The 124,779-nt window shown below is 40.6% G+C and overlaps 7 protein-coding genes across 9 annotated transcripts in view; 4 read left to right on the forward strand and 3 right to left on the reverse strand.

Moving 5' to 3' along the window:
• Nucleotides 1–3,203, forward strand: part of LOC117451547 (uncharacterized) — an 8,418-nt gene extending 5,215 nt beyond the window's left edge. The window contains exons 3-5 of the mRNA XM_034089905.2: nt 1–42; nt 609–795; nt 2,159–3,203. The exon at nt 1–42 is cut by the window's left edge and continues 156 nt beyond it. Of these exons, the coding sequence (XP_033945796.1) occupies nt 1–42; nt 609–795; nt 2,159–2,274 (345 nt within the window). The 3' untranslated portion in view covers nt 2,275–3,203. The remainder of the gene's footprint in view (nt 43–608; nt 796–2,158) is intronic.
• Nucleotides 3,204–3,690: 487 nt separating this feature from the next.
• Nucleotides 3,691–11,007, reverse strand: arl6ip1 (ARL6 interacting reticulophagy regulator 1). Its single transcript, XM_034089689.2, has 6 exons — nt 10,846–11,007; nt 9,657–9,790; nt 8,978–9,097; nt 7,092–7,209; nt 6,572–6,656; nt 3,691–4,638 (listed from the first exon to the last, which is right to left on the reverse strand). The coding sequence occupies exons 1-6, from the start codon at nt 10,879–10,881 to the stop codon at nt 4,520–4,522; spliced, it is 612 nt and encodes a 203-aa protein (XP_033945580.1). The 5' UTR covers nt 10,882–11,007; the 3' UTR covers nt 3,691–4,519.
• Nucleotides 11,008–13,312: 2,305 nt separating this feature from the next.
• srrm2 (serine/arginine repetitive matrix 2) lies at nt 13,313–30,212 on the forward strand. 3 transcript variants are annotated; one of them, XM_034088751.2, is made up of 15 exons: nt 13,313–13,660; nt 14,976–15,225; nt 15,546–15,641; nt 16,133–16,318; nt 18,183–18,266; nt 18,346–18,411; nt 19,313–19,345; nt 19,544–19,651; nt 21,980–22,115; nt 24,530–25,276; nt 25,307–26,289; nt 27,000–27,641; nt 28,078–28,149; nt 28,526–28,633; nt 29,730–30,212. In XM_034088751.2, exons 2-15 carry the CDS (start codon nt 14,978–14,980, stop codon nt 29,782–29,784), a joined length of 3,564 nt encoding a protein of 1,187 aa, XP_033944642.2. In that variant the 5' UTR covers nt 13,313–13,660; nt 14,976–14,977; the 3' UTR covers nt 29,785–30,212. The 3 variants fall into 3 exon arrangements, with proteins under 3 accessions (XP_033944642.2, XP_033944641.2, XP_033944640.2); XM_034088750.2 differs by having other exon boundaries at nt 24,533–26,289; XM_034088749.2 differs by having other exon boundaries at nt 13,314–13,660; nt 24,530–26,289.
• Nucleotides 30,213–32,862: 2,650 nt separating this feature from the next.
• Nucleotides 32,863–49,135, forward strand: LOC117450766 (ras-related protein Rab-35). Its single transcript, XM_071203956.1, has 8 exons — nt 32,863–33,708; nt 34,345–34,542; nt 36,793–37,580; nt 39,465–39,515; nt 45,613–45,736; nt 46,090–46,214; nt 46,581–46,705; nt 47,076–49,135. Exons 3-8 carry the CDS (start codon nt 37,526–37,528, stop codon nt 47,223–47,225), a joined length of 630 nt encoding a protein of 209 aa, XP_071060057.1. The 5' UTR covers nt 32,863–33,708; nt 34,345–34,542; nt 36,793–37,525; the 3' UTR covers nt 47,226–49,135.
• Nucleotides 49,136–50,527: 1,392 nt separating this feature from the next.
• anapc2 (anaphase promoting complex subunit 2) lies at nt 50,528–68,351 on the reverse strand. Its single transcript, XM_034088708.2, has 14 exons — nt 67,938–68,351; nt 66,874–67,123; nt 66,050–66,371; nt 65,213–65,345; nt 61,676–61,919; nt 60,836–60,955; nt 59,762–59,879; nt 57,373–57,551; nt 56,629–56,770; nt 55,949–56,024; nt 55,215–55,418; nt 53,173–53,305; nt 51,717–51,958; nt 50,528–50,740 (listed from the first exon to the last, which is right to left on the reverse strand). Exons 1-14 carry the CDS (start codon nt 68,034–68,036, stop codon nt 50,531–50,533), a joined length of 2,472 nt encoding a protein of 823 aa, XP_033944599.1. The 5' UTR covers nt 68,037–68,351; the 3' UTR covers nt 50,528–50,530.
• Nucleotides 68,352–69,943: 1,592 nt separating this feature from the next.
• Nucleotides 69,944–111,167, forward strand: radil2a (Ras association and DIL domains 2a). Its single transcript, XM_034088910.1, has 16 exons — nt 69,944–70,547; nt 71,388–71,705; nt 72,299–72,534; nt 75,191–75,519; nt 78,366–79,043; nt 80,631–80,668; nt 82,512–82,681; nt 82,759–82,871; nt 93,297–93,516; nt 94,488–94,660; nt 100,473–100,617; nt 102,134–102,315; nt 102,400–102,751; nt 108,082–108,206; nt 108,992–109,131; nt 109,867–111,167. The coding sequence occupies exons 1-16, from the start codon at nt 70,420–70,422 to the stop codon at nt 109,967–109,969; spliced, it is 3,450 nt and encodes a 1,149-aa protein (XP_033944801.1). The 5' UTR covers nt 69,944–70,419; the 3' UTR covers nt 109,970–111,167.
• Nucleotides 111,168–117,957: 6,790 nt separating this feature from the next.
• On the reverse strand, nt 117,958–121,495 carry mpv17l (MPV17 mitochondrial membrane protein like). The gene is made up of 4 exons (XM_034089926.2): nt 121,189–121,495; nt 120,239–120,309; nt 119,697–119,726; nt 117,958–119,482 (listed from the first exon to the last, which is right to left on the reverse strand). Exons 1-4 carry the CDS (start codon nt 121,493–121,495, stop codon nt 119,267–119,269), a joined length of 624 nt encoding a protein of 207 aa, XP_033945817.1. The 3' UTR covers nt 117,958–119,266.
• Nucleotides 121,496–124,779: the final 3,284 nt, after the last annotated feature.

Here is a 124,779-nt window from a genome sequence, read left to right on the forward strand (position 1 = left end):
TCACACTCTGCAGACGTGCATGGGCCCAAACACATAACTCCGGTAACTGCAGCGAAAGTAAAACTGCAAACACACTTTCTGTTGTCTATATTGCATTATAATCTGTTAAATGCACTTCATTATTATAGTAAAAAACACTAAATATTCATAATTGCTTCATAACATTAATGATTACACATCATAAATCAATATATAATGCCAAGTATCATCATTTTGTACATTTGCTGGACACTTACTGATGTTGTACAATGAAAATAAATGAACCCTTTATTGCAATGAGATATCTAAAGTCCACTCAGTAAAACCTCTGATTAATATGATATATGATATGATATAATATGTCTATAAAATGTCCACAAAATGAAACAAGAATTTTAAACCTGTCTTTATCCTATTCACATAAATGTATGCAAATTAGCAGATATTTAACAAGCTCATACCCTATTTGAATATTTAAACATATCATTTCAGAAAACAAAATAGAATTGTACAGATGTGTGTGATCAACAAGGGAAGTTTCATCGTTTTATCTATTATGACAATTGATTACCCATGTCACCTGTAGTGTTTCCCATTATACATCAAATCATGTCTCTGTCTTGCTGCAGAGGACCGACCAGAGGAAGGAGAACTGGGCTCGGTACCGCAGTGGCCAGGCCGTCAGAGAGATCACCAACCCACAACCCACTGAGTCCTGGTCCTCCTACAGAGCAGGACACACACTCCCAGCACCGGAGGAACCCTGTCTGCAGGCTGGCAGAGCAACACAGTGGCACCAACACAACCTACTGACAGGTGCTGTGCGCAGCTTCATACAGGAAATACACGTTCACAGAGCCGGTTTGAAAGAAATGTAATAACCAGGATAAAAAACATTAATTCCATAATTGATTCATGTATTTGCCAATGTCCATCTGCAGTACCTGTGCAGGTTCACACATAACAATCAGAAAACATACAACATATTGTAAAGTCTTTATCACACCAACAACTATAAAGCCAGATCTATATGGACATACCAGCAAATATATTTTCAGTGCAAATATAACATTACAGTTCATTTTCAAGCAAATCCTTTTTGTATCATGTTTAAAAAAATGTCCAATATCATGGTCAGTTCAATGGTGATATAAAAACTCCCTCAGTGGAGAAAGACATATATTAATTCTGATTATTCTCATAATTATTCTTTGTACAGTATATGACTATAGTTATGATAAAAATGTACAATTTGATGTTAAATATACCCCGGAGCATCTATTAAAAAACACAAAATATTTTCCACTTTTATATACATTTTTCAATGGTGGACTTGGTATTTAAAGCATTGCCGTTATGTTGTGTTGCTAGTAGTAGTGTGTGATAACAGTTTGGGTATTCACTGCTCCAGTGGTCACAGGGAATACCTGCAACGCTTTATTTTCATTTAAAGGTCCCCTATTATACTCTTTTTCAATAATATATTATTTGTCTCATTTATATACCAAACATTTCTCTGACATTTTTGATTCGAAATACCAAACGAATCATGCATTGTAGCATCCCATAAAACTATTTTGTTTGAAATGCTAATGAGCTGCTGCTGGCCATTCCCCTCTGAGAAGTGATTGGGTAAAAACCTATGGTAAAAACACAATGGTGCTCTAGAAGGAGGGAGATGCAGTTGAAAAGGTGGGCGGGACATGGGAGTTACCTTGGCTGGTTATTGGCTAATGATTGCACAACCCAATACAAAACATTGTGAGATCTCAAAGTTGCCAAAATCTGATCCACTCATTTTCCGACTTTTCTATAAACGGATCAGGCCAAATGAGAGAATCATTTTTCCTGAAACTTTCCGAATCCCTTATTATTAATTTATAATTAAATTAATAGTTGTTAAGAATATGTACAACACAATATATTTGTTGCATGTTTAGAAACAACACACTTACCAATGTAATTCATTGAGTTATATTGATTCTCAAATGTCACATTTAGATATTGTAATGAAGCCTTTAATCGCTTTAAATGTTTGGTTTTGTCAGTCCAAAATCCCAGAGATATTCCCTCTGATATGAGACGGAAGAAAAATTACCTCTAATGATTAATCGATTATCAACCAGTTAAAGTTTGTGATTCCGTGAATATCTATAAAGTTGTATGAACCTGTGTGCAGGTGAGCCGAGGCAGCAGGCGGGGGGGCCAGGGGGGCCCTTCAGGAGGCGCAGAGATGAACTACTGTGGGTGGCGAGGCCCCGGGAGACAGACTGCACTGCCCTCAGACTCTACTGACACACTTACAACTAAATATATGAACATTGTTAAATATATAATCCTGACACTTTGATTCTTATGAACATTTTAATTGAGGTTTAAGTGGCTCATATCATATCCTCTAGAAAATGAAAGACCGATTAATCGATAATGAATCGCAGCTTTCGTCGCTGAAAGACCCTTTTGCAGTACAATTCACACTGAAGCACTTGGTGACAGTGGATCAATATTGTAAATGCACCTCCACAACTGCTAACAAGTAAAAGTCCTTCTCTTCTGTAATACAACTTGCGCACCCTTCATGATGTCATCTACGGGGGGGGGTGTCAGCAGATTACAGTAAATAATTACTCTGGCATGTTGTGCTGAGGGAACAGCCCTGAAAGTAAAACACATGATATGAATGCATCTGCAATTAACATTAGATATTTAAGGGTTAGAAAAAAGAATCTCTAGGGACCAGAACCAAAGTAAGTAACCTTATACTATCCACTTTAACGTATCATCTCTTGAATTGGTGCGTTTTGTCATTCAACATCTCATTAAAATAGTGACAATTCCCCAGCCAGTGGTCATAGGGACATTGCATCAATTATATAATCTAAAATTACACAGATCCTCGTCTTCGACCCAGATTGCCTCTCCTCACACTTCCCATTACTTTTGTTCTTCCCAATCCTTAACCATCAGGCAAAGAAGACATTACAAATGTCTCCCAGAAAGGCATTACGATAGTCTCACATTTACAGCTTGTTCAAGAAAACCTTTGACGGAGAGATATTGAATCTACATTTGCAAGTTACGTGTTCTTCAGTTCTAAAGTTATCAACCACGCCAATATTTGCCAACATGTGGGATTGGTGAAAATAAGCTATAAACACAACATTGCCAACGTTTTTAGGAGTTGTGCATTTGCAGACATTCTTATTCACACATCAGACCCTGAGCTACACCAGGATTTTGTGTATGCATCCAACTGATAAATATTCTTCTGTTAACTGCTTCCTGGTCCATATGTTCTCCAGCTCATGTCTGTTGGGGGTTTGCTCCCGAGCAGACCGTATGCAGTGCAATCACATTCCTACTGGGGACAAAACAAATGCTATAATTGCAGTGAAAGACAACGTTTGTTGACCTGAGAGCAACTATTTTTGGTATAAGCTACACTTTTCAGTTATTTGATCCATTGAATGTGAAGGGAAAAACACTTTAAGAGGCCTCATTATGCTTTTCTTGTATTATATAGGTTTGTGCATGTAACTTGTCTGCGAAGGCTAAAATCCCAAAGCTCCCTCCAGAGGATGTTCTCTCCCACACACCTCAAATGTTTTAAGAAAATATATTTTCAGAGGATGAACAGTTGTCATCAATTAAACTACCTCAGGCCCCTCTAGAACACTTTACAAGAAAATAAATACAAAATGCCAGTATAAATTAATTTAAATCAAACTTTATTCATTTTTGTAAAGAAGTCCAATAAAGACAAATAATGAAATGAGTTGAGAGACAGTAATCCAACCACAAAGGATGAAATTGAGGGAAGAGAGGAACACATAAATAACAAAGAAAAGGATGACATACAGGGACAGAGTAAGGGATAGGCCTATTTACACAGAGTCCCCCACATGAGTTACACACCGTGGGGTTTTTAAAGAAGAGCTACTAGACCACAGGGCCCAGCTAGCAGCAGTACAGCAGTAGGCTTTATCTAGAAACTCCTGAAGAGCTCAGCTTTAGATCCAGTTCTGTTTTCAGCATTAGTTTTAAATATAACAAAAGCAACAACAAAAAAAGGTAAAATGTACATAACCTGTCCTTGTGTGACAAAAAGTGTCCTGAATAAGAAAAAAAAATACTGTGCGGAATCTATGGGGGTTAAAATGATGCAGTAATGCTACAAAACTGCTCAGTAGTCACGTTGTCTAAGTAGAAGGAATGGCTTAAAAGCATTACTGACATCTTAAAATGAAACACACGTCACCTAAGAGTGTGTACTTGTGTGTGTTGAGCATTTCAGCGCTGTGTGTGAATGTGTGACAACAGATGCCTTCATGTGGTGGTGGCTGCATGCATGGCAGATAGCTTTAAAAAAAAAAAAAGGTGTACGAGAAATGAAACTTATCCAATGTGTGAAAATAAAAAATAAGTGTCAGAGACCGAGGAAGCCGGGGCCATTTTGCTATCCTCTCTCTTTCTTCAATCAACTTCCTTCCCCATTCCATTTTGTGTCATCTTCCAGACATTCCTATCCACATCTCCCCGTCTACTCGTTCTTCTTCTCCTTCTGTTTGAGCAGTTTGTTGATCTCCCTCTTGGCCATGGACGCATACTTCGTGAGGACGCCGTGCTGGTTCATGCCGGGCAGCAGCAGCAGGAAGCTCACTGCAGAAGAACAAACATGGAGTGTGTCAGCAGCTTAGAAAAGCCACAAGTTAAGCCTTTTATCATGTGTTCAACCTCGTGAAATAAAAAGCAGATGCAATGTAAAACCTCAAGTTTTACATGCATCATGTAAAAGTGCTCAGGATTACACTAAATAGATTTTATTGGATTGCTAGGATTAGTAGATGTATTGTAATCAAACATGTACATATTTTACATCAGCATTAATCCAGAAAACTGTTCTAAAAAGACAAATCATTTTTAAACCTAAAACTATAAAGTAAAATACATCATACATAGTGGAAACTATATTCACAACTCTAATATTGAGTTTGTATTAAAAGCTTCAGAAAAGATTCAATAGCCTGATATATTTTCCAACACGTCACAGTATCTTTAGTTAAACACTAACGATTCAGAAATTTGAAAAACACTAACGATTGTTACGATAGAGAATTTACAAAGTACCTTTGAAATAGTCAGATTAATGGTTTAAAATGTAATTGAAATAAATATTTCAGCCAAATACTTTATTCCAAAATCTCAATTTAACACTAAAATCCCAGTTTGGACAGCTTTGGGCAAATTGGAGTCTTTTTAAATGTGACTTGGGGGAAAAAATGTTTCCGTAACCTGAAACTGTTAACCTGTTAAGCCCTGAGCCTGTTTTTCAGGTTTCAGATAATTAGATTTGATGCTACTTCTACTAAGTGTATACGTTTGACTGCATTTCACTTGCTTTTAACATAACAAAAACATATTTACTTTATGATATCATTCAGTTGTATAACAATGAGTACCTAAAAAGGCTCCATATTACCAAACTACAACAACACTATATGGGTTTATCCGTAAGGAAGCAAAAGTATAATATTTTAAGACACATTTGCATGAAACTACTTTCATTTTTTTTATAAAAACCTTTTGCTGACAATACTTTTGTATTTTAAGACTATGGTATTTCTACTTCTGCTTAAGTAATCTGATTACTTCTTCCTCCACAGATGAATTATTGGCATGTCTCCGCTTATGCAGCTGGCAGACCTGCTGATTCACTAACTGTCACTTTGCCCAAGGCGTTTGTGTGGAAAGACAGGTAGGGCTTTACTGTAATGCTGCGATCAGTCACAGTACGGGAACAGTCAACTACCCGTTTGTGATCTGTGGTGCACCACAGCAGCCACATTTGTTCCGTGTAGGGAGTGGTTTTTAATCAATTTCTGTGTGTGTTTTTTTTTTAACTGCACTTGAAAACTGTGTGAAAGGTGCCATCTAAATAACTTTATAATATTATAACCAGGGTTGGGTTGTAACGGAATACATGCAACAGTGTTACGTAATCAGAATACAAAAATCAAGTAACTGTATTCAGCTCGCGTTACATTTGAAAAACGAGTAATCTGATTACAGTTACTTTCGTAAACCTGAAGTGAATACATTATGGAATACTTATTAGAATTATTGGTGGAAAGATTTCCTCACAACATTTAATATTCATTACTAAAGGTACAGCCGAATCATCAAAGCGCACAAAACCTATTACCGCCGCAGATGGACCAAAAAAGCGTTTGGAAAAAAATCGCGGGTCCGCTCACTCAGTGAAACAATAACGAAACATTTTTTTAAAAATGAATAAAACCGCACATCCCTGCGGTGTGAATATCGCGCATGCGCATATCGCCATGACACGGTATATCGTTCAGCCCTACTCCCAACCCTGATTATAACCCCCATTCCCAAAGAAAACTATACTGCATGAACACCTCAAACTGCTCAAATGTCAAAGACTTAATAAATCCGCTTTTAAATATTCTTTGTGAAGAAATCTTAACGTCATTCCATCCTACTGGTTTATAATAATCCAGAAAATGATATGACAAACACAGGATTAAAAAAACGTTGCTCAAGCAGGATAAATACTGCATGTACTCACCGATCAGGTAGGTGAGGAACAGGTTGTGCACCTGCTGTCCGATCCAGGCCACAGCCAGCAGACTGCTGATCACTGAGGCAAAGTACTGTGGAGAGCAGAGAGGTCATATTACACTCAGACACAAACCGCTTCCTGTCTGCACACAGAGCATCAGTTATTGAGGATCATCTGTCAGATATACTGCAACATAACCATTTTTATCAGCCGTTAATGTGAACAAACAAAGCCGCCTTTGAATAAAAAAATGTGATGTGAACAGTGTGTCCGACAGTGTTAAAGTATGCTGTGAAAGAGTTATTATCATGGCCTGTAACCCAGTTAGAGGCCTGCTAAGTGGAGCAGCAAAGCCAAATCAGCTGAGGATATTTTTATCTGGAGCACAGGAATCTCATCATTGTGACAAACCCATAAGAAAGGCTTAAGAGTAGCCATCAGGATGAAGTGTACAGTATGCAACGGCAAGTATTTGACTGGCTTCTTCCTTATGGTGTGGTTTTAACTTTTATATGTTGCAATTTACCATTTTGGGCTTTTCTTCCTTGAGGGCACACAGGCGCTTCCACCAGCCCACGGTGCGGCGCTGAGTCTTCACCAGGTTACCGCAGATTTCGTGGAAACGCTGCTGCTGCTCCGTGGTCCTGGGAACAAGGAAGGGTTTCAACACAAAACTAAATGTGTACAAGGGCTACACAAGTACGGCCAAGTTTATAGTCACGATTATTTGTATCATAAATATTCATCACAACTACTTGATTTTAGCCTCACAATTTTAAATTGGACTTCGGAATTCAAATAAACTGCTTCCATATTGTGCTACATTACTGCTAATGTAGCAATTAGGGCTGAACAATACTGAAAAAGAAAAAAAAAGTTTTACATTATTTATTTTCCTGAAAATATAGGTTGCAAATTGCAATATTTAAAAAAAAAATTAAAGGAAAAAAAACAAAACAGGATAGATTTTAAAGTAAAAATTAATCGGGTACATTTTATAGAAAAAAAAGAGAGGCCAGGTAATATATTTGTGCTCTTGCCATCCTGAAGCTTTTTGTTCAGTTTTAAAATCAGACAAATGTTCACCAACAACATCTGATCATGTGCTCAAGAGGGAGTGAAAAAGGTCAGTGTGGTTTGTCACATTGAAATAGCTTCCCTCACTTGTTAAAAGCTCTTTGATAGAGATAACAGAGCTGATGTTCATGATTACTAAATAAATCCTAGTTTTAAATTAGGTTGTTCACCCTTTTTTGGCCTATCACTTGGTAAAAAAATAGAATAGGTGTTTCAAAGTGAAAAACTGGGAATTTTTGACCATTTCATTAGTTAGAAGATCAGATTGAGCCACTATACAGGGCCAGAAAACACCCTGTGTCTGTATGTTACAGTGCTGCAAGACTTAAGGGATTAAACAAGGGTAAGAGTAGGGCATGTCTTGAGGGGGGCCGTTGACAAAAGTGGCCTTCATTTTCTGCTTAGCCATCGTCGTCTATTTCCGTCCTTGTTGTTAGGGAGCCAAACGGGGGCCGTGACCAGACTTTGGTAGCCCCGTTTAACTGACACTCACGCCAACTGGCTGACAATGCTGCAGGCTCAGCAGCAGCATGAGCTACACAGCACATTTTTCAAAGAATCTTGACTATACAGATCAATAGGCCTATATCTAACAAAACACAGCTCCCACTTAAACCTAGGCACAAGTTCGGAAACCCATCCCCTGTGTTAGTTTCCTCCATAACTAAACCAAGATGAATGGCGGGGTTTAGCCTACTGAGAAACTACAGAAAGCATGCAGTGAAGCATGTATAACAACCACAACACTCTTCACTTAACCATGCATCTTTAAAACACTCCATCTGACCCTACATGTCTGCTGTCTCAGCCTATGGAATGTGCTGCAGTGCAGAAGGGTCCAGGTCATGCCCTTACGGGGCTGGGTAATATATTGAGGTGTCTGGTGGAGTGCAGTCGTCCAACACACATTGTGCCAACTGCAGGCTGTCACTCTACCCTGACCCGGGTGTTTGGTTTCACCATCAAATACACACAGCTGAATGAAGAGGCTGTTTGGTATGCACTGTGTAAAGGCAAAGCTCCATCAAATGCTTGGACAGGTTTAAGTGACAACTCAGACTTTCATATTGGGTATTGCAAGAAGAGAGCTTTTCCTCTCACTCAAGCAGAATTTAGTGGTCATTATGTCCCTGAGATTTATCAAGCAGATCATTTTAGAGAATAGCTGCCTGTCCATTTTTGTAATTTGAAAGCAACTTAAGAACAATGACATCCAAATCCATAACAAAGGGAAAACATGAGACTGAAAGCCAAAGAAGAATGTATATTTACAAGTAGGAAATTCACATGCTTTTATAGTCCATTGTTGAGCCAATTGTATCCTCATGCCCTCACCACTTATTGGAGCCGAAGACTCTGGGTGCCAGGGTGGGCACCAGGTAGTCTGCTAGGCAGAGCAGCATGATGGCACAGGAGAGACCAGTCAGCACTGATGGGTCCAGGTAGTAAATCATCCTGAAGAAAGACAAATGCAGTACATTGTAGTTTTTTTTTTAACAAACTCATCTTCCATTTGAATCACTATGGCCCCTAGGGTTTGTAGAGGACTTAATTCCTGCACATGCATGTTGAAGCTATAATGGTAAAGACATCTGCAAATTGAATGCAAAGGCTTTGTATTGATGTTGACTGATTTAGAGATTGAGGAGGGCGTGTGCATTTGTAAATAATGTATTGTGTTCACAAAACAGTCCTTTAGTTTTCTAGTCTGTAATCTTCAATTTTCTCAAGAATTGTTCTGACAATCAAAACATACAATTAAGCTTATTTAACAAAAATGATTTTATATTAAAAACATCTAGTCTACCCCGTTTTATTCTTCCGTCTTTGAACCAGTTTGTTTTAGTACACTGGTCCATCTGGGAATTAGATTACAAAACATAGCATCTCAGTCAGGGTAGGTACTTTTTAGAGACACATCTCCCTGCTGAGCGAGAGAAAATGTATGCAATGCCAACAATGTTTCCAGCTGTGTGTAACTCTGACACAGCAGCGCACAGTGAAGTGGACTCACAGGAAGAGCATAGTGGTGCCACCCATCAGAGCTCCAGGGAACCACGGTTTCTCCCAGCGCACAATACGATCCCCAGCTAGGATAACCTCGCCCCAGCCCTGCAGCTGCTCCTCCAGCTGGGCCGTATCCTGAGCCTGGACACAACATGATATACATTAGAAAATTAACCAACACATTGTGAATTTTCTTGAAACTTGGTAACAAGATGGCCATAACATTGAAAGCTATTTCAGAGAAAACAGGTATATATCCGTCAAGGGCAGACGTTTCTCCTAGGCTCTGCAACATAAGCCTGGACTTAAAATGATTCTTCTGCAACATCCACTCTAATGACACTTGCATTCACTTTGAAGCCCCTTAACAAATGTGGGAATGTATGATGAGATGGGTGATTGATTTTATTCATGATCATCATGTAGATTAACACAAATCCAGATGATAACCTGTAAAGGTAAAAACACATATTCCAAACATGGTACCAAGAAGATAAGATGACAAAGAACATACAGAGACATAAACCATTAAACATAAAATAACTAATGAAATCACAGTTTGATATATAAATGTCAGTAATAACCTTACTAATGTTGCGTACGGTGCAATTCAAAGAAGTACTACTACTTCGTTGGCTATATGTATTCAGAATTTAAATAATAATTGATCGAAGTCCCAGGTTGAGGGTGTGGGTGCCTTTGGCGATAAGAAAGGCAGTGATAACGGTATTGCTATTGATATGACTGTGCAGTATATACATAATTTAAAAAATGGGAACATTTGTAGAACTAACCACACATGTCATCAAGTTAAATCGAGTGTAAATGTCATAACACAATTTAAGGCCTCAAAAAAACCGTTAGCGAACAGTAACAAGGTTACAAATGGGTCTGAACTAGCTAACAGTTAGCTAACTAGCTAGCTATCCAGCTAGCTGGCGTTAGCTGCTGTCACCGTCACAGACACCTTCTGGAGGAACTTTGACGGATGGTTGGACGGGGTATGCCACTAAATTGCTAGCAGTTAGTTGTTGCAAAAACACAGTACAAAATGTAAGTGACTAAATAATTAACACATTTAAAAAAGGGCCATCCTCGGCTGCATGGACGCCATAAGATTAGCGCTTAATGCTAACGTTACAAACACCCTCAGCAGACAAAACCCTTTAAAAGACAAACAAATACGTCATACTCACTAGCAAATTAGCGCTTTTGTTGTCACCGTCAGCCATCGTTACTTGTTAACCACCGTCTGTTAAGATTCTATTGTGAATTTGGCAATATTTTTTACAGGCAAACGACCCGCAGAGCAGCAGCAGCAGCACACGCCTCCTTCAGTTGCTTTGGCGTCACTAACGGTCGAGTTCTGGCAGGATGTATTTATGTCCACATTTTGCGTCAAAATTAGCGAATGGCATTCTGGGAAATGAGGTTTTGTGTTCGTTGTGTGAATCAGGTTTAAGTATTTGCACCAATGATTTACACTATAGATTTGCACACATAAAATAAATCTAACGGCTTCTTATAACCAATTGTATTCAATATGTGCACATATGATGATACAACATTATACATTAGTCTTACATTCTTACATTATCACATATATGCATTAAATTATTAAATAGCATAACATAATTGTATTGTTATGTGTATTCTATTTGTATGTTTCTTGTCAAAACTCCACCAATACACCAAAGTTCAATCAATCAATCAATCAATCAATCAATCAATCAATCAATCAATCAATGTTTATTTATATAGCCCAATATCACAAATGTTACATTTGTCTCAGTGGTCTTCACAGTGTGTACATAATATCAGTATGACAATACGACACCCTCTGTCCTTAGACCCTCACATCGTACAAGGAAAAACTTCCGGAGAAAACCCAGTTTAAAGGGAAAAATGGGAGAAACCTCAGGGAGAGCAACAGAGGAGGGATCCCTCTCCCAGGACGGACAGACGTGCAATAGATGCCGTGTGTAAATTGAAAAGATAATACATTTGCAACATAGGTAGTCCAAATGTTTGGAAATGCATGTGTGTATAATAGGAAGATGAATCCACGAGGATATCCATCCAGGACCACAGCCACGGCTCGCGATCCAGCGCTCGCGATCCAGGACACAGGACCGCAGGATCATCCATGACTCCGGATCCCAGCGTATATAGACACCAAAAAGAAAGACATTTGGGGAAGCTGGGTTAATCGGAACATGAGAGTACACAGGTATAGACAGAGAGAAGGAAGAAGTACGATGTCCCCCGACAAACTAAGCCTATATCAGCAAAACTAGGGGCTGAATCTAATCAGCCCTAACTATAAGCTTTATCAAAAAGGAAGGTCTTAAGCGCACTCTTAAAAACGGAAAGGGTGTCTGCCGCCCGAACACAAACTGGAAGCTGATTCCACAAATACCTTGAATGTAAAAAAACGAATTCTGTTTATAAGTATCTCCCATTACACCCCAGCAATCATATAATGATTATACATTAATACTAATAATAGTTACTGAATACATTAGATACAACTTTTCACTTTCATAAATAAAAAGTGAAAATAGTAATTTGGCTATTTTTCAACGGGTTCACTGATAAATCACCTTAAACTATGTCATCAATCTCAAATTGAACATTCCTTTATGAAAGAAGTCAGTTCTCTCCTTTGCCAGTGGGAGGCAGTCTATATCAACATAAGGTGAAACTTGAGAAACACTATCTGCAAATGCTTGAACATGTTTTTGATAAGGCTTTGATAAGAACAACCATTTTTTAAAATATTTTATTAAACAATCCCGTATTTATTACGAAATGCATATTTCTTGGTTTGTAACCCTTTGTGTAATTCACTCTTTATTGTGAACAGTCAATGTGTTCCTTATTTCCCTTTACATTCCCATTATCTAAGAACCTCTTTTTAAATCGCTTGAAAGAACATCATGTTCAGCATTGAATCAATATATCACATTGTTGATGAAACCCCCTAAGGTCAAATTAATTGCTCTTTTCTATTGTAGGTCCTCATTTGACTTTGATTTTAATTATTTTAAGATTGGGAAGTCCAACTTGTTTTGAACATGTATCATTCTCTCATTGCATTATTTTATTATTTTGATTTCATATTTGTTTTTTCAGGAAGATTAATCATCTATCAACTTTGTTTAGTGCAAATACATTACTGTGTAATTTAAATGATCGTGTTTTCAATACGATTCTTTTTTAAATCAAATGCTCTCTTAAAGATATAATTGGATACAATACAAATACAATTATGATTGTGAATAAGGTTTTATCAGGAAAAAAATGTATTCCTCAACAGAAGTTAGTCTAAGAATCTGCTGCTTTTTAAATTTTTTGTAAGAGAAAGAGATTTAAGATGAAGACCACGAAGTCAAACTAATTGTTATTTTCTAATGTATGTCCTTATTCATCTACTTTTAAAATGCTCTTATCGATTGTATCAACATTAGAATGGTTATATTTCCAATATATATTGAACATTATATAAGTCTCTTTATTGCATTATTTATTTTTATTTCAGTATATATGCTGATGATGTAACATCAATTCATTTATTCTTTCTGTACAATAACAATTTGGTCTATTTGCAAATGCTTCCATAACAACTTTTAAATAATTATTTTACTGTTAAAGATATAAATGGTTAGTGTGAAAATATACGTTTTTAAAAAAGGGACAAAAAAAGCAAAATATTTTTCATAACCCCGCACCCTCTTTCGTTTGTTGTCCAATTTCCCCCCGGCAACTGAACGCATCGCAGTTTAAACGTGCGTATGACGTCTTTGGTTTTCATCTCGTTCCTCTTCTGCCTGGAAATCAGACCAGCTAGCCGATAGCTAGCTAGCAACTAGCTAACTTATTTCATTTCCCCACAGTTTTCAAGACTTAGTTAATATAAGGTGTGTTTGATTGTCTGAGTCAACGGGATATTATTCATCGCGAAATTACTTCCCGACTCCGTTTTTCTCTCAGCTCCCGGAGAAAACACTGGTACGTAGCAAAAACGCTAGCTTGTTAGCTTAGACCTGATCTGTTAGCTACGCATAAAGTGCGGGTGGGCCTTTACAAAGGTGTAGCATTAAAATTCACCTCGTTGTTTCTCGAACTACAAAATCAAAGCAGTGTGTTTGGGCTATATTTACCTCACCATATGTTTTCTAATGTAGAATCAAAAATCTATGGCTTACCCTTAGTCATCATACATTGTCTGTCTTGCATTCAGACGCAGCAACAGGCCTATTCTGGCGCACGTGTTTTTGCGCCACAAAATAATTTGTTATCGTGAATACATTCTCTAGATATAACTATAAATGTGTATTTAGACTTCAATAGATCACAGATTCATGTTATGTATCCTAAACCTTTTAACCGCTATGACACTGCGAGAAACCTTTGCCACACTAGCAAAATAGTGCCTGCATAATAGTTTGTGTTTAAATTATTTCGGTTATACTGTGTTATTGTTATTTTGTCAGCCACCTTCATATAGGACTGCAGGACTGTATAACAGGCATCGCAGTGATCTTGAATCACTACTAGCTATATTATGTCAGCCATTTTAGAATACTCCATTCCTTAGAATGTTATTTATAATGATTTTAAAAGGGCAACATTACCTAAAATGTAGTGATTCATCATGTAGCTTATGCCATTGATATTGAATTTAAGTCTTGATGATCTGTTTTTTGTTGTTGTTTTTTTTGGTATATATGCCTATATTTGTGTTTTGTATTTATGACTTTCATCTACAAATAACACAAGACAGAGAACAAAAGGACTATTACTTACAGGAAACAAACTCCTACTATTGCTGTTTTTGCAATATTTAATTAGCTTTTATAATTTGTTTTTAATACGAGGGATGTCCTCTAAATCCTGCTGTTTCTAGTTTTTTTTCTTCTCTTAGTGTCATTTGTTGTATGTATTATACTTTGCTTACTGTTTACAAAGTATTTACACCTCTGTGTACATATTTTTATTTCCTCTGGTTATACCCTTTTACCCCACTCAGTTTACTTTTCCTTTAGTCATTTGCAATACTGGCTACTACACAATTATAATACATTTTTAAATATGCTTACTGTTTTACACCTGTGCACATGTATATGTCTTCTCATTATACACATTTATTTTCCTGTAAACATTATTAATTTTAGTCATGGATTCTCCTTTTGATTTTACTTAATATAATTTAATGAGCATTGTTGTAGGAATCTTAAGTTTTCATTGCTAACGACATCTTCTCTGTGATAGTTGTTGATGAGATAACAAAGATCTTGAAATGTTATAATTTCCCCCCACAAAGCCATGTACAATGGGATTGGACTGACAACTCCGCGGGGCAGCGGCACCAATGGCTATGTGCAGCGCAACCTGTCCAGCCTGCGGGCCAAGCGGCCGCGGGATGAGCGTGGCGGCGAGCGGGACGAGAAGGACCGCGAGAGGCTGGAGAGTCAGCTCAACAGGCAGCCCAATGCAGACATCCTGGAGCACCAGAGGAAGAGGCAGCTGGAGGTCAAGTGTGCAGAGCTGCAGGACATGATGGAGGAGCAAGGGTGAGGCAAAATGCTGCGTTCAGAGCTTAGATAGTCACATTTTGGGGGCTGGCAGTAACTCAGTCTGTAGGGACTTGGCTTGGAAACCAGCAGATATTAGCTGGCTACAGTGAAATAAACTAATTAGAATTGGGAGGGATGAATCCCTCTTTAATGGTCACACATGCAGAGCATACAGCGCACACACTGACATTTGTTCTCTGCATTTAACCCATCCTAACACCAGGAGTTTAGTACTCGGAGCAATAATAGTTGCAAGCGCTTTGCCTTTTTTCTGTGCTCTGAATAATGATATAATACTCCTCTTTGTTGATGTCCAGGTATTCAGCTGAGGAAATCGAGGAGAAGGTGAATACTTTCCGGATGATGCTCCAGGAGAAGGAGGAGCCGGCTCCCGCCACCACTGACAGACCATCGTAAGTCCATTCATGTGGCTGGAATAAATATGAAATGCAAGCTTAACCATTTTGTCATAAATAATTTTGGTTGCACAGTTTTAGTTGTCTTCGGTGCAACACATACTATATGATGTAAAACTGTGAAGTTCACTGAGACAAATGTAACATTTGTGATATTGGGCTATATAAATAAACATTGATTGAATATTGATATTCATATGCTGAAACATACTGTTACAAATTAAATAATGACAAATAGCACCATTCTTATGCATTAAACTCATTTCAATGTACTTTCATAACCTGTTTTTAAATAGGAGTGTGATATATTTAGTAAGCATGTCATTTTCAACAGTCAACAGAAATAATATCAAATGTACCCTTACTGAGCATCTCATTCTGACTTGTATGCATTGTGGTTTTTGAAGTATGTGTTTTTCATGGACTTTGATTCTGACAGTTAAGTTGAGGATGATCTCACAGTTTCTGTTTGTTTTGTTTCCTCTCAGGGCGACAGAGACTCATGCTCTGGCTGCTGCAAACCAGCAGAAGAATGACCGTCTTCGCGCCGCCTTTGGAATCTCCAGCGACTATGTGGATGGATCCTCCTTCCATGCCGACCGCAAGGAGAAGGAGAAGGAGAAGAGAGAGCAGGAACGCCTGGAGAGGGAGAAGCTGCAGCAGCAGAAGTACACGTGCGTAGGAGAAAACTCAAATAGTGCTGGTGTGCAACAACAAAAAGGCTATTTTTGCTTTTTGAAACGACAAACTCACAATGTGGCTATATTGGACAAAATGGTTTGTGCTGGGTAGCTGTTCAAAGTGCATCTGTATTTTGAGACACTGTTATAAGTGGTGCTTTTCAACGCCACAGTAATTACGGTAACTTTATAGTAGTGTTGCACGGTGTACCGATACTTGAAAGGTACCGCGATACCCTGCCGTTAAAAACGGTACGATTCCTCCGTTTCATTAGTATCGGTACTTTAAGAATGACGGGGAAAAGTACTCTGCTTCCACTCCCTGCACTGCAGCCGTGCCTGCAGTCCCGCTCCTCTCAAGCACGTTCTAAGTCCCTCCCCTCTCTCGTGCACGCGGCCACGCGCTAGCTGCCAGAGCATGTGAGAAAACGAGAAGCATGGCTGCAAGTGGGAGTGCAACTGCCGCTGCGCCTCGGCTTGTTGACAAAAAAGACGCCAGAAGTCTGTGAACAGGCCGTTCAGGTGTTCAGAGCAGAGCTCCCTGTCGGAGCGGCAGAGCGTGATGTGCACTGAACAGCTTTTTTGTCGCAATATTATCGTTGAGCAAACTTAACTAGCAAACTAGCATCACTATCTGCTAACGTTAGCTTTAGCCTTCGTTTTCTATTAGTTTTTTTCATAGGCTATAAACGGAGGTGGTATAAGTATATATCTTGTACTTGAGTAAAAGTAGAAGTACCCAGGTCTTGTACTTGAGTTAAAGTAGAAGTACCAGAATGTAGGAAAAATCCTGCAATCAAAATGTTCCTCAAATAAAAGTACAAAAGTATTATCTTCAAAATATAGTTAAAGTAGCGACCGTAAAAGAAGAAGTACTCAGGTCTTGTACTAGAAGCACCAGAGTGTAGGAATACTCTGTTACAGTAAAAGTACTGCATTCAAAATGTTCCTCAAGTAAAAGTATTAAAGTAGCGACAGGAAAAGTAGTCATTGTGCAGATTGGTCCATTTCAGAATAATATATATGATATGTTTTATAATGATTGATCATGAAAGTGTTCTCAAAGCTGGTGAAGGTGCAGCTAGTTTGAAGTACTTTGTATACTGCAGGGTAGCTGGTGGATTTACTCCAGGTGGAACTAAAGTCTGATTTAACACTTGATTATATTTCACATCATTCATCCAGATCTGTGAAGTAACTAAAGGGATTAATACATGTAGTGGAGTAAAAGTACACCATGTACCTCAGAACTGTAGTGGATTAGAAGTACAAAGTAGCAAAAGAAACATTGAAATACTTAAATAAAGTACAAGTATCTAAAAATTGTACCCACGTAGTACTTGAGTTTATGAATTTAGTTACTTTACACCAGTGGCTATAAAGATAGAAAGACTAAGCCTTGCACAGAGGCATGAAAATACATTTTCAAAATGCTCAACAGTGCTGCCAAAATTCTAAACTGACTGCTACACAATTAAAATAAAAGCTTTTATATATATTTATATTATATGTGACTCTTTGGCGTTTCTGTTATTATTAACACTGCTGCTTTAGTTGTTCTGACTGCTAAAATCCTGTTATTCCTAATTTTAAAGCCGATATTCCGTGGGGTCGGGGGGCTCGGATCCTTGTCACCTTTTTCATACCTGATGAGTTTGCATCCCTGATTATATTTAAGACTCTTTCCCTTTTTTTAAGAAAAGTATCGAAAAAGAATCGGAATCGCAATTCTTGACTTGGTATCGGTATCGAAACCAAAATGTTGGTATCGTGACAACACTACTTTATAGTGTAATATTCTGTTCACCCATCACCAAGCATTATGTTCGTCCCTGACTCAACGTCTTTGCTCTCTCAGGTTGGTGGAAGATTCAGACGACTCAGATTCTCTTCCCAAGAAGCGCAGTCGGAAGAAGAAAAAGAAAAACAAGGCCAGAGACGGGTGAGGAAATGACCGTGATGAAGCAGAGCTGTTCCTGATAATGGAGACAATATCTAACATTCTTTTGTTCCTTCTGCAGCTCAGAGAGTCCCTCCCCATCTCCTCGACGAGAGAAGAAGAAATCCAAAAAGAAGAAAAAGAAACGGTATGACCTCTGGGATTCTTATATTTGTAATTTGAATTACATCATGTTGATTGTGATAATCAGTGTTGGGCAAGTTACTTTTAAAAAGTAACTAGTAATAGTTATAGTTACTGCTCTCAAAAAAGCAACTAGTTACTTTATTAGTTACTAAATTATAAAAGTAAAAATAATAACAATAAAAATACAAGTTTTTGTGTTGTTCTGTGGCACAGTAAGAGAAAAGACAACTCTCCATCATTGTAGCAATTATCATTATGAAATGTAGTGGAACAATAAAACACAAAAGATATGTTTAGACATTTTGACAAGCATCTTTATTGTCGCCTCAACAATCAAGTGGACAATGCTTTCTGTCCTGCACACAGTTTACATTAGACCGTAATATTTGTTGCGTCCTTTATCCCCACAAATTGAAAATAGTGGTTATATCTCCAAGTTGTAAATGCGCTGCTGCTCTCGCTGATACTTGCATCTGCCATAGTGTGTGTGTGCGCTGGTGATGGGCGTTGCTGTGTATGTGTGTGTGTTAGCAAGTGTTTGTGTGTGTATTTTCCCCATAAGGCAAGACCCGCCCAACTCTGTCTCTGATTGGCTTACCCTGAAATGTTACCCCTTGTTAACCAATCATCACTCCTCTCTGGTCACTTTAACTTTTCCATGGTACTGCGAGAGGACATCGCTGTATTAGCCTGTAAGCTACATCCGCAGGGAGATTCAGTTCAGTTCCATCACATAATGTAACGCAGTAAAGCACCCATTTAAATCACAGTAACTATAACGGTGTTAATGAATGGGAATAGGTAACTAGTTAAGTTATTAGTTACCGCAAAAGGTAGTTGCGTTACAGTAACGCGTTAGTCCCAACACTGGTGATAATTGATGTGAATTTGTTGTGTTTCAGTGATGCGTCGGAAGACGTGGAAGAAGTAGACAGGTATGTGTTTTTTATGAGTCCATCATTATTTCTTTGTTGATTTCAGACCACAAAGTGAATATCTTATTGAAAATAGACTGTATTTTTGTTCTTAGTCTGCAGTATATTTTTAATTTTGTATTTATGCGGATCCTAAGCAAGCTTTTGTTATGTATTATGTGTTAATGTCTGCCCCTCTAACCTTCCTCCACAAAAAAGTTCCTCAGATGAGAAACAGGAGTCAAATAAAAAAAAGAAGGAAAGTTTGAGTCCTCCGAAAGCGAAGGACGTGCGGGGTAGGAGCGTCTCCTCCGGCTCTGCTCACAGGTATGAGACCATCAATCAGGCCATGTATAGAAGTTATTCAAATATAAACATTTTAATTGAATACCCTTTACATACATACAAAAAATAAATAAATTATCTGTGTGAAATAAGATTAATTACACTGTGGATAACGGTTGTGAGTGCTTGGAAGTAGTTGCAATTTCTTTTAAATGTAATTACTATGTTTAAAATTACCATTAACACAGAACATGTCGAGTAACTTTTGACTTTCAGGGAGTAATGTTAGTGAGACCTATTATATGATTTAGTGGCCATTAAACATCAGATACGTTTGGTTAGACCTACTGAAGCCTTTTAGGACTTTTTTTAGACATTTTTCGGCTAAACCTGAATAAAATCCCTCTTCCAGACAAGGAAGTCTTTGTATATGAGATAGGGGTGTAACGGTATTCGTACGGAAAATATTCGGTATGGGCCCTTCGGGTCGGTACACGTGTGTACCGAACGAATATAACGTTAAACGTGAAAAACGTTGAAAGTAATATCAGGTGTTGCGTCGCAGCATGCAGTGTAATTTGCTCACATTGGGTTCAACGCTCATTGAGCGACCAAGTCATTTCATTGGACGAGAGGCATACTATGAGAGCTGGTCACAGGGATGCGTTCAAATTTAGTCAGTAGTTTGGGGAACTGTCGAACGCAGATACAGTTGAGCTCGAAAAATCCTCCTGCATCATTGAAGTGTCTGGTTTGGGAACATTTTGGTTTCGCAGTTACGTACAAGGATGACGGACAAAGACAGGTGGACCAAACCAAAGCTGTTTGTCGGCATTGTTCAACTAAAATTGATTACGCGGCTGGCAATACATCAAACTTGCACACTCATTTGAAAAGGCATCACCCGAACAACCGGTACCAAAAGAAAAAAGACTGAAGTGCAAACCCAACTCCCACTAGCATTTAAGCCTCCACCACTCAAAAAAAGTTCAGATCGAACCAAAGCTATTACAAACGCCAAATATCCTTATCTTGGTATGTGTTGCCATGTTAGCAAAGCGCTACCTGGCAGTATCTGCTACCTCTGTCCTAGCGAGAGGGTGTTCTCCACAGCAGGAGACATTGTTAGTGCCAGCAGATCTGCCCTTTCGGCAAGCAAGTACATTTTTCTTAACAAAACATGAAAATGTCAAGCAAGCAAGTCCTAGTGTCACACTAGTACAGTGCAGATTATTTCTGTTCATCGAAATGCTGCACCTTAATGTTTATTTTATTATATTTTGTATTTATTTGAGTGAATATTCACAGTATAATAAAATAAAACAATATTTTATGTTTTGTGATGATTTTTTATGCTGTACTGAAAACGTACCGAACCGTGGCCTAAAAACCGAGGTACGAACCGAAATGTTTGTGAACCGTTACACCTAGGGTTGGGTATCGTTAAGGTTTTAACGGTACTACTACTTTTATCGATACCGCTTATCGATCCGGTCTTTTAACGGTACTTTTATCGGTACTTTTATCGGTTCTTTTGGAGAAAAAAATAAGGTAAACAAATTGTGAACAATTGCTTTTTATTTAAATTAAATGCATAATATTTCACATCAAAAGAAACAACAGCGTTTTAACAAATCGTATTAAATAATCTGATGACAGAACTGTAAACAGAATAGCTGAAACTTTAACAAAATAAATAACTCAGTTTCTTCTAATCATTAACCCATGTTTGTATCATTGAGTTATCTCCTGCTAGCATACATAACACCTGACGTGGAAACGTTCCTCGTGGACGGGGCTACAGAGCTGCTAGAAAGACAGTCGAACCCGGTGCATTCCTCCGTCTGGATGTGGAGCACTTTTGCTAAATGTTTAGACAAATTGCTCGTGTTACCGCCCTGACATGCTAAACTCTTATTGCACTTTTGGTAACGAGGATTGTCCACATCGAGACCGGTAAAGTTCAACCACACCTCAGTGCGCGTTCTCTCCGCCATCTCCTGTGTGTGTGTTGCGTGCATGTAACAGCGGCGTGTGTGTAAACTGCCCCGCTCCCTCGCACACAGACACGGGAGAGAGAGATCTCTCTTCTGGATTGGAAAGATCGAAAATACTAAACATAATCATGGACGCATTTTACAGTCTTTTTGCGTATTAGAAACTGAGTTGGCGACACTAAAACTGCAATATAATGTTTGTGTAGCAATAATACACATGACATATATTTTTTTACATATCTTCAGTACCGATAAAAAGACCGATAACGTTGGAGCTTAACTGTACCACGGTCTTTAATAATTCAGCCCCGGGGCTCTGTACCATCCCTAGTTACACCCCTAATGCATTCATATTTTTCTCTGATGTCCACAGCGAGTCTCCAGCTCCATTGAGATCACGTCAACAGGACCAAAATGCGAGAAAAGCCGACGAAGGAAGAAAGGGGAGATCGCCTGACAGAAGGCAAAGAGGCTACGAGGAAAAAGGCCAACTTCTTCAGGGAGGAGAGGTAAGGCTGAACCTGTTAGACTTAACATTTGCTATTAATAGAGAGCTGCTGGGATGAGTCCTAAAAGCAGGAAAAATGTTCTGCATTTTCGCACTTCCGATTCCCTCATCAATGGGTTTTGGTTAAATGCCCAAAATAAGGTCTATGGTTAACAAACGCTTATTTTAGCTTTTGGTTATACAACATAAAATTACCAGCCATGACCTCTGTCTCGGATGCTTCTATGCGTCTTAAAAACTTGGGATGCTAACGAGTGGCTAAATGAGACTACTAAACATGAAGCCATGTGACATTGATGTAGATCAGGGCTATTCAATTGGCGGCCCGGCGGCCAAATCTGGCCCCAGGGTGATATTTACTGGCCCTTTGTTAAATGTTAAAAGTAATCTACTTTTTTTTTTGGACCAGAGTGCCTTTATTCCAGAGAGGGCGTTACATTGAGAGATAGAGGGGAAGACATTGCTTGAAAATTTCGACGGGCTCGGGTTTCGAACCCACCTACTAGCTACTGTAGGGACAACTCCTGTCATTTATTGCATCTCTGCTTGAATGATTAGATAATTTCACCTAAATTAAATCAGATTATGTTGATGGTTAAATTAGCTTCACATGTATGATGTAGGCCTACTGAGTTCTGAGCCAATTAGATCTATAAAGGCTTTGGGGCTATGTTGTTTGATTTCATTAAACACAATATATGCACTCCACTATGCTGTTGTAGTATTTACTGTATCTGAAGCTCTTAATATGATTGCTCATATTTCAAGCCATCTTTTTCCCGGCCCCTTGCTTTGGATCATTTTCATCAACCGGCCACATTCCAAACTAATTGTAGATCGTATATACGCAGGGGTTCTCAAACTTTTTGTTTATGCGGACGACTATTTATTATCAAGGATTTTCGCGGACCACCTCATATGCAAACCGTAAAAATAAGTGTATATATATATATATATATAAACGTAGTGTTAAACCCCGATATTTTTTTATTGTTAATTATAGACAATCAAAAGTAAATTGAAGCCTCTGATACTTTTGTCGCACGTGTGATATTTTAACTGAATAACATTAGGTGACATTATTGTGGCACATCAGTAAAGCCTTAAATAGAAATATATAAGATGGCACACATCATTTAATGAATTTTCAATGAACAATAACTGAATGAGTTTGTTTCACTCTTAGACCAGGGGTACAAAATGTATGCAGTCTGCTGCAATAAGTACCTCATTCCTTCCTTCTACTTGGGTCCGGATGCTTCTCGGTTTGCACGTGTCCCGTTCAAATGAAATCGGTGCCAATCATATTTACACGCTTGCGCCAGGGGGAGGGGTTACAAGACTCTTGTCTTGTGCTGCATTCACTTGCACTCGGACATTAGAGCTTTTCTCATAAATGTCCGATGAGCCCAACGACCACTACACCACTGCCTAGGGATGGGTACCGAGGACCGGTATTAAACGGGCCCCGGGGCTGAATTATTAAATACCGTGGTACTGTTAATCTCCGACGCTATCGGTACTGGAGACATCTAAAAAATATGTCATGTGCATTATTGCTACATAAAGATTATATTGCAGTTTTCGCGTCGCCAACTCCGTTTCTAATACGCAAAAAGACTGCAAAATGCATCCATGATTATTTTTAGAATTTTCGATCTCTCTCCCGCCTGCTTGTGAGGGGGCGGGGCAGTTTACACACTACATGCAGCAACCATGGATGTATAAGGCAGCAACTTTTTTTTTCTTCTCCAAAATAACCGATAAGAGTACCCTTAAAAGACCGGACCGATAAGCGGTATCGATAAAAGTAGTAGTACCGTTAAAACCTTAGCGATACCCATCCCTACCACTGCCTGATATCATTAGAAAGCTAGGCATCTCCTCTTTCTAACAGTGTATACAACTCAAAATGTGTCTTCGGGTCAATGCGACTGATTTCGATGGAGCAAGTCACATATGAGGTGGTCCCCGAAAATCCTTGATAATAAAAAGTGGATTTTATTTAGCTTTTTTCCACGGACCACCTGCAGTACCCTGGTGGTCCGCGGACCACAGTTTGAGAACAGCTGGTCTATAGCCCAACCTTTTTACTTCTTGGAATTGCGTTTACGGCTAAAAATTCCTAAAAATGTTGTTAATATGTGGAAATGATCTGAATGAACAAATAATCATAAAGGTTTACCACAGAGATTATTTTCAGCAGTAATCTAAAAGACAATGGAAAATCCCATTTGATTTTTTTGTTGAGGTAACCAGGGTGATACTAACTTCAGAGTCAGACAAAAAAATGTCCTTCTTGCTCCTCTATATTATCCGAAACAAACTCTAAACTAATTGGTTTTATACTAATCTTAACATGAAGGTATTATTTTTGTTTGAAAAAACACCAACAAATCTTTCCCTTCCATCTAGAAGAGGCCCAATCTTGAGAGAGAAAAAGAGAAGCCGATGGAGACTGAGAACTCCTCCAAGAAGAGACATGACTCCTCATCCCCTTCACCACAGACAGAAAAAGGCAGGGAGCGGGAGAAAGGGAGGCGTTCCCGGAGTAGAGAGATTGAGAAAAGAAGCATGGAAAACGAGAGGGAGAAAGGGAGGCGTTCAAAAAGCAGAGACATGGAGAAAAGGGGGCGTTCAAGGAGCATAGAAAAGGAAAGGGAGAGAGGGAAGAGCCCCAGAACCAAAGAGATGGAAAGAGTGAGGCGTTCAAGGAGTAGAGAAAATGTAAGGGCGAGAGGGAGGCGCTCCAGAAGCAGGGAGGTGGAGAAAGGGAGGCGTTCAAGGAGCAAAGAAAAGAGGGACAAGGGAAAGGAAAACGTTCCTCAGAAGGCCAGACACGACTCGTCCTCTTCTCGTTCTCCTTCTCCTCCACCGAAACAGGAGACGAGGAGGGAAAAGAGCAGAGACACTGAGCGGGAAAAAGACAGGAATAAACCGGACAAAAAGACGAGACACGAGTCCTCCTCCCCATCGCCTTCTCCCCTTGAGAAGGCTAGGAGGGAGAGGAGCGGAGAGCACAGGGCTGAGAGGGATCTGCACTCCAGGGACAACAGGAGAGACATGGGGAGGAGACAGGAGAGGGGGGCGTCTCCTTTCCAACAGAGAAACGACCGGAGAAGAGATGGAGGAAACCGAGATTCACCCGCAGCTCGGTCACCTGTCACCAACGGGCGTCAACGAGAAAGGGAGGACGAGAGGAGGAGAGAACAGGGTGACAGGGTGAGGGAGCAAGAAAGAGGGCGAGGTGGCAGCAAAAGAGAGGAGGCCATACGACCTGCAGAGAAAGGCAGGAGCCAAAGACCAGAGATGAAAACAAGAAGTCCCCCGAGGAAGGAGAAACAGGCGGAGAAGAAAAGAGCTACCAGCAGCAGCAGTAGTAGCGGCAGTAGCAGCAGCGGTAGTGACAGCGACAGCTCCTCGTCCTCCTCTTCCTCATCTTCTTCCTCTTCAGGTTCATCCTCTGAGGATGAGACCCAGGTGAAGAAGGCTTCCTCATCAGGGAAGGGGAAAAGTAGTCCATCTAAAGATGCACCGGCTGCTGTGGAGAGGCACTTGGCCAATGGTAGGAAGGAGAGCCCGGTGTCTGCTGATGGGCGTGCCCAGAAGGAGAGGGAGGGTGGGGGAGACAAACGTGAGAGGGAGAGAGCTCCCCACAGAGCTCCTGCAGAGAGTCAGCCGCCCCAGAAGAAAGGTCAGGAGCGCTACAGCCCCACGCAGATGGACAGCCCCTCTCCTCCTCCCTCCCCGCCCCCCAACAGAGCAGACGCCAGCAGAGGCAGGTACTCCCCCTTTGAGGCAGAGAAAACTAGGGTGGTGGCGAGAGTCGGGGATAGGGAGAGAGGGAAGGAGAGGGAGGTAACCAGGAGGCCTGCAAGGTCCAGCCCCGCGGCCAGGAGGTCACGCTCCCCGCCACAGAAAACCACTACCGCCTCCCCACCACGCCGCACTCCACCAAGGCAGTACCAGGAACCCCCGCCCCGATCCAGGAGAGCTTCTCCCCCCCCGACCTGGTCTGACCGGGACAGAGAGAGGCCGAGGGAGAGAGACAGAGACCGGGAGAGAGAAAGGGATAGGGAGAGAGAAAGAGAGCGGGTTGTGAGGAGGAGCCGGACCAGAAGCCCAAGAAGGCGCTCCAGGTCTAGAAGTCAGAGGAGGCGCAGCCCCCCCAACAGGTAAGAGGAACAGCCGCTCATTAAAAGGCTGCATCTTTATACCTGGCTTCTCCTTCAGAAGGGATCATAATGTAGTTCTTTTGTCTGTTTTATTGCAATTAAAACACAGCAAAGTCTGTAAATCTTGGGTTCACCCACACAATAGATTCTGCCAACAAGTGACCGGTAATACAGCTCGGTCAAACTCAGAGTTCTTTATCTCAGAATGATGTTCTAAACCCAGACACGACACTGTTTGGATTGATAACGCACGTTTCTTTTGTGAAAAGTACAGTATGAGGGCGCTAATGTAACTTCCGGACCAAATGACCCGCTGGCGAAAATCATACATTTGAGCGAAGTGGGAAAATAATAGTTTCTTCATGTCTTAAAGCTGCCGAGTCATACTTTGCACCTTTACGGCACCTCATACAAATGTTGGATATTTATTCTTGATAAAGTATGAACTATTTAGTGATGCGTGCTGTATGTATTTGGTTACACAGACAATTGATTGATTTTTATTCATGATTACTACAATATACTTTTTTTTTATTATTGTAAGAGATAGATTGATAGCTTGATGTCAAATCACTTCTAACTCATGACATGGAAACGGTTTTGTTATTTCAGGGTGCATCGTGTCCTTTTATTGGACAGTTTGACTGGAAGTGAGGGACTTGAGGAGGATGACATGATTCTTAAAGTCTTGATTTGTTTTTGTCTCCCAGGTCCCGCCGCTCCCCCTCCCCACAGCGGCGAAGGAGGAGCAGTCGCTCCCTCTCCCGAGAGAGAGCCAGAGAGAGGGAGCAGCAGAGGCTCAGGCAGAGGGAGCTGGAACAAGAGAGAGAAAGGGTGAAGCAGCCCCCAAAGGAGGTTCCCCCGCCCCGCAGGGCGTCCTCCTCTTCATCTTCCTCCAGCTCCTCCTCCTCCTCGTCTTCGTCCTCGTCTTCACCACAGCGACAGGGGAAAGACACCAAGGCACTAACAGAGGACGAGAAGAAGAGACGCTCCTCTTCCTCACAAGGCCCCTCCAGAGACTCATCCCACGCCCAGGCCTCAGGTCAGAGAGGCCCACCGTCAGACTCCAGGCGCTCTGACGGTCCCTCCAGAGGGTCTCCGGCCGCCAACCAATCAGAGACCAAACAGCCTTCTGAGGGTCCTATCAGGACGCGGTCGCCGGGGGCGGCCCCTACATCGTCAGACCGCACAGTCCGCAGTGAGAGCGCTTTGAATGGGAAGGAGGTAAACAAGAAGGCCAACCAAAGCAGCAGCAGCTCCAGCTCTTCTTCCTCCTCATCTTCCTCTTCTTCCTCCTCTTCATCATCCTCTTCAGACAGCTCTGACTCTGAAGGGGAGCAGGAAAAAAAAGGGTAAGCTGGAGACGGGAAGAGTTGATATGATAAACTGAACGTAAGAAGCTGAAAATTCAGGATTCACAGCTAATTAATTTGTAATTGGTGATGAATGATTAAATGGTTATTCAACAACTGTTCGACTTAGTGTGCTTCAAGCCTTTTTTAAACTGTTCTATCTCTATAAAGGCAGCGGACTCATTGCTTCTGGGAACTAAATGTTTTCAATACTAGTTTCTGGGATTGCAAATTCCCTTTTTGTGCCATGGAAAAAAATAAAACTTTATATCTTTTTTTTCACCTGTCTTTCAGCGGTTTGCCTCACTAACTTTGTGTTCATACTCAAGTACTACTAAGAGCAGAGGGGGTCCTGTTTGGAGCACTCTTAGCTGTACTGATTATTCATAAATGTGTAACATCCAGTAATTACTCAACTTGTGACTTTTGTTTACAGGAAGCCAGAAAAAGCTCCGAGCTCTTCTTCCTCATCTTCATCGGAGAATGAAAAGGAAACCAAGAAAAAGAGGTACAAAGAAAACTGAAACTTGATTTTACTCAATAGGTGTCAGTGCTTTTAATTCAAATGTGTCTTTCTGCTACATTAGTTATTATCGGAGTTTAAAAACAACTTCAAAATGTACTTATGCACATATTTTTGTAATTGTTACTGAATTGTGCAACATTGAAAGTAATTGTTTTTGAACCAGGTATAAAATGACTTAATATTGGGTTAGATATATTGGTTGACTTTGAATCAGGAACTCAAAAAGGGCCAACGCTGTGAGGATGATGGTGTGAACCTTTTCCTAACTGACTGTTCACCAACTAAATCACCTTTTACCTGATCTGCTGCTCCAGTGTTTTGGCTCGGAGACTTTGACAGCTGTGTTTCTTCCTCCCAGCCCTGCGATGCCTCCGAGGGTCCCGGCTGATTCCCTGAGAGACTCCCGCTCCCTCAGTTATTCTCCTCCGAGGCACATGAAAGCAGCGCAGCCCTCGCCCAGCCGCAGGTCTGTTAGCACCGTTAGACATTAAAAGAGCGAGACAACAGCTTTGAACTACCTGTACAAGCAGGGCTCTCAAGTCATGTCTGGAAGTTAGTTTAGCTTATTAACGTTAACTTTACAATTCAAATACACATGTGAAATAATCAATTAGTGATTGCTTTTAAAATGGAGGCATGGCTGGTTTATTCTGTATATGTAGCTTCTCCTTTACATACACGAACAACAGAAGATGGATGCTTTCATAAAAATGAATGTCTGTCTTGGATTGTTCCCATTCATCCCATGTTGAATAGAGCCAGTGCTGGTTAATAAAATGTGCTATGCATTCATCAAAGATGTGCATTTAGCAGCAAACTAAATAGCTTCCACCAGTGAGGAAGAGAAGCTTGTGCACGCCGACGGTTATTTAACAAAGAATGCTTGCAGCTGCCGATAGTAAAAGACACTGCGCTAATGAAATTACAGTGAAGCATATAACGTTTTGCAGCAGGGTGTAATTATCCATGTGGCAAAGAACATTTTGTCTACACAGTAGGTACAACAATTAAAAGAGTAAAATAAAAAGGTTAGCAATTTGCTAATTATAGCACAGCAGCAACGAGACGCTATTTGCTTATCAGCGCAGTTTACCCTCTGCATAGGACTGTGCAGTAAATGAATATAGTACAGGGTTTCCCACACAGACTTTACTTGGGCGGGCCTCCCGGGTATATTAACGTCCGCCGGAGTATATAGCGCGACCCATTTAGGTTAAATCTTTTGTTATCCGTCCGCGAGCACAACGCCACCTGCGATTGATTAACTACCCCTCCTGTACCTGTTCGCTCTGCTTTATGCGCTTCGCAGTAACTCCGCTGCGAGGCTCCGGCGAACAGTTCATGAGCGTGCTCCACTAGCACCCTGTGGTTAACCCTACAATATGCTAACAATGTTGACGTCTTTGGTCAAAAATATCATCCAGCCCTACCTTTTGTGGGTGCTTCCTAGTTACACGGCTTCTTTTGGTCTAATGGTTAACTTTTAGCAGTTGCAAAATCTGCACAATCCTTTTGTGAATTCCCGAGTCTTTTATGAAGGTTTTATTTTCCTTTTTTTGCAGGAGCGGCAGCAGGCAATCTCCAAGCCGCTCTTCAAGCAGCAGACGAAGGAAATGAGCCGACACCTTGAGGCGCTTCTCTTCTTCTATGGTGTTTGTTTGTTCCCCTACAGCTGGTTTAACTGGACTATAACAGGAACTCTACAGCCAGCGGTCAGTAGATTAACCTCTGAATGTCGGGGGGCACACTTATCAACAACGCGTTTGTTTTTTAAGCAGCAACGACCCGCGGCCGGCTTGTACATTTATTTTTAGGAGCTGAATAAGAAACGTACACATTCACACACGCAGACACTGTTAAGTAAAGTGTATCTCTAACAATGTTCCTGTGTACTTGTACTGTTTGTTGCAGTCTACCTGTAGATATGAGCTGTCTGTATTTTGGTTATTATCATGTAACAGATGATAATACGTTTCCATTTAATGTGATCAGAAATGTGTTGATTTCTTTGTTGAAAATGGTTAATAAAAGGCAATTGTACATTTTATGTGTGGATTTTGTCCTTTTATATCCAGACATGACACTTTAAGGATATACACTTTGATGATATTTGTATTATTGTTAATACTTCCAATAAAAAATTAAGAAAGACCGACAGATATGGCTACAGTATCACAGACTGACATTTCTTCTGGGTCTGTGCCATAAAGCCCCATAATGGTCCAAATGTTATACAGTGAAGGAAGAGGCCAACACCTAAATCTATTAAAATGTCACAATGTTAGAGAGATGAGAACATACATGTAAATAATATGTTTTTGTGTATCATGATAGTGAAAGCAACTATTGGATGATGACATAACAAATAATGGATACAACAATAAATATACCAACAAAACAAGATAATATAGAATATTCAATAGTATCATGTGTATTGATCTTCACACTTTTGCTTACTCATAGTAATAGTTAAATGATGTGAAACTGGGTAAAAAAAATAAAAGAGTAACTTGAATACGCAAGCACAATCTGTTGCACTGGGGGGCTTTATGTCATGAAAAGTGTGTCTGTGTAAACAATATGTGACTTAAATACAATTTTGGTGGAGGGTTAATGCTTATTTTTCTCATTTTAAATGGACTAAAAAAACATTAAAATCATGTTGAAATGTTGTCATATGCATGGTGTTATATAATTAGATAAGGCATGTTTTGATATAGTGCTGCTATTATTCTTGCACAAAGGGGGGTACAGTTTTCTAAAATGGTATAAAACTTAATGGCATAAATTGTGATGAAATGACTAACTTGAGCATTCTTTCTCATGCGGGGGTTGAACAGGCTGTGAGCAGAACGATTACACAATCAATGATGTGGCTATTCTTGCACTTTTAAAATGTGCAATCATTTGTTAGGTTGGTTGCTTCTTTATATTCCTAGTTTCAAACAAATCTCAGATACTACATTTTAGCATTTAGGGCGAACGTTCAAGCAGTGTTGTGAAATTGATGTAACCTTTATTTATACAATCTATATGTTTTGTTCATTTTGGTGGAAATTACCTAGACTTCATTCGAAAATGGTTTTGATCTTGTTTCTTAATATGTTCTTCTCTGTTTAACTTTGGATAGGCTTAATCACCTTAAATGGATATACCCAAGTCAACAAATATATTAAAAAGATCTAGCAATAGGGTCTTTAGTTGGCAGTGGCACATATAAATAGAGAAACAGTTGAATATATTTATACGAATAAGGGATACATAAATATATTATGGAAGCCCATTTCCGCCACTTGAAAAAAATAAAATCCCCCATGAAAAGTCGAAATAATGAGATAAAAAGTCATAATGAGATAAGAAAGTCGAAATAATGAGATAAAAAGTCATAATGAGATAAAAAGTCATGAGATAAGAAAGTCGAAATAATGAGATAAAAAGTCATAATGAGATAAAAAGTCATAATGAGATAAGAAAGTCGAAATAATGAGATAAAAAGTCATAATGAGATAAAAAGTCATGAGATAAGAAAGTCGAAATAATGAGATAAAAAGTCATAATAATGAGATAAAAAGTCATGAGATAAAAAAGTCGAAATAATGAGATAAGAAAGTCGAAATAATGAGATAAAAAGTCATAATAATGAGATAAAAAGTCATAATTATGAGATAAGAAAGTCGAAATAATGAGATAAAAAGTCATAATTATGAGATAAGAAGTGCGCATGTGCTGCAGTGGCGCTGTCTTTAAAGGTCCCTTCATCACCTTGCTGCTCTCCACCATGCAAACAGCATCTATCTAGTCCTAAATAAGGTAACTATTACAGGTGACTTTTGTAAATGTTAGATGTTACATATAGCCTATATTGCAGCTAAACTACAACAATGCAGTTCATAGCTTTGACATTACCCGTTATGAACTATAATATATATGCCTATAGTTTTGTGGTAACGTTCACGCCACTAATGACAATAGTGTAGGCATACTGCTGCTGTGAGTTGCTCTAACTCTAACCCGTGAACGTTACCACAAAACTATAGGCATATATATTATATTCATAACAGGTAATGTCAAAGCTATAAACTGCATTGTTGTAGTGTAGCTGCAATATAGGCTATATTTAACATCTAACATTTACAAAAGTCACCTGTAATAGTTACCTTATTTAGGACTAGATGCTAGGGATGTGCATCTCCATCACTGAGGCCGATGCGATGCGCATCTCGATACGTTGCCACGATACGATACATTAACGATACATTTGAAACACCAGGTGATACGATACGATACGATTCACCCCTGTTGCGATACAGTTCGATACGATTTGATTCAATATTATGCGATTCGGTGCGATACGATTCAACACAATGCAAAAATAATGATACTTCAATTTGGTACGACAGAGGATTTTTGTTTTATTCCTTATATGCAGCAAATCATACATTAACAAAAAAGTGCTTTACATATTTGGTACTGCACATCCCATCATGCCGTTTATTTTTTTAACTTTAAAAGCTCTCCAGAGTAGGCTACAGTACAATTGTATAACACCTCACAGTTAAACAATGTAAGGATGCATTGCTCATGATTAACAATGTGCAAATAACAGCTACCATAGTGCAATGCCCATACAGCTGCCAGCCTGATGTGCTTAACACTCATAGGCTGACTCACCAGTGAGCAGAAAGCAGTGGGTTCTATAGGAACAATAAAGAATACAAATAACCTTTCACAAACAGGTATTTCATAACTGCTTACAGTAAGGAAGACATTTAAATTATTATTGACCGTCACAGGCTGCTGTAAACTAAACACCACTCTCTCTGACAGATCACCTCACTGAGTGATTTAACTCATATGTCTAACTTTCAGGTTTCTCTTTTCAGCCGCAGACCCCATGTCGCCTCTTTATGTGCGTCGCTAAGTTCCTCGTACTACTTGTGTACTTTAAAGCGGCTCGGCATCGTTTACAATTTGCGAGCGATTTTTCAAGTTGACTGTAGTATATAGTGCCGCGCACATATACCATCAGGACGTTACTGATGGGGTGCGGCTGCGGAGTGATACTGTGTGTATGCAAGCCCGCATCTAGGACGGATCTATGTATCATGGCTGTAGACCTGTTGAGTAATAAAGATACCTCATACAAAGGTCTACGGATACCTTATTACTCTCCATGACCTGCGGTCAACTATATAGCATAAAGGATTATTACACCGTCTTTCTTGAACAATCCGAAGTGTTGCCAAACGTTTGATTTGTAGGTATTTTTCGGTGCGCTGTGTTTCTCTTTCTCCTCAACTTCCGTGTGTGTTGATAACTGAGACTCTCGGCCTCGGGCGAAGCAAATATCCAAATCAAAGATCGTCTCTGCTGAGCGTTGACGCAATCGATGCATCGCGAGTTCAACCCGGTTCAACCCAAACTGTAGCCGATGTGCACTCTTTCAACCGGTGCACTCGCATCTTGAACGTTTATGCCGATGCGAATCGGTGAATCTTAACATCTCTACTAGATGCCGTTTGCATGGTGGAGAGCAGCAAGGTGATGAAGGGACCTTTGAAGACAGCGCCACTGCAGCGCATGCGCACTTCTTATCTCATAATTATGACTTTTTATCTCATAATTATGACTTTTTATCTCATTATTATGACTTTTTATCTCATTATTTCGACTTTCTTATCTCATTATTATGACTTTTTATCTCATAATTATGACTTTTTATCTCATTATTTCGACTTTCTTATCTCATAATTATGACTTTTTATCTCATTATTTCGACTTTTTTATCTCATAATTATGACTTTTTATCTCATTATTATGACTTTTTATCTCATAATTTCGACTTTCTTATCTCATAATTATGACTTTTTATCTCATTATTTCGACTTTTTTATCTCATAATTATGACTTTTCATGGGGATTTTATTTTTTTCAAGTGGCGGAAATGGGCTTCCATAATATATAGCTCTATTTTTTTCTTTAAACAAAATAGTTTTAAGTTAAGCAAAACTCTTAATAGACATAATGAGAGTGAATTAAAAATACTTCAACGGTTTGTGTTCAAAGGAATTCAGAGATACTATTATCCAAAATAAACCAACACACATTTTAATGAAACAATCTTAAATCGTCATATTTGTATTGAATTTAACCAAACAAATGACCGTCTGCACACAGCGGTTGCCCGGTGTAGGTTTTTCCCACATGACGTGAAGGCAGCCTCAGATGATGAGAGTGGGTCATCAGCTGCAGACAGGCAGGTGTGGTCGAGACATTCCAGGATTCCAGCTACTCCACCGGGACAGAAACAACGTTTGCCGCGGATATGTAAACACGACCCGGCGACAGACCAACAAGTACACGTAAATGACCAAAGTAAGTGTGATGTCTTTATTAAACAGCAGTCCAAAGTTTCTCCGGGGAGTGAGAAGTTTCCTGACGTCTTGCTGTCGGGAGCAAGTCAGCGCGAGGCCACAGACCGTCACTCCAGACTGGATAGAAAAATCTAGAAGTTTTAAAGTTTACTAGCTCTTTAGCAGCGGCGAACATCTTTTAAAACACGTATTGCGATTTGTATGAACTGTTATGGCCTTGTTTCTCATCCGGTTTAAGTAGTCAATGTGTACCTTAAAGAAAATGTTACTCAATTCGCTGTTAGAAACCGTAACATTATGTCGCCGAAACTTAGGTGACACATTTAATACTTCAATATCCACCTAATTTAAGTGTGCCGAATTGAAGATCACCCTTTTATGTATTTATTAAAGTAAATTAAAGGCTTAAAGTTGCATATTCCCATTGATTTACATGAAAATAAGAGCTTTTCGTTGGGAGTTTGGCGTGTCGTTAAGTCAGTGTCACACACAGCTGAATTAAACGGTTAACTTTTAACTAAATTAATAAACATTAGTGCCAATTCAGTTGTAGACAACGATTACGTTTCGACCTTTCGGTAAACCAGCTGTGCACTTCTATTTTCTGGTTGACCTGTGGCCGCTGATTCATTCGTCTGGTGTTTGTTAGACATTTACGCCAGACTGCGTTCAAAATATTGGAAACAAATCTGCATATTCACTGTAAGTGCTCACACCCCGTGCCAAGCGAATTAAACCTTATATTCTCAATGTGTAGGTACTATACTTCAATTCGTCCCTTCCAGATATATAATTATGCCTTAACTTGAAGTCAATAATTACGTCTGTACTTTACACAAACAAATGAGGGATCATACTAAGCCGAATTGAATGATGACTAATGTGAGATTTAGCACCATTTGTAATTGTCTAGTTCAAGGCGTTAACCTTTTATGATAGAGAGATAATCATTCATTGACACGTTTTATAAGCGGCCATTTGTGTTTCCATGCTAAATGTAACGCATTGTGTCTCTTTTAACTCCCATTAGCAAAGTCCCATTTACTTATTTCAAATGGCAGCAGCAGCCTTTCCTGTTTTCATGGAAAAGCCTGCCAAACTCCACTTTGAACTTCCCTATTTAGTGCAAGTCATGGAAACGCATTGGCAACTACACAGAGGGACTGTTTGTGTTGGTGCTACCTAGCTAACCCTGCTAAGTTTTAAGATGGGGGTGGATTCAGCAGGATGAGGAAGTTATATTTAGTGACTCAGCTGTTGTTTGAGGAGCAGGGAGGGAGCTAAGGAAGGGCATACAGTGCATACAACAATAAAACAAGAACTGATTATCACAGGGGCAGTGGTGGAAGAAGTATCCAGGTACTCAAATAACCCATAAGACTGTGAAAAGACTCCACTGCATGTCAAAGTTTTTCGTTCAAAATGTCTTATCTCAGTATAAGTATGCATCATCTAAATGTAGTTATAGAAAAAGGTATTGATTGTGCAGGAGTATGTTTCCTGTCTGTCAATGTTTGGATTCATATTACCGCTGCCTTGTGGTACATTTTACTGCAGTAGATGTTTTTACCAACTTTTAACTGTTGGCTAGTTTAATCTGCAGCAATGCATCATGGTCTATACTGTTTGTATGGTGGCCACTGTCCTGTGAGAACCACGTAGCTCATAACAAGTTAGTTTTATGAGTTTTTCAGAAAAGCAGCCCTGTTTTCAGCTGATCCAAGCATCTTTCTAAATAATTCATTTACATTAAGAAGGAGGTGAATTCTCTAAACATATATTCAAACTCTTCTTCTTTCAGTGCATCACAAACATTCAAAATCATCTGGCTATAAAAACAAATACTAAGGAAAAGTTGCGATTTTAGTAGTACTTAGAACACAATCGTATCGTAAGGATTTGCTGTGGCTAGAAAAACTCCTGCATTCAAAGTATTGGCATGTGTTATGGTCAATTTGTTTTATCTCGAGAAGTTTATATAGCGCAAAGTAACTTGTGATTTCACCAAGAAATCATTAATGCAATACAATATATTATAAATCATTGTTTTATTTTGTTTCAATCTGAATCTTCAAAGAAACTAAACGTAGCCATTTTGTCAGATTTTCCTCTGAAATTTAATCAAGTAGTAAATATTCTAGGTAAAGTATGTCAAAATTATACTTGTACACATATTTCAAATGTGTTTTTACAGCACTGGACTATTTCTTAACATTAACCGTTAACCTATTTGTTTCTTTTCTCTGTTTAGCACCTTGTAAACCTGGACTGAATAAGCAATAAACCCCCTCATGTGGGATTAGCTTTAACCCAGCACGCAGAGGAACTGGACTGAAATGAACGGGGCGGCTCAAATGAAACTCTGCAGATGTAACCACGACTGAACTGCAGAGAAAAAGAGGAACGTCTCCTATTCTCGCTTCTCCTTTTTTATTAAAAAAGGTGGTGGTGGATTTCAGGGCAATAACACCCGTCCATTTGGCTGTCAGAGCAACAACCACCAGATGCAAAATCCCCCATCATGCATGCCATTTGAAGGCATAGACCTCTGCATTAAAGAAGAGGAGACCGTTCACTGACACAACTGTGGATGTCAGAAAATCAGCGAGTTAGTGTAGAAACTGTTGGAAATCCCCGGCTGGAGTGTCATCGGGTGGAACTGGAACTAAGGTGCGACCACGCGGCCGCTCTCAGCATGAATCATACATGCAGAAATCTCCAGAAACGGATGTGCTCCCACCGTGAATCCTAACGGACATGATGTGAACTTCTGAACCGAAACTCCCAAAAAGTTGCAGAGAAAATTCAACTGGAATGTCGTCTCATTGGCGCGGGAATGCCTGTGATTTTTGGACAAACTCTTGTGCTGCTCTGAGCTCGTAGCATAAGGAGGGAATAATAAAAGGAAACACCGGGGAGATCAGGAATATCGCCTCGTCTTATGAAACGGATTTGACTTGGGAATACAGTGCGAGGCCTTCCACATGGCGGGGAAGGACTACAATCATCTCTTTAAACTGCTCATCATCGGAGACTCCAGTTAGTGCCTTTTGTTTATTCATATGAAATACTCTGCTGAAGTCAAAGCATGTTGTTTATGGAGGCCCACAAGAGAGAAACAGCATTCATGTGCACCTTACGAGTTAGCCGTTCCCAAAGGTTTTTCTCTAATGCTTAGGAAAACAACAATTAAAGGAGATTTGGGAAACGAGTTACAAAAGAAGTAAAGTATATTAGTATTGACAAAACATGAGCTGTATGTTTCACCTTGGTCATTAGTTTGCACATAAATGAAAGCCTAAAACGCCAGTTATTATACAAAGAAAATAAACACAATTTGACCTTTTGATCAGCTGGAACCAACATTGGAGAAACTAGTAACAAAAGAAACTAATCTGATTTGATTGAAACAACATAATCAAGAACTTGAGCTGTATGTTTCTTAGTTAATGGTAATGTGCAATTTTGCCCGAAATACTATTTTTTACTCAAGACTGATGACAATATAGGGGAACTAGTAACAAAAGAAGCAATGCCAATTTGGATTGAGAAAAACACATCCTGCAGGTTTTGCTCATCTTTCAAGTCAAAAAGCTGACAAACTATTAAATGAACCCAATTGAAAATGTGCATGAATCACATTACCTTGCTAGATTCAGGACATTGAGAGATCATAAAGTCTGTCCTCCTCACTCTGAAAGGTGTAAGGAAATGCCCTGCAGTGGTTCAGCCCAGTTTCAAACCGCCTACTCTCCAACCAGTGCAGTAAACTGCCTCAACGCCCCTAAACTGCCACGCTGCTAAACAACGTTTTCAGAGAGGCACTCGTAGGTGTACAATGATTGTCTGAGGTCAGGCTTAACTGAACTACTGCGTTAAGTATTCAATATTAACCATTATTCATTGATGTAATAATATTTGGACTTTTCAGGCTGCCTGTTTGGGACATTTCTCCAAAGTAACCTGAGCATAAAGGATCAATATTGTAATTCAGATAATGTAATGCACATCACATGCACCTGAAGACAGCCACTCAGTCAATGAAGGACTTCTGCCGGTTTTAGACTTGTTTTACCAACATATTGCATTACAACACATATCTTGCAGTGATGCTTTAGTTTTCACAACATATTGTGGTAGTTTTGAGGTATACTGTACTGGGTACACAGCTCTGGGAAAAAGACCACCTTTTAAAAGTGTATTCAATGATGTGTTTGAGTAAAAATAACCTTTATGTTTGTATCCTTTAAACTACTCACAACATGTTTCTGAAGTAGACATCATTTAATTCAAAGCATTAAACCTCTGAGATAAATGTCGGGTTATTCCACCAAATATGGATTTTATTTTGTATCATGTAATAGCATTTATTTGCATCATCTGAGGTCTAAACATTGCATCTTTGTAGTTCTGTTTAACAGTTATCATGTTCTGCAACTTAATAGCATCATAACAACATATCATAATCAAAGTAGTCTATAGAATAAAAAGCATAATCATTTGACTTGAACACATATAAATAATAAACCAGAGAAACTTTGATCAACATTTAGTGAAAGCCTTAGATTGTGTCTCTGTATTTCCCAGCATGCAGCTGCTTCATTCTGGTTGGTCAAGTCTCTTCTGAACAAGTTAGCACATGTTTTTTCGGGGAAATGTTCTAGGAACCGTTTTCAGGAGAGTTATCTCCGTTTAAACAAGCATGTCTTTGTCTTTTCCTCCAGCCTGAGTTTATACTTTGTTCTTATATCTCGCTTCGTTTCACTTTGGTTTTCCTGCCCCTCCTGTGTTTTAATTACTACTGTCTCTCAGGAAAGAGGAGATTTTTCTGATAGACATGACTCGTCTGGTCTGTGCCTGATTGGTCGCATTCATTTCCATGCAGTTATTTATGAGCTAATCTTTGATGTGCTTCTCCCTCAGATGTGGGGAAAAGCAGCCTGCTGCTCCGCTTCGCAGACAACTCCTTCACTGGTGAGTCTCCAACCTCTGCTGCAAGTCCAATGACAGGACATTCCTCCGAACGAGAGCTTGTATTTATTAGTAGGAAATAGGAATACCCAGAGAGCATCAACATTGAAAGGCTTTATTGTCATATGCACAACAGCTACAGCGTCACCTTTGGCGCCAAGTGCCAGGCTCCTCCAATAATGCAAGTAAAGTGCAGTAATAAAAACATCATATACATATAAAATAGGAACAAAATGTTACATGAAATGCTTTACAGGTAAAAAAATACTGTAAGAATGTATACATTTATATATAAACATTTGTTTTTCCTGATTCTTGATTGTTTAAAAGAGGAACCGAAAATGAGAACCAGACAGGAATGGATGTGTGAGAAGCGGCAATCTGGGCCAAAGGGGACGATTTTGAGATCTTAAATATTTTATAGATTTGATAAGCCTTACAATGTCCACTGGATGACTGAACGGATCGCTATGTTGCTGCTCTGCTCGGGAGCTTTCTTTCTTTTATTTTCTTTCTTTTATTGATCTACATAGGGCTGCGCGATTTTGGGAAAAAATCTAATTGCTATTTTTCTGACAAATATTGCGATTCGATTTGCGATATTTGTTTTTAAGCGACCCAACGGAAGTTTATTGTAAAATCAAATGCGGCCATATCTCCGGCTAGGAAGGTCGTATCAACGTGCTCCCGTCTCTAGCAGCCCGAGCTACGAGTGAAAGAACTAAACTTATATGAAACTTCCGTTGGGTTGCTTTAAAGTCAAGCTTCAGTTTAAGATTCACCCTGTCATAGAAACATGTGATGGAGCATTACTAACCTGACCAAACCATCTGAAGCCATTTGGAAAGGTTTTTCAAAAATACTTGGCAGGTGATTGGATCAGTCTGTCTATCACCTTCAATTATGGGCCACTTCTGATTGGTTAACCATGGCTGGTACATGTGGAGCACAGCACTTCTGATTGGTGTGGATGACTGACACACAGGAAGAAAGGAAAACAATTTGTAAAAAATGTTTAAAAAAAATCGCATTTCAAAAAAATTGCGATTTCGATTTAAAATCGATTAATCGTTCAGCACTACTACCAAACACACCAATCCAAGGGATCAAAGTTCACTTGGAGAAGACTTAGTGCTCTGCTAAAACAAAAACCATGTAACATCAATTGAAACAACACTTCATGCTCTACAGTGAGGCAGAGAATTACAAGCATGTTATCAGGTGAGCCATCTTATCTCTGCTGGGCTAGAGCTGTCCTGACCTGTCTGCAGCTCCACAGGGACGAAACCGTGTGTACAACATGAAGACATTGTGGGGGGGTCAATGGATAGAAAGACTTCCTCAACGTTTGTCATTAAATATTTAACATGTACTATTCAAGGCTATGTGCATTTGGTGGATTTCTTGCATTTTCACACAACACGTTATTATGGCTTTTCAGGCTAATTCCAGACAATTTCTTTGGAGGCCGTCATACATAGGTGTCATACACTGGGGATGCAGTGTCCCCACCCCTTTTTGGCATGGCGGCTTTTGTCCCCACTTGTTCAAAGCTTAATGTTTGAAAACCTTGCTTGCTGACTAGCAAATGAAACACTTCTATCAAGGTTTATTTTCACATGACCAAAATCAGGCAAGCAATGATCAGTAACTTTAAACATGTCTTAAATAGTTTCTGATCTTTGTAAGTAATTATTCTGACCCACCAATCACATTCCCAAAAATGGTATATGTAGAAGAAATCTCCTGTCCCCCAATGTCCCCTCCCCTTTTCAACACTGACACCTTTGTAGGAAAGGCCTGGGCGTTATGGTGATACAGGATATCATCAAAGAATATAAAAGTGTCTTTTGTGTATATCGTGATATAGGTTGGCTCATAATTTTATTATATATTTAAGAATATTGTATATTATATTTGAATATTTTTGAAGTCTTTAACTCACACAGGACATGCAAACATAGGCTTTACCATGCTTAGACCTGCAGTGCATTTCTGTTGCTGGTTCCAGTATGATCTGTAACAAATTATAAGAAGGAAAATCCAGTAAAATAAGTGAAGTATAGAAAAACTGCGCTTACAGCTCATAGAAACTGAGCAAATGATTAGCCTATAATAGGCCCCCTTTATGTTGCCAGTAGACATTTATTGTAGCTAATAATTTGAATTATGCTCAATATAATATAAAATACTATGTTTTACTTTTTGGTTTTCCAATATCTGTGAGATCTTCTGATTATTCATGTTGCTGGAATAACAACCACAAAAAGAAAACCCAGGTTGGAGAAAATAGTTATTCCCTTAAACGCCTGTAGAGGCTTCTCAATACTCTAATTTCCCCTCCTCGACTCACCTTCTATCATGGGCCGCTTCTGATTGATTACAAATGGCTGGTACATGTGGAGCACAGCACTTCTGATTGGTGTGGATGACTGAAACACAAGAAAAAGAAAAAAACAAAAATCGAAAAAAAAGAAAAAGATTGTAAAATAAAATGTTAAAAAAAATCGCAGGCTTCGCGATTTGATAATCGCATCATTTAAAATCGCGATTTCGATTTAAAATCGATTAATCGTTCAGCCCTACCACACACACCTACACACTGTACCACACGCACCTACACACTGTACCACACACACCTACACACTGTACCACACACACCTACACACTGTACCACACACACCTACAGCTCCTAAAGCATATAAACAGGCTACAGCCGTTGTGTATTTTATTTTATTACATGGTTTAGTTGAATACTCGATTCTGATTGGTCAATTCAGAACACGTGACACGTTGTTAATCCAGAACAGACAGACCGCTGTCAAGGATTTATTGACCATTGTTAGGGATGCTCACATCTGCACAAATAAATCCGCTCGATTTAACTGTATACAGTTTGGCTGAAAAGCTTCATGCCGATCTAGATCTCTCCACTTTGCGTCGACTCCTGATCAGCCTGTCAGTGTTCTTTTCCCCATAATGACCGCGTCGCTTCACATTATCCCTTACATGTGAAGCACTAAATGGTCTTAGAAAAATATCGACTCTTTGTTTGTAGATATCTACTAAACTACAGCATACACATACAGAGAGTAATGTAGGCCTGTTATACTAAGTGATATATATTATACACACTGCTCTGCTTTCTGCACGGACCTCACAGCTGTTCTCTCTGGAAACATCGCGACGCGATGAAAGCAGTTTCTAAAGTAATATCCAGGGGATGCATGCAGAGCTGTCATTGGCTGAGATAAGTCCGGCTGTGCGTAACGCCTCCACCGTTCCCGGAAATGCATCCGCGGAGGAGCCGTGGAGGAACCATCAGTGTCTCCTCGGTTAGAGCTCCTCCAGAGAGCCTCCTCGATCCTCGATCCTCGGTGTGCATTTAGAGAAATTAGATGTCCTTCAACATGGCGCGCTGAAATCCATTTCCAGGTCACTACCGGAGGACCGAGGAGTCGAGGAGGGAAAATTAGAGTATTGAGAAACCTCTAATGCCATTTCCACTGTTCATAATTCCATTGTTGAGGTCTACTAGAATAGATTTATACTGTGCAATTTTCCAAACTCACATTGGTTTCGCATACAGCATCTCTGTAAAGTATGTGTATTCACTCTCTCCACTAAACGGCTCGTTGCAGCTCTTGCCCCCCCTCCCTGTGAGCCCAGTGTGCTCCGATTGGTCGGGACCAGTCGGGGCGTTGTGAATCGCGCTGAGCTCCGTGGCGGTGTGATTTCCTTGTTTAGTGATACACAGCCAAACTCACCCTGAGCACACACAAAGTCACAGCCGAAGTAAAAACAATAAGTGTGGCTTGATATTGAGTAAGAAAAAGGTTGATAATCGCTGTGAGAATGGGTCTGCAGAGAGAATTTTGCCGTGATCCCAACTGTCTGTTATCAGCCTGCAGCCAGGGAGGAGAGAGCAGAGCTGCATGCACTGAGTGTGTGAGGAAGTCCGTGGATTGGTCAATTTGGACCAATCAGCGGGGGCTTAACGTAACGGCTGCGCGGATGTAACGTAACGGCTCCACGGATTGGTCCATTTCGTTCCGGGGACGACATGACATCATGATGTCCCCGGAAGAATCAAATGGACAGTGACGTATCTCCAACGAGGCGTTTTGGGGAGGTATTTTCTGTTTTAGAGTTTTACTCCCTACAGGGTGTACTTTGAGGGTTTTGACTCTGCAGACCGTTTACATGCATAAAAACCTTCATAACACACAAGGGGGCGGGCAATAACCGGAAAAGCACGACATGTCACCTTTAATGTAAATGTCACAGCTAGTGTCTGCTGTCTTTATGGTAAGGAATGGATGAGTGCATGCAGGTCAGGTGCTCCAGATGCCACAGTCTGTCTCTGTGGGTCTGCACAGTCTGTCTCTCTGGGTCTGCACAGTCTGTCTCTGTGGGTCAGTACAGTCTGTCTCTCTGGGTCTGCACAGTCTGTCTCTGTGGGTCAGTACAGTCTGTCTCTCTGGGTCAGTACAGTCTGTCTCTCTGGGTCAGTACAGTCTGTCTCTGTGGGTCTGTCTCTCTGGGTCTGCACAGTCTGTCTCTGTGGGTCAGTACAGTCTGTCTCTCTGGGTCTGTAGTACAGTCTGTCTCTGTGGGTCAGTACAGTCTGTCTCTGTGGGTCAGTACAGTCTGTCTGTGGGTCTGTACAGTATGTGGGTCAGTACAGTCTGTCTCTCTGGGTCAGTACAGTCTGTCTGTGGGTCTGTACAGTATGTGGGTCTGCACAGTCTGTCTCTGTGGGTCAGTATAGTCTGTCTCTGTGGGTCAGTACAGTCTGTCTCTGTGGGTCTGTACAGTCTGTCTCTCTGGGTCTGTAGTACAGTCTGTCTCTGTGGGTCAGTACAGTCTGTCTCTGTGGGTCTGTAGTACAGTCTGTCTGTGGGTCTGTACAGTATGTGGGTCAGTACAGTCTGTCTCTCTGGGTCAGTACAGTCTGTCTGTGGGTCTGTACAGTATGTGGGTCTGCACAGTCTGTCTCTGTGGGTCAGTATAGTCTGTCTCTGTGGGTCAGTACAGTCTGTCTCTGTGGGTCTGTACAGTCTGTCTCTGTGGGTCAGTACAGTCTGTCTCTGTGGGTCAGTACAGTCTGTCTCTGTGGGTCAGTACAGTCTGTCTCTGTGGGTCTGTACAGTCTGTCTCTGTGGGTCAGTACAGTCTGTCTCTGTGGGTCAGTACAGTCTGTCTCTGTGGGTCAGTAGTACAGTATGTCTCTCTGGGTCAGTACAGTCTGTCTGTGGGTCTGCACAGTCTGTCTCTCAGGGTCAGCACAGTCTGTCTCTGTGGGTCAGTACAGTCTGTCTCTGTGGGTCAGTACAGTCTGTCTCTGTGGGTCAGTACAGTCTCAGTACAGCCTGGCTCTGTGGGTCAGTACAGCCTGTCTCTGTGGGTCAGTACAGCCTGTCTCTGTGGGTCAGTACAGCCTGTCTCTGTGGGTCAGTACCGTCTCAGTACAGTCTGTCTCTGTGGGTCAGTACAGTCTGTCTCTGTGGGTCAGTACAGTCTGTCTCTCTGGGTCAGTACAGTCTGTCTCTGTGGGTCAGTAGTACAGTATGTCTCTCTGGGTCAGTACAGTCTGTCTGTGGGTCTGCACAGTCTGTCTCTCAGGGTCAGCACAGTCTGTCTCTGTGGGTCAGTACAGTCTGTCTCTGTGGGTCAGTACAGTCTCAGCACAGTCTGTCTCTGTGGGTCAGTACAGTCTCAGTACAGCCTGGCTCTGTGGGTCAGTACAGCCTGTCTCTGTGGGTCAGTACCGTCTCAGTACAGTCTGTCTCTGTGGGTCAGTACAGTCTGTCTCTGTGGGTCAGTACAGTCTGTCTCTGTGGGTCAGTACAGTCTCAGTACAGTCTGTCTCTGTGGGTCAGTACAGTCTGTCTCTGTGGGTCAGTACAGTCTCAGTACAGCCTGTCTCTGTGGGTCAGTACAGCCTGTCTCTGTGGGTCAGTACAGCCTGTCTCTGTGGGTCAGTACCGTCTCAGTACAGTCTGTCTCTGTGGGTCAGTACAGTCTGTCTCTGTGGGTCAGTACAGTCTCAGTACAGCCTGTCTCTGTGGGTCTGATGCTTTACGCTCCTCTCCTGCAGGCAGCTACATCACCACCATCGGGGTGGACTTCAAGATCCGCACCGTGGACATCGATGGAGAGCGGGTGAAGCTGCAGATCTGGGACACGGCGGGGCAGGAGAGGTTCAGAACCATCACCTCAACGTAATAATCCTACACGCAACAACACTGCTTTTATATTCAGCAATTTTCCACACTTTTTTTTGTAAATGTTTTCTTTTTTTTAAGAAATAATATTGTTACAGGGCATACACAACAAATAAATACATCAAACAACAACAGATTTAAGGAAGAAAAAGAAAGCAGTGAAAATCATTTAATATAATTTATTCTCATCTTAATTTTCACATTTCTTTCTATCTTTCACCAAGATATAGTTTAAAGTTTCACCTCGTATATTTAGTTTACAAGATCCTTCCATTTGTTTGTTTTGTCTCTTCATCTTTCATTTGAGCCCCCTGGTGTATCACTTCATGAATTCATCTTTCTTTGCGCAGGTACTACAGAAACACCCACGGGGTCATTATAGTTTACGATGTGACAAATCCAGAGTCTTTTGTAAATGTTAAGAGGTGGTTAAACGAAATCTCCCAGAACTGTGACAACGTCTGCAAGATCCTGGGTGAGTGCACCGTATTTATTTCAGTTTAAAGTGCGTTTCATGTGATCTGCTCTGCATGGTGGACTGTTCTCAGGCTCAGACATAGTGGCAGACACTGCAGTTCATTGAAGGGCCACTGGAGGCTCCACTGCTGCATCCATCACAAAGCTAATATTGGAATTAAAATGGTTTCTCTAAAATCATCATTTCCTTTTCTATGCAATTCTCATAGATAAAGTGAGAGAACTAATTAACAGATAGTATACACAATACTAACTTAAGGATAAAGTCCCAGTTTGTTTTAGTCTTTTCATGCAATGAGATGACGTTGAAATTGTTCCTGTCCTGAAAAATAGTCATGTATAATTTCCCCTGTTCCTCTCTTAGTGGGAAACAAAAGTGACGACCCCACCCGGAGACAGGTGGATACCCAGGATGCAATGCGTTTTGGGGAGTCAATGGGGGTTCGGGTGTTCGAGACCAGTGCCAAAGAAAACATAAACGTGGAAGAGGTAACTTCAAAATGATTTCATAAAGTCACCATACTGTATTCGACATTACTTATATATATATATATATATATATATATATATGTTTGCAGGTAGTTGGCCCATGTATAGAACATCAATCCTAAAATAAATATTAATGTTAATTTCAATCTTTCTATATCCTTATGCATTTTTTTTATTTATAATAATTTTTTGTTTATAATAATTTTATTTGTTTATATATATATATATATATATATATATATATATATATATTTTTTTAAATTGTATTATTATTTTTACCTTACAAAAAACCCCATATTCCATCTATAAAATCCTAATTAATTTCATTTGAAAAACTATTAATTGAAATGTCCCGTCCTGCTTTGTCCAGATGTTCATGGCCTTCACCCACATGGTGCTCCGGGCCAAGAAGCAGAGCCAGAACCGAGCGGAGCGGGAGCGAGAGCGGGAGAAAGACACGGTGAACATCAACTCCCACCGAGACCGGGACCGCCGGAAGAGAGCGAAGAAATGCTGCTGAACAGACTCCACCACGAAGAGCATTCAGACAAGATGGGGGAAAACGTGCCTTAGGAGAAAAGTCTCTGCGTGTCAAACTGCAGACGTTTGGAAGTGTGGCGTTCACTGGCTGCAGGTGGAGAGGGGACCTGAGGCAGAGGGTTTACAGTCCGTCAGCACTGACTGCATGTAGCAGCCTGGAGGGTCAACGAGTTAAAGGATCCTTCTGGGGGTTTTCTGTGAAACTTTAGCCCATTTACTACCACAATCACATTGTAGATGCTATTTGGACGCTGCAGAGCCAAGACTGTTGGCTCATTAGAAAAACACAAAGCGTGCCCTTCAGGTGTCAGAGCAGAAATAAGAGTGAAACACAGGTAAGTGTTCACACAAGGATAATAAGAACACAACCTCTAAGTAAAGTAGTAGTATAAAAAATAGGATTGCTGTAGCGTTTCCTGTATTTTGCTCCGCTGCCGTGCAGATGGAGACTTTCTTGGTAAGTCAGGCAGCTCTAGAAATGAATGCTCAGATTTGCTGTTGAAAATACCATCTATAGATCAGTGTTTGCATATACTTTTTTTGTTTGTAACGGGACTCTACTAATAACTTTTCAAAGTATTTTAACCCGCTAATTAGTTTCTAGATTAATTTAAAATGACATTGGTGAAATATTTCCCAGGTGATGCTACCAGATGTTTTATTTAATCCGAAACAAATACATTTTCAACATAGTTTCCACAAATTAAAGCTCAGATTAATTTGAAATGAGATTATCTCAACGTTTGGGTGACCTCTTACCTTCCTTTGCTGCCAACATAACGTTGAACACAAGAAATGTTTAAAGCTATTGGACAGATGCCATGAAATGTAGTGCGCTTTCTTTCCCAGTATGTGTTTTGCCTCACCAGATGACGGATATAAGACAGACCTGAAGACATGTCAATATGTACTCATAGTGATAGCTCCACAAGCAAGCAACAGGAAGTGACCGCTACGAGACTCACTTTAAGCCCTTTACATGCCGGATGCAGTGTTGTCTACGCCTGATGTACGGGAAAACTACGCACAATTACCAAGTGCTCTTTATAATAAAAAATGTACACAGGAAGTGGCAATTAAGTCCTACCAGCGATTCTCAAAATTCATAAAAGATTCCAGAACACAAAGCAAAAGTCCAAGTGGAAATGTAGTAACTCAATTGGCTTTTTTTTCCTTGCAACTGTGATGGTTATTGCAGAGATCAAATTGTTGCCTTTTATCAACAAAACAAATCGTAAAGATGTCTTAAGAAAACAAAATCAAATATCTTTGTACCCGGGGAATTGTGATGATAATGACTACGTTCACAAAATATATATTTTTGATCAATAATTATAAATGGATTGAATGAATTAGTAGTTAAAAGGAAACAATATAACACCTAGGAAAGTACATACATTTACTGTGACGCAGCCTTTACAACGAGGAAAAGACAACACAATATTACGATATCCGAAACCAGAGACGATATGGAGTCTGTTGTCGAAATATTGATATATTAGGCAGCCCTATTTTTAGATATGGATTAAAAGCGTGTGGTTGTGGTGTATGAGCTAAAACATCTAATCTCCGGTACGGTCCTTTAACTTTGCACTAGTAAACCACTGTTATGTGCCAATGTTTTATTTTTAGTTTTGTCTTAATACAGTAAACGTATTTACCACTGAAAGGGAACTGGGTGTTACTAAAGTGTAACCTCACACTAACCTGTGTGATGGGTCAGCCTTATTTCAGTTAGAGTGAGGCTTGTAATCCAAGACTAGTGTGTGTGTGTGTGTGTGTAACAACGCAGTACAGGTCCAAAATGTTCATTAGTATATTATTGTTTTTTTAATAAAAATCTGTTGCCTAGCAAATGTGTCCAAATCCAAATAAAGCAATAAATCCAGACTCAGTTTGTATGTCCATTTTTTTTTTTATCTTAAGAAAATAACTACTTCTTTAAAAATAAGACTCATACTCCTAAAAGTTGACTCTTTTTTTTCCAGCATCATTCTCAATTGAATTTAATTACTGGCCACCTTATTAGGTACACCTGCTCGTTAACGCAAATATCTAATCAGCCAATCACATGGCAGCAACTCAATGCATTTAGGCACGTAGACATGGTGAAGGCGACCTGGTGAATTTCAAACAGAGCATCAGAACGGGAAAGAAAGGTGATTTAAGGGACTTTGAACGTAGCATGGTTGTTGGTGCCAGACGGGCTGGTCTCAGTATTTCAGAAGCTGCTGATTGACTGGGATTTTAACACAACCATAGGGTTTACAGAACATGGTCCCAAAAAGAGAACATATCCAGTGAGCGCCCGTTCTCTGGGGGGAAAGGCCTTGTTGATGCCAGAGGTCAGAGGAGAATGGCCAGACTGGTCCAAGATGATGGAAAGGCAACAGTAACTCAAATAACCACTCGTTGAAACAAAGGTATGCAGAAGACCCTCTCTGAACCACAACACGTGGAACCTTGAAGCAGAGGGGCTACAGCAGCAGAGAACCAGGTGCTACTTTTGGCTCACCAAAATTGGACAATAGAAGATTGGAAAAATGTTGCCTGGTCTGATGAGACATTCGGACCGTAGTGTCTGAATTTCACATGAACACCATGAGAGCATGGATCCATCCTGCCTTGTATCAACGGTTCAGACTGGTGGTGTAATGGTGAGGGGGATATTTTCTTAGCATACTTAGGCCCCTTAGTACCGATTGAGCATTCTTTAAACGCCATAGTAAGTACAAATATAGTGTCCTTCCTGGTTCATTTAATAATAATAACTTGGATTTTTATAGCGCCTTTCATAACACCCAAGGTCGCTTTACAAGGAAGTACAGAAGTATAAACAAACATAACAAAACAAAAGGCAGTCAGACGAACAGTTTAGACAGACAAGACAACAAATAGATTTGGGGCCAGACAGATGAGACTTGAGGGCCCTTTTGAAGGCGTCAAGTTTGAAGTAGACACACACAGGAGACATTAAAAAGCTTTAATATTAATACATTTGTGTTCAACACCAGTAACCACAGCAATGTGGAAGCAGCATCAAAACACTGCACTGATTTGAAGCTGGGTGGAAGTGCTTTTATTTTGAAATCAAACTTTTCAGAGGAATGACCCAGTAAGAAAAGTTTGACACGCTGATGAAAATAACTCAGCTCGTCACATAAATGTCAGTTAATCAGATAAAAGTCTGTCTGCACAACAAAGTCATTTTTATAGCTGCAACCAGTACCTTTAGTACTGCTGTCACACTCTCCTTGACTCTTCCCCCCCCCCCCCCCCCCCCCCTCAGTTTGCTTTGGGGAGCCTGTAGACGCCAGCAGACACCAGCAGCTGATGCTCCCTCACCTTCCTCTGCAGGAAGCCTTCCAGTTCATTAATGTCCATCTCCGTGACGACGGGTCCCGTGGCGACGAACATCCGGAGCATGGAGTGGATGCGGTCCAGTGTCATGCTGTCCAGGTTAGTCAGCATGGCCTGGATGTAGGCCCAGAACAACTGCAGAGAGGGGGGGGGTTCAGAAGTTATGCAGGGCCTTTTCGTCTGGTTGATTCTTATTTTAAACTACATGGGAGCTTTACACAAACATGACTTGTGAAACTCTATAAGCCATTCAAACTTTATATATTATTTATCCTGCATTTAACTGGCACCATTATGTCACATGCACTATTTTCTATCAGTATTTTTTTATGTCTTGACCATCATCAGAATCATCATACTTTATATATCCCCAGAAGTTGTGGTGTGAAAACGTGCACCTTTTAATATAATATATATCAACAATAAATACTTTTAAAATGTTTTGGGGCTATTTTTGTCATGCATTTTGTATCTCCATGAACATGAATCATGCATTTAATTAGGACATCATTGTATGTATCATTTATACATGAGGGTAATTCACCTTTATATTTAAATGATTAAATTACAATGATACCTGGATGCTTACTTCACCTTTGTGAACGTGGTGACCAAATATCAAAAATGATATTCAATATAGCTAAAAGATCAGAAATAAACACATTCACATTGAGTCTGAGCATCGAATCAACGCGGTGTTGTTTGCAGTGGTGAAGTGGTTCAAGACCAGCCAAAGAAAATGAATTGCTAACTATAATAATAATTACTCAATATATAAATCACATTTGAATTTGAGAAACTGGAATGGAAATGTTGACAGTCTGCCAGTTTATTCAATAGCATTTCACTGATTTATCATGAAAAAAATCTGCTAATTATTAGATCATTTAAATAAGTGTGGTTATAGAGACTTCCAGATCAAGAGGCACAGCATGGTAACCAAGCTCTCCACGCCATCAAGCTAAGAAATTATGCCATTTTCCAGATGACCGTTTCCTACAATAATATGTGCAGGTTAATCTAAAGAAAGTCTACCCAGAAACCCGACTGAGACGCAGCTCTCTGATATGTAGAAGATGTGAAGCAGGACATGAAGCTGAGTGATGCTCACCTGCAGCTTCTCCTCCCTCTGCTCCGACTGGGTGGTGGTGTTGGAGTCTCTCTCCTCGTCGCTGTCGATCAGCATCACCCCCCTGTCCATCTTCTCTTTGGACGAGCCTGTCTCCACCACGTAGTAGCGCCCCCCCGCCTCCTCCCTCAGCACGCCGTGCTGCTGCCACAGAGCCAGCTTCCTGTGCAGCAGCTCCTTCGGAGCCCCCAGCTTCACGCTCAGCTCCTCCAGCGTCCAGGAACCTGACGAGGACAAAATGGGATGGAGGGGTAGGTACTTCATAAATGCATAAAAAAGCTTATACGGATTTAAATGTAGACTCAGTGTTTTTTCTGTTAAAGGACAGCTATTATGCAAAATCCAATTTTATACATAAATATGAGATTCGGAAAGTTTCAGGAAAACAGAGGGGATTCTGGGTAATGCTGCAACGATCTGTTTGGTGTTTGCAGCCAAACTCTTCAGAGACATGTTTCGTATATATCTGAGACCTGTAATGTATTGATGAAAAAAAAGAATCTAATAGGGGAACAAGTTAGTACCAAATAGTACCAAGAAGATTGCATGGAACCTGTATTCTGGCTTCCAAGCCAATATTTCAAGGATGCTACGTCATCGAGTGCCGGCGAAGGACTGTTCCAATCTACAGCATACTTGGAATTCTACCGAGGCCGCGCCCTTTGTTTGGGGGAAATTTCGAGGCTGCACATGGGTAGACTTCGCGTCCTTAAAATCCCCACAATGCTTTGCGCACGGACCAATTTCAAAAACCCTTATGGAGAATTGCTGAACCGACGCAGCACACATTTAAATGTAAGTATAGTGGCGTAGAACATGTTGGTAAATATGTTACTTTGTTTGTTATCACCAAACATGTGTTCCGTGAAAGTAAAGCAAGTTCATAATTAGATAGACATCGTGAGGTATTTATTTTCGGTACAGTTTATGTTGAAACCGTTAGAGAGAGTGGCACACTTGTTAGCCTGTTCCATTCTTCTTCGTTTTCCAAAGCCGTGGCTTGGAAGTATACTTGCTTCGTTTCTGAAGGAAGTGACTTGGAAGTACGCGACTACCAAGCAAGCATCCTCGAGATTGAGAAATGGCCAGAGAATCAGCACTTTTGAAACAGAGGGGTTTATGGGTAATGCTACAATGCATGATCTGTTTGGTATTTTGAGCCAAACACTTCTGAGACATGTTTTGTATATATCTGAGACCTATAATAAAGTAATGAAAAATAGTATAATAGGGGACCTTTAATTATTTGTGCGCAAATATCGCAATTATTTAGCATTTTATGGTTTAAATAAATTCTAATAAATTAATAAAAACAAGATGACAGCATGAGCCTTTGTAGAAAATCTTCTGAACAGGTTATTCATTCTCAAATGTCTTGTGCACATGAAAAAAGAATCCAGCAAATGCAGGGGAGAAACCAGGACATGACAGATCGTACTTTTGTCCTGGAAGTGCAGGATGATGGCAGCGTGGATGGGGGACACGGTGAGGTTGGTGAGGGTGCGGTCCTCCAGCTCCAGGTCCAGAGTGACGGAGCCCAGGTGAGGCTTCCAGCTCAGCGTCCTCATGGCCTGAAACAGGAGACAAACTGCTGTTCATATGTTTATTTATACTGTTTGTTTACAAAATGTGTGGCTCAATACAGTTGTTCTAATCCAGGGGTCTTCAACTCAAATTCAACGAGGTCCAGTTAGAGAAAATGTCCCCATGCAAAGGTCCGGAACTTCAACATGTCTAACTTGCTTCATGAATTAGTGTGATATATATTGAAGTGACCTGTAGCTTTATCAACGTCTGCATGTAATCAACAACTGACTGCCAATCAAATAAAGAAAGTACAATTCAAAAACAACTATTTATTGTCTATTAACATACAGATATAGGCTACAGCTACTGTGGATATGTGTAATGTTCCTCTCGGGCTGCATTTAAAAATAAAATAGATAAAATAAATAAAATAGCTTTTGAAAATGTGTGCATCTTAAAAGTGCTTAATTTTAGATAAATATAATAAAGTGTAGCAGCAGCTTGAGTTTCCCTTTTTCTTTGTTAACCGTTTCACATCATGACTTAACAGTTTCAGCCGATTATAGAACATATCAGTCTTTACACATCATAACAATTTAACAGTTTCAAAGTTTCTCTTTCTTTCCCTCTTATATTGCAGTCCCTCACTCACTTTTTCTAAATTCAGTGCGAGAATTGAGCTGGAGCTTGTCCTGCCAAGAGTTTGTAAATCTGGGCTGAAATGGTGTCAGGGCCATTCTCACACACATGCAGGTTCTCATTGGTTAGCGTCGGTTAGCCTGCCCTGGAACCATATTTAGTTTTAGTTTTGATCCTGGTGGACTGATCATATTGGGCTCTGAGACTGCTTATTTGTTGTGAGCTCAGTTCTGACTTGAGAGAGAACGTTTGGTCAAACACTTTGTGTTTTGTCTCATAGTGGCGTTTTGGCACTTTGAATGAGCGCCACGGTCTCTGAACAGATGAGACACACTGGCTCTGTGCTCCCAGTGGGCAGGAGGAACATGAATGAGTCCACTCAGGGTTAAAAGCTCTGTTCTCACCAGAGGTCGCGTTAACCGAATATTTTCCGTCTTTGACGGATTTTTTTTAACAATGACGGACAAATCTGAAAGCAGTCCGTCATTTTGACAAATTAGAACAAACTCGGAACAGCGCCAAAGTTTCCCCGCAGCGAGGCTCCGGTGTTATGCATGCCCTCCAAAAAGGAAATCATACCGTTTCCAAACCTAACTGTGCCGTACAAATCATTGAAATGTCTGAGTTTTGGCTTTACGCTGTGCACGCTCTCGCGAGGTGCAGCAGCCATGCATAACACCGCGCATGTGAACTGTCTCCCCCCCCCCCGTTGACAGTTCACGAGCATGCTTCCCCCCCCTCGTCAGAGTTGTGTAAAGGCCGACGGGTAATTCTGGATTTTGACAAGAAGTTTTATGATCTTGTCCGTCAAAATGACGGGCAGTTAAAAAGTCTAGCGCAACCTCTGGTTCTCACTGTCCACTTTCCTCTTCTTGGAGAGCGCCATGTGTAATGTGTCTCTCCCTGTCTGCCGCTAACACGCCTGTTCACTCTCCTCTCCGCTTCTCTCCCTGTATCGCTAATTATTCTCTTCACTCACTCTCTTCTCCGCTTCTCTCCCTGTATCGCTAATTATTCTCTTCACTCACTCTCTTCTCCGCTTCTCTCCCTGTATTGCTAATTATTCTCTTCACTCACTCTCTTCTCCGCTTCTATCTGCCGCGCTCTGGTCTCTTCTTCTGGGTTTCTCTCCCTGTATCACTCTCTCGTCTCTTTCGCCCCCTGTCGGCGGCATTAAAATAGAATCGCCCCGTCAAAATTGAAATCCCCTATTAATGTATTGATTATAGGTCCGGGTCCGTATAGGTCGGCGTCTGGGTCCGGATCCGTTGCCGACCCCTGTTCTAATCTAATGTGACGGTTTGTGAGCTCCACCTTAAGCTTCTCGTAGCGGTGGGTGTAGGCCTCCATGGCCTGGCAGACGACGGGGGGCAGCTCCAGCTTCTCCTCCTTCAGCGGAGGCCAGAACTCGGAGGACAGGATGATGGAGGACAGGGAGAGGGGGGGCTGCTCCTCCTCGCTCAGACGGGACTCCTCCTCCCGGATGTTACTGTTGATCCTCCGGGAGTCCGCCATGTCCTGAGACAGGAAGAAGGAAGGTGTGTGGGCCAAGCAAAACAGTTGTCATTTATTTTTATTTTTTAAGTAGTTGCTTAATTGAGTAACGATTTATTTTATTTGGTTGATTATTTCTGTTAATTGAATTTATTATTTTCTGCTATTGTCTTAGTAAGTTGTTTAAGTTACCTTTTTTTGTTAATTAATGACATTTCTTTTTAATAAGTCCAAAAATAGAGTAAAATAGGTCTCTAGTGTTTTAGTTAGTTGTTTAATTAAATTCCTTTTTTATTTTACGAATTCCTTTTTTTTTTTAATCAGTCCATTAATTTAGTTCCTTTTTCTAAAATGAACTAAGTGGAATCATTGTTGTCAACTTAATTTTAGCGTAGGCGTACCAATAAAATAGCCTGCACCTGATGTCATGCGTTTTCTGACCAACATATTAAAATTCTACTAAATAAAAATATGCGAATATGCTCGTCTTTAAATGAGTATATCTGCCGCAGATGTAAAGTGTAAGATCCACGCTGAGATTACAGTGTGTTTACCTTCAGCATGACCTCGCAGTAATGCATGTGGGACTCTCCGAACCGGAGCTTCAGCAGCTCCACGTTACGGATTTCTCTGCAAACACAACAGACAACAAAAACCATCAAAATAAAATGTTGGACACAGTACGTTTCAAACTATGTTTAAGAATCTAGGATTTAAGATATTACCTAAAGCTGCGGGAAATGCTCTGTATTGTTTTAAGTAAATAGCCATTTCCAACTTGTACATAATTGCAAATACCACTAAGTTAAAGTCCTATTAATAATATCTATTTATATGTGTTGGATGCAGTACTTGCAGTACTTTTCTCTTATGTGAAAACCCACGTAGGAAACTATAATCTATAGGGCTTACAACTGGAATAAAGTTCCACTGTTACTGCTGTAATCAATCAGAGATCCCTAATTTGAGTAGAATGTAAAAAGGACTTGGCAATAAAGCTGATTTCTGAATCTGGTAAATAGCATACAACTCATATTACAATGTATTTGTAGCACATTGTCCCGTTGTTTTTTAAGCTGCTTTTTGTGCTGATTTCACAGGAGGATTCTGTAAAGAGTCTGTTTTTGTTTGCTCTATATATATTTGGAAGAGCAGTATGTACTAAGCATTTTTGTTCAGGTTGCTTCACCTGTATGGGTAGAATAGCACCGAAAAGAGTGATGGTCAGGTGTACCTGGCAGTGTTGTAGTTGAGTTGGTGCAGCAGTCTGTCTGCCAGCACGGCTCTGTATTCGTCTATAAAGATGTCCTTACTGCCGTAGATGCTGACCAGCAGGCTGATGATGTCTGACGAGCGACGCTTCGAGCCCATCTTATCTGAAAATACAAAAAAAGCAGATCAATACTCGATTGTGATTACTTTTACAGACATCCTCCGGTCTGATGACAGGTCTACCTTCAGTCAAATCCTTCCCCAGAAAGAGGTCTAGTGAATGTAATAACTTATATTTCAGTTGTTCACATCACTCCAGTTCTGAAGTCTTTCCACTGGCTTCCAGTCTGAAAGGTGCTATATAGATAAACTTGCCTTGTGGCAAAAATAGTTTTCTATTACTCCATCAGAAAAATAATACTTTTGGAAATGTCATTTTAAAATGTGGAAAGCACGTAACTCTGGATTCATGATTGCTAAACAATCCCCAGTAAAAAAAGAAAGGAGTTATGACCTCTATCAGTGCGGCGGTCATTCTAAGTTATGTTGCTGTTGCGTAGCTCCAGCTGTTAATACTAAAACAGACCAATTATTTTGAAGTAATACAATCTTTATCATCAATTAGTGATGTGTTGAGTAAGAAGCTGTGTAATTAGCAGTATAGTGTTTAGCTAGCTGGTAATTATAGCCAAATGAGCCCCAAAAGCCTCAGAAGAAACCTTTATATATACAGTCTATGGAAGAAACACATGATGCATTCACTGACCAGGAACAGCGTCGGTGGGGTCTGGAGTCCAGTCCTCTGGGTCGGCCCCTTCTTCATCGCTGTCCTGCATCTCCAGAGTCACCGGGTCTCCCCTGGACAGCTCCGAGGCTAAATCAGTGCAGCCCTCAGCGTCTCCGGTGAGGCCAGCCACGATCTGCCGCACCGTGTCCTCCCGGGTCCTTCAACCACAAGCACAAAGATATTTGAAATACATTTAAATATAATGATAAAACCTCAGTGTAGATGTACATTATTACAAGTGAAAGGCCTGCATTGAAAATGTTACTTTAGTCCAAAGTGTCTGAATCAATACCTCAATTGCCAAAAGTAAAAGTACTAACAACCGCCTCTTTCAGAATAATATATATTATATTATTGGTTTATCATTATTGATGCTTTCAGGTGAACATCACTTTTGAGGTTGCAGTCAATGAAGTATTGTACTACACATCCTGCAGGTTAAGTTTTACATTTCACCAAAACAAAACATTTGATATCTATTTGCATATAATTATACATGATACTTATTAGTTGATTTTATTTTGTACTATTAATCTGAATCTCCCAGGTATTTCAAATGATCTTATCAAACAGAGTAAAAAGTACAACAATATTTTCTATTAATTCCTATTTCAATATCGGCCATGTATTTTGCTCATTTATAATGTTTCCCTGTCCCCTAATGCTATAGAGAACTTGGTGTTGATAGAGACAACATGTCTGCCCATCACACATTAGCTCCTAATGGTGACGTCCACCGTCCTACTGGCTCTCTTGTAGATGGCATTGGGATAACTGTAAAAAGTCAAGTCATGGGTTGCGGTCCAATAGTCCATTTAGCTTAGGAACCTTCCTAACCGAGTGAAATGACCCGGAAGTCCCTCAGTGGCAGCCATGATAAGTGCCGTTTCAATTCTCTACGGCCCAATCCCAAACCACTCCCTCGACCCTACCCCTGCGTCACGGAGTGAACTCCGTCTGTAGCCACACTCGTTAAAAACATATGAGGTTATCATGAGGTTGTTAACATCGCAGTTTATCAGTGGATGTTTGCTGGAACTACTCGTAAACAGCGTGTTTCCTGACGGACACACACAGCGTGACTCCGGTCAGGTAGAGACTGGTCTCAAGTCAGCACCGCTGCAGACTCGTTGTTTGAGGGTTTGATACCCCACTCCCCCTCCACACCGCTCCACACTCGTTGCTTTGGAACAGCCCTCAATATGGCGGACCTTCCGCGTGAACGCGCAAACGGAGGGGTAGGGTGTAGGGGGCGGTTTGGGAATGGGCCTAGTCTACATGATAGGAAAGGAGGTTTCAAACTTCCTTTATAACCTCCTTTAGCTTAGGAACCACTGGACCTCCCTTGACGAAAGGAGAGGAGAAAATGCTGCCCCACAATGCATTGCAGCCGCAGCATTTGCGTCACACAACAGTCGGCCGTTCACGGAAACAATCGATTATGACGGAGAAATTATATCATGAAAGTTACGGTGCTTATTAAGCACTTTAAAACGTATGTGGTAAGTTGCCAAAGTGCTTTGTTTTGAACGTTCATCAGTATTATAATCAAAAAGAGAAATATGAAAGTTAGTTTTTACTGAAATGATCAAATAAAGTCAACATTTCAGTCTTTACTGAGCTGTGTGGGGTTTGTTCAACTTTTAAAAGATGTTTGAATGGTGATATACACAGTGATAGATGTTAAGGACTAATGTTTATAATAAATACATTTGTATTGATTTTAAGATCTTTAGTTCATACATTCATACGTATTGGGATCATTTGTATTAATGTGGACCGGAGGGAGAGGGAGACGAGCATAAGTTTCACTTTCCTTTTTTATTTCAATTCCAACTTTGGTCCTGAAGAATATGTTTCTCTGTTGTCCACGTTCATAAAGCAAAGCAGCAGCATCAGAGCACGGTGCAGAGTCTCTAGATGAGTCCCTCGTCCCTCGTCATCCATGTTGTAGTCCGCTATAGAAAACTGTAGTTTCCATAGTTTCCCCACAGCAGCAGACGCACAAAATGACGTCCGCTGGCGCATCATAAACACGTCGGATAGTGAAAGTGCAGTCGGATTCTCTAAAGCACCGCAGTCTCTTCTCCTAAATCCTTTTGAATTCTGCTATCCACTATCCCTTAACCCCGTGACGTTTCACTCAGAGGTCAAGGAATAGGAGATAGGGTTAGACGTTAGGAGCTGATTTTTGGATTATCCGACCGCAACCAAGGAGTGTCAGCCTTTCAAAATGTTCACTTTTCTGGCTGTTATAGCACCCCCATCAGGCTGATTTGACACATCTTTTATGGAAATAATAACGTTGTATGTCTCTAGCCTTTAGTGTTTTAACCCTCCTCAGGAAGTGGTGTTTGAATGCCCTCACCTGAGGTACTTGCGGATGGGCTGGCAGGCGACTTGCAGGATGACCATGGAGGGGTCCAGCTCTCTGAGGGCTTTGATGGCCGAGATGTAAACCGTGAGGATATCTGACGTGTGAACCCCTGAGGAAGGATAGATCAACAAAGACAGGTTAGTTAAACTTCTGCTGTGTTATCACTCAACATATACTGTTGCACAATTAGATAGTTAAATAGTGTATTAGTGAAGATCATGTAAAGACAAATAGATAGTAGATTTGCAGAAGTACATATTGAGCTTATTAAAGGGATATTGCAGATAGTAACATGGATATTGTATTTCTGTTTTCTTTAATCAATCAAGCAATTCAAATATTGTATTCATCCTAGGGGATTTTGTAACCGTTGCTCTGTTCAAATTAAACAAATATATGTATACAAACATAGAAGTTAAAGTATAAATGTGCCCAAAAAAATATAACAAGAAAAATGTCAAAATATACAATAGTGTATTTATATTAATAATGTGAAACAAAAACCAGTTAGGTGATCAAAATGATATTCCAAACAAGTCCAATCATCACAACAAGAGTGAGTTAAAGCAGTGTTTCTCAAACTTTTTCATACCAAGGACCACTTAACCAATAAAAAAACACTCGTGGACCACCTACCGGTAACTCCAAAAATATCCAAAAACACATCGTTTTTCTAGAACAGATTACAAATCGCCTGCAAATGGTACAAACGAGTGGCAACATGTGTGATGAAGGTGTTGCGCTGGGCTCTATCATGCATCGAAAGTGAAACTTAAGCTCGCTCCATTGTGGAGATATTCCCGCGAGAGTGCGGAAAACTTTTATTTATTTATTTAAAATGTGAAAGTTTACCAATATACTCACAGTCACGGACCACTAGGGGGCGCTCAAGGACCACCAGTGGTCCGCGGACCACACTTTGAGAAGCACTGAGTTAAAGGAACACTCATCCAACACAGCTTAGTTATATAAAAGTGTTTCTTAGTGTAAACACAAACGCAGAGCTCACCAAAACACGTTCACCATTTTTCAAATACCGCTCTTTAGTTGCAGAGGCGTTCTCACCCGGGTGCAGCAGACGGCTCTCAAACGCAGACTTTAAAGAAGTGAGGAGCTGCTGCCTCTGGTTGGTTCTTTCCAGACAAAACTTCAGGTCTTCAATGGCTGCTTTGGATTCTGGGAAATCTGGAAAAGAGATTGGGAAACAGGACATGTCTGTAAATCTGTGCACGTAAATGCCCTGCATCTCCTCGATGCTGTTTATCACTCTTCACTAAGATGTATTGCTAGAGATCATTTAGTACTCAAACTCTCTCTGTGAGGCGTGATGAACACTGGCTTCTATTTCATTTGCAGGTCCTATTTTCAGGTATTATTTAACCTCTTATATTACTTTGTTGCTGTTGGCCCTAATGAAGCATGCTCTAATGATTTGATTATTTTTCAGGTGCTGGATATTTTTACTGAACTTGAAAAATCCAGTTTCTCTTATTGTGCTGAAATTACATGCAGAGCAATCTTAAGCTTTTCTTAACACCATTTTTATCTAGGTTTTTGATTTTTGATTCCAAAATGTTTTCCTCTGTTATATTTTAAAAGCAATTGTCCACCTTAATGTAATTCAGGGTTGAGAAAAAGCCTGAATGTAAATTTGGTGTACAAAAGTAAAAAAAAAGTTACAAAATTCTGTCCCTAACTCAACTACAATTTCCCTTATTTTGAGACGACAAGCAGGTTCATTTCAGATAAGTCCATGATGCATTTAGCTTAGCGTAGCACAAAGACTGTGAGTTAACACATTTAGCCTAGCATTGTCAAAATGCCAAACATCTTAAGAAAAAAAAAAAACCTTAGACAGTCTAGGAAACGTTCATATAACCCCAATATAACTGTTTTCTGTCTCACCTCTGATTATACTGAAGAGCTCCTCGATCCTCATGTTGACGTAGATCCGGCAGAAGAACTGGTGCATGTGGCATCTCCACTGCTTCAGGACGGAACTGCCCGGCTGGCCTGCCTGGAGACAGGGAGTACTGGGAACGCTAGGAGTACTGGGAGCACCAGGAGCCCCAGGAGCAGGTAGCAGACCGTCCTTTTCTGCCTCGCTTGCAAACACTTTGCTCAGCCAGCCCAGAACCAGCTCCAGCCACTGCTCACACAAAACAACAATCACCAATATAACATTTATCAAGACAAGATTTCTTGAGATTATTTGTAAAATAAGTTTAACTTTTGTGAGTTTAGTACTGACATTATCCCAAATATTTCCCAAAAATGTGTAGTGTATAGGGTAAAACTATACCCCTCTACTATAATAGAGGGGTGACAATCCCGCGAAAAATATTTACAATGACAGAAAAAAACCAGTATATTTTCAAGTCAACATAACGCTTTATTGTATATTTCAGTGATGCAAACACAGGTATGGTGAAAAAAGAGAGAACTATTCGAAGCAGAAAAAAAACAGCGTAATATACCATCAATATAGCCTGTGCTATAATGCTTCAATTAACTGGCTATTCTTTATAATATACTCAGATCAATAGGAGACAGAGATGTTAAGTTATAAATCAAGGGTTTTTATTATTATTTACAGCAGGGGTGGGGAACCTTTTTCCTTTCAATTTTTACAACATCCTCCGAGGGCCGTACAAATGATTGAACCCAACCTCTGCTTAAAAAAACTAAAATCACAGCCCATTCATTTGGCCTTTCTTTCATGCTGTGCAAAGAAAAAGCAACCTCTTAATCCAGATATCTCACCACGACTCACGTATGCATGCATGTGCACGGTGTGGCGTGACCACCAACACAGAAAGATATGGACACAAGATGTGTGCAAATGTATTTAGTATCCATGTGAACATGATTTAAGTGGGGGGGGACCTAACCTCCTCTAGGGGGGTCCGGGGGCATGCTCCCCCGGGAAGATTTTTATTAATTTTTTTAACATTAAGAGATCTATGGATACATCTCTCAACATCCATATGAAACAGAACTGTAGCATATTTTTCTTTTTGGATATTTTTACAAATCACTCCCCTTTTAAACTCTATTCTTGTTATTTTTAACAACTTTTTTGTTACTGTCATATAGTATTTTTTACCTGTTATTCATTTAGTCTCATTAATAACTATAATGATCATATCAAGGTGTGCCTTAACCTCACTGAGCTGAGGTTATTTGAGCCTCTCAGGAGAGAGCTCTCTTCTACCTGGTTGTAGAAAAGCTCTTTAAATTCGTTAGCATAGCTAGCTAACCAGATGCTAATAACAACAGATCGCCACTGTGCTTACAACTAAAGACACAGCCACGAAAACACTGTGGCATATACGGCTCCTTATGGGTACTGCAATATTTGAAGAGCTGGAGCGGTGTTCCGGTGCTCTCTGTCAGCACTCTAGTCCAGGGGTTCCCAACCCCCGGTCCGCGGACCGGTACTTTTCCCACTAAGTTTCGCACCTATACCAGTCATATTATTTCATCCAGGAGCTTAGTTAATCTTTCACCAGAAAACCGTTGAAAATGGCTTTTATGATGTTCCGAGGGATTCGGCGGCTCAGCCTGGTCTCAGCCTCTTGTGCGCACGAGAAAGTTACCAAGTAGGAAGAGGAGTGCACAGGAGACAACCGTTTAATTGCAGACTGTTATGTTTATGTGGGGAAATGGCAGTGCATACATTATTTGAAATATATTTCTAACTCAGACTTCATTTTAAGGACATGTCGGCCAGGGGTGTAGAGCTATTTGTTTAAGCACCGGATTGGCAAAACAGTCTGCCTTGATCTATGAATTCATGTCCGGGACTCTCACGGTATCTGCTGCCACAGCTGTTTTATAGAAGGAAAACCTCCTTCACTTCATGAAATGGCTGCAGGCAGCATCAGGAGGCAGCGGGACGTATACTCCGCCTCTGAGAAGTGCAGCACCAGCGGGTAAAGATGTGCCTTTTTACGCACCGCCTTCGCTGTGTTTACCTTCATCAGAACAGCAGGTGACTGCAGGCTGCTACGTGTTAACCACACACACCTCTACACACATCGAACTGCCCGATTACTCCCCCTTTTATTAGTTTTATGAAGGAGATGTCCAGTCACCAAGGCACATGATGTGTGTGTGTGTGTGTGTGTGTGTGTGTGTGTGTGTGTGTGTGTGTGTGTGTGTGTGTGTGTGTGTGTGTGTGTGTGTGTGTGCTCTGCTCAGCTCTGTGTGGCTACCAACTCCATAGGTAGCCTATATGCGGGTGTTCCCAAAATAAATTAGTTTAATCTTAATCTCGATGTAGTGCTAAATGCTGTCGGAGTGCACCGGAACGAACGACACTATCATAATATCTTCTGAAAACAAATGCTAGTGACACACACACACACACACACACACACACACACACACACACACACACACACACACACACACACACACACACACACACACACACACACACACACACACACACACACACACACACACACACACACACACACACACACACACACACACACACACACACACACACACACACAGACACACACACACACACAGACACAGACACAGACACACACACACACACACACACACACACACACACACACACACACACACACACACACTTCATAGTGCGCCTTCTCCTCGTTTTCCCAGCATTCACTGGATTATCCGTAAATCATACAAACAAAACCAAAACGTTGATTTATCTGTTTTCCCGTTTTGGTTTAAAAACTGAATAACGTCGGCTTTTTGGTTTTCCGTTTTTCCGAAAAACGACACTGGTTCTTTTTTAAACGTTGATAATATGTTTTGGATGCATATTGTTCTAGTGTTTGTTCAGGCTGTTACATACAATTGGCCTTTGTTGCTACCTGCTGGTGGTGAGTAAATATTAAAATCAGTTCAAATTGACAACCGGTCCGCGGTTTTTTTTTTAATGGATCTGCCGGTCCTTGGCACAATAAAGGTTGGGAACCCCTGCTCTAGTCTACACCGTTCTTATTATACATCCATGGTCTACACTCCTTTCAGAGGAGACATATATCATCACGCTCGTGTTGTGTTCAAGGAACCTGTCCTTGGCCAGGAAAAACAGGCACTCACTTGTTTAATTATTTTGCGATCTAGATTTATTTTTCGAAGTGAAAGAAAACTCTTCGGTTCTCCACGAATTACACAAGTCACCCAAATCAGCATTAAAAAAGCGGCAGGCGCCGAAAAGCGACTAATTTGCATCACTGATATTTACCACAAGTCTCAGAGTTTTTCATTCTCATAAAATTACCCCGATTATAAAAAAACACTGTCCCTAAAATTATGTCGTAGTTTCATATGGTTTCTTGTAAAGCTGTCGGCAAAGTATAGAACAACCAATGATGCCACACTACTTCATGATACCACCACATTTAGAACATTAAATATTGTGCGTTTAAGAAACATTGATGGATGTTTTACCGTCTGGAACTCGAGCAGGAAAGAGCGCTCGTACTCGCCCCTGCAGTGCTGCTCCATGCGCTGCTCGATGAGCTTGTGGAGGATGGAGGTGACGGCCTCGCAGCTCACCCACTCCAGCAGCTGCAGCTTGGATCTACAACCAGAAAAAAGGAAAAAGACATGACATAACATGAAAGGCATGATTTTGTCTAGCTGAAATCTACAATGTCTTTAACGTATAATGCTGGTGTTCTTCTGTATTATTCTTTATTTCAACTCAAAGCAACAATGTGCTAGTTGTCTGCAGAGTCAGCATTTCATCACCTCTGGTTATCTCATCTGGAAGTCAATGGGTTTTTTTAATGGGTTTTTGGTTGGATGCCTAAAATAAGGCTGAAGTTAAGAGATTATGTTGTAGGACATAGAATACATCAGTAAATAACCCACTTGTTCATTTATGAAGCTTCTATGTTTAGCTGAAAATAGTGGTTGATAGCAAGTGTTTACATCATCATGCCAAACATTTAGCCACCTTTAGCTTAGCTAAACAAACTAAGGTATTGACATGAAGTAATGTCATGACCGTGATTTAGTTTCTTTATAGCCTTATGTTTTTACTCTTGGAGATTATATATACACTTCAACAATTATAAAATGTTCCCTACGGAGCTTAATTTTTCTAAAACATTTTTAAAAATCACATTGTAATGTGTGGAGGGAACCACAGAGATGCTGAGTTCAGGTCAGACTACAAAAATAAGTCATCCCTGCACCACTCGATACCTTCTTACATGAAATATTACAAAGGGTAATTGGAAATAATCAGCAGTGTTCTTCATCTTCTTCCAGTCCACTCACAGTATGTGGCTGAGTTCCTTCAGCTGCTCCAGGGCCTCCTTACACCAGCACTGCTGAGTGGGGACCCCGCAGCCCGGACAGACCCCTCCCTCGGGCCCCTCCGGAGCCTCTGCACCGTCTTCCGCCTGCCCCTCCTGGTGCATGTAGACGGAGAAGGTCCTGCTGTAAAACTCCAGCACTCGCTCCTGGAGGACAGGGGAGGGGGAGAAGAGGAGGAGGGCCCTGATGATGGTGAAGGCTCGCTCCTGCAGGCCCCCGGGCCCCGGCCCACAGACACTGCCATGGCCCTCGTCCTGCCACGACTCTAGCCTCTCCAGACCACCTGAGAGGAGGAAGAGGAGATGTTTTAATAATGATGCTTTCCTGATAGAGAGCTAAAGTAGTTGGATTTTTTCTAAACAATTTCACTCAAACTTAAAATATCAAGTTGAACCTTAAAATACAAAATCCTCCTTTTATTTATTTTTACTTATGCCTTACACAAATGATAAAAGTGTTTCTTTATTCTGAAAATGTTGACTTTATACTCTAAATGATTCTCCAAAATTATTTATTTCTTTTAACTTATATGCCTGGAACTAATACTAAAAGTTTGACTTTTCTTAAAAAAATGTACTTTATTCTCGAAATGAAAATGTAATCTTAACCATATATTTTTTTTTTCCTATGCCAGGAATTAATACCGTTTGATTTTATTCCCAATATTTTCCCTTCATCCTTGAATTCTCAAAATTCAACATAAAAAAAGTCTTACTGCCTGGCCCTTATTCTCTTCCTCAGTGATCAATATTGAACCCATCTACTCAATTCATTGTTCCACTTGCCCAGGAAAGGTTCCAGTCGTCCTAACAGAGTCTGGAAGGCGGTGAGCAGAACCCAGGCCCGGCCTTTCTCCTCCAGCTCGTTCTCTGGCTGTTGGAGTTCGGCCCAGAACTCTGGAACCACGGCGGAGGACAGACGCATCTGCAGGGTCTCCAGCAGCCAGCCGCCCAGCAGCCGGCCCAGACCCTCCCCGCTCAGCAGGGCCAACGAGTCCCAGAGGCCCTGCTCTGGCCCCGAGCCACCAGGGGACATCTGGAATATAAAGAGAGATTAATCCAGAGGTGGAAGAAGTACTCGGATCCCTTTTCTAAAAATGTATTGAATTGAATACGTTTCTTAAGTAAAATACAGTATTATCAGCTGAATTAACTCAACGTATCAAACATTATAAGTACTTGTTATGCAGAATGGCTATTTTAACAGTAATATATAATAACATTTCTGTTTTATCACTGAAAAATTATATGACATTATATGTGGAATCACATTAAAACATTTTATTTGTCAACATGAATTCACTTCAGATTTAAAATACTGGTTTCATGAGTATTACAAAACTAAATCATACCATATAAACCCATCATGTTTTTTTTTAATTTAAAAAATAACTAGTGTCTATGAATGTTAAAACATGTAGTGAAGTAAAACGTATGATATTTGTAGCTGAAATGTAGTGGAGTAGTCGTAACTAAAGTAACCTAAATTAGCAACAATAACAGTAATATAAGTAAAAAGAATAACAGTGTTATATGCATGCATGCCAAATTTAAAACGACAGCACTACTTTTCAGTGGACTATCCTACCTACAAGCAAGAAAACATTAAATCATGAAATAAATGATGAACAGCAACAGGAAGACTATTACAAGTAAAGAGAAAGGTAGAGACAGCGTGTTATGTAAACCGAATATAACCAAACACTATTACTAGTTGGCGGACTTAGCTGTGGTGTCTCACAATCAAAATTGACTGACGCTACAAGCATTACAACTTCAAATCGTTAACAAATTGAATGGAGTATGGCGACTCCGGGTTACTACTGTAGTCCAGGGATGACTCCACTCACCAAAGCATTAGTGACAGTCTCCCAGGCATCAGCCACTCCTTGTTTCTGTGCTGATCCCGAAATCTCGGCAGAGTCTTCCTCCATCCCAATATCCTCCATCTTCTTGGACTTTCTTCAGAAATAGGTAGGCTACTAGCTAGTGTGAGTAAAACATCTAAACTTTGGGGGATTTTTTTGTGTGGTGTTATAACGTCCCATACGTCTATGTATACATACGCATTGTGTCTTAGTTGTGACTTTTATTAATTTCGGAACATGTTCTGACAAAAGTCTTCTGTTATTAATTTGAAATAACGTTACATGTTTCTTGCTCGCGTATCGCGGGTTTACTTCTTCTCTTCGGCGTTTTCTTCTTCTACGTTGTATGCATTTCCGGCAAACTGAGTGCAGGTCACCACTGCACTGCCCCCTACAGGTCACCACTGCATGTACCTCATCAGAAAGGACAAGAGATATTGTCATCAGTGATTTACATTTCTGAATAAATAAATACATCTGAAATAGCCTTTGGGAGAATTTGGTTATATATAGTTGTACAAGTCAGTTGAACTGATAATACAGGTGTCATTTTCAAATACTGTTATATTTGTATTTTACTATATTTTGTATTATTTTTTAATATTTTTTCTAGTTCTCTATCTGTGTTTTAATTGTTGTTTTACTATGTATGTATGCACCACGACACCTAGTCAAACTCCTTGTAAGTGTAAACCTACTTGGTAATAAACCTGTTTCTGATTCTGATTGAATAATTTTTTTGACACGGAATATAATTTGTAAAGCATGTCCTGAGAAGGTTGACATTTAACATCAATTAGTCTTTTGATGTATGTGGTCTAACAAAAGAGACAATTGTTTATTATTATTTATATTATTATTATGATTAATTATAACATATATTATCATATTATAAAAATATATTTTTCCCAAAACACAGAAATGAACTCACCTTAAAAGTCATGCGTATACTATACTATCCTTATATATAATTATTGGTGCTCTTCCTCCCTATCTAAGGATCTACATAAACCGAAAATGCACAGGATCTTATCGGCTTCGCTCCGGTAAAAAATATAAGAAACATCTTATACTAGACTTGTATGACTTTATATCTCATCCATTATATGAACTTTTTAAAAATATTTGTATAATATTACTTTCTATGGCATACTATTATATTAATGACAAACTGTACCTGATGTTAGATCCGGTCCAGGCCAGAAGGGGGCAGCAGAGGAGCGTTTATAACTCAGGAATAGTTCTCCATATATACATCCATAGGTTGGCTACAAGCAAGGGCGGACTGGCCATTGGGAATACCGGGAGTTTTCCCGGTGGGCCCACATTGAGGATGCTTCCTATGCCCATGTTCTATTCCATGTGTCAAGTCAGGCAAATTGGGTCCAGATGTTATTGCATCCATGATCTGATAACATTAAAATCACTAAATATATGCTGTAACTATTTTGCTCTAGGCAACTCAAGGGCTCAGGTAATGTGATTACTATATGAATAATGGTCCAAAATAACATAAAATGCATAGAGTTTTTTGTTAAGCAACATAATTTCGTCGCCGGCCGGCCGATACATGCCGCGCATTCAGTGGGCCTGTCTGTCAATTAATCCCCGGGCCACTTTTCCCCCAGTCCGCCCCTGGCTACAAGTGTGATGCAAACGATTACCATTAGGAACAATTATTTGTGATATGTTTCTTACATCCCAATTACTTAAATTATGTTTTCTTTTTTGATGTACAATCTACATAATATAACAAATGTTCTTATAATAATGAGGACACCAAGTAGATATTCGGAATAACCTTTTGTCCTCCTCCCTATGTATAATTAATGGGTCCATGTGTGTATGTCTGTATGAGTAAGTGTATGAGTAAGTGTGTATGTGTGTGTTTGTTCCGCCTCCCTCGAGACGCCGAGGTGACGTCATCTGCAGTAGCTCGTGCCTCCAGCAGCAGCGGCTCTCTCTCTTCATTCAGTCCGCTCCAAGTTAGTTAACGGAACTCACGGTTGTTATTATGTTCCGCCGGGGCTGCTTTTTCTCCTGTTTCTGTCCCTTGCCAGTCAGAAACGGACAAATGGTGTGTGGAAATGTCTCTACTTCTTTTTCTTCTGCTGAATAATCGTCTCAGTTTGGATTTTCTCTTGAAGAAAACTGATTTTATGGGAAGTATTAAACCTACTGGCGCTCTTTTGATTTTAACGTGTGTCGGAATTTAACAAGCTAATTTTTTTTTAATATATAACTCCAATTGTTTACCTAATGGATACAGTTACAACGATAATATTGGAGTATTTGTTCACCTTTTTGTGATTTGATAAGGGTATTTCTTCGGAGGTGGAAGTGGACTATTCCCTTGGAAAAAAGTAAAGTTTTCATCACCTAGCTTGAGGCAAAGAATGCTATATTCTGGTCATTTCCCCAACAGTTACGGTCATTTTGTTTGGTTTACGTGAATTAAACCAAAATGATTTCGGAGGAAAGAAGCAGCCACGTAAATAAACAAGCCCTAAACTTCCCGGTGGGTTTACTCATCCGCTCTCCAAAGAAGCGACTGGCAAAACTGGGGAGGAAACCCAGCAATGGGTCTGTGCAGTAAGTCCTCATTTACCTTTAACAGCCCTGTAATTAGCATGCTGAAGAAGATATAAACACAGCCTGAGGAAGCAGTACTGTGATGTTATGCTTTTACTATAAATACAAATAGCAATACAAAAGGGTAATAAAATAGTCTGGTACATAACAAGTCATGCATTTAATAGTGAGTAGTGCATTACATTACATTACATTGCATTTAGCTGACGCTTTTATCCAAAGCGACTTACAATAAGTGCGTTCGACCAACAAAATACAAACTTGAAGAAAACAGAATCATATAAGTACATCAGGTTTCATAGAGCAAAAACATTTCAAGTCCAACTCAACTGGCTTTAGATAAACCAGTCCTTTATTAGTATATAAGTGCTTTGTTAATAGTTCTATCGCTCGAAGTGGAGTCGAAAGAGATGAGTTTTCAGTCTGCGCCGGAAGGTGTGTAAGCTATCTGCTTGCAAAAGTGTACATATTAAAAATATACTTAAAGTACTACTTAAAGTAAAAGTACTCATTATGCAGTATGGCCTCTTTCATAATATATATTATATTCCTGGACTAAGATTATTAATGTTGCAGTTGTGTAGCTAATTTTAACTACTAATATAAGGTTTAACTTTATTATCATCTACTTGATTTACATTTTGTATTATTCATCTGCAAATGTAAAGTATCTAGTACTTTAGGCTGTCTGTAAAATGTAATGGATCTAATTGATATACTGACTAATTGTTGCAGCTCTTGTCTGGATATAAATGAAGCCACTTCTAGACTTATTACTCCATGTGTTTATTTAAGCCTTGCCACTAAACAGTGTTTGTTGTCTTCTATGTCCCCTGTTAGGTCCAACCAATCGGACACCACCGTCCGCTCCACAGAAAGTGTGTGTATTCGGCAGCCGGCCAAGAGCAAAATCCGCCGCCACAACAACAACAACAGGCTTTCATCTGTTTTCAACCAAAGCCCCTGCAGTGGCCGCCGCGGCCAGGGCAGCGGGAGCCTTCAGTCTGCAGACGACCCTGCAGAGCTGTCCAGCCAAATGTCTGTCCCCGGCATCCTGAAGATATTCGGCAGCGACATCTGTCAAGGGACCCACTACAAGAGCGTGCTGGCCACCATACAGTCCAGTGCAAAGGAGCTGGTGAAGGAGGCCTTGGAGAGGTGAGAAGTTTCTCTAAATTGCAGGGCATATTCTAAATCTGAGATAATGTATCAAATGCAAGAAAAGTTACACACAACAATAGTTGTAGTGAGGATCTGATATCTGGAAGTAGAACTGAAATAAGAACTACAGTTGCACACTGGCTCCATATTCATTTTAAGGTTTTGAACATTTGGTTGAGAAAACAAGCACTTGAGTTATTTGAGCTCCCAAAAACGGATGAGCAGATTTCACTGTTTTCTTTAATTTTACGAGCTAAATGCTTAATCAGTTAATCAAAAACTAAAACGTACAGTCATTCTAGATGCTCTTTTAATCGATATGTCAAGCTAAATGCTAACTTGCTGGGTACAATGTGTATTGAGTTTACCATCTCAATTCAGCCTAGTAGCATTTGAGTATTATCAGCAATCACAACATTTACTACAATTGAGGGAAGCATGAATATCTGTACCAAATGTAATACATTAACATGTAATAGTTGTTGATATAATTCAGTCTGGACAAAGTTTGTGGAGTGACCCAAACAATGGTTTAATGTCCACCCCAAAGCTAAGTCCTCCTGTCTAAAAGGCAACCTGCTTCTGTTCAGGTACTGCCTGGAGAAAGAAGACCCCAGCGACTACGTGCTTTGCGATGTGATTGGACAGACGGGCGCAGACAACCAGTGGAAGAGGGAGTGTTTCCGGGTGGTGGGAGACAACGAGAAGCCCCTGTTGCTGCAGTCGCTTTGGAAACCCAAGGAAGGCTTCTCCAGGCGTTTTGAAATCCAGCTGAGAGCGAGTGTGGAAGAGCAAAGTCTAAAGGAGAGAGACACAGTCACCGCAGGTAAACACTTGGTCGCTGTAGAGTTTATCCCTCGACTTCTGCAGAGACGCCTACTGACCTTAAGAAGCACACATCTCATTATGACTGTACCAAACCGTTGACATTGTTGACATTCAAGTTCTAAATCCCATTTTTTTGTGTTTATATATCTAGTATATATCTGCACAGTTGCATGTAAAAAATATGCTATACTAATATAATTACAAGACAATATTTCTAGAATAAGATTCCAGTGGTTTCTAGGTGTGCAAAAAACAATTATCTTCTCAATTCATCGTTTGGTCTATTACATTTCAGAAATAGGGAAATGACATCCTTCGGGTGTTTGAAAGTGCAAGTCTTTCATTTGTTTTGTCAGTCACAAACCTTCAAATATTCAATTTTAATGATATACAATTCTACAGAGAAAATCAGTACATTTCTGTATTTTAAACAGCATTTTAAGACATTTTTGCATTAACATTTACTTTAAGAAGTATTAAAAAATATATTTAATTTCACCTATTTATCCATTAGTCTACAAAATAATGTCAGCTGTTGTCTGAATCAATTTATAACATTATTAAGTGTGATGAAGAGACATTAACAGTTTATCCCAAAAGCTCAATCAAAGATGTACAGTTCATACATCCCACTGTTTCAGGTACAATTCATCCCCCTAAGTTCTTCTTTACGCTGCCTGGGTAATCAATCACTGTCTGTGTTGTGGTGGCATGGGGAGCCTTTATCCTTGTCTCTTATTGCAGGCTAACAGCCCTCATTGTCCAGCTTATCACTGTCTCGAGCAGGGGAGATGGCAGGCATGTAAGAGAGGTCAGGAGGAAACCAAAGCTGCAGTGAGGGATACAGGAGCTTATCTGTGTTTTATTGCAAGGGCCCATCAGGACCTTGTGAAACATCCAAGCACGGGCTCTTCCCACCGGAGCTGCCAGAAAGTAGCCACTCACCGCTGTGTTATTCTTCCTATCAAAGCGCACTTCCTGCACACTGGTGCTGAAGCTCTGTTGACTTTGGCACAAGTGGTTGACTCTGCGTTAGACCAATACACTGGCTTTTTAATCAGTGTTTTTCTTGCTTATACTGCTGTTTTTCTCATTGCAGCTTTGTAAAACAAGATATGGCTTTAAAACTGTATTTCTGTTGCATATTTAGCTCATTTGATCATTTTGAGACACAATTCTGCATTCAAACTACGCTTGGAGTGATAACACTGAATAAAAGCACAGTTATAGCATAGTAGCGGTGGAACAATCCAAAAGAATCATGGTCCTGTTTGAATACACAAACCGTTGCAGCCCTATTATATATTGAAATAAGGTGTTAGTTAGCGAGCTATAGAGGTTGTTGTGAGTGCATTGTGTTAACATTGGGAAAAGCTCTCTATACTTAGCGAGCTAGCTGCTGGCAGTCGCTTCATATTTAATGTGCAGATATGTGAGTGCTGTCAAACCTCTCAACTATCGGTGTTAAAGACAATTAGCCTGATTCCCAAACTGTTGAAATGTTCCTTTTAATAAATGTCATTATTGTTGTTAGTGAACAGGTTAAAATAGTTATATTATTAAGGAATCTTTAAGAAATGTGTATTTGGATTCAGCTGCCTGATAGCCTTTACTCCCAGCATGTATGTGTGCACCACTCAGAACTTGTGATTGGAAAAAATAATGAACAGATCATTATTGAATTGTATTATTTAGTGTCCTATATATAAGGTCTTCAATCTGTTGACATGGCTTTCTGTTCATGTGTTCTGTTCTGAAATACAGACATTGGTCCTCCACGTCAAATCCGCTTTCTCTCCTTGATCCTTTACCTCTGCAGTCAGTGTGAGTGTTTTAGGCTCTGAGCCAGTGTGTCAGGCTGCTGCTGAACAATGTGGAAAACACCCACTTCCACAGCTGATAAGGGCGTCAGGGCTGCCGGGTGTGAAGCCGGAGCTCGGTGGACATTCCTCGGTGCTTAATGGCTCCAAATGAGCTGAATAGTGTTTGTGTTACGTCAGGCTGACAGAGCGACTGCTGGTATCAGATAGAGGCGGTCACATCTCTCTCCCCCCTGGTTATATGTCTATTTGAATTGGTGCCAGAGTTACTATGTTTCATTGACCAGTCAAACTGTTGGCGTTGGAAATGCTTTGCTTATGTATAAGTACCACCAAACATATTTTGTCCATTTTCTTCTTTTATTGGGTTTTCCTCCTTAATAATTTCATTGTGCTTTAGATGGTGATACATGGTTCTATACGTTTTTTATTTAAATACGAACAAAATCAATTGTGTCAAATGTATAAAGCTTGACTTACTCGTGAAAGGATACATATATGATTGCCCTAGTATATTCCCCCAAGTGTCCTACATGCAAAAGCAAGAAAGCAATGAGATATTCTTTCCTATTTGAAAAACGTTCAGCAATAAGCACTTTAATTATCTCTAAATGTGGGTTTTTTAAATCGTAACTTTTGAAATGTGGAGAATTAGGGTAACCTATCAAAGTTACACAGTATAGTATTGTGTACTTCCTTGACTATAAGCCATGTCTCCTTGGGCTCTCCAGACATCAACTGTATTGTTGTGATCATGCGGCAGTGTGTTTTTCATACTGTAAACAGTAACATGTACAATTCATATTTAACAATCTTTTTGTCTTGACGACACAGGCATCAATGCTCAGGCCCGTAAGCTGCAGAAGAGCCGCTCCAGAGTGACCTCTCTGTTTGTGGACGGCAGCGGGGAAGATGTGGACGGACTGGGGATCTGGAGGAGTCTCAGCGAGATGGATCTGTCTGCCATGGGGAAGGAGGCCAGCCGGGCCCAGCAGAGCGCGCTCAGAGAGGACCCTGAGGCCGAGGCCGACAAGGAGGTGCTGCGGCTCGGCATGGAGAAGGAGGAGACAGAGAGCAGCGATGACAACACCACCCAGTACTCCATTCACCCACCCTTCGACTTCCCATACTTCCTTCTGCTGCAGGGCTACAGCCACAGACAGGTGAGGGAGGGAGGGAGGGAGGGAGGGAGGGGTTGCTCAATCATTTATTTGCTAATGTGATAATGCAACATTTTAACCTTGATGAATAAATGCTAGATTAACGGTCAAAGCTCGGTGTTAGTTGGGCTGCAACTAAAGTTTCTATGGATGAAACGCTCCAATCATGACACTAATAGCAGTAATGTTTCCCAGAACTAAGACTGCATTTCCCATACACATTCTTTGCTTCTGTTTTTGCATTTTCTAAATGTATATTTTAGGGCTGTCAAACGATTAACATTTTTAATCAGATTAATCACAGCTTAAAAATTAATTAATCATGATTAATCACCATTCGAGCATTGTCCAAAATATGCCATTTCTTTATGTATATTGTTGTGGGAATGGAAAGATAAATGAAAGAAGGCGGATGTATTCCATTTAACATACAGTATCTATGTTTATTATAACATTGTTCTGCGTGTCAAAATGAAAAACAGCCCACACACCTATCAATCATCAAACCGTGGGGTCTTATTTCAGTACGTGTTGATTTCTATCAACACGTAATGTTGTATCGATGTATAGAGATGTACTTCAGCAAAAGTATTCTCCGTCGGGACTTCCTGCAACAACACCACGCTGTTATCTTGATTCTGATTGGCCAGAAGACATTATCAAAGATGTTCTATTGAGAAGACGATCACTTCGTGACAAAAGTTTTCAAAACCGTTTCTGATCTTCGGTATTTCCAGACAAGTGGCTACTGAAATCAATCTTACTAACTGCTGTCTGTGCAATTTACTCCGCGCGAGTTGGCGCACTTTATTTTGCTTACTTTAATATCATTTTTCATGGTGGGGCTAAGCCATTTCTTGGTATGGGTGTAGCCTACCCCAGCCATACCCTGGCGCTGCCACTGGTGGGATGTATGGGGCGGGCCATTCTGCACATGCGTTAAATGCGTTAAATATTTTTACCGCAATTAATTAAAAAAATTAATTACCGCCGTTAACGCGATAAGTTTGACAGCTTTAGTATATTTATATTCTGTCTTGACGACTCGCTGTATTGAGGTCAGTCAAGAGTCTCCTTGAGTCCTGGCAGTGTGTTGGGAGGCGGAGGCTAACACAGGCTTATATGAGACAACAAGGTGCAACAGGAACATGAGAGTGTTGGATTGAACGTCTTAGGTTAAGAACCTCAAGGAGAACATCCCAGAGTCAGAGAGTCATGTGGTCACAAGAGAGGAAGGAAACTGGACTGTGCTCCAGCAGTGTTGTGGGAGGGAAACAGAAGTGACCTCCTCCACACATTCAGGATGAGCTGTCTGTCATCATGTCCCAATGAAAGGACAAAGTGTTCACCATACAGTCAGAATGTTTCAAACCTGGAGATAACCCTGAATTAAGACACACTGGAATGCAGGATAAACTACAAAGAAACTATTCTTAACAAGGTTTCAAAGGGATAGTTTTGGTTTTATGAAGTGGGGTTATATGAGTTTACAATAGTAAGTGTGTAAGGACTACAACCAGGGGCGGACTGTGAAGTCTTTCAAATACAATAACACAAACAAACTTACCGGTCGAGTCAGCAGTAGAACGACAACTCCTGTGTTTTGCGAGTTAAAATGACTGTTTCTTAATTGAGATGTTTAGGTAGGGATATAGCAGGAGGTAACTGCCCTACCTTTACTGTACACTGCTGGCCTCCGGCCTCTCCGAGGTTAGTGGTGTTGCTGTATCATGTCATGACTAATTGTCTTAACCCTAACCCTGAGCTCGCGGACATCACCAGCATCTCATTCTTAAGCTCTTCTTTTCCGGTCTCGCCTCTCGCTGCCAGTGCAGGATGATCACGCCGCCGTTCACATGCACACTGCTGGCACATTTCCAGAATGTTACACAAGAGAATCAATCCCTGCCTACACGCTGACTGCCATTGGGAAAGAGGTTTTGCATCCAGCGTGTGGGATTAACTCCTCACTTTGATAAAGTTGCTCTGATATCTTAAGATAACAGAAATCATGATTCTATGCCCACTTTTCATCAAACTGTGTTTCTTGCCGTCTCAAACAATGGGTCCGTTTTTCAGTGTTTGGTGGATTTCCTCTAATTGGACCATTCATCTTGAGTAGGAAGTTCCACCTTCCTTTTTGCTGCGGGCTACTAACAATATTTTGACTTGGACATTTTCTTCAGTTTAACGACCCGGCTAGAAAACCACAATGACATTTAAAGGAAAACACTTCATTACTATAGACATGGGAGCAGTTTGGGGTAAATGATCTTTGCCCAAGGACACTTCAGCCTGTTGACTCATATGTTAGTATGTTTTGCAAAACTTTGTGTATCAATTTTACATTTTATTTGACGTGTTGTGGCCTTCCCAAAAACATGTGTGCCCCTGTTGCTCCAAATTCTCTCCATCATGGAAGATTCACATTTCATTATTTTGTCTTAAACTTAGGCTTGAAAAAATGTAAAATACATTTTTCCCAAGACAATTCTCTCGATGGATGTGTTGTCCACATTATGCCAATTCTTAAATAATGTATTATTTAAGTCATTTTTCAAGCAGAAAAACCAAAACATACCTGAAGACAGAAAAGTGGCTCCAGCTTCTAGTTGTAAGGATTGGCTGCTTTTTTTAAATCTAATTTAACAGTAAACTTCACATCTTTGGATTTGGACTGTCGATCCTACAAAACCTCTGCAGACAGAAAATAGAAAATTGTGACGGCCTTTTTTTAGCTTTATAAAAACTAGAGCATGAATGGATGAATCAAGACAATAACAGGCGAATTAAAGCATCATTTTTGGTCGTGTTGTTGCCATGAATTAAACAGAAGCCTTATTTTGCAGGATTTCGTCATCTACCTGATGAGTGGCACCACCACCATCTTCGGCTGCTGCAGGGCGCACTGTAACGGAGAGGACGAGGAGAGGCTGAAGGTGGACATCCTTCTCTTTGCTCCTGACGTGTTGCCTCAGCACTGCTGCGTCAGACGCCTGGACTCTAACACGGGGGAGCACAGAAAGACTTCGACCATGCTGAAGCCTCTCCACGGAGCTCCTGTGACCAGAAACGGATTCCTCCTTAAAGAGGAGGTTGAACTAAATCCCGGGGACTTGGTGGGCTTGGGGAAACATTACCTATTCATGTTTAAGGATCCTACTAGCACATCAGGGTCGCTGCAGACGCCTCCGTGGATGACCAAACTCTGCCCGAACTCTCACACAAAGACATCCTCTTGTTTATCGTGCGGCTCCAATATGGCCATCAAAAGGCTGCAGAGGTGTTTACCGCCTCGATGGAGGGACCTGGAGGGCACAGAAGCTGTGGTGGTCTATGAGCTGGAGCATGAGGAGAGAGTGCTGCAGGAGGTGTTGGATATGTTGGACCCCATAGGGAATGAACCAAAGCTGACGCCTGCTTTCCTGCTGAGCCTCTGCATTCAGCACTCAGCCTTCACCTTCCAGCCCACGCACTTCAGACAGCTGTTGCTCCGGATAGCCGGGCAGATCCAGCTCGTTATGTGGGTAAGGATGAAGAAGCTCTTACCCCAGATGTGTATTCAGCATAGGGCTGGGAAATATTCCTTAAAGAAATCGCATCTATATTATATAAAGATAATGATAAATTATGCATTTTTTGTATATATTCGCACATAATCATACCAGCCATTCTTGTAAACTAATCTGAGTTTTGATGGGAAACACAGTTCAAACATATATGACCTTTTAGATGGCTTTTAGTTTTGAAACTCCACATAAGATGGTCATGATATTGACTGAGTGACACTGAGGTGGTTTGCTAATAAGTGCAATTAGTCTGTTGAAGTGTAATCGTTTTTATTACGTTTTAATTCAGTATCAAATCCATTCACGCCATTTTATTATTTTTTCTAAAGTTCTTATTACTAGTCATGTATTATTCATTATTATATGATTAGGCGACTTTGGCTCTGAGGCTCTGAGGCAGTGCGGCCGTCTTTCAATTGGAGGATTGTGGGTTCGATCCCAGTCAACATGATGTATCCTTGGGCAAGATACTCAACCCCAAGTTGCTCCTGATGGCCAGCTGTGTGAGAGTGTGTGAATGTTAGCTTCCCTGAGCAGGTGGAGCCTTGCATGGCAGCCTTTGTGTCTGGATTCATGGCTGTGAATGAGTGAATGATGACATTTATATATACGCATTACCAAAGCTCTGTACTATTGCCACATCCATACACAAATACGCATTTGAAACAAACTGCTAAATTCTGAACATAGGCAAGAACAACATGTTTTTTTTCGAGGGGAACACAAGAAAGGAAAATTCAGGCAATTTATATATATACATTAATAAGAAAATAATTTAAAAAAAAGACATGAGATGTGAGACCTGGTGTAGCAGGTCAGTCTGATTCCCTCATACAGTAATATTTTGAGTTTTTGATTTTCTTTTTCAAATAATTGAGGATGCTTACTATATCATTTTGAGAAGAATTGTTGACGTACAGGTTGAACTTGTTGGCATTGTGTGAGGAGCTGCTGCTCTGTTTCCACAGCAGTTCCTCCCCACTGTTGGCATACTCGCTCCTCTTTGGCAGCCATGTTATCTTATACCTGCTGCCTGTTTCTACGGCCAGGCTGTGAGCACTCAGTCACTACTTTTTAATTTGTTTTGCTATGTTTAACATCAGTCACTGTTGTCACTTTTCATTATCTACTGACTCACTGAATAAATGTAAAATTTCCGTTTTTAAACGCTCTAATAATAACGCCTGTTATACAACGTGGGGGTTGTTTGTTTCTTTAGAAGAGGAAGCTTGCATTTTCCATCAGTGTTTACAAACTCCACTCATATGAACTTACTTTGACACTTGACTCTTTTCTTTTTCGACGGCTGGAAGAAATTACTTGACATTTTGTACTAGCAGTACATTTACTACATCCCACATAGAAAGAGCACCAATACATCAACACAATTTAATAGATTGCTCAATTCATATCAAGGATTATATTCCCCTATGAGTGGCAACGATTGTAAAGTAATCACGTTTGCCATTAGGGTTGTATGTAATGTTTACGAGGTTGTTGATTTTTGTTTGAATTTATATTTTCTTTATGTGTTCTCCCTCTTAGGAGAAGATAAAGGAACTTGCAGCGATCCAGCCAGAATCGTGAGTAAACGCATTGTTTTTCCAAAGATACATAACATTGCCACAGAGAGAACAGCAGCTGATATACAACACCTCCAGTTTTCCTGTAAAAATTGAGCAGTCAAAGTCTATTTTTAAAATGCCAGTTGTGAAAGGAGAGCATTTCCCACAGTCATATCTGTAAAATAAAGAAATGTTTTTTAGCCTTTATTTATACAGGTGAAAATCTCATTGAGACACAGGGTCTCATTCCCAAGAGAGACCTGTTTATACCCAGAATCAGCACTTTTGTAACAGGAAGAGAAATAGAGGGATATGAGCTAGAATGGGTGATCCACTGGCGTAACAAGGTTGTGATTGGCCCTGGTGCAAATATTGGTTTGGCCAATGTTTTGGCCCCACCCCCCATCGCCCCAAACATAAGCGCACGCTGATGTGCTCACACATGCACGGACAGACACAACCACTCATAAGCGCCACATGTAGGCTATCAACAACAGCCTGCCCTGGGCTCAGACCACCACAGCCTGAATGGCACAGCGAACTAATCACACAATCACTTTACAGAATTAATTGAGATTTCGAGGACGATGTATGACAAAAAAAAACGGTCTAATTTAGTCAGTTTAGCCGTTACATCTCCTTGTTCTCTCTTGTCCTTTCCCTTTTGAGCGCCGCTCTTGTGCTTTGGTTTGCAGTACATTATAAATGCAAGCTATTCAATATTTAATAATGCTGCTAAACTTGCTGCTGCTAGCTACAGTACCTATAACTTTTGAGGTTGATTAAACTGTTCGCTCATCATGCAAGGTATCACATGACATGAAAGGGAGCAAGGTCATTGGACAGACAAATTACAAATTAATTGCATGGGCCCCTGGCCGGCTCTGGGCCCACCGGCTGCACCGTCGATAGTTACGCCACTGGAGTGATCTGTTTTTTGACCAAAACACTTCATAGACATGTTTTTTATATTTTTGTATATATCTGACACCTATGCTAACGCCTAAAAAAAGCATGATAGGTGACCTTTAAAGGAACTTCAAGTGAAGTTAACTGAGAGTCAAGTCCTGTGTCCCGGATATCTTTGTTTTACCTAAAAATATCTTACGATCTTAACTGTGTCATTATTTAAAAATAGGTTATGATTATAAAAATAGCAGGTTTCGATACTTCAATTCTGCAAAGAATTTAACACATATGACTCACTTAATTATGTTGTAACAACAAACAACATCTATGCAAGTTATTGCTCATTTGATAAGTGAATCTTTTTTTTTTAATGTTGTTTTCGAGGTCTTGGTTCTTTCAAAAGCAGTGTCTTAAGTTTAAGTATTAAGTTCCCATAATAACCCAACGTTTCTGCACATTTTCCAGATTAAAATATAACATTTGACACAAAACTAGTAAGACTTCACATGTATTATGTAAAAATAAGAGATGAATGCATGACTTTCCAGTTTTTCAGGTATATCTTTTTGCGATAGGCGTCATGATGATTATGTTTAAGTTATTATATTAATATATTATACTATAATTTAGTTTATGTGGTTTGAAGATTTTTTCCTTTTTTATGTTAGTTTGCATTGCTTGGTCTCTGAGTGTGAGCTGTGTTATGATAGGGAGGATAAATAATGACTTTTCTTTGTCATTATCATTCATTTCTAATAATTTAAAGCAGTGATTAATCTGATGGGTCATTACATGATTAAAAAACCTTCAAACAGCGAAAAACAAGGTCGGAAATACTGAAATGATTAACAAATATGATGTAATGGTAACACTATGTATAGATTTCTTTGTCACAGTATGCATGGAAGCTTTATCTCGGTTCTGAACTCATAAATTCTGTGTTTTCCATCAGGAGCTCCAGTGACGGGCAGCCTGAGGACCTTCAGCTGCTCAGCATGGAAGAGCTGATCCCAGGTCTGCAGCCGCTGGTGCTGTGGATGGCCAACTCCATCGAGCTGCTGCACTTCATCCAGCACGAAGTCCCTCAGCTGCTGCCCTGGAGGCAGGACCATGAGGAGGAAGGTGCGGTGACAGCATGGCCTTTAACTTTATTATCATCTGGTGATGTGGTTTTAAAATGTGTTTGTGTGTGTTGTCAGGTCTGTTGGACTCTGAGATCTCCTCCACTCGGACAGCCTGTGAGGAGGCCATGACGGTCCTGGAGGAAGTAATCATGTTCACCTTCCAGCAGTCTGTCTACTATCTAACAAAGGTTTGCTTCCACACACACACACACACACACACACACACACACACACACACACACACACACACACACACACACACACACACACACACACACACACACACACACACACACACACACACACATACACACAGGGCCGTCCATGGCCAACTTGGGGCCCCAAGCGTCATTGTGAGATGAGGCCCCCCCCCAACCAACAGGAGTGAAAGCTATTTTTTTGGAAACAAATTAGGCTACTTTGCAAATATAATTCCTGTTATGATAATTATTATTATCAACACAGTTACTTTTTTATACAGTGAAGTAAATGGTAAATGTGCATGTATGTCGTTCAGTATGCGTTTACCGGTGAATACGTCTGCATTTCCTGCCAAATACTATCCTCAAAAAGATAAAAAATATAATTAATGCAAATAAACTACTTCTACTAGTAATAATAATCAATTCAATACTATAAATAATATATTATTTTATTATAATATAGTTGTAATATAGTCAAGACAAAACATGCTTATTACATGCTCAAAAACTGATATTTCTTAAATCTGTATTCATAGTTCCCTCTGTCAGCAATGTATCAACAACTAACACACATTTCTATCAGTATTTCTCTGTGTTGTGGTTGACATGATCATGACGACTGTTAGGAGTTAAGGGGAGAGGCTGAGCATCAGCATGAAATGTGCAAATTGACATAAAAAGGAATAAAAGGGAAAAAATGCTCCATGTTTTTTAAGCTGTAAACTTTAACTGTTATGTAAGCCAACTAGACAGACAGTGTATCACTCTTCCTCCTGTACATTAGCAGATCAAAGGCATAACATACTTGAATGAATGGTAAATAAAGAATGCTGGAAATAACTGCATCTCCATTAGCCTATATGCTATGCAGAGACTGCCTTCTTCATGTCGTGAATTGCAGCTGATGTTTTAATATGGCAATTGGCAATTTCACTTATACAACATTCACAAGTTGTACATTTGACTCATACAATAACCCACCTTCGGGTGATGCTCTAGTTTCTTCAAGTTTTGTTTTTTTCCCCTCTTGCTTGTGCCGGACTGAAACTGTCTTTTCACCGACATCTCTTCACCTGCACTAGTGGCCGTATCAAAGCCGTGATTGGTCAGATGTCGATTCATTGCAACGGTGTCGGGTTACAGACGTGCTCCCCTTGTCACCTCTCACTCTCGCGTGTCAGCGGGGGGTGCGCGGAGAATTGAGCGGAGAACTGCGCACAGCAGCTGAGGCCCTTTGGGCGGGGCCCCCTGTGCAAGGCGGGGCCCCATGCAGCCTGCGTGATTGGCCTGTAGGGAGGCCAATCACACACACACACACACACACACACACACACACACACACACACACACACACACACACACACACACACACACACACATATATAGGGCTGAATGATATGGGAAATAATATAATTTCAATTTTTGCAGTATAATACTGTGATTTATTTTAAGTTCCTTAAACACGCTTTAGTTCCTTTTTAATAAATGTTTTTAACTTAATTTATCTAGGAGTATTTGCCATTGCGAGTAGGAACTCTATGTTGCAAGGGAGTCATGGCCAAGAGAGCAACATACATGAGTTTCACATTAAAGAGCATGCGACGGACGCCAAGTTGAAAACAAACAGCAAACTACATTTACATTAAAAAAAACATCAACAATCAATCAATCAATCAATGTTTATTTATATAGCCCAATATCACACATGTTACATTTGTCTCAGTGGTCTTCACAGTGTGTACAGAATATCAGTATGACAATACGACACCCTCTGTCCTTAGACCCTCACATCGTACAAGGAAAAACTTCCGAAGAAAACCCAGTTTAAAGGGAAAAATGGGAGAAACCTCAGGGAGAGCAACAGAGGAGGGATCCCTCTCCCAGGACGGACAGACGTGCAATAGATGCCGTGTGTAAATTGAAAAGATAATACATTTGCAACATAGGTAGTCCAAATGTTTGGAAATGCATGTGTGTATAATAGGAAGATGAATCCACGAGGATATCCATCCAGGACCGATGATCCAGGACCACAGCTACAACTCGCGATCCAGGGCACAGGACAGCAGGATCATCCATGACTCCGGATCCCGGCGTATATAGACACCAAAAAGAAAGACATTTGGGGAAGCTGGGTTAATCGGAACATGAGAGTACACAGGTATAGACAGAGAGAAGGAAGAAGTAAGATGTCCCCCGACAAACTAAGCCTATATCAGCAAAACTAGGGGCTGAATCTAATCAGCCCTAACTATAAGCTTTATCAAAAAGGAAGGTCTTAAGCGCACTCTTAAAAACGGATAGGGTGTCTGCCGCCCGAACACAAACTGGAAGCTGATTCCACAAATGTGGAGCTTGATAAGAAAAGGCTCTGGCTCCCATTGTACTTTTAGAGATTCTAGGAACAACCAACAACCCTGCATTCTTGGAACGCAATGCCCTAGTAGGACAGTAGGGTATAATGAGTTCTTTCAGGTAAGATGGCGCCTGCCCATTAAGGGCTTTGTAGGCGAGAAGAAGAATTTTAAATTCTATCCTGTGTTCTATAGGGAGCCAGTGTAAGGCAGCCAGTATAGGAGTAATGTGGTCCCTTTTCCTAACTCTGGTTAGTACACGAGCCGCAGCATTTTGAATCAGCTGAAGCGACTTGACTGACTTCTTGGTACTCCCTGATAATAAAGAGTTACAATAATCCAGCCTAGAAGTAACAAATGCATGGACTAGTTTCTCTGCATCGTTTTGAGGCAAGATATGCCTGATTTTTGCAATGTTACGTAGATGGAAGTAGGCGGTCCTTGAAATTGATTTTATGTGGGCGTTAAAGGATAAATCCTGATCAAATATAACACCAAGATTCCTTACAGTCTCACTGGAGGCCAAATTAATGCCATCCATAGTTAGTATATCTTTAGATAATTTGTTTCGTAGATTCTTCGGGCCAAGTACAATAACTTCAGTTTTGGTCGTGTTTAACATCAAAAAGTTTAAGGTCATCCACGTTTTTAAGTCCTTAAGGCAGTCTTGAATTTTATTTAGATGATTAATTTCATCAGGCTTGATTGATAAATATAGTTGAGTATCATCCGCATAACAATGAAAGTTTACAGAATGATTCCTTATAATATTGCCTAACGGAAGCATATATAATGTGAACAAAATAGGTCCGAGCACTGAGCCCTGTGGCACTCCATGGCTAACTTTGGTTTGCGTGGAAGATTCATCGTTAACACGTACAAACTGAGAGCGTTCAGATAGATAGGACCTAAACCAGCCTAAAGCAGTTCCCTGTATGCCAACTAAGTGCTCTAGTCTTTGCATTAGGATATCATGGTCGATAGTATCAAATGCAGTACTGAGATCGAGCAAAACAAGAATAGAGACAAGTCCCTTGTCTGAGGCTATTAGAATGTCATTTGTGACTTTAACCAGAGCTGTCTCTGTGCTATGATGTGTTCTAAAGCCAGACTGAAAATCTTCAAATAAATCATTGTTTTTTAAGTAATCACACAACTGTTTTGCGACCGCTTTCTCAAGAATTTTTGAGAGGAACGGAAGATTAGAAATAGGTCTACATTTTGTATAAGTTTCCTCCCCTACATGCAGACATGCTATCGAGTTAAGTATTGGTGGAATCTCTTCCTTAAATGTGGCTATAGCACTAACAGATAGGTTTCTGCTGCAAGAGCTTTTGACTAATGCTTTGTAGTCTCGTAATAGTACTTCAAAAGTTACTAAGAAATGGTCGGATAAAGCAGGATTATGCGGTTCGACTAATAGTTGCTCAATTTCAATACCATAAGTCAGAACAAGGTCGAGAGTGTGATTATAGCAGTGGGTTGGTTTATTTACACTCTGACAGAAACCAACAGAATCTAATATAGAGTTAAATGCAACAGTAAGGCTATTTTTATCATCGTCAACATGAATATTAAAGTCACCTACGATAATTACTTTGTCTGTTTTAAGAACCAAAGTTGATAAAAACTCAGAGAATTCTGATAAGAATTCTGAATAAGGACCTGGTGCACGATACACTGTAACAAATAAGATTGGCTGCAAAGTTTTCCAGGTCGGATGCGTAAGACTAAAAACGAGGCTCGCAACAGCGATAAGACCAGCAGGAAATTCCATACATATGAAATTGGCTGTGTTCAGTAACAGTAACAGTGTTCAGTATTCTTTGTTGCTTACAAGGAAATCCAATTAATCTCCTGTATTATTTACCATATACAAACAATAAATTATCATAAGTTATGACCACCACAACATTGGATACAGTTTTGGGGATTGAATAGCTATGTTTCCTTACATTGCAAGTCGATTTAGACCCCTGTATGTTTCATTTCCTTTTGACCTGTGAAATCGGAGTGTAAATCACATGTGAAGCAGGAAATTGGACTGTGTAAACACCATTTACTGTTTTCATTGAGTATATTCCAGAAAGAAAACACAATATCAGACTGGAAACACCAACTTTGTTTGGCATTCTCTGTCAGGAAAGGCCTCTGAGATAGTGAGCACAATCTTGTCTCCCAAGGTTTCACTGGTTTGTTGAATAACAAAATCAGGCTGATTCAGTGAGAACCACTGTATCGGAATCTAAAGATGTATTTGTCTTGCAGTTTTATTATTATATTTAAATTAGTTAAAAATATTTATGATGAAAAAGTAGTTTACAGTGGATTTAAAAGAAAAATTAATAGGTAAATAATTGGAACAGACAAAACGGGGGGGGGGGTTACGTATGGCAACCCTAGGTATATAAGCACAGGCGGAGCCCTTTACTGGACTCTATGGGTACTACTCTCTACCATGCTATGCAAGCATCCACATACTGAGTTGCATAAATGTAGCCAGCCAATCGGGGCGAGCCTACCTGAATGCGCGCGCAGTCCCACAGTATATAAGGCGGCTACGCCTCCCGACTGCCATCCTACACCCTCTTCAGCGAGCGGCATAGGAAAGACAGGGCCCCCAGGTAGAGGGCTCCGCCTGTGCTTATATGACTAGGGTTACAATACGTAACCCCCCACTATATCTCACACAGGCTCCGCCCTCTACTGGACTCTATGGGTACAGTGGGTGGAGCCCTGATGGATAAACGCCCTGTCGTCCTAGAACATCGACCCATCAGACTGCCCCTGACCGGCCTTAACAGCCACCGCACCGCACCCCAACTTCCTCTCATCCGGTTGTAACCGTGGAGAAGTCGGGGCCGCAGCTTGGATAGAGCACACTCACACACGCTTACCTTGTGTAGAGTGCATGGAAAATAGTGAGGAAGGCTCTGTATGGAGTTTACTGCCCACCATGTTCCCAGAGTCCCTAAGGAGCATGGGGAAAACATAAGTGCACTATCTCCAAGAGATAAAACCTTATGAAGGGGCCTGGCGTAGACCAAGACGCCGCTGTGCATATGTCCTCCACGCTCACGCCGTTGAACAAGGCTGTTGACACAGCCATACCCCGTGTAGAGTGTGAACGGACCCCAGTGGGGAAGGCTCTCCCCGCCCGTCCATAGGCATGTGAAATGCACTCGCAGAGCCATCCTGTCAGGCGTTTCTTGGACAGAGCTTTACCAGCCACACCATCCCCAAAGCACACAAACAGCTGTTCAGTGCGCCTGATGGAAGCCGTGCGCTCTACATAACATGCCAGCGCACGCTGGCAGAGGAGGTGCAATTTAGCGGAGAGGTTGTCCCTGCTTCCTTAGACAATGCCCCACAGACCTGAGGAACCGTCCAGGGCTGGCCCACCATCATCTGTGTCACCTCTGCGTACCACGGCGCCAAGCGGCGACCTGCGGCCACTAGGATGACTGACAGACGTTCTCGTCTCACCCTCTCCAGGAGCCCTTTCTTCCTCCAAACGACTGAAGCGTTATGTGACCGAGGTGATCGATCCGAAGAGCCCTTCCATGGATACTGGGGCTCCAAGGAGATCATCACGGTCCTTCTACGCTGTGTCCGTGCGGCCCTGCACCCTGAGGATTCCAGCCACTGAAGCCCTCGTCTTCAGTGGGTGCCGCCACGTCGCCTCCACACACTGCCAGATATCTGGCAACGGGGCGAAAGGAAGGCCGGCTGAACCGGACCGTAGAACTCCTGACGGAGGCGGCTCACCGGCTTCGGTGGTAGTGGTGGGGGGAGTGGTAGTCCTACACGCTCCGCCATCATGGCCATCACCAACGGGAAATCCTGACGGGCAGACCTGCGCGGTGGACCCTCATGGACGCCGGACCCAGAAGCACCCGACACCGAGAATTCCTCGTCTTCTTCCTCCTCGACAAACGGGGCCGCCCAGCCCGCCCGAATGGCGAATACTAACGGCACCTCCCCGGCCACCTCCTGGTCCTCCATCTCCACCACCCCGAGTTCCTCCTGGTCCTGCACCTCGTCCGGCGAGACATAGTGTGCCTGGAAGTGCTCCAGACGATGCTGGCGTCTGAGCCGCGGGAGCGAACGGCAGGCATTGCAGGACGGGGAATGGATGGCCACAAACACTCGAAACAAAGGCGGTGGGGATCAGCGCCCGCAATTAAGCCAGGACGTGTAGGGCAAAGCCGGGGCTCAAGGAGTGGTGAATCCATTACTTTTCTTAATCTTTCCTCTTCTCACGTTTAGCTTTTCAGTTGTTTGCTGCTCGCTGAAGAGAATAAGGATGACAGTCGGGAGGCGTAGCCGCCTTATACTGTGGGCCTGCGCGCGCATTCAGGTAGGCTCGCCCCGATTGGCCGGCTACGTTTATGCAACTCAGTATGTGAATGCTTCATAGCATGGTAGAGAGTAGTACCCATAGAGTCCAGTAGAGGGCGGAGCCTGTGTGAGATATAACAAGATCTGAGGATTGATGTGGGATAAGACGCGACTCTCAAACGTATTCCAGACAAGGGATGTAGAATTGCAAAATGTCTAACTTATTAACACTTTTTATGACTCATTCCTGAAACACTCTATAACGTCTAAAGCATAGGCAGACTCACAATCATGTGCGGACTGGCCATTGGGAATACCGGGAGTTTTCCTGGTGGGCCGGTGCTGTGCGTGGGCCAAAAATGTTTTTAATTATTATTTTTTGCCTAAATCATACCAGCCCACATTTGTCAGTGTTCCGGCCACCCCACTGGGCTGGGCTGGCCGTTTTGATAGGCTACCTATGTTCTATCTATCAGATAGTTTAACTTTCACACATCACGCCCGTAGCAGCTGTCACTGCGCAGTGAACGATCAGGAGTGAGTGACTGAGAGACCTAGCTGGCAGTTGCTTACAGATGGATAAACAAGCCCCAAAGCGTAAAGGCGTTTTTGTATAGTTTGTGTATACAGTATACAGGATTGTAGCGAGCCCTGGGTTCAGAGGGAGGTGCTTGCATAGGGGAGGGGGGGTTGGCAGTGAAACGGGGTTCAGGGGGAGTGGCTGTACCCGTAGGATAGAACAGGGGGAATTGACTCAGAGATCGTGCGGCTGTGGAGAAGAACGTGTTGCCCACATTCTGTTACTGAGTTTAGGCTAGTTAGCTAGCAGGTTTATTGTTTTGGGTGCAGTCACTTTTGCCTCCACTTGCTGTTCAAATAAATGTTGAAAGAAAAAGTTAATCTGTTCATATGGGTGTTGAGAGATGTATCCATAGATTTAGTCCCTAATTTTGCTCTCAAAGTGCACCAGATTGATGCATTTAACTTCAACATTTAAAAAAAAAAATCTTCCCGGGGGAGCATGCCCCCGGACTCCCCTAGAGGAGGTTAGGTCCACCACCTGCCCACACCCCCTGTTAAATGTTCTCTTTCGTCGCCGGCCGGCCGATACATGCCGCGCATTAAGTGAGCCTGTCTGTCAATTAATCCCCGGGCCACTTTTTCCCCCCAGTCCGCCCCTGCTCACAATGTTATAAAGTTGAAGAAGCACAAATAGAGATTTAATTATTTCTTATTCAAAGCATTATCTGTTACTCACCTACATTACCCACAATGCAACTGTGTTAATTGTTGCCAGGGCAACAGCTGTATTGTAAGGTCAACATTATAAGTGACACATGTTAACCTCTTAAACTCAGAAAAACTCACTCTGACTAACACAAAGCATTTTCATCAAGACTTTTATCCCCCGAATAATGAAAAGACAGAAGTATCAAAACATGTGTTGCAATGAACAGGTTGTCCTTCCTCTGGAATACTCGGAAATAATAATGTGGACTTCCTTCAGAAACAGAGAGATATGGGGATTTTTGCAACAACATGGGTGCGAGTCTACGGGCTTTGAATATCTAAATTCACAAGCTCAAGAGAATGTTAAACAGCTGGCCAAGTTTAGAGACACATTTAACACATATGTTGAAAAAGCCTGACAAAGCCTGTGGTTAACACAAATCATTTAACATTTATTCTAAAGCATAACATATGCTTAGCGGTGCACCGTCCCATTTTGCTTCTTATAGCTTATAGTCTTTCTGTTCAGTGTTGTTGACATGAGCCATATGACTTTGGTGTAGTTTGTTTATTCCTTTACGTTAACAGTCTTCTTAATTTGTTTTAATTATCCTGGGGCCTAAGATGGAGCCTTGGGGTTCACCACAGGAAGCACTTACAATGTATACTACTTACCATCAAAACTGCAAAACGCTTACATAGACTTTGATTAAGACTAGAATTTCATTGTAGTTATTGTCTTGATTTGCTTTGGTGACAGCCAGCGGTGCACCGTCCCCTTTTACAGCCCAACTGAACACAGGCTACATTTATGTGACTTTCCCATGTTAAAGAGGATTATAAAAGCCTGTCTGGTTCATGCAGAACCTTCTGTCAACATTACTGCAGCAGAGTCTTTAGAAACACCAACACCCTGTACACTGACTGTTTGAGAAAGAGAAGGAAGGAAGCAGGAAATGCTGTTCACTTAATTTGAATACTCAGATATATGTACTGCTTTTTTAAGCAAAACAATAGCGTGGCAGTTCATGGGGCATTTTCTGAGACAGTTTGACAGTCCATCACGGTTTATTTCTTCTCACTTTTAAGGCTTCTTAATCAAGCCGTTTCTGCTTTGATAAGCTTTCAGAAGCATTGCAAAGTGTTGCTGTGTTTCTGGTGTAAAGAAAAGGAGGATCTGATTCCGGCAGAGGACGTCAAACTGTCATCAGAGGAAGGGAGGGGGTTTTTCTGTTGATTTCCTGTGAAATGTGACTCAGCGTTCACAAGTAAATGAAATGCTTGCTGATACAATGGGCACCTGTAAATGTCTATAACTATGTATCCTGTAAATGTAATGTATAATGTCCTTTATTGTTTTATGTTTCATGTGGAACCTATATGCTGCAGGTCCCCCTTGAAAAAGAGATCTATGATCTCAATGGGACCAATCTGGTTAAATAAAGGTTTGAAATGAAAAAGTATACATACATCTTACCATCAAGTAGTTTTTTTCTTCTGGTAAGGTATTTTTAAATATAAAATATGAATAAAACGTCGCAAAGGGCTTTCATACAGATGGTAAAACAGCACACAAAAAGAACGAATACACTAAAGTTTAACAACTATTCACCTTTTTTTTTTAAAAAACAAAACAAGATAACAGATTTAACAGATCTCCGTGATAACAGCCCCCTGGAGATTTGCAAAGCTTCAGCGATCTGTTCTCCAGGCATGGGGTTATTGGTGTCTTTATGGCCTCTTTCAGTTTGTCTGAGGTCATTATCTTCATGGTTTGAGAGTGAGAGTGTGCGTGATGTCATGCTATGTGAAACAATGGCAGAACTGTTTTAGAAGAAAGGAGTAGTGATAAGAGCCGGATCTGTGTGAGCGCTGACAAGTGACAATGAGGTGATACAGATGATCCTTCACCAATTGCAGTTTGCTGTCTTACATTTTTTTTTTTAAACCTTGGATATTCTTTGAATTTGAAAGTGGTATGATATTTAAAGAAAATTACATTTATTTTAAAAAACAAAAACATTTGCCTTTCAAGAATCAGAAATGTTCTTAAAGAGATTCAAGTGTCAAATGACTGAGAAACAAACGTTGTACACATATTTGGATCAACCTTATCAGACACTTCTTGGCTTTGAAAATGTATGACTTAAATGAAAAATGCAAAGAGGAGGCCAAACTTCTTAGCATTGACTTAATTTGTTTATTTTTTAAATAAACATATTTCTTAAAATATAATGAGCAATGACAGAACACAAAGCAAAGTTTGCAGGAAAGCTCTTTGAATGCCTCTTTGATTCATTATGTTCAGTACCACACAAAAACAACATTATTTTCCCACTGACTTCCTTACACTCTACTTGATATAATCAGGAATTGTGTGAAAGTGATCTGTTTCACTGCTCTACTCCCATGGAGCATCAGCATTGGTTATCCAGTATATTGTAGAGCATGCAGAGAGGTCAACTGTCTCCACCTCTCTCCACAGAGCATGTATTCAGCCTTGCCCGGGCTTCTGGATGGGAACCCGTTCTCAGTGAGCGGCCAGCTGCGAGTGCCTGATGGACTGGGCAGCATCCTGGAGGTGCTGAAGGAGGCGCTGAAGATTCTCACAGCCTTCCAGGTCCATCCAGACATCTCGTTACAACTCTGTGCCTACCTGTTCTTCTTCATCAACGCATCGCTGTTCAACGCCCTCATGGAGAGAGGTGAGACTTCTGCTCACTTTCCCAGCATTAAGATACCTGTTTGGCTCTTGTTTTAAGTTTGGTTTGGACTGAAATAGCTCAACCACTAGAGGATTAATTACCATAGAATGTACTTTAATTTAACTTAATGATCCTCTGAATTTTCAGTTTGCGCCACAATGAGTTTAACATTTGTAGTTTCAAGTAATTTTTTTGATAACGACAGTATTAAATGGTTCATTCATGTTTTGTTCCGGATTAAATTGAATAATTGATCCTGATGTTTCATCTAGCACCTTTATCATATCAAAGTTTTATATTTCATGACTGGTTAATGACACATTTTCTGCAAATCTGACGATATGCTGTGCCCATTGGACTCAGCTACACTGTGTTTAGGGCTAATTTGCAATTTTTTTGAATTCGAACAAGTTTAACTAGGAAAGTGCACAAAAACATTACATACAAATCAAATATAATAAATACGCCTGTAATGGTTATTATTATATAGAAATATAGTTAAAAGGTGTACAAATATGAAAATATAAACCTACAAAAATCATTAGTTCAAATATGATCATTATTATTTAGCAGGTCTCCCTTGAAAAAGAGATCAATGATCTCAATGGGATTTATCTGTATAAATAAAGGTTTGAAATTGACATGCACCATGCATTTATGTTGGTTTTTTACATTATTTATGAGAAATTGTATCTTATTATTATGTTTTGTTCTTTTTTATGCGTGTTTGTTATGTTGTTATGTTGTTGTGTTTGAATGATGTGCATTTTCTAATAAAAACATTTGAAAATCTTTCATTTCCAGCATTTAGAATTAAGAACAGTTTTGCATTTCAATGTAACTAGGCTAATAGCATAGATACTATTCTATAAGTGCTATTAAAACATATTTTTTAGCATATCGTACTTGGTTGAGCATAATTTAGTTTGCAAATCAATGTCATTTCTGATTTTAAACATGTTGTTTTTCAGGATCTGTCGCTGGGTTCTACCAGTGGTCCCGAGGGGTTCAGATCCGGGCCAACCTTGACCTGCTGATGGATTGGATTCAGGGCATCGGACTGGGCGATCTGGCAAATGAATTCTTCCAGAAGCTTTCTGCTGCTGTCAATCTGCTGGCCACACCCAAAGAAACCCTCCTGCAGGTCAGAGGACATCCGTTTCTCCTTTCCTGTTTGTCTCCTTGTGGGTGTAGCCTCGAGGGTCAAATCATGTTTGCGTCAGCATGAATGATTTCATTGTCTTAAAGGTGTCAGTTAGTAATGTATGTGTATGTATGGGGTGCAATAAGTTTCATTTTGAACCTTCCCCCTTCTTACATGTAGCTACTTCTCTTTTTTATAGCCTCTTATTTTCCCCAAACCATGGTGTAAAGGTGGTGGAAGCCTATTCATTGTTATAGTTGAGCTGATTTACATCGATCTGATTTGAGGAAATGGCCTTGAGGAACAAAGTAAATAGACATAAGTTATCAAGACATGATTTCCTGGTGACAATGACGGTTTGGCCATCACTTATTCTACTTACAGTATAATCCTAAGGACCTGAGTATATCCTGTTAGCCAGAGTTTGTATGCATGCATGGATGTCACTGAACAGGCCTTCTTGCACAGACCAAAGTGCCTAAGGTGTACTGTAGGTGCAAGAAGACTATAAAGAGAGGCCACATAGACTTAACCCTTGTGTTATGTTCACATTTCGCACCCTTTGGTAATGTTCGGGTCAAATTGACCCGGGACATATTTCAGGGTTTAAAAAAAACTAAATTCAACATGCACAATTCCTTATATATAATTGTCTTTAACTCATTCCCCAACAATATAAATGAAATATATGATTAGTTTTTGAAAATACTCTTTGCTAGATTAAATTTAACAATTGAAGTGTCCATCGTTTTTTGTGATAAAAATGTAATTTATGTTAAAAAAAATACACTGTAATAAAAACTAGGTTTACATTTTGCTCATGCTTTTCTAGGACAAATGTAAATGAAACATTTTTTCATTAATGTTTATTATTTTTAATCTGTCATATAATAATCAAAGCCCTGAAGGAAATAAAGCAATTTATCAGCAATTGGAACACAAGAACCACACATCCAAAAGTATTTGGCTGTGAAATATAGAGAGAATGAAACATCCATATAAATTACATAGAACAGATATAAACACAAAGCAAATAAAAACAATTAACAGTCACTATTCATAAAATACAGTATATTCGAAAAACATATTGATGAAGTGACGCTGCAGAACATCATGTGAGTCAATGGGCAAGTCCGTTTAGGAAACACATGATGTACAGAACTTCTTCGTGTGTATAGCACAGATGTACTTGTTGCAGTTGCTGCATGTAGTCTGTGTCTTGGAGTCCTTTGAGGGTCCACAGACCTCACAGCTGGCTGTGGGGGTCTTCCAGAAGCTGACTGTGGGGGTCTTCTTGTGGCTGGCTGTGGGGGTCTTCCAGCAGCTGGCTATGAGTCAAGTTCCTCCGGCGTGCAGGTGCGAGGGGGGACAGTGCGAGAAAATGTAAAATGTTTATACATTTCTGGAAGATCTAAAATGTTTAGAATGTTCTAGGATAGTTTTGTGTACACACTACAAAGGGTAAAGATCAAGGGAAAACAGGATCAAACAGCTTCTCTATGCATACAATTGTGTGTGTGTGTGTGTGTGTGTGTGTGTGTGTGTGTGTGTGTGTGTGTGTGTGTGTGTGTGTGTGTGTGTGTGTGTGTGTGTGTGTGTGTGTCTTTAGTTTGTGTGTTTCTGTGTGTTTTTCTCTGTCTGTCTGTACAGGGGCCTCATTCATAACGGCGTGCGTAGGATTCACGTGGGAAGGTTGCTTATGTAGTAGAAATCCAAAAAATAGGTACAGAAATGTTCCGACATTTTCCGATTCACCAAACATTGCGCACCGGCGAGGAAAGTGCGTACAGCACTTCCTACGCCGGTTTCCCTTGATAAATCACAACCGACTCGAAATGCGGTGCAGCTTTTGCGGGCTTCACGTAACGCCCATATTTGCCTATAAATAGTCAAAGAAACGCCCATTCATTCATTTTGACTGACTTTATGAAGAAGATCGCAGGAAATGACGACAGAACAGCTAAAAAAGACGTCTCACACCGTGTCAGATTCTGGTTATTTTGGGGAGGTGGAGATAAATCATATTGTTTGGTGGATGCAGTTTGAACCAGAGTAGCAGCATGGAGGTCGGATCGTCACCAACATAAATAAATAAGTGGTCCGAAAAAGGTTCATGACAAAAAAAATACACATAGCCTAACCTTCCTCAGGCAGTGTGTTTGTACCGGGGACAGGAGACCACCCCCTTGATGAGAGACTGTAAGAAATGATCGGGGAATCCCTCCGGAGTGGAGTCATGACGACTGGATCTGAATTATGTTTTCGTATTTGGTGGTTTGTGTTCCAGCTGTCGATCAGCTGTCGATCAGCTGTGCGCAGCGTCTCCACTGCAGCAACTCTATATCCACCAGTTAGATGAAATACAACTAATGTGTTGTGTTATATTAGCTGTACAATTGACCACATATGGTGTTCTTAGCTTCCATACCTCCTGTGTTTTATGAGCGACTTATCAAGTCTTAGCAAACGGCATAAAACATGATTAAACATGGTAGTATATAAAACCATGCTCGTACAACCTATAGAAATGCAAAACCGCATCATTTATGAGAAAACATTTCATAACATTAACACAACATATCCGAGGTGGTTTTAAATAACATATCCGTATTTATTTATTTCTCCAGGTTATGTTTTTGTGTGCACTGAGGAGTCGCAAACAGGCGTTTGTTAAATCATTTTAAGATTGGCTATAATCAATGTTTGAAAATGAATTCTTCATATATGATAAATGAGAGGTAACATTTTATTTAATGGTATTATTTCCACATATTTCTCTCCATTCTTCCTTCTGCCAACGCGATGTCGCAGTTTCTCATCTCTCCCGTTTTTGTGCTTAGTGTGTACGCATGGGTTAGAGTTTGCGTGGAGGACCGCACGTTTTCCCGTCAAATTAGTATTTTATAAATCGCAAACATTGCGTAGAAACTGGCGTACGCCATTTTTTGAGCGTACAGTATATCCCTTTATAAATGAGGCCCCTGGTGTTGTATCCGGGTCAGATTGACCCGAACCTCTTATGAAGGACATAAATGCGGATGGGCATTTTTTCATAAGTGGAAAAAAATAAAAACAATTCCACATGTCCTTCACAATAAATAAGCCCCGGCCATTGAGTTTCAGGTTGAACGAAAATATCCTTATATTTTTATTCATTGAAAATGGAAATCGGGTCAATTTGACCCGAACACCACACAAGGGTTAAGGAGACCACTCAGGGAATCTAAAGGACTATGATAAGGGGTATAAAACCCCCACAACTATAAAAAAGCAGATAAGAACCTCAGACTGGAAATAACTGGAAAAAATGCCATTACAATGAATCTACAAAGGGACAAAAAAAAAAGCAGCAAATAAAACAATTTGTCCAGATATTCAATTTGGAAGCCATAGAAATCTTTTTAAAGGGGCCCTTTCATGTAAGTTTTCAAGTTTCATATTTGTATTTTATAATAATAATAATACATGGGATTTTTATAGTGCTTTTCCTAATGCTCAAAGACGCTAATATAATATGTAGTGTCTCTACTGGGACATGTCTCCATGCTTTAATGTTCAAAAAGCTCTTTATTTGTCTCATACTGCCTGTGCAGCAGCACCTCTTTCACCCTCTGTCTGAAACCAGAGCCCAATCTGCTCTGATTGGTTAGCAGGCCGGCTATTTTGTGATTGGTCAACTGCTTAGAGAAGTCCCGCCCCTTAGCCTATCACTAGCCGTGTGTTGGAGTACTAGCCAATAGAAGCGAGAGTGTTACAGAGTGATGTCACTATGTTACAGAAGTAAATAAAGGAATCCATTTTAGGCGTTTCAGGCAGGGGGGAGTGTGTGGGAGAGAAACTCCCTCTGGAGGGAACACATTGATTTTAGCATTTTCATACGATTTACATGAATAATAAAAATAATCACACACGACAGGAACAGGACAACCCCAAAAAGCATAATAAGGCCCGTTTAAGATATTTCAGCTGACCGAGAAAGTTAATTTAAGGTTGACATGAATCTGGTCCGTGTCAGTGGGATTGACTTACTGTAAGTGTAGGAACTAGGTAATACAATGCTCAGTTTTACCCACCTGTATGACTCACAGTTGTACCAGCCTGAAACATCTCCGGGGCACAAACCAGCAACCCCCCCCTCACACAGCTGTTGGAGGCTGTGTCTCGTCTGTTCGTGGGATTGGAGGGTTGCTAGGAGGCTGGTGGTTTGATGTATCCCTGCCCTGGCATGAGGTCACTTTGTGGCTGCTGCAGCGGAGCACACACCCTCAGCATTTTCCATCTGGAGTAGTTCTGGGCTTTTAAAAAACTGAAGTGGCAGAGTTGTAAATTACACGCCAGGGATGTGGCGTCGCCTGTTTTGCCAGCAGTTATGGAGAACACAACATCTGAGGAGTTATTTTAAGTGGGAATAAAGCAGCCAGACATTAAATGTCAGACTATACTGACATTTTGACATTTCTGCTGCTTTAATGAGCAGCATTTAAATGTCACCTATGCTGATCTCACTGTGGCGTCTGTTATAGGAGAGCAAAACAACATTCCACTTCTAGTTTCTATTGTGGCCCCAGCATGTCTGGGCAAAGTCCTGCTTCCTTCAATTCAACTGGGAACAGACTGAATGAACTCCGTAATGTGTGTAATAATCACATGAACGCTGCTGCCGGTGACTCACCTGTTGCCTGTCCTCCAGTTGCTTTCTGTAGTTATCAGACGTCACATCATGTATTTCTCCAGTGTGTTCTATTTCCTGATAAGAAACCTAAGACGCTGCTGAGAATGAGATGTTTACACTTCTCACGCTGCACAGAACCAGAATGACGTGTTAATTATAATGCAGGAGTGCAGAGTGAACACAGGTATACAGCTTTTAAGAAAAGCTGTAATGATATGAAATGACTTCAAGTGCTTCTGTATTTACATCTGAGAAATATTTTCCCAAGAGGTTTTGTTACCGCAGAGACAAAGGCTATTTACTAGATCATATAATTGGTTTAAAATACTCCACATGCAAATGAGAGAGTAGCAATGACTCCGCTTGCTTATATGGAAACAAGCATGATGGGAAAATACTTGTTGCTCCCTCACTGTCATCTCACAATAAGCCTTTGTGACTCGTTCTTTAAGCTTTAAACACCACTTTAGAATCTCTTGTTTTAGCTCTTGTGCCTCACTTTGAAAACGTTGCTCTAATTTACTAAGAGTACAGGACAGTCTGAGTATCCAAAACCTTTCATTAGTATTTCTCTACACTTTCACTAAGTTTCAAACAAACGTTAATCCTGACCATAACTATTAAACTGCATTATTTTTCTTAATGTCGACCTTTTAAATTTGTTAAGTTTGTTTCGAATTTTGTTATGAATAAACCTGAAAAGAAAAGTCACTTTCAATATATGAAATGTTAGGAAGATTTTTTGATTAACAACACCATTCTGATTTTGCTTCTTTTGGGGCTGGAAACCAGGAAAAAGCATGTATTTTCCCAGTAAATGACTCAATCTGGTGGAAAATGATTAAAATAGTTAGTTGAAACCATACGTGGTTTCTTGCTGAACTTTGATCAAACATTGCGGTTAAATTAGGTTCTAATTGGGATATTTGTTTTCCTCTGTCTCGCTGTCTGTATTTGGGCTACATACTTTATTTTAGACTTATTATAGGAGCTGATTTATTTGTTAAACTCTTACCTTTCTTAATTGTTATACTAATATACTTCAACACTCCCAAAATGTCATCTAGTGAGGCACGAGGGTTACGTTTGGTGAAGGTTAGAATAACTCTGCTTCTGTCTCTCAATGTTTTGTCCCTCCAGGCGTCCTGGGCTTCTCTCCGGACAGAGTTCTCTGCCCTGAATGCTGCTCAGCTTCACCACACGCTGAGGGAGTACCACTCGGGTAAAGCCTGTCCTGCAGGGTGGACCCCGACTCTGAACGATGCAGAGCTCGCCGTCAGGACCGGTGAGTGACCTAAACCATCCTAAAGATAATCCATATATTTAGTGACATAAAATATCATCTGCAAATATATTTGCTGGTTGTCACTTCCTCCCAAAAGGCCCGATCTCATGTTGTAATGAACTACAACTAATTATAATTAAAGTACCTTAACACTGACGCTTGTATGCACCTTTAAGCGGCAGCCTCCCTCTTAGTCTTTGTTTACCGACACAATAATCCTGTCAGTCTGTCTCCACCAATCAGCTCTCGCCCACGCTTTCCTCTCAAATCCGTCTTTCCGCCACGCTCTCACCTGCTTCCACCTCTTAATTGATTCAGGTCGACTCCATCCTGCTTCGTACAATAATAATACCCTCAATTGAACCAGCGTTAGTCCTAAACTTTATTTACCGCTTTTAATTAGATGTTAAAAGGATAGCTGGACGTCCTGAAGTGTGTTTTGTATGAGGTGCTTATCCGTAGCCTTACTTACAGTAGAGGGCAGTTGTTTGGACAAATAGACATGTGATACAGCGTTGAACAAAGTGGGCAGGGGAGCTGCAATACACATTTTAGACAGCTACAAAAATGACGACCTTGAAATAATAAATATTAATTTATGTGTGTGTGTGCTATATTTAGAATATGTTCACTGCATCATCTTGCAGTCAGACAGCTCTTTCTGATGGGGAACTGAATGAGTAATCTGTGTTCTCTTCAAAGTGAAGCCCTACACCAGACTCCATTGACAATAACAGTCATTCTCATCAGTTAAATCTGCTTCAATTGGTTAGTTTTTTCTCAATGGACCGTGTGGCCTTAAGAGGGCATAGAACAGCTTCATCTCTCTAGGTCAGGGGTGTCAAACTCAATTTCATCGCGGGCCACATCAGCATTATGGTTGCACTCAAAGGGCCGGTTGTAACTTTAAGACTATATAAAAATACATATATAAATATATCATATATATAAAATAATGTATTATATTACATCATTGCCTCTGCATTGGATTATCATCGGATAGGGTAATAACTTCATAATTACTACGTCTGAAAGCAGAAGATAGGGCAAATAATTGCAAGTCTCTTCAGTGTGTATGTCCCAAAATGATTTAAAAAGAAAAGCCAAATTCTGGAGAAAAAAGAAATAGAAGTGACATTTTGAAATAAAAATCTAATTCTGAGAAAAAGGAATTCTATGAAAAAATGCATATTTTGAAGAAAAAAAGGCAAATTCTGAGAAAAAAGTCATATTTGAGATGCATTGTGGGACATGTAGTTTATGGGCAACATGCTTCTGTAGCATGTAACCGTATAATAAACATATTATATTCTTTGCAAGCTCTTGTGGGGCTATATAACATGAAGTCGCGGGCCGAATGTGTGTTGAGTTTGACACCCCTGGTAATATAAAAACAATCCAAGTATCCTTTTAACCCACAGCAGCTTCACTTGAAAGTTTAAGGTTTGAATTTCATTAGAAGGCTGTTATGAAGCTTGGGGTCAATGGTGACGGCTGACCTTCTCTCCGTCTGCAGCCGACATCCTGGAGAGCTTCGACAGCCACCCGCCGCTCATCCTGCCCAGCAGCACGTTTCATCTGGAGCTTGGTAAACCCGTGGTGGAGCCCGCTCTGTTCGAGCAGCTCGGCCATCTGCAGGAGTTCATCCGCCGACTCCCCCGCAGTGAAACCCAAGCCGAGCCCGATGTGGAGGAACAGGTAACAAGCTCTCTGACCTCGGAGCAGGAAACGAGACACCTTAATGTTTCAACATTTGTTATTGATTGACTTAATGTTCCTCAGGCAACCCCAGACAGCCAGTCTACGACCTCTCCCTCCGTCACAGTCCTCCAGGACCCTGCCCATCAGGAGGTGTCTGACCAGGTTACCAGCTCGGACCTTGCCTCCCCTGCAGAGCCGTCTCAGGCCCAAGGATCTCACGGTGACCTGAGGAGCTGTGAAGCGGTCCTGACCCAGAAGCTGAAGAGCCTAGAGCTGCAGAACACCTTTCAGGGAGGACAAGTGGACATGGGCTACCACAAGAGCCTGGCACTGGACCCGTCCTGCCTGCTGACCCCACCCAACACCCCCCAGGGCATGGAGCTGTCCGAGCTGGAGGCTGATCTGCGGGAGGGGGCACTCCAACAAAAGAAAGGTAACTTAGAGGCAGAAGAATAAAGATCTGCACACTTCCTGAAAGATCACTGTGTCTTATTCAACAAAGAGAAACCTACTATTGGAGACCTTTGTCTGGGGCATGAATGAACTTATTATAGCAAATAGGGAAATAAACCAAAGAAATAATAACACTAGAGACTTTATTTGCGATGGCATCAAGCCAGGGTCGAAGCCATATGTAATTAGTTCCCCACCAGCACATGGTGCCCTATGCTAGACACTTGTTTACGTAGTGGAGAAATACTTTATTAACCAATCAATTTACATGTCACATACATATGTGTTCATAAAAGTGAAACTGCCTTCAGCTGATTATTGATGAATGACGACAAGGACTAATTGAGCTATTGAAATATTCTAATTTCAATCATTTGCAATCCTCTAGTGATTTTAAACCTTACATAATAAAAAAAGAAAGCAAATTCAGGTATTTATTAGCATGCAAGATCATTGATTTTGACCACGGTGTACCATACCAATGGGGGATCAACAAGTGTGAATGTTAGTCTGGAGCGCTGCTTGAAAAGATTATTTCAAACCACAAGCAGCTGGAAAACATTAGCTGAAACCTGGCAACAGAAGATAATACCTGAGTGTGCACGTACAAAGAAAACTACGAGACAAACATTAAACCACAAAGCCAATTATTCCCTGTGTCTTCCATTATAGCACTTCTTAACTATTATCCATTTTCCCCATCAATGAATTCCTAATGTTTTATATCAAACGTCAGCGAGTTGTGGAGAATCACAATGTTCCATGGCTTTATTATCAAATACATTTTATTTTTCACAAGTAAAACAGGATTTTCTTTTTTACACCTGACAATCTGGATCCATTCAAGGTTTCAGCGCTGCTTTAATGTTTTCTTTTAAAGGCTCAAACAGCTGGCAAACATTAACTGGAACCTGGCAACAGAAGATAATAACTGAGCAAGCGTACACGTACAGAGAAACCATGAAACAAAGAGTAACGGAGAAACCGACAGCTTCTCAAAAGGCTCATTCATGGCTTCACTTACACAGCAGGTTTGATTCAGATGACACACAGCTTTGTCACTGAGAACGCGTCCGCCTCAATTCAACTCCTGTCCTGACGCCCACAATGAGGTCACCTCTTAAACGCGCTTCAACCTCCACTGACTCGACCTATTAAGGGAACTTTTTAGTGACTTGACCTTCAGGGACCTGCTGCATATTTGCTCCAAGTCCACATAAAGGTATTTCACATAAAAGAGGTGCAGCGCCTTCATCTTCTCACTGACTGTGGGGGTCAGGAATTTCAAGTGGAAGGCTTTGCAGGGCGGGCCACTCTGCAGAGGAAAGAGTGTTTCCTCTCCCACCTCTATTGTTTTTAGACGCCTCCATCGTGAGGTCATCCGTAGGAGGAAGAGGGAGTCATCGTGAGAGCGGACTACTTTACTTTTTGTTTAACCAAATGATACTGCCGGTATTTGGACGTATCTGTGGAAACAGAGGGGAAAAGTTCTCACAGCTTTCTCATTAGAGGAATACTTACACGCCCCTAAAACAATTGCTTTCATATAAATAACTCAACCCTCGTTACCTTGAATTCTTGGCATGCAACCCTGCATGGTGAAAGAATAATAAAACAAACCGTATTTTCAAACTGTACATTCAAGTAAATGCGGCCCGTGCTTAACAACAGCATAACTAAACCAAGACAAGGGAACATGTGCTGAGCATACAACTGCAAAAGAATAATTGGATTATAATGAATAAGTGCTGTGAGGTTGTAAAATATTATTTTTGTATATTTATTGTGGTTGACAGCTTTTCAAATAGTTTTGATCCTGTGACAGAGTGAGTCACTGATGCTAATAGTCATTTTGTGGTAGGCGGAATGACCTCCTGTATGTTATGAACCGAGATACAGGGCGCAGGACCCAAAAGCAGGATTCGGAGACAGATGTCCAAAAATAGAATGTTCTTTAATCACAAACTAAATCGTACTTTCACAAAAAATAGAAAGTAGATAAAAAGCCAAAACAAAGTTGTACAGCAACACAAAAACTCACTTGACAAAAGGTCTAAATCCCAAGGTAGGTATCAGGAGTCAAAAGGCCTGGGTGCTCACGACATGAAACATAACGAACTGACAAAGGAACAAAGGAACACCAGGGCTATATATAGGTGAGGGGGATGGGCACAGGTGAAAACAATCAGGGCAGGGCCAAGCAATCTCACGGGCGGGAAACACACAAAGGCAGGAACTGTGGGATCTGAAATGACAGGAAAGATTACTTTCAAAATAAAAACATAACTAAACCTAACATATCTGTCGAGTCACAACACTGTAACACATTGTGTCTGTTTAAACAGTAAAAACACTTCCATGAGGCGGTTCTCAGCAGACTGATCACAGTCAGTGAACTTCACATTTCAAAATAATGTCAATTTAGTATTTAATTCATTTTATCTGAATATATGAAATGGGTAAATTATACTACCAACATCTGTGTTATCACTGCTGAAAATGAAGTAAAACCACAACATTCACACTGTGTATGTGCAAGTTGGCCCTCCGGGGAAAAACTAAATCAATAAGGAAAAGAGTAAGGAAAACATTTTATAAAGATAACATTATATATATATATATATATATATAAAAAAAAAAAAAAAAAGAATAAAAACATACAGAAAAAATAGAGCACTTGATATGCAAAAATGTATACACATATATTTCCAAAAAATACACAGATTATTATTTTATATATAAAACTCATATTTATGTTCTTATTATTTTACTTCTTTTTTTATGACACCCCTATGTCAATACAAATGAGTACCAATCAGGCAGCATCCAGGGTCACAGTAATTTGAACTCTGAGCGCAGTGCTCTGCATGACGTTGAATAGAACTCTCCTGTTTCCATAGAAACACTGCCAGCGCCCAGTGATTTCACCTTTCATCATGTGCAGACAGCTTAAGCATCAACAAGCTGATTTCTTAATGAACTTATCTTAATTGTAGTGGGTGTACACAGCAGAGAGGAGGCTCTTTCTAACAAGGCCGGTTGTACCAGAAGCGTTCTCAGATCCTAATGAGACCGTCTGAAACATCTTTGGTCACATGTGAGCGTGTTTGTGTTTAAGAGTTGGCCCTGTGTTAATGCGCTCGCTCACAGAGCTCCCACTGTGGCAGAAAGGCTTTAAAGCTGGAGGATTTTGTTGATCCTGATCAGGTGGCTTTACTCTCATTGGTTACTTGTTGCATTACGTTTTCTCTGTTCGTGCCTTTCATAAAAGTCATTTGTTGAAAGGGTTTGAGGATTACCTTGGAACAAAGCCATCTGGCTCTAATCTCTGGTCATCGGTCCTAATTGGCACTATATTTAAGAGTTTCATACAACCTGCACACCTACAATGTATGTAGTAGTGCAATGATTATGGAGTTGCTGTTAGAAATTGCATCTTTTCTTATGTATATCATTTTTTATTTCATATAATATTTATTTAGGTTAAGGATTTATTAAGATTATTCACTCATCAGCTAAATAATCAGTACATCAAAATATAATTTTTGACAATTTTTTAACAAATTAATACATAATAATAAGTTAACAATTAACAAATTCAATATTTAATAAAAAATATTATAAAATACATAATTAATGATTGTATAGATTTGTTCTAGTATCTATATTATATAATAATAAATATAATAATTATGATATATATTTTAATTTCTTTCATGTTCCAGACTTTGTTATGTAGATTGTCTGCACACAACTTGGCACTTACTTGATTCTGATTGTGAAATAGTTAGTAGTTGCTTGGTTAGTCAGTCAGGAATATTGAACCAGTTCAAAACACTGTAGAAAAACACAGCTACTTTCTTTACTTTTCCAACCAGCGTTTAGTTTATATTCATTACTGCCTACTGAGTACAAATAAATGTTATACCTGTAATATATATTTATTTTTTATTTGATACATTCTCATGAGAAGTGTCTCAACCTGTAGTTTTAAGTTCGTTTTCCAGGTAAATCAGCCGTTGATGCAAATCAGGATTCTTACGGTCATTAAAACCTGGAAAAGTCATGGAAATTCAAAAATGCTAATTCCAGGCCCTGGAAAAGTCATGGAAATGTAACCAAAGTTCCATTCAATATAATTTATATTTTATCTAATCGCCAAAATGGTAATACTATAATGATAATAAATACTGTATCGTCTAGTAATGAAACGTAAAATGGCGTTTAACTGCCGAGGTATTTAGCTGGTGAGAGATTTTAGTTGCTTTAGTCTGTAGGAGCGAGTAAGCCTTGATTTGTTTTAGATAGGCACGACATGTTTCATATGCACACCTTATTTTCCTGTTCCATGTTCAAATAAACCATTTTCAGTGGTACCGCTGAGAAAGTAATTTCTTTGGTCATGGAAAATTAGGTAAAGGTCATGGAGAGGTCATGGAGAAGCATTGGTGACAAGGTGTATGAACCCTGGTACATGAGTCTGATGATTGGATGGTGATATGATGGCCTTTGTTGTCACCCTGATGGGAACCCTGCACTTCCTCCCGCCATGGGGGTCCGTTCCTTGGCCTCCTCTGGGTTTTTTTTTTGGCTAACAACTAATGATGTTTTGAAAGTTTGCTAATCCTTTAATCTAGCCCCAAGAATTACAGAGAGGTGGTGATGTCAGGAGAGAAAAGAGCAGTGGCCGATCCGTCATGGGAATTTACAGTTGGGTTGGTGCGTGGAATCTTAATCGGTGGCGGCATTGTTCGGGGGTTAGGGTCCTGCGTGGGGGGCAGACTGGCCGCATGTTGGAGGGAGGTGGGGGAGGTAGGGCAGGAGCAGCAGGGGTGGGAACAGGTCTTCTTCTTTTGGGAGGAATGCTACTGTGTTGTTTTGACAGGAGGAGACACATGAGGGAGACAGGCTCCTGTGAGCAGCACGCTCACAAGTCGGATATCAAACAGATCAGGAGATAATTTCAAAGTGTAAAGACTTTATCTCGTGTTCTCCAAAGCTGTGTTCACTGTCTGCAGAACAAGGTTATGAACAATTATGTTTAGTGGGCTTTTCTGTCACCACTAGTACTACAAGTTTAACCGATTCGGGTCTCATCGGAATACTGTCTCTTATATGCATTTCATTGTGCGCTTGCTAGTCTGCCAACTTCGCCGTATGTTGGCTTCAAAGAGGTGACCACATTGAAATGTAAGGTTACTTATTGAACTTTTGCAAAAGCTTCATGTACAGAACAACTTCTATTTTTCATCATGTCGTTTTAAATGAATGGGGTGACCTTTACTTCCAATTCACTGTCTGTGTGTTCAGCCAATAGATGTGCTGAGAGGAAGACGGAGAATGAAGAAGAAGAAGAAGGAGAAAGAGAGGAAGTGTTCACAGTGGAGCTTCACAGAGGTCCTCACGGCCTCGGTCTGGCGCTCGTAGATGGGACGGTACGCTGACGTCCTCCTCTTGTTCTCTCTTTCAGAATGTGACTTCATTCAAAATGTATAAATGAACAGTCGTGTAGAGATGACCGCACTCTTGTTAGGATTGGTTCACATCGGCAGCCTTGTGGCCTTTCAAGAAATGTTGTGCAGCTGCTAATGAGATCAGAAGGGATTTTGCCCACGAGCCTAATCTTACTAAAAGTTCTTACTCATTGAAGTGGGGGCTAAAGCACCCTGATGAAAGAGAGCTGTAATACATTATGTTTTGAACCCAGACTCATTAGTGCCAAGTTATAATAAGAAACAGCATAACGATAAACCACATAAATAACACTTCTCTGTTCTTCTTTTAATTGGCTGACAGTTATGAATAAAGTACTTAACCTCACGCCTGTTTTGAAAATGATAAATCACAACCGAGTCAAATGCTTATTGAAAATAAACAAACAAGCAAAAAGAAAACTGACCAGAAAGACCCCTTTCATTTTCAAAAACATTTCTATTGATTTTAATCATCAATTTTAATGAATTGCATGACAAATTAAAATAAATAATATGGGCGAAAGTCAGAGTATGATTATTTATGACGACATTCCTTCCAATAGTAGTTCAGATATTACAGTCCTGCAGAGAGAATAAAAAAAGAAATATTTCAGCAGACACACACACACACACACACACACACACACACACACACACACACACACACACACACACTCACACTTTGGCTGCTACTTGTCACCCTAAATGTCACCAACCTTGACTCCACCTGTTTTATGTGTTTGCAGAAAACACAGCTGAGAATGAGCGGCATCTACGTGAAGTCGGTAGTGCCGGACTCTCCTGCCGCTCGCTGTCGGAAACTGAGGACGGGCGATCGCATCCTGGCTGTGAACGGCATCAGCGTGGTGGGGATGGAGTACAACCTGTAAGCATTACAGAACCTTGTGCTTCATAAAGGACCTTTCTGACCAGGGTGTGATGCTTTTAACTTCAATCTAAGCTCCTGTTTTTGTAGTATAAGACCGTTTGTAGACACAAATCTGACCTCGAGCCTTCAAGGGAAAAGTGTCCGAGTATCTGTTGATCACACGGCCATAAAAGCATACAATTCAATATTCACATGTTTGGTTTCAACAGATTTATTTGTAGCAGATTGAGCCATATTCTAACGTTTGCCCGATGACATTTCCTGGTTACCTACAGAAGACATCAAATGCATACAAATAAATGTGGTTGCGACTGGTTGACATACTATAGAAAATCAATCCCCCTAACATTTAGAACACATCAAATAAAACAATGTCAGGCTTTTGTTTTGTTTGTTTCAACCAAATTCTATTGGTGTATATTGGTAAAGAGTCAGGACTGATATAGTTACAAGTGTTACCTCAGTAAAGAAGGTGGAAAACATAAATATGAATAGATAGTATTTATTTGAGCAGTTTTAGGAGAGAGGGCCCTTTGTCCTTAAAGTAAAAGAAAATGTTCTTGGTGTCTAAGGGGTAAAGTTTGAAGTGAAATTGAATGCAGATATTTTTGTCCTTTATGAAAATCAGAGCTACTTTTTAAAGTAGGTTTAAAGTAGACACATATCTGCAGATATTAGGCTGACCTGTCCTCTCTGTAGCTGCTTGTTTACATCGTGTTGTTCTCATTTCAGTGGGAGAGAACTGATCCGATCATCAGGAGAGTCTCTCAGACTGCTGGTGGCCAAAATCGACTCAAAGACCAGCGACAAGTGCTCGATTACGACTAAATGCTGAGGGGAGAGCTTTGTGTGGACGATCAAGTGCAATTTACAATACTCGGAGGACGTTTGCTTCATCCTTCCTGCTGATCCAAAGCCAGTCATTATCTCAGAAAGGACACACTCACGTCTCGTTCCAGACGTATTGTGTGTTATAGAGCTTTTTTCTGTGCGTTGAGACAATCAGAATGAGGGCACGGTCACGTTTATACAAAGCTCATTTTGCTGTCACAGCTTCTGTCCGGCCTATAAACAGCTCTCATAAACCGCGAGGGAAGTAGCTGCCTGTGGCTGTTTGCTAACATCTCATTTCACTGTCTGAGTTCACAGTTTTCTGTCTGGGGAGCTTCATCAAGCTGCTCCAGGATCAAACATCTGGCAACAACTGGAATTATTCTGAAATGAATCTTTTTCAAAACTGTGAAACTGTATTTTACTCTGGAAAACAACTCCTATTAGTTCATTTGTTTTGCAGTCATATTTATTCACAGGTGGACATCAAATATATTTTCTTGTCTTTTCCAGAACATTCCCAAAACAAGGAAAACAACACTAAGATCAAGCAGATTCATCTCAATTTAGGAAATGTTTTTTCTTGTTTTGAGTAAAAAACGCAATAAATATATAGGACTATCTTTGCATTCTAGCATTTTGGTCGTTTTTATTGTGGTCTTAATGTCATCACACAGATCCTCCTGCTGTGAAATATCCACTTCTATATCGCCTGAAAGACAAAAAGCAAAGCAGGACAAGTGACGGGTGACTACAAACATCCAGGATTAAGGGTCATTGGATGATTCTCAACCTGAGCCCTATTTCCCCCGGTTATGTTCCCCATTTTAAAGGAAGGGTATTCATCTACACACATCTACACATGTTGTTATATTGAAATAAAACAGTCCCTTAATTGCTGACAGTTAGATGAGACCGTTCCTTTAAATCCATATTGTTGGATGTTTGGGCCCAAATCATAAAACGTAATGTTTTTTTCAGTTAACATGAAAAACATCAGCGGATCAAGTTTAATAATGTTTACCACTGTAGAACGACAAACTGCTGCAGCCCTCATCGGAAGTCTGTCCATGATATCATCCCAAATGTTGTCAATTCAAGTGTATTGGCACACAGTATTATTCACAGTATTTTGTAATATTTATGTCGCAGTATTTTTGAAACTATTGAATAAATATTATTTTGATTTTTAAAACCTTTAACTTCTGGTTGTATTGTCTTTGTGTGTACTCCTTAAAGGAAAATGTTGGATGTTTTAAAGTTGGGTTGCATGAGATACTTCGGATTCAATATCCATAGTCAGTATATTACCTACAGTTGACTTTAGGGGTCCTATAACGGGCCGTCCACACTACAGCTTCGACAGCTTCAAAAACTGTTTCCAACGCGTCTGCCCATTCTTTGAATGGGGTGACGTCACGTTGCCTCGCTTTTCACCGAACTGAATTGTGGGTCACATAGCGGTCCGTCTCCGGCGTCTCCGGGCCGGCCCGTCGACACTACAGGCATCAAAAAATCTTGAAGCTGGGCGTGTCTGAGGCTTGGCGATTTCTCACGCCCAAGGTGACCAACAACCAATCAGGAATCTCCCACCCGCCCCCGGCATACAAAGCAATAGCAATGTTAAAACGAAGTAAACTGGATATAAAATCCCCAAACAGGCGAAAACCTACCAGTTCCACCCACTGTCTCTGCCACCTCCCTCCATGCCTGGTTCCTCCGGTTTGTATCCCGGTAGATGAACAGAGACTGATCATACAGCACCGGGTGATTCACTACCGCTCCATTTTTTTGAATATGAGGAAATGACCTGCGTACTCTCTCTCAGCATACACGCGGTTTGATTGGCTAGCGCTTGTACTGTCAGATTTGCATACGCATGATTTGATTGGCTGATGCCAAGCATCGAGCCTCAAAAGTTGCACATTGCTCAACTTTTGATGCTCGCGATGCTTGCAAAGCCACGCTCCGCTCCCCACAATGCAGTTCGGCGAAGATTCAAAATCAACTACGTCACCCCATTCAAGTGAATGGGCGAAGCGTTGAAAGCATTTTTCGATGCCTGTAGTGTAGATGGGCCGTCCGGCGTCTGAAGTTGAACAATGTTCAACTTCTGACGCCGGAGTAGCCAGCGCCAGCCAATCAAATCCCGTTTCTGAAAATCTGACAGCTCAAGCCCTAGCCAATCAAACCGCATCTAAACTGGGAGAGATATCCTGCCGTTCATTTCTATATTAAACTAATTATCGCTGTAGCAAATCACCCGGTTTTGTATGACCAGACCCTCTTCACCTACCGGGATACAAACCGGAGGAACCAGGCATGGAGGGAGGTGCAGAGACAGTGGGGGAAACTGGTAGGTTTTCGCCTGTTTGGGGAGTTTATATATATATTGCTCGCATAAAATCCCCGGTGTTTTTTGCTTTGTATGTCGGGGGCGGGAGATTCATGTGATTGGTTGTTGGTCGCGTTGCTCGAATAAAATCCCCAAGCTTCAGACACGCCCAGCTCCAAGCTTTTTTTGAAGCTGTAGTGTGGACGCTCCACTCCTGTTCAGGTTCATATTTTTACGTTGTGCTTCGACTCTGACATGCTTCAATGCTTTAATGTTCAAAAAAGTATTTTCTCATCTGGCCGGGTCTGTTGTGATTGGTCAACCACTTAGAGATGTCCCGCACCTTTGCCTTTCACGTACCATGTGATAAAACGCTAGCCAATGAAAGCATGAGTGTCACATAGTGATGTCACTATGTTACTGAAGTAAACAATGGAGTCCAATGGATATGTTTCATGCAGGGGGGCGTGTGGTAGAGACACTGGGATTGTAGCCTTTGCAGACCATTTACATGCACAGAAACATATCGAACACACTACAGGAAAGGGAAAACCCCCATACCATATAGGGTCTCTTAGAATCCATTCTCCTAATTTTGGAAGTAATTATACTAAACTACAAATTGAGTTTAGACCATAATCTATGCTATCTTCAAAGCCACAAGCCTCCATAAAAGAATAGTACTTTTACCTCACAATAAACGTGCGTTGCGGTTCTACTGCTGCCTTGATTGGTTCATTTGTTTGTGTTATTGTGTGACTTCGGTGAAAATCAACAAAACACCAAAGTCACACAATAACATAAACCAATCAAGGCTGTATGAGAGCGGTGAGACTTTTATAAATAGTATAAACCTACACTTTTAGGATGTTAAAATATGTTTCCCGCTGCTACTCCTTTCTGCTTTTCCAAGCTAGCGGCGTGTAACCCGCGTCTCCTGTATTTAACACACTTTGGAATACGGAAAAGTACCTCATACCACCCCACTTTAAAAAATCTGAACTTTAAAATGTGTGTGTTGGTGTTTTTGAGTGAACTCCATGTGCAGCTGGAGGTGGGTGGAGCAGCAGGGTGTGTCGGCACGCGTTAGTGGTCGCCTCCAGCTGCTCTGTTTATAGCCACTGAGCTTTCCACTAGCCCAGCACTTTCCACTCCTCCTCCGCACAGTGCAGCCTCTGTGGCCCCCTGAGGCCCCGATTCAAATAAAGACACAGCTGTATATATTGGTGCATGAAGTTTTAAATGTGAAAGTAATTAAAGTGTGAACAAGGTGCTGAGCGTGAGGCTCCCCTGCAGCTTTCTAACATAAAACATATTTTAAGAGTGTATGTTCACCCTGCAGGATTTTAATGCTCAGGTCCGGAATGATGCTAACGTTAAATACCTTTACTCATTCACTCAAGTACTCATATGAGCTCTTTTATTGCTACTATACACTTATACACCCATTTTAAAAGCCATCTATAATATCCAGCATATATGAGATATTGGCTTTATCCGATGGAAGGTAGTGAAATGCAGAATTTTGAAGGAATAGCTCTAGATTGAAAGCCTGATATAACATACACTCTTTTGATTCTATGTTGTAATGGCCGTGGCATAAAAAGAAAAAGGTTTTATGGCATATTATATATAAACACAGCCAAAATGATAATAAGTTTTCATGATCTTTGTTTTTGTATTCTACGTTTCCTGTTTTATTTTTTAAATCAGTTTTCCCTTTGTGTCTGGTCTTGTTTTACTTCCTGTCTTGGTGTTTTCCCGCCTGTTCCTGATAGTGTTCACCTGCTGCCCCCCCCCCCTCCAGCTGGGTCTTATCTCTGTGATTAGGCTTGTGTGTTTAAAGGCCTGATTTTGTACATGTTCAGGCGTTCTTTGTTTATCAGCTTTTGCTTTTAAAATTAAAAGTTAACTCTGCCCGCCATCTTATTTTTGAATAAGTCTTGGGTCCAACTTCCTGACAAGTATTGCCACACACACACACACACACACACACACACACACACACACACACACACACACACACACACACACACACACACACACACACACACACACACACACACACACACACACACACAGTCGAAGGTTGTGTTGAGGTCTTCTTTGTTTATGTAGCTGTTAAAGGAGGTGATCAATGTGATTTACTGCTAGTAGCTCAGAATGAAATGTGACTGGTTCAGACATGAAGGTCCGTTCTAATGTTGAAAAATAACTTGACAACATGAAGAAGAAGAGATACTGTAGAAACTGTTTAGGGTTTATTTTACTTCAATATATACCCAACAAATAACTGAAAAGAAACTGACATTTGTGATGAGTATTTGATATTGGCTTGCATAGCTCATAGCTCGTAGCTCATAGGTTTTGTTTGTGGAGTACAGAGCAACACTCACCACTGCACATGCAGGTGCTACACAGGTCAAAGGTCACATGTCTTTGGGTGGCTACCTGAAAGATGCATTGAGAGAATAAAGGTGGTCAAAAGGTGTTAAATTAACACTTGGGAAGCTAAAGTCAGATGCAAAATATACATAATTTCCTTTCTTGGCCTAGCATTTGATTGTGTGATGGTTACAAAATACAATAAAAATAAATAATAACAACAAAATAAGTATAAATTGTAAAACACCACATAAAATCCAGACTAAAAGTCTAAAACCAGGCCTCAGAGTGACAACGTGCAGGAAGAACAGCCGTAATGGTTGTCTGTCCTTCCTGTTCATCTTAGACAATGAAGGCAGGAAACAGATTCACACATTAGGAAAGTGAATGAACTACTCACTGCTGCCCCCCCCAGCCCAGTGCTGGAAGCTGGAAGCTGCTGGGGGGGGGGGGGGGGGGCTGGCTAGTCCTGGGACCCGGCCCCTCCCTGAGATACAGACAGGAAATCCCGTCTGGAAACGAGGAAAGAGTGACTTGGAGGAGAAACAGTCAGGATGCCTCTGAGTCAGAGAGCGCGTGAACATGTTTTCATATCCTTGAGTGAAAGCTCCAACATGGAACAAATATTGTTCTCATTTGAAATTTCAAGTGCTTTCAGTTGCCTAGTATCTGACATTTTTAAATAGTTTATCACCAATAAAAAAATCATATCAAATTGAAAAGAATACTAAGATCCAGTTAAATATGTGTGTTCTACTAGACCAGTATTGCAATGCTGCATTGATTGGCTCTTTAAATCAAAAGAGGTGTGTCCTACTCGTCCAGTGTTCTGAAATACTCACTTGGTCATATGACATGGAAGCCATTGAAAAAACAAAACACTTTTCAATAAAGAAATACTTCATTTTCAATAAAATATGTATAGAACCTGGCCTGATAAACACATTAATTTATCAATAATGAATCAAAACATTTCATATATATTATTCTGAAAGGAACCAATCTGCTTAATGAATACTTTTACTTTTGGTTCTTTCAGTATATGTTGATGCTAATACTTTTACACACCTGCTAGTTCTGTAGTTCTGCCCTCTGCTGGAATATGTCAGCTGGTGCAGGGTGGGAAAAGGCTGAAGTCCAACTCATTTTGAGTGGGACATAATTAAGACTAAAAAACTGAATTTTCCCTCTGGAATTAATAAACGGTAAAGAAAAATGAAGGCCTTCACTGGAAATGATGAAGCAAACCTTGCCATTTTTATGTATTAATCCTAATGACAAAACATATATATATATATTTATATATATACGGGAGAAGTCATTATTTTTTTTATTATAATCAAATGTGGACTTATAGATAGAGAATATTAAATAAACATCCCAAATATGACCCAAGCAACTGAACCAATATCTGCTAGTAACCTTGTAAATGACACTCCATTTTACTTTTTACTCACAAGGATATGTCTCTATAAAATATTACCTGGGAGATGATTAGACTATAGGCAAAACCTCCTCTGATGTATTTCAAAAGATACTCTGTTTTCTTGAAACGCACTTCATGTCGGGGGGAAACTGTGTGATTGAAATATTGTTGCTTGACCTGCCAATATGCATCTTTGACACTTTTGTATTTCACTACTTCTACTTATTATCCAACAAGTGTAGTTACATGTGTCCTACCTTGGCTAGATTATGTATGATTGTTTTAATGCAATGAAAATGACCTAAATCTAAGGAAATGCTAAAACATTTAGCTCTTTAATGAGCTTCCTTGAAGGACATTGGCTGAGAGAGTGAGGGTGTGAATGTGTGTGCACGGTGACTCGTCAGACTACATTTGATTTTGAGAAACTACTAGCTCTATCTGCTGTATACGTTCCAACTGATTTCTATGTGTGTGACATGTACAAGTGGAATGCTGATAGGTGTGCCTTTTTAAATGTTAACGCTGGCTGAGGCTGACTCCAACAACACAATGAACAGTTGTATTGTTTTTTCACACATTAAAAAACCAAACGTCTTTGTTGTTATTCAAAGCTGATGTATATAAGGGCTCCAAACCGTTCAAAGTCCGTTTAATTATGTTATAAGTGTATTTGAAAGGTACAAATGTTCCATAAAATGTTATTAACCCACTCTGGTATTAGAAAAATGATTTCCGATTGATATCTTATATTCATTTTACTTTGCTTTTGGATAAAAGTCACAGCTTTTCAGCTTTGCTAAAAGACAGATTCAATCTACACAAGATTGAGTTATATGGGAGTGGTTTGGGTAAGTGACGTGTTGATAAGGTATCTGCGTTGTTTCAAGTAAGAGGACAGGATTAAAATAGTTAAACTAGGAGACACAACACAAGTGGGATGCACTGATACATAACCCGAGGCCTTAAAGGCCCTGTCACACTTTACCGAAATTGACACCCGATGGACACACATAAAGGAAATGTTCAAATTCGGCTGTGATCGTAGCAACATCGGGCCATTCGTGAGGGCATCTAAGCCATCGTATGACCGCCGGTGGAGTTTCTCAGGCTCCGGCAGCAACTTCGTGAGCGGCAACTTCGTAAGGCACTCGTGAGGGCATCTTGTCAAATCGTGTAACGGCCCGTCCACACAGCGGCGTGCGTTGGCGCTTCCCCATTCACTTTGAATGGGGTGACGTCACTTTTAGCCGAAATGCATCGTGGGAAGCGACGTGGAGCGTAGCTGGCGTGGCTCGCTGCAAAAGTTGAGCAATGTTCAACTTTTGACGCCTCAGCGAGGCGTCAGTCAATCGAATCATATTCCAGTACAAGCTCTAGCCAATCAAACCGCTGCTTGTGTGTCAGGGGCGGGAGATTCATGTGATTGGTTGTTGGTCGAGTTTCAGACACGCCCGCCGGCAAGCGTCAGCGCAGCCGCTGTGTGGACGGGCCGTAATCATCGGTGCATTCACACTCACTCTGATGGGGGCGAATGCCCGATGGCACCGATGATAACAAGATGCCCTCACGATGGCCTTACGAAGGGCAACATTGACACATGAATTCAACACGAAAATGAACCTTCGCAAGGTTCTTCGGCAATTTTTTGGCATGCCAAAGATTTTGCCACCGCTCACGAAGTTGCTGCCGGAGCCTGAGAAACTCCACCAGCGATCATAAGATGGCTTAAGATGCTCTCACGAATGGCCCGATGTTGCTACGATCACAGCCGAATTTGAACATTTCCTTTATCGTGTGTCCATCTGGATGTTTTATTGCACAACAAAATAATGTAAACATATTATGTAAATAACCCAATTTGTGTTCTGTGAAACTAAAAAGGATATAATATATTATTTTGAAGGACAGTTGACAGGAAGTTGTTGTTGTTGTTATGGAAACAACATTGCGGAGAAAACGTAATATTTTCTACATATAAAGACGGATAAAGTAAAGAACAAAGTCTGAAGATATAGTATCATAGTACTGTAACATAATTGTTTTTGGTACTTTCATTGCAGTTGTATGTCTTAAATGTAATGTAAATGTTGCCTTCGTGTGTGGTTCGGGGCCATCTTCGTGCGAAATTCACAATTCCATATTCGTGTGTCCATCGGGTGTCAATTTCGGGACAGTGTGACAGGGGCTTAATGCATTCATATCATATCGACAAATTCCTCAAAAATACCCATTTACACCTTTAATCTACGTATGAAAGTCTCATATATTTTTCTTCTGTGTCAAAAGAACAGAAGAACAGATCAATAATCCTTGCAGTGGTTAGTCTTGATTTATCCCGACACACCACATCCTGCTGCCACAAATCTATATCACCAAATGTTGATTCATCCGCCGCTGAAAATAGTCCCAAGAAAATGCACCATTTCCTCACTTACTTTTAGCAAAGATATTCAGATTGTATCTGAATATATTGAGACTGATTTACTGCACATTTGGATGGACACCGATAGCCAGGTTTTCTTTACAAATAGTTGGAAACTTTAAACGAATATCAAAAATAAAATCAGCCAAAGAAAATGCAAACGATCCTTGTTTCCATTTCCTTCCACTATTTCATTATGAGGACAGTTTCATTGAGATAAACATTTGGAAGACCCATTACAAACCAACACCTTTTCACTCACTCACTGCCTTCTTTCATCAGTGCATCCCAAAGTAAATGCCATTTTAAAAATGCACACAAAAATATCAAATAAATGTATATCTTTTTTTATATTGCCTTGTATTGATTTTAAATAATGACTGTCACAAGTCAGCCGAACACTGTTAACTTGCACACGTGAGGTTGTGTCACTGAGAGAGAAGGCACAGCTAGGATAAAGCAGTCAAATGGAGCCCTTAAATCTGATTTAGGGGCTAGCTGAGTTCTTATATAAAACAGCCACAGTCCTCCATCAAGAAAAACTGCACTAAATCCCGAAAAGACAACATTTCCACATTCAGACAAAAAAGATCAATCTATCTGCAGATTTGAAGTCCATAACAGTCAGTTGTTGTGTACGTTTGTGACGGATAATGTTTTTTCCAACCAGTATCCTGCACTTTTCAGATAGGTAGGTATAAGAAGCATCCCCCTCCTCCTTCTTCTCCCTTTAGTCTTCATCCTGGATACTCTTCTTTTTATTGGCCACCCGGGCCTGGCGCATCTTCTGCAGGGTCTCGTGAGGGTCCATGATGAAGGCCAGAGCCACGCTGGCAGTGCCGTCGCCACTCTGCCGGGAGAAGCACAGGAAGCTGGCCCAGAGGAAGGCGCAGCAGCCCATGAAGGCCGTCCGCAAGTACAGCGGCATCAGGACGAAGTTCAGGAGCTGCAAAAAGGGTGGTAAACATGAAGTTACAGATATTCATATACACTGTTGTCATTTTTTGTTTTCAGTGAACAGCGTTACTTTCTTATCAGTTGGAAAAACAGTCAGACAAAACAAAGCTCTCCAAGGATTTAAAAAAAAATCCATAAACAAGCAAAAATAATAAATAATGTGTCAACATGTGCACCAAATTTGTATTTGCTTTATTATTTACCTGCATGAATGGCCAGTACATGAGTCCAGTCTGAAAAGGGAAAAAAGATTAGAGTATGACCAAATCCATATATGCCATTTTGGAAAAAGATATGGGTCTTAAAGGGACCCTGTTCTGCTTATTTTCAGTTTCATTTTTGTATTGAGTGTCTACTGTGACATTTCTCCATGCTTTAATGTTCAAAAAGCTTTTTATTTCTCCCATACTGCCTGTGCTGTGCGTTTCAGGCAGGGGGGGGGGGGTAGAAACTCCCTTCTGGACACTATTAACTAATGATACGTTGACATTTACCAGGATCGTGAACCATTAATCCAGCAGCATTAAACATGATTTATATTTGGCATGATATCAGCTGCTGAAACTCACTGACTTTTTTAATCCTCTGGCAGTAGCCGCGGCTGAATTGCCCAGCTTGCTCTCGGGCTACGTGTCCACTGCGCAAAAGCGGCAGCAAGCACAATCTGGGTTAATCTGTTTGAGCAGCAGCAGCAGCATGGGGAGGGAAGGTGACTTTCCTCTGCTGGATGCTGCTGAGGCCTTACCTTCCAGGTGTTGAAGAACTTGTCTCTCCAGTCTTCAAAGATGTCCTCCTTACCCTCCAAGATGCTCACCCCTGCAGGAGAGAGGAGACGTTTAGGTCCAGTTTGAGTTGATTTAAAAACGTGTGTAAGGACCGTGATGGATTACTAAATGGGCATTCCGGGCAAAGGCACAGGGGCCCAAAGTGTCAGGGGCCTGACTTACAAAATGTTGTTGAAAAATAATCAAACAACTATGAATGATTAAAAATGTCTACAAAAGATAAATAAAATAACTTTATAGGTGCAAATCAACCACATTAAGACGGTAAATGACTGAAAATGGACTCAAATTGACGAAAAGTATATTCACATAAGGACTTTTCACGAAAGAAGATGCAAAACCACCATGAAGGACGCAAAACAATCACGTGCAAAACACACACAAAACAAGCAAACTATACTACATATAAACTTGCCCCACAAAGATGCCAAAAAGATTCTAAATGAATAATGATAAATACAAAACCACCACACAAACATTCAAAACATCTACAAGTAGACACAAAGACAGATGTTAATTTACTAAAAATAGATGTTTAAGTTTGGGTGTCTTGTTTCGAAGGAAAGAGGGAGGGTGAGGGGGTCCTACATTTTTGAGCCCAGGGGCCTAAACTCTCAAAATACGTCCCTGACTCACCCGGCATGATATTTGACTGAGGGATGACCTTCACAAGAAACCTCATTAAACCTCACTTTTGTGTTTCTTTGTTATGATTGCATGCTATTTCATATTGAATCAGCCTGAGGGCATGTTGTTGAAGCAAATATTCTGAACATGTGTACAAATGTCCCTGCTCTGTAGTTTGACATGAATCGTTTTAGAGATATTAGGAGTTAGTTATGTGCACGTGAATTGACAAAGCCCTTAATTGTCTTCACATTAGATTGGATTCACCATCAGGCTGTTTTACCTGTGTAGAAGGCACTGGTGGCCAAAGGCGACGCGAAGCTCTGGTCCAGCAGGAGTTTGCGTAAAACCATTCCAGCGGACTTCCCGGGGAACCGTCTCTCCAGGGCTCGCAGCCAGAAGTAATTAAAGTTCCCATGGAAACTGATTGCTACAATAGCCACGTTGCGAGTGTGTTTCCAGTCAATGTTATCCTCTTGAGCTACGAGCTGATGGACCAGGTCACCGCCGGCGAACAGGCACCCATACAGAGTGACATTGGCCAACCAGGGAAACCTTTTGGCGGCCTCTTTGAGCACTACCCTCCTCATATTGGCACCACTGAAGGGACGCTGTGGCTCCTAAATTGACGCTGTGAGGTCCTTGAATGTTTTTTCAGCCATCAAAACGTAGGCATAGCGGTTAAACTGGTCTCACCACGGCCGGATGTCAGTCTGCTGGCCGGCACGACGCTATCCATTTGTGCGCAATAATTAGAGAGGGATTAAAAGGCTCCACTGGCTGCGGCAATATCACACATTACCGCTTCTCAAATGAGTAATGAGAAATACACACTCATATGCGTAAAACCTGCCATGGCTCTAGTTGGTCACTTGGAAAGTCTTTGAAGTAGCGCGTCCTCGAATTACGCATGCGTAAAATCCATCAATCCACCATATCCTTATATAAAGGAGACACGGAAGAACAATCTCAAGAGGAACAATAATATAAATCTAGATATTTCTGTCTGCTTTCACTCTCAGTGAATCAGGTGCCTGTCAAACAAGTCCTGCCGGTCGAGCTCTAATCTGAGGGATTGTCCCGGGACGCTCAGACGTATAGCCTCAATGACCGTGTACGTAACTACGTCACACAGCATTAGTTTGCTGTGCAGTGATCTGCGGTAAGAAACTGTAATTACATTTAAGAAGCAGCTGGGCCATACTACTTTGACCTAACATTGAACGTTGACCCTGTTGCTCATGTATGTGCTGAGCAAAGGAATGTGCGTAAGAATAGCCAGAAAGGCATGCTGGCCCGCATACTGAAAAGGTGTTGGTATTTTTGGCTACATAATGTTCTTTAAATGGCATGCCTTATAGTATTGGAATACAAGTATTGGAACGCAAGTGTAAGTGAATATCCCTATTTTTACTATGATAATCATAATATCCATCTATTTAAGCACACCATTTCTGTATAAAATGATATGTTTCAAATATAAAACTCATTCAATTGAGACTTTATTTGCCTCATCTTCGGATCTTTCAAACATACTCTACTGGTTATTAGGTTAAACATAATTACAAAAAGGAATACATTAAATTAAACATGATACATGTATTCCAAAGGTGGGAGAAGTACTCCGATGTTGTACTTGAGTACAAGTAGAAGTACCAGAGTGTAGGAATACTCTGTTACAAGTAAAAGTCATGCATTCAAAATGTTACTCAAGTAAAAGTACAAAAAGGTATTAGCATCAAAAATATACTCAAAGTACTAACAGTAAAAGTGCCCATTATGCAGATTGGTCCATTTTAGAATAATATATGATATGTTTTGATTATAATTATTGATGCATTAAAGTGTTATCAAAGCTGGTAAAGGTGCAGCTAGTTTTAATGACTAGTGAATGAATACTGCAGGGTAGCTTGTGAACTCAGGTGGAACTAAAGTCTGATTTAAGACTTGATTATATTTCCCATCATTCATCCACATCTGTAAAGTAAGTAAAGGGACAAATATATGTAGTGGAGTAAAAGTACACTAGTTACCCCTGAATTGTAGTGGAGTAGAAGAACAAAGTAGCATAATATGGAAATACTCAAGTAAAGAATAAGTATCTCAAAATTGTACTTAAGTACAGTACTTGATTAAAGGTGGGGTAGGTAAGTTTCAGAAACCGGCTCGAGATACACTTTTTGTTATATTCCATGGAATGCTCTTAACATCCCGATAGCAATGAATATCTTAAGTGCTTTGACAAAAAATCCATAAAAAAATGTCATCTGTAGAAGCCGTAATACTGTAAAAAGTACAACCAATCCGTTTAGCCGGCCCGGCTAAAATAACTGGATGGTACGGTGGCCCTGAAGTGCAAGACACCACAGCATTTCACAAAACACTACAGCATTTCAGAAAACACCACAGCATTTCACAAAACACCACAGCATTTCACATTGGACGGAAAGGGTATTCCTAAGTTTAGGGAGAACACTTCTTGTTTGTGATTGGACAGAGCCAGCCAGAGAAGCACTGCTGTGATTGGTTGTTTTTGCTGCCAGTCAAGAAATGACGCTTGTGATTAGCCCAACACATCAGCCGTTAGCTCAGCTGTTAGCACACACTCAGAGCTCACAGCTCCTCATATCTGTTCAGAAACTGGACAAAAGTTAAACATGTACAAACCACAGACTGTCTATGTCATGGTGAATACAGTCGCTGCTTTATTTATGTCTGTATGACGTTGTTGTGAGCGTGGACGGAGCAGCTACAGGTTAGTTTAGCATATATACAGTCTATGGTTTAGCCTGATGGATCCGATTCCGATAGGATTTACATGGAGATACGGCCCGCCCCCTCTCCAGCGTCTTGTTTGAATGACAGGAGTAAATACAGAATTAATGCTTTATTAACTCATGGTTTGTAAGGGGCTTATCTCCATGTAAATACTATGGTAGACCACCCAATATTCGCATCGCTCTAATCGCTCGAGTTTCACCGCGGCTGTCAGCTGTGTTTGCTCCTGTCAATGCTGTCATTCAAACAAGAGGCGCTGGAGAGGGGACGGGGCGTATCTCCATGTAAATCCTACAACAAAATGAACATATTTGACCGTGATTTAATTGTAATACACGTTTCAAAGTGATGCCGAAGTAACTACATACTGATAGCAGTTAGTAAAAACCATGAATTAACGCTTTGACAAGTCTGCAGACAAGACGGCAGGCGAAAAGCTTTTAAAATGCGTGTTTTCTGAATCGGATTCATCAGGCTAAACTAACCTGTAGCTGCTCCGTCCACACTCACAACATCATACAGACATAAATAAAGCAGCGACTGTATTCGCCATGACATAGACAGTCTGTGGTTTGTACTTGTTTAACTTTTGTCCAGTTTCTGAACAGATATGAGGAGCTGTGAGCTCTGAGTGTGTGCTAACGGCTGATGTGTTGGGACCATACGTTGTGGGACCATGGTTGGGACATATTTTCGCTGTCGGGTGTTGACCAATCACGAAGCGTCATTTCTTGACTGGCAGCAAAAACAACCAATCACAGCAGTGCTTCTCTGGCTGGCTCTGTCCAATCACAAACAAGAAGTGTTCTCCCTAAAGGAATACCCTTTCCGTCCAATGTGAAATGCTGTGGTGTTTTCTGAAATGCTGTGGTGTCTTGCACTTCAGGGCCACCGTAGAATGGCCTACCTGCCTGTCAGCCTTCCATCGGTGCACACATTTATCTCGTGCCCTCATTGTTCATGTGCGCGTTCTTGTGTTTTGGAGGAGGGGCTCTATAAGGAAGTGGTAGATTTTCTCCGGTTGTGTATTTTCAAATTCTAGCGATCTCGAGCCGGTTTCTCAAACTTACCTACCCCACCTTTAACTCTAGTTACT

This window comes from Pseudochaenichthys georgianus, chromosome 8 (genome assembly GCF_902827115.2).
Source record: "Pseudochaenichthys georgianus chromosome 8, fPseGeo1.2, whole genome shotgun sequence".
Lineage (NCBI taxonomy): Eukaryota > Metazoa > Chordata > Actinopteri > Perciformes > Channichthyidae > Pseudochaenichthys > Pseudochaenichthys georgianus.

Coding starts and splice junctions, on each gene's coding strand:
- LOC117450766 (XM_071203956.1), top strand. CDS start 37,526: ATGGCGGGGAAGGACTACAATCATCTCTTTAAACTGCTCATCATCGGA. Junction 46,215..46,580: donor CAACGTCTGCAAGATCCTGG/GTGAGTGCACCG, acceptor TTCCTCTCTTAG/TGGGAAACAAAAGTGACGAC. Junction 46,706..47,075: donor AAAACATAAACGTGGAAGAG/GTAACTTCAAAA, acceptor TGCTTTGTCCAG/ATGTTCATGGCCTTCACCCA.
- arl6ip1 (XM_034089689.2), bottom strand. CDS start 10,881: ATGGCTGACGGTGACAACAAAAGCGCTAATTTGCTA. Junction 9,791..10,845: donor ACAAAAGCGCTAATTTGCTA/GTGAGTATGACG, acceptor TGTTGTGTCCAG/GCTCAGGATACGGCCCAGCT. Junction 4,639..6,571: donor GTTCCTCACCTACCTGATCG/GTGAGTACATGC, acceptor GTTCTTCTGCAG/TGAGCTTCCTGCTGCTGCTG.
- anapc2 (XM_034088708.2), bottom strand. CDS start 68,036: ATGGAGGATATTGGGATGGAGGAAGACTCTGCCGAGATTTCGGGATCA. Junction 66,372..66,873: donor ACGACTGGAACCTTTCCTGG/GCAAGTGGAACA, acceptor TCCTCCTCTCAG/GTGGTCTGGAGAGGCTAGAG. Junction 53,306..55,214: donor ACCGCTACGAGAAGCTTAAG/GTGGAGCTCACA, acceptor CTCCTGTTTCAG/GCCATGAGGACGCTGAGCTG.
- srrm2 (XM_034088749.2), top strand. CDS start 14,978: ATGTACAATGGGATTGGACTGACAACTCCGCGGGGCAGCGGCACCAAT. Junction 19,346..19,543: donor GACGTGGAAGAAGTAGACAG/GTATGTGTTTTT, acceptor TCCACAAAAAAG/TTCCTCAGATGAGAAACAGG. Junction 28,150..28,525: donor AAGGAAACCAAGAAAAAGAG/GTACAAAGAAAA, acceptor TCTTCCTCCCAG/CCCTGCGATGCCTCCGAGGG.
- mpv17l (XM_034089926.2), bottom strand. CDS start 121,495: ATGAGGAGGGTAGTGCTCAAAGAGGCCGCCAAAAGGTTTCCCTGGTTG. Junction 119,727..120,238: donor AGTTCTTCAACACCTGGAAG/GTAAGGCCTCAG, acceptor TTCCCTTTTCAG/ACTGGACTCATGTACTGGCC. Junction 119,483..119,696: donor TGTACTGGCCATTCATGCAG/GTAAATAATAAA, acceptor CCCTTTTTGCAG/CTCCTGAACTTCGTCCTGAT.
- radil2a (XM_034088910.1), top strand. CDS start 70,420: ATGATTTCGGAGGAAAGAAGCAGCCACGTAAATAAACAAGCCCTAAAC. Junction 71,706..72,298: donor GTGAAGGAGGCCTTGGAGAG/GTGAGAAGTTTC, acceptor GCTTCTGTTCAG/GTACTGCCTGGAGAAAGAAG. Junction 93,517..94,487: donor CAACGCCCTCATGGAGAGAG/GTGAGACTTCTG, acceptor GTTGTTTTTCAG/GATCTGTCGCTGGGTTCTAC.